At 40.5% G+C, this 125,592-nt stretch overlaps 4 protein-coding genes and 1 pseudogene across 5 annotated transcripts; 1 reads left to right on the forward strand and 4 right to left on the reverse strand.

The window, feature by feature from the left end:
- Positions 1-19,781: 19,781 nt before the first annotated feature.
- Positions 19,782-33,809, reverse strand: MS4A1 (membrane spanning 4-domains A1). The gene is made up of 7 exons (XM_012757007.3): positions 33,718-33,809; positions 26,886-27,060; positions 26,293-26,412; positions 25,164-25,220; positions 23,339-23,575; positions 22,472-22,573; positions 19,782-21,597 (listed from the first exon to the last, which is right to left on the reverse strand). The coding sequence occupies exons 2-7, from the start codon at positions 27,042-27,044 to the stop codon at positions 21,373-21,375; spliced, it is 900 nt and encodes a 299-aa protein (XP_012612461.1). The 5' UTR covers positions 27,045-27,060; positions 33,718-33,809; the 3' UTR covers positions 19,782-21,372.
- On the forward strand, positions 30,224-36,215 carry LOC142870519 (ubiquitin-conjugating enzyme E2 variant 1 pseudogene; annotated as a pseudogene).
- Positions 36,216-41,093: 4,878 nt separating this feature from the next.
- MS4A5 (membrane spanning 4-domains A5) lies at positions 41,094-53,233 on the reverse strand. The gene is made up of 5 exons (XM_012757017.3): positions 52,962-53,233; positions 47,989-48,117; positions 46,437-46,493; positions 45,279-45,431; positions 41,094-41,231 (listed from the first exon to the last, which is right to left on the reverse strand). The coding sequence occupies exons 1-5, from the start codon at positions 53,112-53,114 to the stop codon at positions 41,130-41,132; spliced, it is 594 nt and encodes a 197-aa protein (XP_012612471.2). The 5' UTR covers positions 53,115-53,233; the 3' UTR covers positions 41,094-41,129.
- Positions 53,234-66,544: 13,311 nt separating this feature from the next.
- On the reverse strand, positions 66,545-79,040 carry MS4A14 (membrane spanning 4-domains A14). Its single transcript, XM_012757021.2, has 6 exons — positions 78,779-79,040; positions 77,246-77,374; positions 74,797-74,850; positions 72,218-72,367; positions 69,644-69,742; positions 66,545-68,571 (listed from the first exon to the last, which is right to left on the reverse strand). Exons 1-6 carry the CDS (start codon positions 78,914-78,916, stop codon positions 66,745-66,747), a joined length of 2,397 nt encoding a protein of 798 aa, XP_012612475.2. The 5' UTR covers positions 78,917-79,040; the 3' UTR covers positions 66,545-66,744.
- Positions 79,041-84,309: 5,269 nt separating this feature from the next.
- On the reverse strand, positions 84,310-99,768 carry MS4A7 (membrane spanning 4-domains A7). Of its 2 annotated transcripts, XM_012757023.2 has the most exons (7): positions 99,598-99,768; positions 96,133-96,292; positions 93,098-93,232; positions 91,544-91,600; positions 88,726-88,932; positions 85,925-86,026; positions 84,310-84,505 (listed from the first exon to the last, which is right to left on the reverse strand). In XM_012757023.2, exons 2-7 carry the CDS (start codon positions 96,277-96,279, stop codon positions 84,485-84,487), a joined length of 669 nt encoding a protein of 222 aa, XP_012612477.1. In that variant the 5' UTR covers positions 96,280-96,292; positions 99,598-99,768; the 3' UTR covers positions 84,310-84,484. The 2 variants fall into 2 exon arrangements, with proteins under 2 accessions (XP_012612477.1, XP_020141938.1); XM_020286349.2 differs by lacking the exon at positions 93,098-93,232.
- Between the last annotated feature and the right edge of the window lie 25,824 nt (positions 99,769-125,592).

Genomic DNA, 125,592 nt, shown 5'->3' on the forward strand with positions numbered 1-125,592 from the left:
TGTGAGGCTGCTAGAAGCTGGATAAAAAAAGGACACAGATCCTTCCTTAGAGCCTCCAGAAAGGAACTTAGCTCTCTGCTGACACTTGGTCTTAGTTGTGTAAAGGTGGTGTTGGATTTCTGACCTATAGAACTGTCAGATGAAAAAATATGTTGTTGTAAGTCACTAAGTTTGTGGTGATTTGTTACAGCAACAAATAGAAAACTAATACAGGAGTCAATTATACAGTTGGATGGCAAGGAGAGCAGTCCAAGAGGAAAAGTAATAATTTAGTAATTGGAAAAGTACACAGTTCATATATGGCCACTTAAGTTAATTCTCTTGTTATTTTTTAAGAAAATTACTCTTGAGATTTCTCACTCATTTCTGTCCTTCTGGAAGTGTAGAGCATCTCGGACTCCATGTGGCCTAGGGAAATTTTGTTGGAAGTAAACCAGCATAACTAGTTATGGACAAGAATCACTATTAATCTTTGAAAAAACTTATGACACTTAAAAACATTAGTCTTTGGTATCCTTAGATTCCTTTTGTTGAGACCTTATCCCTAGATCATTTTCTTGAATATCAAGAAAGTAGGAGTGATGAATGCCCTCATCCTTGGCATGAAGTATGAATAATATGAATAACCTGCCGGAACATTGCACACTGGTGTTTTAACAGGGACACTTATTCAGATCCTGTACTCATAGAGTCCTGAAATTTCACAGTAGGAAAGAACCTTTCCAAATTATCCTGTCTCATTCCCCTGGGTTTACAGATGTGAAATTGAAGCTGAGACGAGTTAAATGACGTGCTCGAGGTTATATAGAAAATGTGTGGCACAGCTAGGACTTGAAAATAGGACTTTTTACTGTTGGTTCAGAGTTTCTGACTTCAACTACACAGCTTCACTGTGAACGCTTGCAGCTTGTCTTCCAGGCCAGCCTTGGTGACACGGCATTGTCTCTGCTCCTACCACTACCCAACTACAAAACTGCTGTCTTCTGATGCCGTGGAGAGGGTGTTACAAATAAAGTTGATGACTTCTCAGTGATTCAGTAATTAACTTAGTAAGGCCTCTCCCTGGCAAACTTGGAGGGAGCTGTCTAGAGAGCTAATATTTATTAAACACTTACTGTAGGCACAGTGGGGGCTGTATATTGTCATGTGTAGGAGTGTGAACTTAGGGTTAGAATCCTGATTCTGACACCAGCTATATGTCTTTGGCAAGTTTGTTAACCTATCTTTGCCTTTGTTTTCTGTTTATAAAATGAGGCAAATCAGAGTACCTTCCTTATAGGATTCCTTTGAGCATTATTCTAAGCAAAGTGCTTAGAATAGTTCCTGTGACGGCTACCCAGGTTGGCTCTATCATTGCTGTGTTAAGTTTGTGGGACACATTTTCTCTCTTGCTCTTTACAGAACCCAGTGAAGTAGGTTTTATACTAATGTTATCCCTATTTCACAATGAAAGAATTGAATCCTGAATCTATGCTCATAACCCTTACCTTAAATCACTGGGGTAATGCAAATCAAAACCACAATGAGATATCACCAAACTCCAGTGAAAATGGCCTTTATTAAAAGGTCCAAAACAACAAATGCTGGCATGGATGTGGAGAGATTGGAACACTCTTACACTGCTGGTGGGACTGCAAATTAGTATAACCCCCTTGGAAAGTAATTTGGAGATATCTCAAAGAGCTAAAAATAGAAATGCTATTTAAGCCAGCAATCCAACTTCTAGGCATCTACCCAAAGGAAAAAAAGACGTTCTATAATAAAGACATCTGCACTCAAGTGTTTATGGCAGCACAGTTCACAATTGCAAAGATGTGGAAACAACCCAAGGGCCCTTCAATCTATGAGTGGATTAATCAAATGTGGTATATGTATACCATGGAATGCTACTCAACTACAAAAAACAATGGTGAGCTAGCATCTCTTATATTATCCTGGATAGACCTTGAGCCCATCCTTCGAAATGAGGTATCACAAGAATGGAAAAACAATCACCACATGTATTCTCCATCAAATCGGCACTAACCGATCAACACTAAGGTGCTCACATGGTAGTAATATTCACTGGGTGTCGATCAGGTGGGAGGGGGATGGTGAGGGTGTGTAAACTCACAATTAGTTGCAGAGTGTACTATATGGGGGAAGGGCATGCTCATAGCCTTGGCTTGGGCAAGGCAAAGGCATCATATGTAACCAAATGTTTGTACTCTCATAATATTCTAAAAAAAAAAAAAAAAGATGCTAGTTACCACTGAAAATGGCCGAAAACTCAATGAAAAGGGAGAAAACACATTTCTGAAATATCTGATAATCCAGGGATTATTTTTTAAAAATGGAAACATATTTTAACCCGCAAAAGGTTATTTTAAACAAGGAAAAATAAACAGTTCCATGGCTGTGAATCTTGCAGTGTGACTCCCTATAACTCTCGAATAACATATGAGAACATGAAGTGGTGCATCTTGTGGATTTGGTTTCTGTGGCCAAATGTTGCTCAAGCCCTCTTTTTTTTTTCTTTTTCTTGAGACAGAGTCTCCCTTTGTTGTCCAGGCTAGAGTGAGTGCCTTGGCGTCAGCCTAGCTCACAGCAGCCTCAAACTTCTGGGCTCAAGCGATCCTCCTGCCTCAGCCTCCCGAGTAGCTCCCACTACAGGCATGTGCCACCATGCCTGGCTAATTTTTTTCTATATATATCAGTTGGCCAATTAATTTCTTTCTATTTATGGTAGAGATGGGGTCTTGCTCTTGCTCAGGCTGGTTTCGAACTCCTGAACTCGAGCTATCCCCCGCCTCGGCCTCCCAGAGTGCTAGGATTATAGGTGGGAGCCACCACGCCCTGCCAAGCCCTCTTTTCTGATCCTTAATCTGCTACTTCACTAACTCTGGGGCTTTGAGCACATTTATTAACGACATCCTTTTTCATTCCTGTCTCAACTGTAAAATGACAGATGATGCCATTTAAAGTAGTTAGTGTAGGTGGGACGCAGTGGCTCACGCCTGTAATCTTAGCACTCTGGGAGGCCGAGGCGGGCGGATTGCTCGAGGTCAGGAGTTTGAAACCAGCCTGAGCAAGAGCTAGACCCGTCTCTACTATAAATAGAAAGAAATTAATTGGTCAACTAATATATATAGAAAAAATCAGCCGGGCATGGTGGTACATGCCTGTAGTCCCAGCTACTCGGGAGGCTGAGGCAGCAGGATTGCTTGAGCCCAGGTGTTTGAGGTTGCTGTGAGCGAGGCTGACGCCACGGCACTCACTCTAGCCTGGGCAACAAAGTGAGACTCTGTCTCAAAAAAAAAAAAAAAGTAATGTAGTTAGTGTAAAGACCGAATGATCTAAATTCATGGCAAGCTGTTATAACAGTGCCCAGCACATGGCAAGAGCGTGGTAAAAGGTAGCTATTATTTTATTATTAGAGCCCAGGGTCTTCCATCTTGTTTTAAGCAGTGGATGCGGCCATATGAAAAACTTACAAAAGGGATTGAACTTCAAAAAGTCAATGCCAAGAGCAAGGAGACAGGAGATGAAGGCTCAAGGTACAGTAATTAACCAGAGCAAGAATTTTCTTGAGCTTTTCAGAAGTATACAGTTGAATAGTTCTCCCATGTTTCTGCATCTGTATGATTTCATTACCTTCTTTGTTGTTCAGCATTGCACTTTTTGTCTTTTGAGAAATTCAATAAGAAAAACTCAAAACATTTAATTTATTTATCAATAATTTCTCATTTCATATCTGCTATTTAGTTTCTGGACAAAGATCTATAAGTTTCAAATAGAACCCAGATTAGTAATGGCTAGGTCTATAAAAACTATGGCTCGTCTTAGAATGTATTTTTACTGGGTCGCTCCTGGTTTTATAAAAAGAATCAAGGAGCTGAGCCACTTCCAATCCTTTTAGTGTATACCAAAATGACTTAATGTGTAAACAGCTAAAATGCATGGGAGGATAATTAATTATTCAATTGAAATGAAGATAATCTTATAAATGATACAAGAAAAGAGACACTAATGAATAGATTCTTTTTATAGATTTTACCTTTTGACTTAGTATGATTTTTCTCTTGACAGTCGGTAAGATATTTACCACGAGTTGTCTTTTTTCTAAAAATTATAGCAACTGCACTTATTTCAAACACAAGGAATACATAAAAAAAAATAGAAGATCTGATGAGAACAAAAGTATGAGGCCATAGCAATAAGAAAAATGCTTACCAGTTTGCTGTTTGATTAAATTTCAAGTAAATATTTCAAATAAAAATTCAAACATTTTACTTTTTCTACTTTTTTTTCTCCTCCCTTGCTTTCACATTAACTTCACTTTTAACAAACTAATATGTTTGAGAATGTATAATAGTATATAATGCAACATAAAAATGAATCATTTCCACAGAATCACCCAGAAAATCCACAGGGATACAGTTATATAACCTTCCACAAGTAAAAATGCGGATCTAGCGAAAATGAATAGTTTTTCCCCATCTATTTTGTTTTGTTTTGCCAAAAAGAAGCACCTTAATTAAAATGTATCGTAAAACCCAGTGCTTTGGTATTTCCGTGCTTTGTAGTCCTGTGGTAGCCTCGTTATCATCAAATGCTCAAAAAGTCGAAAAGTCAACCAAGCCTCCTCTTTGTTGACTGATGTTCATGGAATGGCATACAGCTGAACCTGCTATGTCACCTTTCTTAGCATAAGCCTTTGATATTTCTTTCTTGAAATCCATTTTACCTCTCTTATAGCAACTGACTGACTTTTTCATTCCTTTCCTATTTTATTTCTTTCCTGTTTCATTCCTCTCGTGGTTTCATTTTCTCTTATCTACTGGCCCCAACATAGACACGAGAATTGGCTGCATCTCTCCAGCCTAGCGGATGCAGCAGAGAACCTGCATAGGCAGACCAGCCAGCCCCACTCTGCGCCCATTGATTTTAGTGAAGACATAGGCAGGGTGTTTCAGTGGACTTACTCCGTTCCTTGGGCACCTCCGTGTTTTCTCTTTCTCTGCTCCAAGCTCTATGCCAGTCTCAGATATTTGTCTGGATTTTATAGATACATTTTACTTCCTTGTTTCAAACCAAACTGTCTCCTATATTTATGTAATTCCAAAGTCCCTTTATTATTGACACTCTTTACCCTAGCTGAATACATAGGCTCATTTGTAAATTTTGCAATATTCTATGCTTTCACGTCTTCCTCTCATTTGTGTTGGGAAGCCTATTCTGATACCCGCAAACATGTCAGTGTTTATTTCTCTAGCTTTCTGATACTCATCATTGCAATATCATACCACATTTTAATGCCTTTTAAATTAAACAAACAAAATTGGAAAATACAGATAATAAAAGAGGAAAAAAGCACTCATAATCCCACCACCCAGACATAATTAATGATAGTATTTTCATTCGGATCTATAAACTTTTGAATGTAAATGCAGATAGATAGAAATATAGCATGTTTTACATAGAGACATATATGATTTTGTAAAATCATCAAGTTGGAATCATAATGTAGACACATTTTATAATCTGCTTTTTGTTAATAGCTTAATATCTTATAAAGAGCTTTTCATGTCTTTTCATGGTTAGCTATTTTCTGTTTGTTCCTTTATAAAGATAACTTGTCATGTATTAACACATAAATTCTGGTCGATTTATTAAAATGCCTACATCCCAGTCTTCTAGGATTTGCATGCAAATAACCAAGTGAACTTATATGGGAAAATATTATGGAAGCAAATGATTGTTCTTTTAGGCAGTGAAAATTTTAATGTGTGTATGTGCATGTGCTCTCACTCATATGCTTATTAATACTCTATAGTATTATCATATCTGTTATTATAATTTAAATTCAATGCAATACTTCTCTAGTTAGCTTTTCTGATAAAGATTTTAGAAGGTTAACATTATTTTGGAAAGTTTCAAGTCAGAGGAAATTGGCCTAATTGTAGAGTTGGATTCCCAAGAAATAAGTCAACAGTCCTAATTTCAGGCAAGACCCTGAGAAGTGTGGTCCTGGGCCTGGATTCTGCAGGTGTAAGACTTTATACCCTGATTCTGCAGGCAGAGACAAATAACAGGAACATTGGTCCCAGGACACAGTCCTCCACCATCTCAGTGCTTCACAAACTAACTATAGAGAAAGAGTATTTTTCCATAAAGGATTAATTCATTGTATGTGGACCAATACTTTTGTAAAATATAACAAACATGACTTACAAGGAAAATAAAATTAAAAAGACAATAATTCAAGCCCATTTTTGTTAGAATCAGTAGGCATAAAATTATAATAATCTAAACAAGCAAAACATGAAAAAATAGAATAATTACAAATCTGAAAATGTTGATAGGCAATTAATATAATCACCACGACACATAGCTTTTTGCCCTTCCAAAATTGTAACTAAACAAAAAATTACAAAGGAAATAACAATTTCCTGTGTTAAAAGTCTATACTTACAGTTGGAACAAACATTGTATATGTCATATCTAAAGTTCCGCTACTTAAATGAGCTTGATGCTTGCTTATTAATTTGTTTAATCTAAGTTGGGATTGATGACAGCATGACTTGCAGAGGATAATATATTTTTTAACTGTTTCTGTGTTTTGTTTCAATAATACCAATAGTAGAGAAATCAGTCACAGAGGTTTGTTGACAGGAACAGAAGAAGAGATTTTAGAATAACATCAGAACCATGATTATTTAAAAATTTTATTTAAAATAAGACAAGTGATAATGTATTTTCAAAGTACATATTCAACCCATCATTAGTCATTTCCAACAATTTATCCTGTTTATAACTTTTTTTCTTATCATTAACAGTGGATTATGGAAAGACTAAGTTGCAATTTTCGGATCTTCTTTTGATGGAATATAAAATTCATAAGGTAATTGGTAATAACTTTTTCCAGATGTGTAATATCAAAATCATCAACCATTTCCTTGCTAGTTGTTAAATTAAGCTATGCACCATCACTACCTGTAAACTCTCTCTTTCTATGCTTCTAATGTTTGTCATGTTGCAGTTTTTCTTTGCATGGAATTATTATGGTCATTAAATTATTGAAAATATCATACAGATAAGTGAATCTGGTCATAGTCACATTTTTGAAATGTTGAGACCAAACCAGCTTCTCATCTTAATGACATATAAACTGTTCACTCTCTGTTTCAAATATTCTTGGCAGGAGGCTAGAAAAAACTAAAGGTAGTAACTAAGCAATTATATAACCATTCAACGGAATATTCAAAAAATAATAAACTATCTCTTTTTTTAGAGACAAGACCTTACTGTGTTGCCCATGCTGCAGTGTAATGGCCTGACCACAGCTCACTGTAATCTCAAAATCCTAGGCTTAAGTGATCCTCCTGCCTCAGACTCTTTAGTAGCTAGGACTACAGGGGGTGGGGTGCCTCCATGCCTGGTTTGTTTTTTTAAAAAAATTTTTTTGTAGAGATGGGGTCTTACTATGTTGCCCAGGTTGGTCTCGAATTCCTGGCCTCATTCGATACTCCTGCCTTGGCCTCCCAAAGGGCTGGGATTACAGGCATGAGCCATCATGCTTGGCCAAAAGGAATAGACTATTGATACACATAATAATTGATGGGTCTCAAGGGTATTGTGTTAAGTGAAAAAAGGCAATCTCAAAATGTTGCATGCTCTATGATTCCATCTCTAGAATTTTGTCGTAAAATGACAAAATATATGATGATGAACAGGCCAGTGTTTGCCAAGGATGAGGCTGTGACCATAAAGGGGTGAGACAAAGGAGTTTCTTTGTGGTGGTGGAAATGATCTATATTCTAAAGGGAGTGTATTTGGGATGATTGAATTGTTCCGAATTCTGATCATGGTGCTGTTTACATGAATCTTTACATGTAATGAATAAACTCTGCAGATCACACACACACAAAATAGTGAATGCATTTAAAAACTGGCGAAATTCAAATGAATACTGAGCTTTAGTTAATAGTATTATACAAATGTCAATTTCCTGCTTTTGGCAGTCGTACTCTGGTTACATAAAACGTAACCACAAGGGAAGCTGGCAGAAAGGTAGCCAGGAACTCCTTGTACCATTTTAGCAACTTCTATGTGATTCTAAAATTATTTCAGAATAAAAAGTAAAAACAAAACAGCACAACCACCACCAGCCTAGGTGGATGCGAAGTGTAGACATAAGGACTAAAGATGGTATTTGCAAAGAGAGAGGGAAGGCAGAGCCTGTAGAGGTTAAGAACAGGATGGAATCTAATGCAGACCCGTGGGTTCAGATTCCTCTTCTCCCTCTTTCTTCCAAGTTGTGACCTTGGGCAAATTAGTTCACCTCTCTATGCTTTCGTCAACTTGTCTTTGGAACTGGAAAATAGCAGTGTCTATGCCAAAGGGTTATTGTGAGGATGAAATGAGCTATGTCTGCAGAACACTTTGCACAGTGTTTGATACATGGGGAGGACTCAAAACCTGTCATTATTTTCTTATGAGACACGAGGAAAGAACCGTCAAGACTTGGGTCAAAGTGGATGTGAGGAATAAAGGCAGGTGAAGAATCCCATAGGAGAAGCGACAGAGTCATCATGGGGAGACTGGGTGGCAGCTGCTGGATGGAGGAGGGGATGTCAGTTGTTATATGGAGCGTGCAAATGGCGCCCCCCTGCTGGCTTTTGGGGACAGGGCATTAAGAAGATACAGATAAGAGGATTAACTACAAATAGTGATCTGAACTACCTCCCCCTTCTCAAATAATTTGAGCCAAGAGAATAAAAACTGAAGTGTTCCGCACTGATCTCTAGAATATTTAATCAGTAAATTAATTAACTAATTTAATTGACAAAATGAAACATTATATATATTTATGGTGTACGACAAGATGTTTTGAGATACATATATATATATATATATACACACACCTTGTGGAATGATTGAATCAAGTAATTATCATATCCATCACCTCATATACTTATCACTTGAAGGAAAGTAAAATTGTGTAGAAGATAAAACACATATTTGCTTTTTTAAAAAAAATTTCAGTGCTTTGAGGAGTAAGTGTTGCCGATGGAAACTGTGTTGGAGATGGTTTCACTAGGTTCTTAAAGAACAAAGTCTAACATAGTTATTCAAAGAGAATTGTTTGAGCAGGGGCTGGGGATGCCAAGGTGAGTAAAAACGGCTTTTACTTTCAGGTAGCACGTATCCTAATGAGAGAGCCAGACCTGGTGAAATATGCAGCTATTGTGATATACCCAATCAGTCCATACGATAAGAATTTAAAGTGGCTGCTGGGGAAAGGCTTTACAGAAGAGGTTATCCTTGAACCTGCCTTTGAACAAGACACCCTCTGAGATGGGAGGGTCTGTGGGCTCTCTGGGGCTAGGAAGCAATCTTTGGTTTAAAAGCAGCAGAACAAAAATTTAATTTTGGTGAACACTAGTGGTCTCTTCAGTCTGGCTCATTGACTCTCCCCCAGGTCTGGGCCCCACCCATCGGAAAGTATGAGACCCCTGGCCTTGTATGGTGGTCCCATTCATATTGTCCCCTGGGGTTGAGAGTGGGAGAAATAGGGGCCCCACCCTATCCCCCTGTAGGGATCAGAGGTGAGGGGATTTGGGCAACACAGGCCTGGCCAGCCCAAGTCTCCATCACCATATGGCCATCCTGCTCACACCCTCTTTCCTTCTATGAGTTACTTCTCCCTGGAATAAAAAGTGAAAGAGGTGAGTGTTGGGGTCCAAATTTCTCCTTCCTGATCCTTCTCTGATTTTATAGGCTAGCACCAAACGCACCTTAGCTTTTGCACTATTAATGGAAGGTTCTTTTTGTGGGTGCCATCACAGAATGGATTTTTTTCCAACTAAGCAAAGCAAAAGAGCCTCTGTAAAAATTATTATTGTCAAGTGTTGGAAGATATAACATTTCAGCATGACGCACTACCATCTAAGTGTGAAGAACATAGAGCTAAACAAAGAAGTAGCCTCCTAGAGATTTTCTATTCCAGCCCCTGTCTCCCATCCAAGAGTGAATATCTAAATCTACTAATTTAATATTATTATTCTTTAAATATCTCTGCCAGAACTTCCATTAAAAGCCAGTCATGTATCTAAGTATTCCACTGAATCGATCACATCCATCATTGATAAGACGTATCATTATTTTGTATAACACCAAGAAAGAAAAATTCTATGTAACTTTGATATTGTAAGGTCTCAAAGATGTTACAATGTGGAAAAAAGTGAATAATTAATGTGGTATATATTTAGATGGAAGATAGATCTTTCTTTTTAGTCTTAAGGAAGACAGTAATAGTTAGGCTGAAGTTTGGATTCCAGTTCTCCTCTTACTCGTTACGCATGAGCTTGGGAAGTGACGCTTCTTTATACTCTATTTCTTTATCTGTAATATGGAATCACACCCCCCTCAGTTAGGTTGAGGTGAGGAATAAATAATTTACTAGATATAATGCTTTTGTCCTAATGGCTGTCCCAGGGTGTGTATTTAACAGAAATTAGTTTTTCTTCTCCTTATTTTAAGCCAGTATATTATCTTGTATTAATTTAAATAAATTTCCTCTTGTTTTGGTCCTCTGAAGTGTAGGCATAGCTTTAAATTGAGGTGCCTTGTAAGGAGGAGTCTTAGTTATAGCAGAACATTGCTCTTTCTTGCCATTTCTGTCTCCTTGCTTTTTTTCCTTCCTGTCCTGCTGGTCGAAATGTAGACATTGGTGATTAATTGCCTGAACTGTTTTGCATGTAGACACAAGCATGCTCTGCTTTTTTTTTTTTTTTTTTTTTTGATATTCATGTATGATCACAAAAAGAGCAATTCTGACTTCACCTATTATGGAAAGTAGTTCGGCTCAGCAAGGATGGTCCCCACATTCAGCATCTTCCTCCTGGATAATGCCATGGAATATTGGTAAATATGGCCTCCAATTTCTCTTTCTTTGATGAGATTCTAATCAGACCCTCTTTAACTCATTGCATCTTTTCTGTCACCAACTCTACTCTCTATTAAATTACCTCTTTATTTCATTTCTCTTAATTTCATTTCTTTAGAAATTATATTACCCACCTTCTTTAAAGGTGCTTCTCCTTCCAAAAAAAAGACAACACCAAGGCAAAATACAGAAAAAAGGAAGGAAGGGAGAGAAAAAGAAAGAGGGAAAGAAAAAAAAGAAAGAGGACATAACTTTACTCCACACCTTTACTCCACACTGTTTGGATTTTGAGTTTTGGTATGTCTTGGACTCCATAAAAGGAATTTAGAATAGTGGTTATCAAACTGATGCACATGAGAATCATGTAGGAGTTTTTTTGTTTTTAAACCCTTATGCCTAAGCTGAGGCCAGATGTAATTATTAGAATCTCTGGACTAGAACTCAGCCTTCAGAATTTTAAAAAGTTTCCCCCGGTGCTTTTTTTGGCCTCTTCTTTTTGCTTTCCCTTTGCTGCAACAGTGGGTCCAGTTGTCACCTGTGGCCTCTGTGTCATGCTCTGTAAACCTGTATCTTGCTCTTGCTCTATAATCCTATCCTTCTATCTTCAATAAACCTCATTTTCATGCTTGCCTTAAAAAAAAAAATAGTTCCCTCAGGTAATTCCATTGTATAGCTGCAGTTGAAAACTAGTGGTTTAAAATATGTCATGTGTCCTATCTTAGAATGCTATTAATAAAATGCATGCACACAACTCAATTCAGCTGAAATCTTCTCCTCTTTTTCTTATTCAATAATAGTCTTTTTGAGATTGTTTTTCTCAGACCTTTCCTAATTAGAAAAATTTTAAGAGAACTCAGAAAAGAAAAAGCGTTTCAAAGAATTCCATGCAGTTCCACATTAGCAAATAAAAGGTCTGTAAATTATACATTCTAGATAGAGTTCAGCATATTAGTTTGATAAGCACCTAATTCAAGCTTATGTAACAGGAAAAATTTATGTCTGTCTCATTTAGTAAGTCTTAATAAAGTTTTCTACGATCTCGTGATGCACATTGTTCCTGTCATCAACTCAAATTCACTGCAGCTGTTTCCTGCGAAACTCAAAAGCGTAACTTTTAACAAGTTTCATTTCCTGTAAAGATAAAAGTACAGAAAGTTATGGATAGACCTTTGGGTAGCTCTGTTACTGAAGAAACTTATGAAAAATGGTGCCAGAGTTATTTATACAATGAAAGCTTTCTGACGTTCTAGAGCAAGGGTCTTTTTTCCTTCATCTCACCTGGTCCATGGAGTGATACTGCTCTTGTCATTGCAGTCCACAGATTTGTTTCTATTATATTGGCTGTTGTGGTTGTTTCTATCAAAGCTGAGCAAATATGAGTTTGAAGATCAAGAACATTTTACAAGCAACACACAATTGTCAATGAGTTATTGAAAGCGATGAGACTGAACCTTAGCTCTAAGTGAGCAGAAGTGTCTAAACTCCACCATCCTCTTGACCACTCAGTAGGCTGATGCAGATGAATGCATCCAAATTCTGTATACTCCATAAAGGCAGGAAGTCTTATCTGTGTTGTTTACTCCTATATCCTTGGCACTTAGAATAGTACCATTCACATGATAGGTGCTCAATAAATATTTGTTGAATTTGCTAAATAAGTGTAGCTTTGTGCCTATCTGTGCCTGTAGGCTTTATACTACTCACCATTCTGAGTAATCACTTGCCTCGCTTCTTATGCAAATCACTGGATTATATCTCTCCTTTCCCGTATGACGAAACTTCTCAACCCAACGTATGCTCTCACAATTTGAATATTTTCATGTCGCATTCATTTTTCAGTGAATTACAGTCTGTCTTTTCTCCTTAATACTTTCCTAAAATTATTTCCCTTAATGCTGCCAATGGCTTCCTGAATTGCTGAACCCAGTGGCTTCTACTCAATTCTCATTCTGTAGGATTTTTAAACAACACTGCTCTGTTACTTTTTTGCCCTTCAAGACACTTGACCTTCCTTAGCTTCCAAGATAGAACCCTCTCTTAAGTCCCTTTCCTACTTTCTCAGACATCCACAATTTCATCTTCACTAGTTTTCACTTTTTCTGGCAGCTAAATGTGAACATTCCTTACAAAGTGTCATCTTCTCCTAGGAACTCTCATCCGTTCTATTAACTCAATCTTTCAACTTTAGGTGACTAATTTATGTAATTACATTTTCAATTCTGTTCTCTCATCTTATTTTCAAGCTCACATGTCCAGGTATTTGCAAATTATTTCATAATGAATTGCCCATCTACAATGTAAAACTATAGAACTGATATGATCTAAGTTCATGGTCCAATTCCCATGCTCCCCCTTTTCAGCTTTCCATCTCTTTCTATTAGCATCATCACCAGTCTGACCCCCTTCCTAACCTCCCCTCCATCATACAAACTCAAAGCTGAAAATGTATTTGATTTCTTCCTTTTATATTCTTTATGCTATTTATACTACATATTATACTATATAATGAAGTCCTTCATATACATTAAGACATGTCTGTTTCAAAATCTACCCTCTCCTTTTTTCTAGTCTTCAATTCAGGTTTAGTTATTCATTTATGTCTGTTACCTTGCTTATTTTCTAAACTATTAATTGGAATTTGTTATGTTCCTACTCAGACACCTCAAATGATTCTCCAGTGCTTATGGATTAAAGTCCAGATATTGTGATCATTTAAGATACAGCATGTTAAAATGTTCAAGGTGATTTACAGATTCAATGCAATTCCCATCAAAATACCAACATCATTTTTCACAGAATTAGAAAAAAAAACCCTAAATTTCATATGGAATTAAAAAAAGAGCCTAAATAGCTAAAGCAATCCTATGCAAACAAATCTGGAGGCATCATATTACCTGACTTCAAATTATACTACAAGGTTATGGTAACGAAAACAGCATGGTACTGGTATAAAAGAAGACTCAGAGCAATGGAAAGAACAGAGAACTCCAGAAATAAAACCACATATCTACAGCCAACTGATTTTCAACAAAGCAGACAAAAACATATATCGGGGAAAGGACACCTTATTCAATAAGTGATGCTGGGAAAATTGGATAGCCATATGCAGAAGTATGAAAATGGATTCCTATCTCTTTCCATACAAAAATGAACTCAAGATGGATTAATGACTTAAATGTAAGACTGGAAACCATAAAGATTCTAGAAGAAAAGGTAAGAAAAACTCTTCTGAACATTGGCCCCTGCAAAGAATTTATGACTAAGACCTCAAAAGCAAATACAGCAACAATAAAAATAAATAAATGGGATTTAATTAAACTAAAAATTTTCTGCACAGCAAATGAAATAATCAACAAAGTAAATAGACAATTTACAGAATGGGAAAAAATATTCACAAACTATACATCCAACAAAGGACTAATATCCAGAATCTACAAAAACCTCTAACAAGTCAGTAAGAAAAAACCAAATAACCCCATTAAAAAGTGGGCAAAAGACACGAACAGACATTTTTCAAAAGAAGATATACAAATGGCCAACAAACATAAAAATGCTCATCACTAATCGGCAGGGAAATGCAAATTAAAGCCACAATGAGATACTACCTTACCCCTGTGAGAATAGCGACATTTAAAAAGTAAAAAAATAATAGATATTGGTGAAGATGCAGTGAAAAGGGAATGCTTATACATGCTTGGTGGAAATGTAAATTAGTACAACCCCTATGGAAAAGAGTGTGGAGATTCCTCAAAGAACTAAAAGTAGTCCCACCATTTCATTCAGCAATCCTACCACTGGGTATCTACCCAAAGAAAAATAAGTCATTATATCAAAAAGACACCTGAGCCTGAATGTTTATCACAGCACAATTCACAGTTGCAAAGATATCAACCTAAGTGGCCATCAACTAATGAGTGCATAAAGAAAATGTGGTATATATTAAGTATGAAATGTCCAATTTCTTTAAGTACTAAGTTTGACAGTTGATATCTCTGACATTTCACTTTCACACTGCTCGTTTTATTTCTATTGTGCAGGTACATCCTCAGTCTTGAAAACACATGTTTTGGCTTGTGATTATCTTTCAATTTTTTTAAAGCAATTTTTGTGAAACCATGGATAAGTAAAAAATTTGTGTTATTTTTTAATATGAATTCTGTCGTGGAACCAATGCAACATACAGACAGTTTGAAGTATCAATGAAGTGTTTGGGAAGGATGTGGCTAATGAACACACAGTATGTCATGGTTGGAGAAGTTCCATTCTAGTGATTTTAATTTTGTAAATGAGCCATGTGAGCGAGCTGAGACAAACGTGGATAATCATGAGCTGAAAGCTGCAGTGGAAGCAAATCTATCTCAATCTAGGCATGAATTAGCAGCAAGGTTTGACGTTACTATTCCATATTGAACCATTTGAAACAAATCAGCAGGGTAAAGAAGCTGGATAGATGGGTAGTCAGCAAGGTAAAGAAGCTGGATAGATGGGTAGTCAGCAAGGTAAAGAAGCTGGATAGATGGGTATCATATGAATTAAATGAGCATCAGAAGAGAAATCATTTCAAAGTTTGCCTTTCATTGATTGTTGTCATGACATAAAGGCAAACCATTTCTATACTGTGTGCTACACGTGATAAAAAAGTGGATTCTTTTTGACAATTGCCAAGTATTAGGCACAATGGTTGGATAAAGATTAAGTGCCAAAACACAGTCCAAAACTGTATATTCATCCAAAAAAGCTAATGGTGTCTGTTTGGTGGTCCAGTCCTGGTATTATCTAGTATAACTTCATGAAACCTGGCCAATCAATTACAGTGAATGTCTACTGCAACCAATTGAATGAAATGATGAGGATGCTTGCAATTAAGCAGTTGAGAATGGTCAATAGAGACAGGCCAATCCTCCTGCAAGACAACGCTTGATGACATGTTGTCAAACAACACTGATGACAAATAACACTGCTCAAATTACAGAAGATGGACTTGGAGACTCTCTGTCATCTACTGTATTCACCAGACCTTGCACCAACTGACTACCCTTTCTACCAGGCTTTGGACCACTTCTTGCAAGGAAAAATATTCAATTCTCAACAAGCTGTGGAAAACGCCTTTCACAGTGTCATCACCACTTGCAGTTATCAGCACCTCCAGGTAGCTTCTGCTTGAAGGTTGTTTAACACCTGCATCCAATCTTCAAGTCCCTGCATTCGGTCCCAGCCCTGTCTCCTAGTCTTCCTACTCTACCAGCTTTGCTTCTGGGTGCATTCAGTGGCAAAGACTCTGTATGAATTCCTTGGTTATAGATAGCCTTAGTGTGGTGGCTTTCTCATATGCCAGTTGTAATAGTGGTGTACAGGGTAGGTGAAAAGGCTTAGAAGCGGGGGAAAGGGGGGTGGTGTTGAGGTCACAGGAAGCTTATCTTGTTCTCAAGCACTGCACACTTGTTTGCAGATTTTGTACTGGGTGTTGCAGGTTGACCTCCAGACCAATAGGTGGCGCTTAAAGACAAGAACCAGCTGTGGTGGTAGCAGTGGGGTTTATGCTTCATCTTTGTTTACCAGGAGAAACTCCCTGCTTTACCAGGCAATGGGCTGGCTTGTGGAATACTCAGTGTTTTGGGTTCCTCGCTCAGCCTTGGGGGCGGGGGTGAAGCTGGGAGAACCTGGACTGGGCAAGCCCACACTTGGTCCTCCCAATGGCAGTTGTGAACACCAGCTCTGACAGGGTCCAGCGGGCAGTCACCAAACACCTGAAGATATGCCCAGGCAAGGAGCAGAGAAGTCACTCCTGCACCAAGTTCCTTACAGGGAAAGGGAGGGGCAGGCATTCCAAGCACCCTAGCTCTCTTTCACTCTTCAGAATCACTGGGGCTCATTCCTCTGTCTGGACCAAGGGAGTCATTTGTGACACTCAGCAAAGTCAAATGTAATTTGACTCAAAGCCATCCCTGTCTGTAAAACTCACTGCCTGAGCAAAACCACAGCTGTCTGGCAAAATCTCCTCCTATTCTAGTCCCATGAAGGGAGAGAGCCCAATTCTAGTGCTCAGGGATGGAGCCACACCCCACACTCAACTCTCAGGGCTCCTCCTGTGACCCAGCACTCATCTCTGGTCTGAGACTCTCTAAATGCCTGAAGCTGCCACTGCTACGTGGTTGCTGAATCCTGCCCAGCTGGGTATGAGCCAGGATTGAGAATAGTGTCCTCCAATTGGGTCCTGGGTCTAGGAAAATCCTGGGGTACTTCTTAGTGCCCTTCTTTCTCACAATCTCTTGGGCTCTCCCCAAGTTGGCTCTAGGGCTTGAGAGGGACAGGTGCTGTCCTGTGGCCTGGGCTGTATGTTTTCTCAGTGGAAAAGTGGATCAGAGGGACATTCTCTCCCTTTCTGTCTCATTGGGTGTTCACTCAGTTCTCAGCTGGGCTAAACCATGCAGACTGCATGCCCACCTTCTTTCCTCGAGATCTGCAATTTTCTTTGATTTTCTGTTGAATTACTATGTTATTTCTTGAATAAAAGTTCACAGTGTGAATCTCTACACACCATTTTGCTTCTTCCAAATAAGTGGATGAGGTGGCTGGAATACCCTTTAATCTGCCATCTAGTCGTCATGATGGCATTACTTTAATGCTTCATGGGGGGGTCATAGATCAACAACTGGGCAGCCACTAAATATCAGGAAGTCTGTGACTGCCCATTGACCTGGGAAAAAGCTGGTGAGATCCAAACGTGGGGAGAGTCTATGACCCTGTGGCCACAGATTCTGAATTTTTTTATAGTGTGCTTTGAAGCACAAGTTTTAAATTTTGATGATATCCATTTTATCTATTTTTTTCTTGGTTGCTTGTGCCTCTATTGTCATATGTATGAACCCATTGCCTAATCCAAGCTTACAAAGTTTATACGTATGTTTTCTCCTGAGAGTTTTATAGTTTTAGCTCCTACATTTAGGCCTCTTATCTATTTTGAGTTAATTTTTGTATATAGTACGAGGTAAGAGTCCAATTTTGTTCTTTTGCATGTGGCTATCCAGGTGTTCTACCACTATTTGTTGAAAAGACTGTTCTTTTCCCACTGAATTTTCTTGAACCTCTGCTACATTTTTATCACCTAAGATTTTTGAGATCAGGGGCTTCTCTTATCTTTACATACCCTCTATATTTAACAGAATGCCTTGCCCATAAAAGGTGCCTGATGGATAGTTTACTAATTCCTTTTTCTCCAACCAGATAGTAAGCTCTAAGAGGAGAACACTTGTTCATTGTTGCTCACCATATTGTACTGCAGAGTAGGCTGGGAACAATAGGGGATGATCCTAACTTTGCTTTGATTTTTTCACCACACAACTGTACCATATTAATTTATCGCTTTGTCCACTTTAGCTCAGAACACACAACCAGGTTTTGAATCAAAGGAAACTCCTTTAAGGATTGAAGACTTAACCTAGGGAGATTTCAGATTTGAACACCACCCAACCCCAGTCAATCAATGTTTTAGATTTTTTACCAAGAACTTAAATCAAATTCCATAAATGAACTCATGTTAAATCAATTGAAGATGTCATTTTCACGTGTTGGATCTTTGACTATTCTATTGTCAAAGTGAAAGTGAAAGTAAATTTCCTGGTTTTTAACAGGTACCAGTACTTCCTGCTGGTAGACTTTGGGCTTAAAATATGAAGTCACATTTGAGTAACGATAAAAAGAAATATGTGTCTTGCTCACAATCTCTGCAGCTCCAAAAGTGATTTGCAAAAAGAAAAAGAGGAAATACCCTAAGTATTCAACTACAGAAGAATGGTGAATTTATTTTGATTCATGAAATCTTAAATTGTAATTAAAAGTGATGCTTATGACAATTGTATGTCAACAAAGAAAAAAATCTATTATGATATATAAAAGGCAGATTATATCATGCAGTCATTGTGACTGGGTAAAGTTATGTATTGCTATGAAATAGGGTGATGAACTATCCTGTTTACCTCAGACAATCTTGGTTTTAACACTGAAAATCCTAAATCTTAGGAAATCCCTCAAACTTGGCCAAACTGGATTGCTGATCACCCTATTATGAATAAGGATTATAAGAAAACAAGAAAAAAAATGAAAAGATGATATGTCAACTTCTTTGTCAATGAATACAACTAATTTTTTAAACTTTCTTAATGGTTATAAAATTTTTACAAAAATAAAAATTGAGACAAAATAAATATTTACAAAAATAAAAACTAAGTTAAGACCAGAGAATATATCTTCCACTTCTGGGCAAAGCCTATTTGCTATTGGCCAATATTATTATTTGATTCCATCTTGCCAAAGGGATAATTGGGGATAGGTCATAGAAATTTTCATTTTTTAAATAGTAGACATCAAAGGTGTCTTCTATTATGAGTTAGGTCAGTAAAAACTAATTATTTGAGGTTATGATGACTCAAAGTTCTTAAGGAAATCATGGGCTTGGGGAGGAATCCTCATACATATTTCAGAAGTGGAGAGGTTAAAATAGAAATAAGATCTGGTATCTTTTGATAGTTTTCTCATTTTTTCCATGAACCTGCCATTGTCATGCCATTTTCCCTCCTCTCTAGTACCATGCAGAAGCACCAGCCATATATTTCAGTCATGGTCTGGAGTGCTGAAAGTGAGGAATGTGTTATCAGTGACCTATTCCATAAACATTTTCCTTGGGAATGTGTATGTGTAAGAATATGCTGACTTGAGTATTTGATGACCTACATCTCACAGTTCAAACCCAGGTTGGGGTTATGTAAAATGAACTTAAGTCCACAGAAGCTTCCCATGGTCTGATGTTCTAAGAATAAAGAAGATGGGGAAACACCCACGTTGGAATCATCTATTGCAGACAAGGACACAAATGTAGTTTTATTCAATTAGAACTAATTTTGAGGACTTTACATGGACAGAGAAAGGTTCTATCTCCTTTTTTTCTAATTACAGGGAATATCTTCCATTGGTTGTCCTGAAAAAAGTAGAAATACCATAGGGAGTGAAAATTACATTGTCTATTTGCCTGTAACAACCTGGCAGCCCTCAACATGTAGCCCAAATGTGGTTGCTAGGTTACAGTGATGCCATCATAGGTCAACTTTTTTTTTTTTTTTTTAAGTAAGGTATATTAGTATATATGAATTGGAAAGTAGTGTGGCTATTACCTGAGATTTGGCATTTTAATTAGGTTTCCAAGCATGATCTTTCTGAGAATGCCTATAGCACTTAATGTCTACATTATACAGTCTACTAGCTAATTAGATAATAATGATGTAAATAGTTTTCCAAATGTGAACATCTAAGTCTTTTTTATCTCCAAGGAGTAAAATCTGATCCTGACTCTGTTGTTTTTCTCACTACCTGTTTAGTTCTCACTACCTGGTTTAGTTCTAGAGGGTAGGTTCTTGATAAAACTTGTTGACTTGGGTCTTGTAGTTTGTGCACACATTGGGTAGACAATTTGGTTGTTTCATCATCACAGAATTTTAGTAAAAGACTTAGGGATGAAACAAGGCTCTCACAATTACTAGCTGTGACTGTTGACAAGTTATCTTCTTGTTTACAAGTTACTTTACCTCTTGAATCACTTGTAAATAAGGATAGGGATTCTTTCTTGATCCTGGAAGATCAAATGAAATTATTTGGTTGAAATATTTTGTCATTTGGAAATCATTCTATAAACACAAGTGTTGATTATTATTTGAGATTTGGGTACTCGTGGCATTTTCTACCATTCTTTCTTCTCTTGCCTAAAGGCTAAAAGTAGGTAGACAATGCAACCAAAAGCCTAGAGCAGGAGTTAGGAAAAGTTAAGATCGAGACACATGTTCATGTATAAGCTGTGCTATTTGTACAAAAACCAAAACCAAAACAGTGCGTATTCACCATTTAGAATTTCCTCTAATGGGGTGTGGTGGATCTAAAAATGTACCACATTGTCAGCTCCATAGAAAGACAGATGAGGAGCAATAAGGAAGCTATCCCATTATGATGATGATTTATCATCCTTAAAAGAGTAGTGCAAAAGGGACTCCACCAAAAATGTAGATGTGGAAGGAATTAAAGATAATTTAGGGATGGCATGGAGCAGCCATACATCAGGTACGCAGTCTCCCTTTTGCTGATGGAAGAAATGGAAAAAAAAATTACTACTACTACTAAAAAGCTTGCCCAAGAAAAAGGTTAGTGGGAAAGCACATTCTGCAGCAATTATACCTTTTTTTAAATGTAACCAAGTTGCCCCAAATTAGAAACATGACAACACAATCTGCTAGAATGGCTACTTTCTCTGAATGCGAGAGAAAAGGATTTGTGGCCACTTGTACTGAGACCGGATAGAAATGTGGAGGATAAGCGCACACTACTTCAAGAAAGGAAGGTAAACATGTCTCTTAGAAGCTATGAACACTAATGCTTAGAAAGGAAACAGAAGAAATAGTTTAAGGAGTGCTGTCATTTTCTATTGGTGAGGATTCCTGATCTTGGGGAGGTTCTGGAAAGTTTATTTCTGTTTCTCCTTCTTCTTCTTCTTCTTCTTGGATTGGAATGATTTCAACGTCTTCTTCATTCTTTGGTTGGGAAGATATTTCAGTTAGCTCAACTACTTCTTCTTGTATTTCAATGGCCTGTTCTTTTTTTTCTTCAGCTGATAGGAGAACCACGTTCTAGAACACAAAATCAAACTTTTCTTGACTTTTACCATTGACACCTTTCTCAACAGTCTCTGCAAATACTTATCAAACACGCCCTAGTTTTTATGCTACTTATTTTATTTATTCTATGCCTCCAAATGCCAGGATTGATTTCCCAGGTGCTCAAATTGTTATCAAACACTTGCTTATTAAAACTCAAGTCTGAGTAAATCCTCAAGGGCAATTGACATTTGACTCTGTGCCTGGAATGATCACGTGATATTGGGAACACTACAATCATAGATTCTATTTCTGATTTACCTTCAGTGAATATAATCCTGGGAAAGTAATTTTCTTTCTAATCCCATTTTCCTCATCTGGAGGGATTAGGGATGGTTTCTAAATTCCATTCTGAATCTAACAATCTGGTTCTGAGCAGTTGGCATTAGGTCTATCATTGGGATACTCCTATTTCCCAATTGTGGAGCCTCTTTGAACTTATTGTTTTGGAAGAGGATAAGGTGAAAAGGGGCAGGTGAGGGTAACACTGAGAAATGAAGTCAAAGAACCAGTGACTAATCATCTTTCAACCTTTAACAATCCTGCTTTTATACATTGCATAAGGAACCCTGAAGTCAAGGTGGAAGCCTGAAGCCAAGCAGAAGGGTTAGTAAGAAGGTGCTAACTTCTATTATAGAACTGTGCCCTCTAACTACAGAGTCATGTCACATTTTAAGACATTTTTTTTCACTATTGGTATTTTTCTTTCTTTCTAGAAGTACACCAAGACCATTTATATGAAGATCCTCATTTCACAAAATCTCATGAGGTTACATTCTCTATAAATGATCCTTTGTAGATGTGAGTTTTCTAGAGAAAGGCTATGTACAGAGTGGCTACCACTTACAGTTTTGGGCCTGGAGCACATGTGTTTCCATTCATTCTCGACAATGCCAGCCACCACAAGTTCCTGGAGGAAGGCAAAGATCAGCATCACTGACAAAGTGCCCTGAAAAACAACAGAAGAAGGAAGGTGAAAATGTAATCATGGCACAAAGAACATGGTTGGTGTTCAGGAAATTGCTGTTGGCTGAATTAAATGATTAAAAGATCAATTCTTTAGGTAAGTAATGACTAGCTGTGAGAACTGCTAGTCTAGAAGATGATGTATTTATAACCCTAACCTTTAATACAACTTCTGGGACACAACAGATGGTTAATGCATGGTGCTGACAAAAAGTAAGGTAGGAATAATCAGCTGAAGAATTAATTCTATGTAGGAAATAATCACTACTGGGTCCCGAATTAAACTGTATCCAGATTTAGGTGATGTGGCATCACACCATGGAAACCTCTCCACATTTGGGAAATGCATTTTTTTCCACTTCAAACTCTACACTAAAAACTCTGGGCAAAAGATGTTTAAAACATCTCAGGTATTTCTTCCCTGTTAATCTTAATAACAATGACAGATAATAATGCTGTTAATGCTATTAATACTCACATTAAAGTAAGCACTGATATTATACTTCCTATGTACCAGACACTGTTCTAAGTACTTTGCAAACATTAACTCATTTATTCCTCAAAACAATCCTACGATTGCTAATCCCCACATTAGAGTTGGAGAAATCGAGGCAGAATATGGCTAAAGTTCTTGCCCAAAGCTACATAGCCAATAGGTAGCAAACTCAGAAAGTCTGGATCCAGAGTTGATGTTCTTAATAAAAATGCCATCCTTCTTCCCTGGAAAGAAATCCAGCTTCACACTTACCAAAAACACAGACTGTATGGTGTAACAGTATTGCGTAGATGGAGAACTTTTCTCAGAGGACCCAGCTGGTTCACAGTTGTATATGTTAATATATGGCCCGGAAGCTTTAATAAGATTCTGACTCTCCATTTTTAAAAAATGGGAGATTTTAATATTAAGTATGTCCATGATTGAAAGGATCATTCCAGAAATGGCAGCAAAGAGGCTCAATGAGTTCATTATCATTTTCCCTTTGGCCTAAAATGGAGATAAAGATTTACTAATTAGATTTGATTTCCATGGACGATATAAGTTAGGAATTCCAGATGCCATTCCCCTGACTCACAAAGGTACTACACCTAAATCATACTAAAGTTCTTCTCTCAGTTGTTTTTAGCCTATGGTCACTATAAAATAAAATCACTTCTCTATCCTGTTCCTTTCTTAGTCTTCCCCAGCTCAGTTTATGCCATTGCCATCAATTAATTTTATCAAACCATAATTCTAGGAGTGATTCTTAATTCTTATATCTTGTATCCTTGTACTTTCTTCACCGCTACTGCCACCATCCTAGTAGGCATTCAATAAATATTTGTTGCGTAAGTGAAGAAAAATCATATCCAGATTATCTGTCTTCATAAGAATATAGAGTGGAGAGAGAAAAGGAGATTCTTACATGAGACTTAAGTGGGGTGGTGCTGTGGGTATAGGTTAGGAAGATGCAGATAGAACCCTCTAGGTCTGCACCGTCAAATGGAAATAAAAGGCAATAGCAATGATAACAACATTTTCTCCCTATTGACACAGGTTGAAATCAGCCAAAGTCAACCATCTTTCAAAATACATTTAGGACTCATGTCTCTGGATGGCATAGGTTAGAAAATGTCAGTGTGAATATTCTACCTTACAGGAATGATAAAAAATTGAAGCAGGAAAACATATGTGGCAAGTGCCACAATGATATGGGATTGTTGATGATTATTTTTTTGACACACGTATTTCATCTCTGGCTATTTGACCTTCAGATGGCAAGTCAGTAGGTCTGGCTATATTTGGAGAATAGAATAAGTTGATTTTCCTAAACAGTTTTTCCCCCAGAACTGAGTCTGTTAGACCACTTTTAGGAGGAATCACCTCAATCCACTCAGTCTCTCACTGACTTCGAAAGTGACTCACTATAGTAAGTAAAAGAAGTGTTGGGGAGGATTTTCATGGGAGGGAACTTGCTGGAACCTCTTTTTCACCTACATAGAATTGCCAGCTCTGCAGCACAGCCTCTTACTGGGTATGGATGAGTTCCTGGGAGTTAGGTAAGCAAGACCACCCTCGCTCCTTATAGCCTCTGAAACACTGCCACACACATCACTCCTTTTCATCCTCATGCTAGTTTCATGTGGTAGCAAGGACTGTTACCTCCATTTTACAGTTGAAAACTCAAAGGTACATAGAGGTAAACTGACATGTTCAAGGTTACAGTTAAAAATTAGCTTAGCTAGAATTTGAATCAATCACAACCCTGATCAGATAATTCTCCTAAAGGTGGTCTGGGAGAAATGAGATGGCTTTCAAAAAGGTCTGTTATTTTCACACAGCATTTAACATTCACAAGACTGTAAGTACAGTCTTCACAGATCTGCCTTTAGTTGTTTCCATAGACATACATCAGTAGATGTCACTTCCAGGTTTTTCATGAATAAAATCACAACAGCACTGTGGAGGACTGTTTGCCTTTTTAGGGTTGAGAGTCTGTGTGATTCAAGGCTCTTTTAAGGGTCCCTAGGAGTTTTCAACTGAGAAAATAGGTGTTTCTCTGATGTGTGAGAAAGAAGGGCATATGGTTACTTGCCAAACTCTTCCTGGAGTTTTTCTCTGCTGCTGCCAGGAGTGATCCAGAAATAATGTACTGTAAAAAAGAGAAGTAATGAGTGGAGAGGGTGTGGGTGAGGTAGGAGAGAGGGGGGTCATTTCTTAACATTGAGAGCTGGTCACAAAGAAGCCATCTATAGTTTTAGCCACTTTCACTAAACTATCCACCCAGTTTTTGTCAGGTTCATTAATTTTTCAGCAGTCATGTTTCTCCTTTTTCAGGCTCAAATATATTCAATCCATGCCCTTTACTCAACCATCTGGGCTGCTAGGGCTAGGAATGTAATAAGACCAAAGAAACAGAACTCCTATTTCCTTGCCAATTAATATTCACAGTATGAATTTAAAGGTTTTATTTTTAGTTTTTCTTTCTTTTTAATTTGTGGAAATTCTCAATGGGATTCACAATGATTCAGATGACTTTGATGCCAACAAAGAGTGAGTTGATGTGGAATACTTGACCTTAATGTCATAGACACATGTTGGCTGCTACAGGAAGTGACAATTATTTCTCCTCTTCCTTTTCTAATGTTTAAGCATCTGATGTTAAGCATTAGAAACTCTTGTTCTAACCCTTCTCTCCTTGTTCTGAAAATTTCAATCCTGGACTCATCTTTACAGTGGCAACTATGAAAATATCACGGGGGAAATAAACATCCCTGCCCCATGCTATATCCAGACAGGGTTACAAGTTTAGAAAACTTGTACATGAAACAGCCATAGTAACTAAACAGGACTGTATGGTAGAAGGAGCAGATGGGAGAAAGTGGGATGTTCCCGCCCCCTCTTGCATTCCAAAACATCATGCCATACAGTCCCAATGTCCAGTGACTCCCTCCCTACCAAAATTGACTATGGAGAGGTCCTGCTTTAAACAATCCCTGTGTGGATCCATGAATTACATCTTTCTCTGAATTCACATGAGGCACGACCACTGACTCTTAACCATGCTCAGTTTAGCCAACCTCTCTTCCTACTGAATTATTTTAACTCAATGACCTATTTCGTACCCATATATTTCTTCCTCTATAATCTGGCATATCCCTGTGGAGCTTTTTAACATTTTTGTCTTTCCTGTTCCCCAAATGGTTGTTACTTTTGTTACTCACCATGATGCCTCCCCAGAGAGGGTACCACACAGTCACACAGATGGGTGCATATTCCCCAGTGGGGATCATCAGGAGACCCCCCAGGGCAATGTGGAAGAGCCCATTCATGATCTGGACAGCCTAGGGAGAGAGAGGGGGCACTGGAGGATGAATTGCATTCATCGTTGTTGGAAGGCAGAAGCAAGATTGGAAGCCCTGAACTCTGACTTGGAGCTGTGCAAAATGCCTTTAGACATTTAGGAAGCAGTGGAGGTGTCAGGAGTTTTGTCTTTTTCTTGTGCAGATCAATTTTCCCCACCACATGGGACATTTCCAAAGAGCAGGTATGCCTGGGATTCAGGCAATGGACTGGGAGACTGCTAAACATCCATGCCCCAAAGCCAAAAGGTGACATAAGATCACCCTGAGCTGATCCAGGTGATAACTTCTCAGTCTGTCACACTGTTGATTGGGCCTACTGTGTCAGACGTGAAGAACACATCAGGTTGGATGGCATCCCTTCAAGTTGAATTGAATTCTGTATGTGGTCTATAGCATCAGCTTCCGTAAGCCAAAGAATCCCTGGGATATGGGAGGGAGGGCACCTGACTTACCCCAAACGCCTTAGATTCCCTCATGAAGAAGCTCTGTGTGGGGCCTATTGGTGCAGACATCCTTCTGAGAGTCACTTTTTGAACAGGTTGCACAGCAATAGGGCCTTTCATAGGCTCTGCTGGGAACGTCCCATTCACTGAATTTCTGGGTGTCGTCATTTTGGTCTCAAAACTCCTAAAAATAAAACAATAAAGGAATGAGAGTAAGAACAAGATTTTTAGCAATCTTACCTTGTGTCTCGCATCTAAATGCTTCTTTCAGTGTTCCCTCCATGGGCATCATTGAGGACAGACATGGCTTCTTCCTGGTGGCCTCGGGTCTGAGACAAGTCTTACTGCCAAGTTATGAGAAAGAATCTAGAGGTGTTTGACTTAGGTAAGAACATATGGGCTCAGGAGTCTCTGCTGGTGTTCTTGGCAGCCAGGTGTGGTGCATACGTTACCTTTGTAGAGAACACCACGCACATATATGGCTGTATGTCCTGTTTGTCTCCATCTCTGGATGCTTCTCTTATGCTTTAATATTGGGAAATGTATTTTCTATAGATTTGTCCTTGTCCTTTTGCTTATCTGCCTTTGCCCATTGTGATGGGCCAGACGCATCGTTGTAGATGCCATTGTTTTCCTGTCCTTAGAAGCACATGGAGTGGGACAACAAACACTAGAAACTCAGAAGGGGAGCATGGGGGGTGTAAGAGAAAAAAAATTACCTGTTGGATACAATGTACACTATTTGGGTGATGGGTGCACTAAAAGCTCCATGTAACCAAAAACCCTTTGTACCAATTTCAATCTACTGAAATAATTTTTTTCTTTTTTAAAAACAAACGAACAAAAGCAAGAAGAAGGGCTGATTCTAGGCCTCCCTCTGCCTCTAAATCTGCCACCTTGAGCAAGTCATGTCAAGAAGGCTCTCCAATGCTGCACGTGAAGCTGTGGCCTCCTGAGTCAGACTGCCTGAGTTTCAGTGGTGATTCTTCTATTTGCTCTGAGACTTTGGGCAAGTTCTGTAAATTCTCTGGGCCTCAAGTTCTTCAACTGTAAGATGAGAATAATAATGATTCCTCCCTCATGGGCTGTTATAAGACTTAACTGGGCTTATAGTCTGTGCACGGCTGGTGTCTTTTCATTCAGGTGTAGCTCAAATGTCAGCTCCTTAGAGAAGCCTTCCCTGAACCCTCAATCTACAACACTCAAGTCCCATCAAAGTAGAGATTTTGTTTTCTCTTGTTCAGTATCTAAAATAATGCTTGAATTTAAGTAGATTCTTAATAAATGGTATTGAAGCAATACACGTATGCAAAGCACCCATGCCTGCATAAATATTAGCTGTTTCATTGCTATTCTTGTTCTTCTTACCTTTTTGTGCATTAGTTTCTATTTTATCCATCTGTAAAGTCAGAATAATACCCCTCTCTCAGAGATATTGTAAGAAATAACTTGACATGTGTAATTGTGCCTAGTACATAGGAGGAGGTAGTAAATGCTATTTGTTAGTCGTCATGATTTATCCATTTCTGAAGTGAGAAGGCAATTAAGAAGGGCATTTCCAGCTCTACCATTTTAAGACTCTGTTCAATCTTCTACATCTTGGGCTTCCTTTTGGCATTTGTTTATGTCAGCCACTTATGTCAGTTCTACTGGGTCTTTCCTGGGGCCTGGAAATCCCTCTTTGGGGACACGTCTTTGGTCTTGTCTTTATTGATTGCAAGTCATGTAAGGGGCCTTGGAAGTCAAGACCGACTGTCCAGGTTGCTTACCTTACTAAAGTGAGTACCCAATCTAGTCATTAGGCCACAGGTTCAAGTATATCTTACTAAACTCAATCAAACCTGGGTAGCTGCAGGTGTGCTGCCAGACAGGTGGCTGGGAGTCACTCACATTTGCACCTACTTTAGAGTTAAAAAGAAATTTCGCATATGGCATTTCATCTGAACTTCACAGATTAGGCCAGGGATGAATTGCTGCCTCTCTTGTATAGAAGAAGAAACAAGGGCACAGAAAAGTTAGGTAAATGGAACAATTTACATGGTTATTAAAGATTTAAAAATGAGGATTCAGACCTATCAAATGAAGGATCCAGGGTGCCACACTATGGCACCTGTGGGGAATAGGAATTCAGCCTTTCCTTTATGAACCCATCCCTTTTCCTTCAAATATTTGCACTATTTGGATGACTATAAATCAATTAAAAACAGATCATCTGTCTGGGGCATGGGATAGAGGGAAGAGAAGAGGCTTCGATAGGGTGTTTCTCACTTGATTTTGCCCCTGCCCTGTATAGCCAGATGTCATATGGTCCTGGGGATCTCCTGTGTACCAAAACCACTGCACAAGGCCACCAGCAAAGGGGATATATTAATATAGCACACTAAAGAGTTTGCAAACTGATTCTGGTAACCAGGAAGAATTTCTAGAGCTAGTCAGAACCCCAAACTATTCTGTTCGTACACAAATGAAGGAACTTCAGCCTGGGGGTGGGACATGCCTTGGTAAAGATCTTATGCTTAGTAACAGAGTGAAACTGGAAGACAGTTACCATGGCTCTGATGTTGATGCTTTTTCTGCTGTACTACAGCCTAGTCCAGATAATTATAGTTGTTTACTGAGCACCTACTATGTTCCAAAGATATTGTGTATGCTATCTCCAACCATCCCAACACCTCCCTTTCTAAATAGGCATTTAGCATCCTTTTTGCAGATGTGGAAATTGAGGTTCAGAGAGGTTAATTTTCTCCAGGTCCTATGGCGAGTATGGAATGAGCAGGGAGTCACTATACTCCTCTCCAGGGTGGTAATTTTAGTGACAATAACTTAAATTGCAAAAGTCGTTAATTGTTTGGACTGAAGGAGATGACCAGACTATCACTGCTTTAATTTCTCCTTATTCATCAACTACTTGACTAAGGCTGTGTCTATCTTATTGGTGAGATAAACCTTTTATATAAGCCAATTCTACTTGGGCTGTGTCTGTAGTGGCTAATGTTAATAATGACCATGGGGGAGTATTTTATTTCTCCTTTAAAATGGTATCTCACTATGGCAACTATATTCCTAGAAAGTCTTCAACAAATATTGCTATAAAAGATTGCATAAACAAAAACAGTGTTTTCCATATACTACTTCATTTTTTATGGAAATAATCTCTCTAAAATATACATACATATGTGTTTTATTTATGCATGCATGCATGCCAGGGAATTGTAGGCTGTGTGATGAAAAAAATCTAATTCCACGGGAATACGTAAAACTAGCCCACTTGCTCCTAAGAATATTGTAGATTTTTACAGCTTTGTCTTATCATTAAAAAAAAAATATTCACAATGGCTTAGTGCCCAATGTACAGTTCTGCTCAAAGACTAGTTGGTAGATTATTAGGGGTTATTGACAACATTGGTCAAAATATGGTAAGAATAGATTTTCACTGATACTAACATTAGCACTGATATTAAAGTCAGGACTCGGTTTATCACACACTACCTCATTCTATTACTCACAGTGACTTCTGCAAATATTTTTTGATTTTTAAGGCACCACTGCATCTGTGTCCATCCACTGAATAAGATCTCATAGGCTTTATGAGTTTTGGTTTGAATAATGACTTTTAGGTCCACTAATACCATCATATACCAAGGGGTTCAGAGCTGCCTGATTTTTGTTCCCCCAACTTCCTCCTGTGCCACTCAAAATAGCTTTGCATTTTTATCCTTTCTGGCCTCCTGTGTACTTATCTCTGAGGAAGAATGTTCTTACTTCCCTTCCCTCTGTATTTTTCAGCCTATCTCCCTCCACCAAGATGTTAACCCTTCCATGAAATTGTTTCCTCCTTGCGTCTGCAGTCTCTCACTCAATTTGTGGTGACATGTAGCAGAGTTAGTCCAGCTCTGTTGCTTTCGTGATCTTTTGTGATCTCTTGATAAATTTAACTAATAGTTGCCTTGCCTGTTTCAAATTATCATTTTGAGAATATGATATAATTTACAATTGATAAGGTATGAAATACTCAAAGAATAATCATTATTACCCCCCTCCCTTTGAGACAGAGTCTTTCTCTGTCACCTGGGTAGAGTGCAGTGGCATCATCATGGCTCACAGCAATCTCAAACTCCTGGGCTCAAGCGATCCTCCTGCCTCAGCCTCCCAAGTAGCTGAGAGTACAGGCACTTGCCACCATGCCTGGCTCATTTTTTAAAATTTTTAGTAGAGATGGGGTCTTGCTGTTGCTCAGGGGGGTCTCCAACTCCTGAGCTCAAGTGATCCTCCTCCCCTGGCCTCCCAGAGTGCTAGGATTATAGACACATACCAATCCTATTGGACACTTTTTAATGACTAAAATGTGCTGCAGCGTCCCCTAATCCCAAAGCCCTCTCCTTTAACCTAGCAATGTCCCCAGCTACTGCCAGGTTCTGCTCCTCTCCCCTCCACCCAGCTTCTTCTTCAAAGCTTTGCATTCCACTCTCTCCCCCACTTCCTCACCACCTGCTCACCCCTCAATGCTTTGCAACTAGTTTCTGCCAGTGATAGGACTGAAACTGCTCTCTTCGGGGACTGTGCTGTAAAAGCAAAAGCCTTTTCTCAGGTGTCACGCCGCAGATTACTTTCTGTTTCCTGTCACCCACAGTGCACTCCAGCTCCTTTACCTCTCAGTCCATCCTGGCCGTTGGTTCAATTTTTGGCCATGCCATGCCATGCCATTTCTACCTCTGCAGTGTATCTTGCACGTGGGCCTTTTCCCTATATCCAGTGTTACCCCCGAATTTGGCTCTCTTTTCCTTTCCTGGCTTAGCACAAAAATCTTGTTTCCCTGGGTTTGATCTTTCTCTTTTCTAATCCATTCTCCACAAGGCTGCTCGATCTCCACAAGGCTCCCTAAATCACTGCTTAAGTCAAGCTCAAGTCCTGAGCTGGCCTCTTTGCTGGCCTGTCCTTGTCTACCGGAGAAACCTTCTGGCCCCTCCAGTCTGTTACAGTCCAACCTCACACAACCTCCAACACCTCCTACTGCACAACCTCCAAAGCTCCCATGCCACCACTCCCCGCCAGAGCCACCGGTCTGGACATGTCTTCTACCTTCTACCTCAAAACCTCTGTTGAGAGGTTTCTCAACATCGACAAGTTCCTCCTCCTCCCTCCCTCTTCACTTTCTGTCAGACACCCCATTACATATTCCCATCACCTGAGGCCGTTCCTGCTCTGCTGCCTGATTGCCAAGACTCCTTCTTCAACGCCCCTGGCTCTTTGCTTTGTTAATCACCAACTACTTTCTTCCTAGTGTTACATTGTAACTCCCCTAATGGAGTGTGAATTCCTTAATGGGATCGTATGTCCTGCTAGAATTACATGGGGAACCCGTTTTCTACATACAACGGGCTCAATAAATGTTAAACTGAATATCCAACTACTTCCCCAGGCAGTTTTACACATGCTTAGGGTGCTGGATTAAAATTTTCATCTCACCTGATGTTCAGTGAGATCAAGCCACTTTATGGGAAACAGGGAAGGGGAATCACTTATATACTGGTTTCTGGATGCAACAGTGGCATGATTAATATTAATCCTTGTTGCCCTTCATTAGTGCTTCCCCATCTCCAGGGCCCACTCTCACTTTTGGCTTCCTATATGATGGATTTGAAGCAGGATTTTGTGCTTGGTTTGGCATCCACCAATCCCCTCTGGAAAATGTTAGCTGGTAAGGCTTAATCTCATCTAGATGTATTTGCATTTAATGGGATATCTTTGGATACAAAAGCATTTGAAGAAAGAGGTATGAAGTTATTTTCATTATGACCATGACTGATTATTTTCTCCTTTGGTACTAGGCAGTCCTTAGGGCTTCAGAAGTGTAGCTCATTTATTCTTCATCATGCATTGGCTATTACTATTGGCCCCATTTTATAGATGAGGAAGCTGAGGCATGTAGAGGTTTAGTGACTTGTAAGTGGTAGTGAAACTGTCGAGCCATAAGGTATAAATAGCAATCTAAGCCTGATTTTCATAAAAGTATAGATATAGTCAGAAGTTAACCAGCCACTGTTCCCTAACTTCCTTACTGTTATACCTGATTACTGCTTAATGGCACTATGTGACAGGTATAAGATTCGTGGCTTCCCCCACTACTTCTACAGATAAGTAAAGCCCAGAGACTTGTGCTTCCATAGGTAATGCCCCTTTTGTAGAGTCTAAGACTGGCCTTCGAAGTAGTTTTCAGACTGTATTCCTGGGGGACCCACTGATGTCAACCGGACCATGGATAGATGTGGCAATGGATCCAACAGCCTCGAGACCCCCTAACCTGGAAATCTCCCAAGTGAGAAGATAATCTCTGGTGAGTTCATCCCCTACCAATAAACAGACCCAACTGCCTAGCTCTTTGCCTGCTAAACTGTCTTTAAAAATCCTTTCTCCTAAAATCTCCGGGAGGTGGATTTGAGAAATTACTCCCATCTGCTCACCTGGCACCTTGTGAAACAAAACACCTGCTGTCTCAGTATACTGGCCTTCACTGGGCAGCGGGCAAGGGACCCCGCTGGATGTAGCAGTAGAGCTCCAGTTTGAACCCAACAGGTTAGAAACTGAGATTTAATCTACTGCTGCAATCTACTCTTTTTGTGGAATGACTCAGTTGATTACACAGAGGGATTCTCGAGAGGAAGAGTGGTTAAGAGAGTGGGCAGCAACCCCTGATATCACCCCTCCTCAAATCATAATACCATTAGAAAATCTGACAGGGAAGTCCTAGAATTAAAACCAAGAATCTCCAGTCTCCAAAACCATTCTATGCCTTATCCATCACCTCCTTTTAGTCATTTAAAGAAAGCAAGTTGATTCCTACCTGAGTCTCCAAGGCCTCCAGACTCAAGGGCTGATCTGGACGCTGGCTGCCGAGTTCAGTTTGATGCTGCTGGTTCTCAAGCTCACAGGAAGAGTGATTGTGATGGGCCTAGCCTGGGGCTGAAATCGCTGATAGATACCACGTGACGGGAAACCAGTAGCTTCTGCTACCTTGAGCTTCGCTCCAATTACTTTGGTTTAATATACACTTACCAGAGATGAAGGGGACACAAGAAAAGTTTCTGCCTTACCAGGAGGTTTCACTTCTTGAAAACGATCCCCGGGGACTGCCTGACGTGCTTCATGCTACCTTAATTAGGAGAACCTCTGCAGCCCCCACCCTGTCAGCAGGTGTAGATGGTGGGTCCCTGAGGACAAGAAGGACTCTAGAAAATCTCCAAAGATGGGCTGTTAGGGCTGACTTTTACCTTCTTGCTTCATTTTTAGGAGTGAGTAGGTGGGAAGGAGGCATCCATGCAGAGACTCAAGAGTCAGTGAGCCCATACGCTCAATGTTGTACTAGTGTGCCCACAAATATTGTCCCCATTTGCTCACTCTTAGGCTGCTAGTGGACCATGTATATATTGTGTCAGAATTAGCAGAAATGGCCTAAAATATACTTTGGTGTGATAGAGCATGTACCCAGAAGCTCGAGGCAAGAGTTAGCCTCTATATTTGGAGATACAAATTGAAATAGCACTTTCACCCACAAACTCACTTATGACCTTGTTCTTCCATCTGTCTGGTTTCCTGGTGTCCCCTCTCTTTTCAGTCTGAGCTGGAGCTGTATGGTCATCAAGCCCAGTGCTGGATCAAGCAGGAAAATGGAGGAAGTTGGAGGCACCAGGAAAGTCTAAACATTCGCAAGGTGAATAAAAGTCAGTTTTGCTCAAAGATACCGTCATCACTCTCCCCTACCATATACAAACTTTATGTTCGTATGTTGGACTTTTAATTACTTTTTAATTTCCTTGTCCATTGTTTTATTTTATTAGAGACATAGATCTATAGTTAGTAATTTGTTCATTTAATCTACAGGGATGCAACATGGCAGCTCTTTTACCTAATCTGAGGGTCATTCATATTTCTCTTTCTTCTCTTCTATTTCTCCCTCTCCCTCTCTGTTTTGTAGATGATTGGAACCACATGCTTAGAACCAATAGACTGAAGTAGTCCTGGGGAGGTTGATTTGGGTGCAAAATGAAAAAAATGTCATTTTCTCACCATTGGAGCAGTTAGTTATGGGAACTGCTCCAAAGGTATTTGAATAGAGACTTTGCTGTCATCAAAAATACACAAGTAAAGTCTATGCAGTCACCACTCAGAAATGCTATCAAAGATAAGAAGAGTGGAAAGAGATGATCCACCATCCTTTTAAGATTCTAGTTGTGGGTCTATGCATATCTGGGGAAATGCTTAAATGGTTGGTGACAGGGATGATAATTACATAGGGTATGGGTTGTGGGAGATTGTGAGGCCTGAGATTTGAGTGCAGGATTGTGGGGTGGTTAGAGGCATGTGCCTTTATTTTAGTGGATGTGGGAGCAGAGTCAAGACTTGGCAAACGTGCAGCATCAGAGTGGCTTGAGTTGGGGTGGCACAACCTGATCTTTTATATCATTTTCTCTGTTTAAGTACTGTTTTCCCCCAGTCAGTCTTGGGTCGTTTGCTACTCTGGTCTTTGTGGCCATTGAGATAACTTATCAGGCATCCTCAAACTACGGCCCTAGGGCCACATATGGACCACCAAGGATATTTATCTAGCCCGCCAGGTGTTTTTGCCACCGATGCCTGTCCTGCTTAGCAGCCGACTGGTCCTGGGCCCACAGTGCGCATGTGTGGAATGTGCGCTGCACTCTCCAACAGCCCTCCAATGGTCTGAGGGACAGTGAACTGGCCCCCTGTTTAAAAAGTTTGAGGACCCCTGAGTCTTAGATGGTTCTATGTGTGATTCTTCCCAAATAAACTTGAATTTGAATTTGTATGAATGAATAAATGTTTACCTTGTCTTTGCTGATTTGAACCGATTGACCTTTCAGTGCTTGAGTGTGTTGAAATTCATGGTACAATTTGGATTTGTCAACAGTAGCTTCTTTGATGTATCTCCACCCCAAACCCCAGTTTTGAGTATATTTTATTAGGTCAGTAACACATTTAAAATACTTCTCTTTGGGCTGGCCTTCGAGCGACAGCGATGCAAGATGGCAGCCACCATGGGCTCAGAGAATTTATGAAAACCGAATATGCAGTCTTAAAATAGAATGTGGACCTAAATACCCAGAAGCACTCTCCCTTTGTAAGATTTGTGGCAAAAATTAATATGAATGGAGTTAATAGTTCTAATGAAGTGGTGGATCCAAGAGCCATATCAGTGCTAGCAAAATGGCAGAATTCATATAGCATCAAAGTTATCCTGCAAGAGCTTCGGTGCCTAATGATGTCTAAAGAAAATATGAAACTCCCTCAGCCACCTGAAAGGGACAGTGTTACAGCAATTAATCAAAAAGAAAAACCACAGGCCCTTACCCTTACCCGCATTTGATTCAAGCAGTCTTCATTTTCCACAGTAGTAGATTTTCTAGATACGTCTTGTAGACCTCAAAGTACTGGAAAGGAAGCTCCCATTCAAAGGCAATTTGTCTTAAGATACTGCAAATGATACTAATTTTGTGCCCATTTGAAATATATAAGTTGTGCTATAACAAATCATCCTGTCAAGTGTAACCACTGTCCACGTAGTTGAACTTCTGGGATCAAGAAAGTATATTTAAATTGGTTCCCATCATCGCTGGTGGGGCACATCTAAAACTCAACGGTGAAAGGACACATCGCACAATCATCTTGCTGCTGAATACGTGGCCTGGGGTCTCTGCCTTCCCCTTCCCTTGCCTCCATCCTTGCCTGCAACAGCCCTCCAGTTTAGGGGCTTGTTAGAGTGGATGAGATGTGAAGGTTTCAGATCGCAGCCTATGGGACTACTGCTGGGAATGTAGGGTGCCTTGCCTGCACCCCTGGTTTCTTTCTTTAAGTCTTAAGCGATGCCCCCTTCCAAGCCATCATCTCCTCCCCACTCTCCTCCACTCCTGCCCTTGGCCAAAGCGTAAATTGTAATCCCTCTGCTCCCCTCTGAGATTGGCCTTTAGTGAGGAATTCAGGGCTCTCCCCATATGTTCTCTCCCTCACCTTTATCGAGGGGTGCTGCTTCTCCTCCCTCCTTCTCAAGTCCCTCTTTGCTCTGTCACCACCCAACACTTTCCATGACACTCCTTGCCATCAGGTAAGGTTGGACAGAGTCTCTGACCTCTGTCGTTTAGTTTTGGAACCACATTTATTCACTCCACCAGCCTGGGAAATGAATTTGGGGTCCTCAGCCCTGCCACCCTTTGCTGTCATCATCAGCTGATGTGTTTTTAGCTCAGGTTTTGATAAGGTGAAAAGAATAGTCCACTAGGACTATTCTTTTAGACCACTACCATACTCAGATCTGCCAGCTCTCAGAGTCTTTGGTGGTTAAACTTGGAGAAAGCCCACATGAAGACACTCCTAAGCACACACAGTCCCTCTGAATTGTTTTATTTTCCTGTAATTGCTTTTGCTTTTAAACATTGAAGAAGTTTTGAACATGGCTTTGATTTGGTCATCCTTGCAATCCATTGGGGTCTAGTTTGGAATCCGACAACTGGAACAAAAAGAACCTTGAATTCAGTGCATACTTTGGTTTTGGTGCTGCTTCTTCTCACGACCCTCAGCAGGGATCCAGAAAGAACTGGCTGTGCACAGCAGATGCCTGAAATTGGCGGGCTGACTTCCTGGCAAATTGCTGCGTTTTTCCACTTTTTGTTCAGGACCACTAAACGCTGAAACGTGGATGCGTACCAAAATAAAAGCAATTCATTGTGTAAAAAAAATATATTTCTCATTGAATTAATAAACCTAATATCATTATCTAATGGCCTTTTTGCTTCGAAAAGACAATCTCTTTCTCTTTTTTTTACAGGTGATCTTTTTAATTTAGAAGAAATCCCTAGACATAAATACTTTTAAGAAAATTCCCATTTTGTGGTTTAATAGATTATCTAAAGCATGCAGTAAAGTTTTAATTGTGGCAAATGCTTTATATATATATTTTTTATTTCAGCTTATTATGGGGGTACAAATGTTTAGGTTACATATGTTGCCTTGCTCCCCCCTACTCCCCTGGAGTCAGAGTTTCAAGCATGTCCATCCCCCAGATGGTGTGCATCGCACTCATTATGTATGTGTATATCCATCCCCTCCTGCCCGCACTCACCTGCCCGACGCATGATAAATGTTATTCCTATATGTGCACTAAGGTGTTGATCAGTGAAACCAATTTGCTGGCGAGTACATGTAATGCTTATTTTTCCATTCTTGGGATACTTCACTTAGTAGAATGGGTTCCAGCTCTATCCAGGATAATACAAGATGTGCTTTATCACCATTGCTTCCTGTAGCTGAATAGTACTCCCTGGTATACATATACCACATTTTATTAATCCACTCAGGTATTGATGGGCACTTGGGTTGTTTCCACATCTTTGCAATTGTGGATCGTGCTGCTATAAACATTAGAGTGCAGTTGTCTCTAAAGACAGTCTCTTAAAGTCTACATAAAGTATGCCAACTGTTATGTAGTTAGTATTTGCCTGATACAAATTTTTCTTTTATTCCCCCCACCTCTTAGCATTTCATTTTTTAAAAATCCTTAAAACATTTTGCCTCTTTTATGAAAACTCAATTCTACATCATAATTATTTGTGTCCTTGCCTTGCTTGGCCGTTTTTTCCATGTTCCTTGAAAGCAGAGTTGCTTTTTCTAATAGCTATGTCCTCTGTAGTTCTATGAGAAATAATAGTTCTGCTTTGGCTCTTTTTCCCATCTAGGTGATTGTCACCAGGTATGCAGTATTAGGAAGTCATATTATGCCATGTTCCTAACTGCTCAGCAAGGCCCTGGCACCCAGAATTATCTGCTGTTGGAGGGGTCTGGTTTCAGAGGATTGGTAAGGGAGACACAGAGTTCCTCAGAGGTGAGGCTAAAGATCTAATTGCAAATAGAATTTGGTTATAGGTCAGAAGATATCAATGTCATACTTATAAATAATTCAAATTTGAGTACCTAAGAGCTTCATGGTTTATGAGGTCTTCTTTCTGTTCTAAAGGACTACTTTCCATTTTTAACAGCTAGGAAAGTAATGTTAGTTAAAACCCTACTTATATGCCAAGCACTACCCATGTAAAAATCTTATAATGCATATAGTATTGATTCTGTTTTATAATTGTGGAAAGTAGTAGTTCAAGAAATAGGGGAAACTGGCCCCCAATCACACAGATAGTAAATGATAAGTGATGTTTAGAAAGCAAGAAAATCTGAGGTATAAATTTTTAGAAACTACCATTTACTAAGTGATTTTTGAGTTCTAGGCACTGACAAAATCACTTCATGTATTTCATTTAAGGTTCATGGTAAAACTATGAGGTAGGCATTATTCTAGCATTTTAGCCTAAGGATTTAAAGCCCACAAAGATTAAATAACTTGCTCATGTCACACAGCATTAAATAGCAAAATGACATTTAAACCTGGGTCTGACGTAAAACCCCTGACCGTGATGAATCTCAAACCTCACGCATCCGAATGTCACTCAGGTGCCAAATGTTTTTCATTAGAACCTCATCATACTGAAAAGAAATGAACAGTTTTTTTCCTGTCATCCACTGTCCCTCACCTGCAAGGTGACATGCACCTATAGACATAAGCTCCTTCTCTTAATAGTTCATAGCAGAAATGAAAGCCTGTATGTATATTTCTTTGAGTATGCCAAGTTATTTTTTTTTTTTATATGCCAGCAGCATTATAGGATAATGGGATTTGGAGTTAGAGATCTTGTTTCAAAGGCTGGTTCTAAATCATACTCCTTTGTGGTCTCAGAAAAGTTAGGCACATTGAGCCTCAGTTTTCATGACTGTGACAAAAGGCACACCTACCTCGGAGGGGCTGTCAGGACACACGTGATGGCACAGGTGTTTGGCTGGTGGAAAGCAATATGGTATCGGGCAGTGGTTCTCACAGTGTGATCTAGGAATTTCCTGGGGTCCCTTAGACCCTTTAAGGCAGTCTATGGATTCAAAACTATTTTCATAATCATGCCAAGACCTTATTTCCCCTTTACACAAGTTTTCAGTGCTGAACTCCACGGGCTACAGAACATGAGATATCATAATAGATTGAATGCAAAAGCTGTTAAGAGAATCCAGTTGTTTTCTACAAAGCTAGAGGAAAGCAGTGGCTTCCAGACTTTGCTCTGCCTTGGAATCACCTAGAAATCTTTAAAAACTCCTGATGCCTGGGTCTCACCACATTCTGACTTAGCTGGTTTGTGGTACTATATGGTGCATTGGGGTTCATGAAAGTTCCTTGGATGATTTGAATGTGCAGTAAAGTTTGGGAACCACTGCATTAAAGAGATTTGCAAAAATGTAAACCAGTGCCATTACACTGGTTATTTTATTTTGGAAAATATAGTTATTTTAGTAAAAATATTATTTGTATTAACTTATAGTAAGTCTTTGATAATTTTTCAAGGTATAAAGAGATTCTGAGACCAAAAAGCTTAAGAGATACTGGTAAAGGGATTAAGACCTTGGGCTCTGGAGCCAGACTGCCTGTTGATATTATGGCTTTGACATTGCAAGCTTTGTGACCTTGAGCTTACCCTCTCTGTGCTCAGCTTGTGTATAAGATGAGCATAATAACAAAATCCACCTCTTGGGACTTTTGTGAAATGAAATGAATGACACATGTATAACACTTAGCATGGTTCCTGAGGCATCGTCGTGGCTCCACCAATATTTGCCCTCAGTGTTTTTACTTTTGTTACTATTCTAGCTGATCAGCTTTTAACATTGATGATCTTGCAGCATTAATGCAAAATTTGCAGGCCAAATCATTCTTTTAACCAGCTCCTCTTTCTGTACAACAGCAGAATGGGAGCCACCGGGTGGAGTCTCTTAGAGAAATCGGCAAGAGATGCCATGAACCAGAGAAGTGAGATGGAAAGACTGGGTCACTCCAGACCCTGGGTTTTGGTTCATATCTTCGTTTGTACAAAGGCAAGACAACATTTTCTGTCCTTAAGTTGAAAGAATGTATGGCTAACACAGGTGACGACACCAAGGTGACTATTTGATTTGGGGAGAGGGGAAGATGGCATTGCCAAGAGGCAGTATGTGTCTTATCAGTCAAAATATTCCCAGGACCTCCTCTCATGGGTCACTCCCCTTTGTTTTAAACAGTTGCCAGCCTTAAGATTCTGTGCTCCTTTTGGCTTTTCCTAATAAGCAGAGTTCATCTCTAAATAATATCATAATGCATCTTTATTCTCATAGTGCTATTCAACACCAACCACTATCTTCTGAGTGGCACCACAAAATTGAGAAAGGCAATGAAATGAGTAATTCAAAAGTGCTGAAGATCATCAACATAATCATAATTCCCTGTAATAGAATAAGAAAGAGAGTGAAATTATGATATTAGCACAGTAATAGTTTTTTTGATTACAATGGGGTAGTAATGCCCAGGTAATAAAAGCTACCCCACTTCTTTCAAGTGTACCTGATGCTTCGGAATCAAATTAGTGGAGGACCATGAGAGTATACAGCTATTTTAGCATAGCATAGCATATTAGTTTCTTAGAGAAAGTCATGCAAAATAATATATTTTCTAAATTATGTATAAGAAATACTCAATTTTATAAATATATACAATACAAATAGATGCGATTTAAAAAGTGGTCTGATGAAAGAGAAAGCAAGAAAAGGTGGTGAAGAAACAGGAAAAAAAAAAGAAGCAAATACAGAAAAGGAAAGAAAAAAGAAGGAAAGAAGAAAACTTATAGGCCCATAAAAAGGGGAACAGATAGAAAAAGAGACATAAGAAGAGGTAAAAAGCAGCAGAGGATAGGAGTACCACTTTGTGTTCTTTTTATCACTGTAAAAAAGACCTTAAAATGCTTTGTATTTTGGCAACTAAGAGCACAAATAGGCATACACGCCTTGTCAGTAGCCCAGAGACTGGATATTAGTGCTGTGATTTGTGTATTTTATTAGCATTTTCAAGGAACAAATTGTTAACTATTATGTGCATTTTTTTTTACCAATTTCTTGTCTTGTTTTTATGTATTATTTCCTTCATTCTATTTTCTTTGGGTTAATTTTCTCTTCTTTTTCCAACTTCCTGAGATTAACGTTTAGACTATTATTTTTCAAACTTTTATATTTTATATTATCTATAAGCCATGGATTGCCTTAAAAGTATTACTTTACCTTCTGTACACGTTTTTGATCTTTCATTTCAAAACATCATATTTCCACCATTATTTCTTTTCTGACCCCCCAATTACTTTTAGGTATACTTCCTAATATACAACCACATAAGGGTTTTTGAAATTGTTTTTATCATTGCTTAAGGTTTTATTTCATAAAACATATACTGTATGACTTCAACCTTTGTTATAATCTGAAATTGTTTTATATCTCAGTATGTGCTTAGTTTTGTTGGTATGTTGATATGTTACAGAAGTGAGTATTCTGTTATTGCTAGATATCATAGACTAAATATATCTATTAGGTCTTGTTTTTTACTTTTGATGATATGATAAGTATTAAAACATACTTAACTTACCAAAGTCTAAAGTTTTCCACTTTGCAAGTTTAAGATTCTAGATTATTGGCAGGCAACCCTACTAACCTTGGTACTACCATGAAAGTCTTCCTTGACAATCAGTATTGTCATATTCCTTCATTCACTCATGTTGACAATAAGGGGCAAACTCCTAGACATAAACTACTGAAACTGACTAAAGAAGAAAAAGTATGAACATACCTGTAAAAAAGCAATTTAAAAACTTTACACAAAGAAAAGCCCAGGCCCAGATGGCTTCACTGGTGAATGCTAGAACATTTTTATAGAAGATTTAATATCATTACTTAAAAAATATCTCCCAAACAGTAGAAGAGGAAGGACTACTTTCCCATCTATTTTATAAGGCTAGTATTAACCAGACGCAAAAGCCAAAGACATCAGGAGAAAAGACCTACTGACGAATATCCCGTATGAATATAGATGTCAAAACCCTTAACTAAATAATAGCAAACTGAATCCAGAAATATATAAAAAGGATTATATACTATGACTAAGTGGGATTTATCTTAGGAATGCAAGGTTTATTTAAGATAAAAAAATCAATCAATGTAATACACCATATTAATAGAATAAAAGACAAAAACTACACGATCATCTCAATAGATGCAGAAAGAGCATTTGACTAAATTCAACATTCACATTAAAAATATTCATCAAACTAGTAATAGAAAAGAACTTCCTCAAACTGATAAAGTCTATCTACAAAATCCCTCAGCTGACATCAAACTTAATGGTGAAAGACTAGATGCTTTCCCCCTAAGTTCAGGAACAAGACAAGGATGTCTGCTCTTGCAACTTCAATTTGACATTGTGCTGGAAGTTCTAGCCAGGGAAACTAGCAAAAATAAATAAATAATTTAATAAGCATCTAGCTTTGGAAAAAAAAGTAAAACTATATTTTCAAAAGATACGATCTCATATATAGAAAATCCTAAAGAATCATCTAAAAAAACGATTGGAACCAATACATGAGAGCAGGATTGCAGGATACACTATCAATACCAAGAAATCCATTCTATTTCTATACACTAGCAGTGAATATTTCAAACATGAAATTAAGAAAACATTTCTTAATTCATTTATTAATATAATAGCATCAAAAATCATAAAATATTTAGACGTGAATTTAACCAAAAGAAGTATAAGGCTTGTATACTGAAATGTATAAAACACTGTTGGCAGAAATTAAAGAATTAAATAAATGAAGAGATATCCCAGGTTCATAGATCAGTCAACTTAATATCTTAAGATGCCAATACTCTTCATACTGGTCTACAGATTTGAAGCAATCTCTACAAACATTGCATCTGACTTCTTTTGAGGGCAGGGCCTCACCCAGTTCTTGGCTCATCCACAGTTTATGCCTATCAAGGTTAAAATCCCAGAGGGGGTGGTGGGTAGGAGGGAGTTGTCAGGGCATTTGGTCTGTGGCCATACTTTCTCAAGTACTTTTTCTGTTTTTGCTTTGTTCAGCAAGTCTTCTCACTGTTATGGGGCAGGGTACATTGTGTGGCTTTTTGTCCTTTCCTGAAGAGAGTAGCAGCCTATCAAGAGTTTAATGTGGAGAGGGTCTTTTCTGCAGCTTCCTATCTTGCATGGACTCTGGGCCTTGACTTCTTTCTCTTTCACTTCATAGGAATCAGATTCTAAGTGGGCATCACTGGCAAATGGCCTCAAGGCATAAGCAGCTGTGGTACTCTTTAGCATTAAACTTACAAATTTCAGATCACGAGCCTTCATCTAAAAGTTTTCTAGTAGTTCCAGCTGACTTTTCAGCTTTTAAATGCCTTTAAGGTTGTTTTTGTTTTGTTTTGTCTTTTAAGGTAGCATTTGTTTGTTTGTTTGTTTTAAAAGAAGGGTTGATATAAATAGCACAATTCACCATTATCAGAGCCAATATCCCTATTTTCTGCTCTTTACCCCTGCTTTCTGAGGAGCTAGTACATGCAAATGCTTAGTATTTCATAGAACCTGACATATGAAATATCTCACTTATTTTTCTGAGATAGGGTCTTGCCTCTGTTGCCCCAACTTGAGTGTCATCATAGCTCATAGCAATCTCAAACTCCTGTGCTCAAGTAGTCCCCCTGCCTCAACCTCCCAAGCAAGTGGTACTATAGGTGTGCACCACCACACCTGGCTAACTTTTCTATTTTTATTTTTTTGTAGAGACAAGGTCTCACTATGTTGCCCAGGCTGGTCTCAAACTCCTGGCCTCAAGCAATCCTCTTGCCTCAGCCTCCCAAAGTGCTGGGATTACGGGCATGAGCCACTGTGTTGGGCCTGAAACATCTCACTCCTGTTAAATGGTTAGTTTTCAGTTTCCTCAGCAATTTTTGATGTCATGTTGACTATTTTTTTTCTCTATATATGAATTCAAACTTTTTGTATTCCTGTACACTAATTTTAGTGGTATTTTAGAAAGAGCAGAAATCTACCATGCTTTATCAGAAGTTCAGCCTAACTATTAAAACCAAATAAATGATAAAACACTCAGCAGTGATTCTAACTTACATCTAGGACTATGAAATGTGATCATACTGCTGTACTTGTATTTTTCTTTTAGTATAACACTTTATATTTCTATTAATATTGATTTGTGTGCATGTTTTATCTCTTCTACTTATGTGTGGATTCCTAAAGATGGGAATTATATGTGTTTGTTTTTCTATTCCACAAGGCCTGGTATAATGTCTATTAAGTATTATGGATTCCACAAATGTTTGTGAATAAAAGAAAGTACATGCATATACACAACATCTGGATGGTGCTGATTGAGTGCTAATAAGTCATTTGGATTAAACCATTCCCTCCTCACTCTAAAAGTGCAACATACTTACCATGAATAGGACGGTAATAGCGTCACACTGACTGTTTTCTTCAGAGTAGCCACAAATGTAGTTTCGATCTAGAAAGAAGCCAAATGTGAGGAGAATGATTCCAGCTATTGCTCCCAGGGCACTAAAGAAATTCATTATTCGGCTCATTGTTATCTGAAACAGAATCAGAACATAACAGGATGACTCATGCCCAGCCTGAACCATAGACAAAGCAATGGGTGGGTAGACAAGAGGGCAGGATCTTAGTAACAGCATTGTAGTGCCATGAGGCAGCTGTGTGGTCATATGTGAGTCGCTTCATTTCTTTGGACTGTAGGCCCTCATCCATAGAATAAAAAGATCCAGTGGATTTTAAATGACCTTTTCATCCCCCAAGTTCTGTGCCTTATTCAGCCCCCATTCATTTGGGAGGAGGGTGCACATGGGGCAAGGGAAGTATTAGGGGAAGTGGCCATGTTGCATTTTGATGCTCTGGCAAAAGTCATGGTCTATTTGCATTTTTATTTTAAGACCCATGTGTTTAACCAAACATTGCATTCCTCTGCCATTTTTATTTCTTCCTAAAATGACAAACTAACAGATGCCCTTTGCTAAGAAACATTTTTAAGCATATTAATATTTCACGTCTTTGATTCTTTGAGTAAGGTAAAAATATCCTACTTATAATTTATCTGTGACTTGCAACTTTACATTAATTAGCATTGTGTTCTTTATTTTGAGCTTCTGCTTATGGTTTATTAGGTTATCTAAAGTGCGTCTTTCAGGTGAATCAAACTAGTGTCTCATATGAGACACTAGTTAGTATCTCATATGCAGTAAATATCAAAAATACTTGCAGAAAGAATGAACGAATAACTGGAATACTGAGACCCATTCTACCATTAATTGGCTGGAGAACTTGGACAAGTGATTTAACTACTCTGTGCCTCAATGTCTTAGTATATGAAATAAGAATTAAACTGGGCGGCCTAGAAAACTCTCTTCTAGCACTCATAGTTTATTCTATGAAAACAGGAAGCAAATGCTGGACCAGTTGGCATCAGTACTTGACAGTGCATGAAATTATGGTGGCCTTATGATTTTACAAATTTATTTTTCAAGGCCAGGATGAATTATTTTGAAGTTGTACATTTTTAATAAAGTGGAAATAGAACTCACCAGACTTTCTGTGGCTTTTCTTTTCAGCATAATTAGGAAGGCTCCAGAATTAATGAACTGTTAAAAAAGAATAAATACCTTAATGATGGCCGTAGTTGACTGGTGTTAAACAGTTCTCACAGAATAGACCTCTTCTATGTGCCTGCTTTTACGTGCCCTCCTTCTGGGTTTCACACAACCCTCAGGGCAGTGATTGCCTTGTGCAATTGCCCACAAATGAATAGTGGACAAAACACTGGACTGGAAATCTGCTCTCACTATTTGTTTGAACATGAGAAGGTCTTAAATCATACTGGGCTTCAGTTTTCTCATCCTTCTTCCTTTTGTGACTATTGTGGATTCAGCTTTGATATCATGACACATTGATGTCAAATCAGTTTACAACCATTGAGACTGGATTCCATGTATTGCAATCCACTGTGTTCTCTTGGGTGGGAACAGAAGAAGAGGTTGCAGCTAATGTGCTGGTAGTTCTTAAGAATCTCCAAGACTTTTCATGGAAATGAATCAAATGTGGTAGCATCATTGTCTAGTGGAAATTTCAAGTCTGATTACAGTACATGCATGTTTAAATTTCCAGCCTGTTTGTATTTCTCTAGCTTCATCCTTCTGCCCTCACTCCCTGAGCTGAACTCTCGTAGCTCACAGAAATAGAAAATGCTCTCCCATATCTCCAGCCTTTTGCTCGTATTTCTTTCTTGGCATGCAACTATCCCTTGCACCCAGGCATCCCCTACTCCCGTCCTCTGCTTGTTCCCTCACTTGATGAACCACTCACTCTTTAAAACTCGGTCAAGCTGGAAATACCTTTGTGCAACGTCCCTTCTGTTTTGTCAGTGCCTTTCCCAGGGAGGCAGCCTTTGTGGCCTCTACCATCCCTCATCGCACCCTGCAGTAATTGACTCTTCACTGAACTGAAACCCTGAGACCAGGGGCTGCCTTTTTTCTGAATCCATACTCCCTGACTGTTCTCTGGCAGTAAATTAGGTACTAAATTAATGTTTATTGAATGTGATTAAATGGGGTTAAATAAATGCCTCTGTGCAGTTCAAAAGGTACCTGAGAAGTCCCTGCTGCTTCTCCATTTCTCAAAAGAGTGAAGTGCTCCTTGGTCCCTGTTACACAAGCACTTCCTGCACCTCTGTGATATCATTTAACACACTGCCTTGACATGACCCAGTTACATGTTTTCTTTCATGTTGGACTGAGAGATTTTTGAAGGAAGGGCTCATGTGTTACTAACCTTTGGATCTCATTGCCTTGCTCTATGTATCTAGCTTATAATAGATAGTAACCGACTTTGAATGAATGAATGGACAAATAAACAACTTCAAGACCCAGAGGAATGTTCCCAAAGGATACCATTCCATATCCAATGATGGAATATCAGGAATTTTAATGAATTAATGGGGAAATAATTTCAACAAGGTTAATTTTTTTGTAGTTTTCAAAGTATATCATAAAACTGCATCTAGCTTATTACATAACAAAAAAAATCCCCTCACATCCTGGTTGGCATGGAGTCAAATTGAACTCAATTGACTATACTCACCAAAGCAGAGCCCCAGAATGGATATCCTGAAATAAATATAAAGGGGAACCTTGGATATGGTTTTGCCAAAGTGAAAAGGAAGATGACTCCAAAAGAAAATGTCATAATTCCAAACAGGACCTGGGTAGCCTGTAAATAGAGGAAAAAGTCGTGGTGAGAAAAGGCAAAGTGTTGAATACCCTTCTGTTTAGATCTTCTTTTGGTTGCAAGTATTTGGCAATTACCCTCTTTTGTAAATGAGGGAAGGATAGAAGTCATTTTGTGACGTTCCTGGGTATTTTCTTAATCCCTCTATATGGTATTTGGTAATAAGTGAAATGAACTAAATCAGTGCTCTCTAAAGTGTGGTCCATCTACTGGCACCATCAGTATCTCCCGGGAGCTAGAAGTGCAAACTATCAGGCCCTATCCCGTGTTTACTGAACAGAATCTCTAGGTGAGGCTGAGAAATCTGCATCTTAATAAGCTCTTCTACTCTAGCATATATAAAGTTAGAGAAGCACGGAATTCTAAATCACTGTACCAGCCTGGCCTCAAGCGGCAGGGGACGGCCAGAAAACCCTCCTGGAGATGACTGGTGCTCTCAGCCTGCGGAGGTCTTGTACCCCCAGCCCCAGAGCACTCCTCAGCCACTCGGTTTATTTTATTTTTTCTCCCCGAGCCACACTTGTGGCACCCTGCAACATCAAGCAGCGATTGAACAGAAGCACAGGACTGACCGTATCTGGAATCTCCCAGTAGGTAACTTCCTGCATCCTAAAAAAAGAGCATTGTTTCAGACGGAGATCACACACTGGCCTTGACTGCTAAAGTCCTTGGCAATGGAATTTGGAAACCAATAAATGGATCCTAGGCCCCCTTCATTGTGGGGCAACCATGTGATACAATGCAGCAAGCATAGAGACAAGGGAAGAAACATCCCTTCATGGATTTCTAAGCTGTTGATCCCCAAACCTATCAGTCTTGAATTGACCCTTAACCACATTTGCCAGTGAATTTTCAACAAGCTACCATATCTCAAAAAAGTTTATTTTAATCTAAAAAAAAAATAAACCCACAAAAAACAAAAGCTGGGGAAGACTGATGAGCATGACACAAAGGGTGGGAGTGTGCAACGTACGAGTGTATGTTCTCTGCTCTCCTCATGCTCAGTCCACCTCCTCAGTCTGAGTGATCTCCTTACTGCCACAGCAGCTGTCACTTTGAGCAGGTGAGTACTAAATGGTATCACTGTTTTGTCACGTCCAGACCCATGATTTTAGCTCTTGTCAAACATTCCCTCTTGAGCACTTTCTATTCCAATATATCCAAAACCAAGCTCGCTTTTTCCCCTTTAAACCTGATCTTCCTTCTGTCTTCCCTGTCTCTATTTTTGGTGCCACCTCCTTAGGCTACAAGTCTTAAGGTCGTCTTCTTATGTTCTTCTAATATCCTTGATCCTGACAATCAAAAAAGTAACCAAAATTTCCTATTATCTCTACTTGCAACGTCATAAATATTTGACTTTTTTCCCCTATTTTATTGTTGTTGTGGCCAATGTTGAGGCACATGTTTCCTACACCCTAAGGGTCTCCCACATATAGATATATAAGTAGAGAGAGTCATCCATCTACGTATTTCTCCACCTACAGCTGATGAATTTTAACGAAGAAATTGGGTAATGAGATTTTTTTGATAAAGGCCAATATCACAGGGGTTAGGTGATATCTCATTGTGGTTTTGATTTGCATTTCCCTAATGATTAGAGATGTTGAGCATTTTTAAAATATTTTTGCTGGCCATCAGTCTGTCTTCTTTTTTTTAATTTTTTAAATTTATTTCATCATATTATGGAGATACAAATATTGTTAGGGTTACAAATATTGCCCCTGTCCCCCTCCCTGCCCCAGATGTGTCCAATCCCCTGGTGGTGTGCATCACACACGTTATGGAAACATACACCCCTTTCCTCCTCCCCCTACTGCCGCCCGATAAAAATTTTTGTTTTGATTTTTTTCTTTGACATTTTGGTTACACTGTATATCTTTGCCTCTCCCTAAGAAGGGTTAGAGTTATGCCCTTCCCTTCCAAAATACTCGCCACCTCCCTAAGATTGGGTCCCCCCCTCCCAAATCCCTGGTGAGCATTGCCATCGTTTGAAAACCATAGTTTTAATCAGTCAGTACCAATTTGATGGCGATGAGATGTAGGGCCCATTTTCCATGTCTTGTGTCGCCTCACTTTGGATAACAGGCTTAAGCTTAATCCAGGATAACATAAACGGTGCCTAGCTCACCATCATTTCTTAGGATTGAGTAATATTCCATTGTGAGGATAAACCACATTTTATCCACTCAGTCTGTCTTCTTTTGAAAAATTTCTGTTCATATCCTTTGCCTATTTATTGATGGGGTTGCTTGATTTTTTTCTCATATTTCTCATCTTTCTTTCTTTCTTTCTTTCTTTCTTTCTTTCTTTCTTTCTTTCTTTCTTTCTTTCTTTCGAGTTCTAGATAGATTCTTGTTATCAGCAGTGAGTGTTGTAGCGGGGAAAGGGCATGCCTCAAATCATGGTTTGGGTGTGGCAAAGTCATAACATGTAACCAAAATATTTGTACCCACATAATATCCTGAAATTAAAAGAAAAGAAAAGAAAAGAAATGGGGTAATGAGAACCCAATCCCCTTTTCTTCTCTTCTTGCAAGTGAGCTCCAACAGAAAGCACATTCTCCTCCACTTCTCAACGCCCTAAATATTACAAAGGCAGATACTGCTCTTGCAATAGGAGTTTTGGGAGTAAGTTCACCTCGATATCTACTACTCATTCATCTGAATCATCAAAATTGTTTTCTAACTGGCCTTTCTGCATCAATCTTTTTCTCTATTACAATGTTGTATTAGCGCCGAAATAAGATTCCCAAACAGAACTCCAATGCAGTTACTCCTCTCGATATTGTTTGAAAAATAGTTCCCAAATCTGGTGGTCATGAGACTCACTCAGAGAAGCGTTTTATGAATGTGGATTTCTAGCTTCCCAGTCCCTCAAAGTTTTGATTCAGCAGTTCTGGGACAAGGCCTAGGGGCCTGGCATATATTTTGTAAAGTTCCTGAGTAGTTTAAACATTTTTACAGATTGGAAAGTAATTGTCTACATTATAAAATCTAAGTAAGGATAGAATTCTTGGCAATTAGTTCTCCAAGTCACCTTCCTGGTTATTTCTTTTTCTTTTTTTCCTTAGTTTCTTAATGTTAGTTTTTGTATTTTTTATTGTAGTAAACATGCATAACAAAATTTATCATACTTACCATTTTATGAAAATTAACAGGCTTTTAGGTTCACATCAAGTTTGGGTAGGAAAAACAGAGTTCCCATAGCCCCTTCTTCCACACCCCCAGCCTCCTCCGCTATCTCACTTTGCTCTTTGTGTTGTACATTCTATGGTTTTTGGCAAATGTAAGACATGTATCTACTATTATAGTATCACACTACCATACAGAACAGTTTTCCTGCCCTTAAAATCATCTGTGCTCCACCTATGCATCCCTCCCTCTCTTCCCCGGTTCCCCTGGCAACCACTGATCTTTTTATTAGCTCCACAATTTTGTCTTTTTCAGAATGTCTGTAGTTGGAAATATAGTTTGTAGTCTTTACAAGCTGACTTCTATCACTTAACAATACGCGTCTAATGGTCCTCCATGTCTCTTTGTGGCTTGGTGGTTCGCTTCTTTTGGCATGAATAATACTCATGGATGTACCACAGCTTATTTATCCATCCTAGTTGTTTCTTTATTTCTTATTATTTTTCGTCTTCTTACATCTTTTAAATTTAGTTTGATCTGCCCCAGCTCTCCTTTGTTATTCCCAAACTATGCTACCATGTGCATTTGTTCATGATGCTTTCTCCATCTAGAATGTCTCGTCTCCCTCCTCTTCTTTCACTTTTGCCTACTGAAATACCACCACTTTTTCAGAGCCCAGATTAAAGGCCAAATTTGTGGTGAAGTTTTCTCATCCCTTTTAGCTGGGAGTAATTGTTGACTCTCTGGGTCTCCCACCATCACCACCACCATTTATGGCTCTTATTAGATGCTCCATTGAAATGTGGTTTTTAATATTTTCATTTTATTATTACTTCTAAATTGTATATTTATTCTCTTCAATAAGAAAAACTAGGTTGTGTTTATTTCTGTAAGCTCCACAATATCTAACATTGCAGTTCCTTGCATCAAGTTTAATATATATTTGTTAAGATAATTTGAACTCTTTAGCAGAAGCTTGGATTCCATCATATTTGAATAGATGCTAAAGCAGTTTAGACTGATGGTCCTCTTATGCATGTTGGTGGGCCATCTTTCTCTACTTCTCTCCTTTTGACTGAAAAAGATTAAATTTTTAAAAAATTTCCATTGTTAGAGGCTGGGGATTGAATGGGCAAATGTTTTCAAAGATATGGGTAATATTACAGCCTCAAACACACTTAACCCCCCACATTGTCTTACATGAGAATTGGTAAATAAAAGAAAACAATATTTACGGAATGGATAGATATATGGATGAAAAGATGAGCACTTAAACTATTAAGAGGATATCCTGCAAAAGCCCCACATTATATTGTCAAACTGTGAATTATGATTTTTGATTGGGGAAATATATAACTGTAGAATACAATAACCTAGGATACAGAATCTGGTCTATTGACTACTTGATTTTACTTTTTCTTTTTTCTGTTTCCTTTGAACTTGACTTGAAAAATCTCATAAATGGTCAGTTTGGAGACTGTGATTTTCAAGAACCCGGGCACCTTGGCTTATGCACCTTGTATTTTCTTCTCCACAAAATCTTATACATAAATCAGAAATGTGATCCATACTTCCTGAATTGAATAGAAATAAAAGTTGGAATTGGCTCCTAACTTAAAACATGCTCCACTAGATAGTTTTCCATATACTTTCCCCTGCCTCAGTAGACTATACGTAGGGACAAGTCTTACTTACCCCTAAGATTTTCATTTTTGGAGCAAATGATCTTTGCAGGGGGCTTTGATTCCCATAGGTCGCAGCTGAAAGGTTTGATGACTCAGATTCGGGAGTAGCAATCTCTGGAGGAAATACCAGAAACACGGGACTATGTGCAGCACTTGGATCCATAATAGTGTGGTTGGTATTTTGAAGTGGCAGAAAATGATTTAGTTGGTACTTCAGTGTAGACTATGTTGTTTTCCTGTGCCAATGCTGTCTGGACCCCTGGCATTGTTGCGCTCTGTCTTGGAATTATAGAACCATAGTGTCACAGAGCCATAGAACCTTGGGACTGGTCAAGGTCCCAAGAAAATTAGTAAGTAAAATGTACTGTTCTAGGTATTTCACATACAATGAAAAATTTATTCCTCATAGTGTCTCTGTGGATAATAATTTATATTTGTAACAACTTTTTTCCTTGAAATAATTTTATTTAAATTATTCACATTCACATTCAGCATCAGTGACTTCATCATATGTAGGGCTACTTTTAAAAGATATTTTATTTTTAATTGACTCTTGATTTGACTTTTAAAAAAGCACAACTGATTGAAGACATGCATGTGCTGTCATTCTTTCCAGTCTATTAAAACTTCAGAAAAGTGATTTTTTTAAATAATAAAGACGAACATTTAATTAGAATTTAACTGAGTTGGAAAACATTATGGAGATAAATCATATAACCAGACAGATGGTATCACTAAAAATTCATGATTAACATTGCCACATAGACACTCAGCATCACCCCAGAAATCCCACATTTCTCTAATAAGCTAGATCTTATTATCCTGGTAATGTTTATTTGATCATTTTTGTCACTCCTCAAACTCCCATACCTGCTTCTCATTTCCTCATTTTCAGCTAACAACCTTGTTGAAATGGAAGTTACCAGAAGGGAGATCACTCATTGTCCCAATACCAAATTCAAAAACCCACTTGAAACTCAGTCTTATTCCTCACTCCTATTTCTGTGGAGGAAGTTCTATAAAAGCCAAGCCCTTCTATAAAAGCCAGGCCTCCTACACAGGTGCCCCTCCTTTCTTCTAAGGTTTAGTTATTCCCTTCATCTCTGGCATCTCTCTTTCTCTCTCTGTCTCTCTATCTCTGTCTCTATCTCTATCTCTATCTATCTCTTGACTATTCCAATCAGTATAAATGTTCTAGGATCAGCTAGCTTAGAAAGAAATTCCTACTGATATCATCACCTTTTAGTTTCTGTTTCATTTCTTTTCTCCACTCTATGGTAAGACATCTTGAAAGAATGATCTCCCTACTTTGTGTTTACTTCCTCATGTTCACTGATGACAACTAGGTTGCCAAATCCAGTGTATGTTTTTCTATCATTATCATACATCCCATCAACACGTGATGAGCACCTCATCCTCAAATTTAAACCATCTCTTCTCTTGCCTTCTGAGACCCCAGATTTTCCTTCTCTCTCTCTCTCTTTCTCTCTCTCTGTCTTTCTCTCTCTCTCTATCTCTGTCTCTATCTCTATCTATCTCTCGACTATTCCAATCAGTATAAATGTTCTAGGATCACCTAGCTTAGAAATAAATTCCTCCTGATATCATCACCTTTTAGTTTCTGTTTCATTTCTTTTCTTCACTCTATAGTAAGACATCCTGAAAGAATGATCTTCCTGCTTTATCTTTACTTCCTCGTGGTCACTGATGACTAGGTTGCCAAATCCAGTGTATGTTTTTCTATCATTATCGTACATCCCATCAGCACATGACAGTCACCTTGTCCTCAAATTTAAACCATCTCTTCTCTTGCCTTCTAAGACCCCAGATTTTCCTTTTCTCTGTCTCTCTCCCCACCCCTTTCATCCTTCTCTGTATCCATTGCCAGTCTTTCCTCCTTTTACTTTTTTTATTTCAAAATATTAAGGGGTACAGATGTTTTTGTTACATGGACAGCTTTTATAATGCTTGAATCAGGGCTATTAGTGTGCACATCACCGGAATAGTGTTCATTGTACCTGTTATATAGGTTTTTGCCCCTCTGCTCCTCCCCCTTCCCCCTGCTTGATTTCCAATGACCTTTACTTGTCTCTGTGCCCATTGATTAGTTCCAGCTTATTAGAGAGTACACATGGTGTTCGTTTTTCTTTCTTTCTTTCTTTCTTTCTTTCTTTCTTTCTTTCTTTCTTTCTTTCTTTCTTTCTTTCTCTCTCTCTCTCTCTCTCTCTCTCTCTCTCTCTCTCTCTCTCTCTCTCTCTCTCTCTCTCTCTCTTTCTTTCTTTCTTTCTTTCTTTCTTTCTTTCTTTTTTTGAGACAGATCTCACTTTGTTGCCCAGGCTAGAGTGAGTGCCGTGGCGTCAGCCTAGCTCACAGCAACCTCAAACTCCTGGGCTCAAGCAATTCTGCTGCCTCAGCCTCCCAAGTAGCTGGGACTACAGGCATGTGCCACCATGCCCGGCTAATTTTTTCTCTATATATTAGTTGGCCAATTAATTTCTTTTTATTTATAGTAGAGACAGGGTCTCGCTCTTGCTCAGGCTGGTTTCGAACTGCTGACCTCGAGCAATCTGCTCTCCTTGGCCTCCCAGAGAGCTAGGGTTACAGGCGTGAGCCACCACGCCGGGCTGGTGTTCGTTTTTCTATTCCTGAGATAATTCACTTAGATCATGGTCTCCACTTCCATCCATATTGCTGCAAAGGACATAAATTAATTTCTTTTTATGGCTGAGTAGTACCTCATGGCATACATATACCACATTTTATAAGGTCGTATTTCTACAATCACAGTGAGGAAGGAAATAGCAGAGGATGTAAACAGATGGAAATCCATACCATGCTCGTGGATCGGCAGACTCAATATCATCAAAATGTCTATACTACCCAAACTGATCTACAGATTCAATGCAATACCTATTAAAATCCCATCAGCATTCTTCACAGATATAGAAAAAATAATTTTACGCTTCGTATGGAACCAAAGAAGACCCCGAATATCAAGAGCAATTCTAGGTAACAAAAACAAAATGGGAGGCATTAATATGCCAGATATCAAACTATACTACAAAGCTGTAGTAATTAAAACAATATGGTATTGGCACAAAAACAGGAATATTGACCAGTGGAACAGATGTGAGAATCCTGATATAAAACCATCCTCATATAGCCATCTCATCTTTGACAAAGCAGACAAAAACATACGCTGGGGAAAAGAATCCCTCTTCAATAAATGGTGCTGGGAAAACTGGATAGCCACCTGTAGAAGGCTAAAACAGGACCCACACCTTTCACCTCTCACAAAAACCAACTCACGCTGGATAACAGACTTAAACCTAAGATATGAAACTATTAGAACTCTAGAGGAAAAAGTTGGAAACACTCTCCTAGACATCGGCCTGGGCAAAGAGTTTATGAAGAGGTCCCCAAAGGCAATCACAGCAGCAACAAAAATAAATAAATGGGACATGATCAAGCTACAAAGCTTCTGCACAGCCAAAGAAATAGTCATGAAAGCAAACAGACAACCTACAGAATGGGAGAAAATTTTTGCATCCTATGCATCCGATAAGGGACTGATAACTAGAATATACTTAGAACTCACGAAAATTAGGAAGAAAAAATCAAATAACCCCATTAAAAAGTGGGCAAAAGACTTGAACAGAAATTTTTCTAAAGAAGACAGAAGAATGGCCAACAAACATATGAAGAAATGCTCAACATCTCTAATCATCAGGGAAATGCAAATCAAAACCACAATGAGATATCACTTAACCCCAGTGAGAATGGCCTTTATCAAAAAATCTCCAAACAATAAATGCTGGCGTGGTTGCGGAGAGAGAGGAACACTCCTACACTGCTGGTGGGACTGCAAACTAGTTCAATCTCTGTGGAAAGCAATATGGAGATACCTTAAAGCGATACAACTGAATCTACCATTTGATCCAGCAATCCCATTGCTGGGCATCTACCCAAATGATCCAGTGACACTCTACAAAAAAGACACCTGCACTCGAATGTTTATAGCAGCACAATTCATAATTGCAAGGCTGTGGAAACAGCCCAAGTGCCCATCAATCCAAGAATGGATTAATAAAATGTGGTATATGTATACCATGGAGTACTATTCAGCTCTAAGAAACAATGGTGATATAGCACATCTTATATTTTCCTGGTTAGAGCTGGAACCCATACTACTAAGTGAAGTATCCCAAGAATGGAAAAACAAGCACCAGATATATTCTCCAGAAAACTGGTATTAACTGACTAGCACCTAAGTGGACACATAGGTACTACAGTAATAGGGTATTGGGCAGGTGGGAGGGGGGAGGGGGGAGGGGGGTGGGTATATACATACATAATGAGTGAGATGTGCACCATCTGGGGGATGGTCATGATGGAGACTCAGACTTTTGGGGGGAGGGGGGAAATGGGCATTTATTGAAACCTTAAAATCTGTACCCCCATAATATGCCAAAATAAAAAAAAAAAAAAAAAAAAAAAAAAAAAAAAGAAAAAACACAAAAAGAATGAACTAATGATACACAGAACATTGATGGGCCTCAAGGGCATTGTGCATAGTGAGAGAAGTCAGTCTCAAGAAATTAAATACTGTATGATTCCATTTATATAACATGCTTGAAATGGCAAAACAATGGAAATGGAGAACAGATTAGTGATTGCCAGGGAGCAAGGATAGGGTCAGGGGTGGGGTGTTAATAAAAAGAAGTATCATGAAGAAGTTTCTTTGTGGTGATGAAACAACTCTGTATCTTGATTGTGGTGATGGCTACACCTATCCTATATGCATAGGATAAAATAGCCTAGAACTGCACACACACACAGACACACACACAAATAGACGCAGGATAAAAAATGGCGAAAACTGAATAGTCCGTAGTCTAGTTCATTGTAATGTACCAATGTCAATTTCCTGGTTTTGATATTGTACTACAGGTATATAAGATGTCACTATCAGGGGAAGCTGAGTGAAGGGCACACCACACTATAGTTTCAAAGACAGAATTTTGGGTGAATCCTATAATTACTTCCAAATACAAAAAAAAAAAAAGTTTTACAAAACTTTAACACACACACACATATTACTTCATATATATATGCTTCATATATATATTACTTTCATACTTTAATATACATACTTCAGTATATATATATATACTGTATATTGAAGTATGAAATAAAAATAAAGTATGTGCATGTATTCCTTTTGATTTCTATGTTAGAAAATTACCCAGAAAGCAGTTCTTAAGTACATTAAAATCAAATAAATGTGTTATATCCATATATGGGGAAAGAGGAAAGAAAAGCTTATGGAGTATTTATTTTTTCATAACAACAGAGGACAGCAAGAGAAATAAATGAGACATAAAGTAAAAGAAGGGCCATGAAAAATAAAATATCTCTGGGATGATGACAAGGAGATCCCAGGATGGCAGCTGTACCATCATGGAGAACATGTAGGCTGGGCATCTCCAGTGAAGGCTTCTTCACGTAAGTGACATTGATATGGCTTGTAATATGAAACAGTGTGTTAAGAGATTTTGAAAACTGATGGAAAGTTTGGGATTGAAAAAAAAAAGCAAGCAAAAAAAAAAGGATAAAAAGACAATTCAAGGGAAAAGAAAACACTGTGCTGGTAAGGAAAATAATAATGTATTAAGTGCCTAGCTCCGATTGCATATATAGTCATAAAGGTATGAATGGCATGTACCTCTCTGCTCAAAATTGTGATATAAATATACAGAGAGGATGGGGGTGGGAAATGCACACGTGAGGTAGTTGGGAGTTGGAGAGAGGAAAGATCATTAAATCCTAATCTTCCATAGTGAGAAGACCATTGCACTTCAACTTTTTTCACATGCGGCATTTATTGAAAATGATGTTTGTCTAGAGCATGTCTGAACTAGAGGAATTTAAAGTTCCTAATAGGGCCACTTGCTACTTGCTACTCAGGATAATCATGTATGACTAGTCAACTCTTTAAACTATCTGAATATATATAACTGTGACTATTGAAATATTTAAAAAGACCACAAGGTTGACAAGGAAAGTTAATGTATTAAAAGGAAAAATAATATATTAACATATATTGAATTATTCATTTTTTCCCTTTATGACTCATGAAGAGTGGGACAGAAAACTTATGGTCTCCAGGAAGATTCCATGCCCTAACCCCCAGGACTACAAATATGATGAGGTATTACACCCATGAATATGTTATTTTCAACAGCAAAAGGGACTCTGCAGAAAGATTTAAGGTTACTAATCAATTTATCTTAAAATAAGGAGATTGCCTTGGATTATTTGAGTGAGTCCAGTGTAATCGCAGGATTCCTAAAAGCGGAAGCAGGACAGGGAGTCATATTTGGAGTCTGAGCAGGACTTGACACACCATTGCTGGGTTGAAGATAGAAAGGATCACATGAGAAGTAATGCAGGTGGCTTCTAGGTTCATAAAGCAGCTCCCCGCGGGAAACAAGGAAACAGGGACCTGAGTCCTATAGCTATAAAAACTGGAATCTTCCAACACTGAATAATCTGTAAAGAGAAACCCAAGCCTCAGAGCCACAGCTTTGGCCAGTCCTCTGATTGTAGCCACAAGATATTTTGAACAAATATAATAATTTAACCAGACTTTTCTAGACATATGACCTACAGAAACTGAGAGATAATAAATGTGCTGCTTTAAGCACTACATTCGTGGCAATTTGTTATGCAGCAATAGGTAACTATCTCAAGGGGATAAGAGAAAGATTCTTGCCATTTTGAGCAAGATTTGAAGTTTTTTGACTTAATGACTCTATTACTCAGCTTAGGCTAACTTCTATGACAAAGGAAGACCATGCTTTCCCTGGCTTAATCCCATAACAGGCTTATTTCTCTCTTAGGTCACCATCCAGTTGAAATCCAGCAGTGGACTTTATCTGCAATGTGATTTATGGGCCAGGCTCCATTCTCTGGGGATTCAGCATTTTCTGGGTCGTGGACTCACTGCATCTGGCCAGTGCTTGAGGAAACAGACATTGTGGGAACAATGCAGGCAATTTTCGGGGTCAAGCCTGGAAGTGGTGAGCATTCCATTGGTGATAGGCACCTTCTCACCTACCTAGATGCAAAGGGGTTGGGAAGTATAATCTAGCTGTATGATACTTAATCTATCAAATGAAAGCATATTTGTAAGCAATGAACTCATTTTTTTTTTCTCCCAGTGTCTTGGGAACTGAGGGTACAAGGTGTTACAGTAGCATCTCAAAATCAACAACTTCTCCCAATTTCACCAAAAAACAAGCCTAACAGATTCCAGAAGAGACATATTATATTCAGAATAAGACAGATTTTAAAAAATTATATTGCTTTTTAAGTAAATCATACATGTCCTAGTTTCCCACAGCCTTTTGCATCTTGTTTTATAAACAGGAACTTCATGTATTTACTTTCCTTATTAGCTCCTAAACACATTTGATTTTGTCGACTCTAGACCCAAACTCATTGAGGGGACAGTATTAGGCATTTCAGAAAGGGCAGACAAGAGGGAGAATGCCTTCAAAAAGCAGAGAGGAAAGAGGGGTTCCTGCAGACTAGAAAGGTGGCTGTGGGTTTTGGGGGCACTGGGCACTTCTGCCTTGCTCCCTGGCAAGTGCCCAAGTGGGATGGAAAGACCTCAGAGGGGATGGTCTTTTACATTTTTATATTCTCACATTGTAAGTCTAGCCCATAGGCATTGTATTCTGATGGGGATAAGACCACCGGGGCTTAGGGACCCCATTTCTGAGGCCGTGGGAGGAGGGGAGGTGAAGGAATGCTGCCTGAGCAGGAGCTGGGGATAAGGGCAGAAGTTAATTGCCTAATTGGGGGACATCCCAACAATCTAGGAGTGCAGCAAAGCAGACTCCCACCTTAAAGCCTGAGGGGCCACATGCCTAAAAAGCCATGGAGTGGCTCGATATGAAAGCCACCCACAGCTGTAAAGGAAGATTGCAAAACGTCAGCCCGGGAGAAGGGATGCCAGGCTCCAACCTTTAAAAAACACCGGGTTGAGTTTCTTCCCTCCCCTTTCTCAGTAGAGTGCATCAGTTAATGGAGAGCTAACCTCCCAATAAGAATTACTAATCTCTTTGTTCCCCAATCAAATGGGCCACAGCCACTGAGTTCAGAGATACTATCTGTAGATATCTTAAGGTATAGTTGTGCTTAGTAATGAGCTATGCATTCCTGCTTCTATAGATAAAAGAGTAATTAGCTAAGACATCTTGTGGCTATTAGGGGAGACTTGAAACTTCTACACATTGAAACCCACAAGCTTTTCACATGAAATTATTGTAATCTATAGCAGTTGCAATGAGAGAGATCACAAGAGAATAAAAACAGGTGCTAGATTTCAGCCAATACCACCTGGCTCACGGGAATGCTGGTGTTCCCCCGACCTCCCCGCACCCTTTCACCTTACTTTTTGTGTCTGTGCCTTTGTCTTTCCCATCTCTTGCAGCACACACTGCCTGGGGACCTGGTTATATCGGGGGCATCATGAACCCCCAATAGTATTCTTGCAATTTTAAAAATTTCCTGTATTCCATGTGTACTATGGAAGCAATAAGTATATAGGATACATAGGGTCTATTGGAACTGGGACAATGAGTTTCAAAGTAGTAACTGGTGTGGGCCTAGTCACTGATGACAGAATTGTCTCTCCAATGACTTGGCACTCTTTAAGTCCCCAGGATCTGTGTGTATGTGGGCATAAATTTGTATGTATGTGTGTGTTGGGTAGGTATGGTGCTGAATGGGCAAGAATGATTGCATCAGTTGGATTCTCAAAAAGAGAATTTGATTAAAAATTATAAATGCATATTTCCTGAACACCTGAGTTTGTGGACTGAAAATTAAACACATTATACAAGCACCTTAGAAACATTTGCTGATCAGCTGAAGCAAAATGTGGGAATTATTAGTATTCTTCAGAATAAGTTGAATATAGGTGGTGGTCATTCAGGAGCTACAGGCCAACTCAGGTAGGGACCTTACCTTGGTCAATCAATCATGGGAAACTGAGAAAGCTAATCCTTACTGCAAAGGCAATGGCAGCAAGGGGCATAGAGCTAGTCTCTCCAGCTCTATACCTAATTAGTCTACTATTTATAAACTCTCCACTCACCTCCAGGTGGAGAGTCCAGGCTCCCATTTATGCTTTTAAAAATAATTTATTGAATGCCTACTAGAAGCAAGCTTTTGTGCTGAATTCTATGGAAGACACAAATGTAACACAGTCTGGATTATTCACAAGAAGGTGAGAACTGCAGCTGTGTGTTGTGGTTTCAAAAAATGAAGGAAGTTGGGGAGAGATCTCTAGAAATAGCTAGTACAGAATTTTTGAGACAGGAAGAGTAAAACACAGAAGCCAGGCTGGGCACAGTGGCTCACACCTGTAATCCTAGCACTCTGGGAGGCCGAGGTAGGAGGATCACTTGAGCTCAGGAGTTTGAGATCAGCCTGAGCAAAAGTGAGACCTCCATCTCTAATAAAAATAGTAAAAATTAGCTGGATGTAGTGGTGCATGCTTGTAGTCCCAGCTGTTTGGGAGGCTGAAACAGGAGGATCTCTTGAGCCCAGGAATTTGAGGTTGCTGTGAGCTAGGCTGACACCACAGCACTATAACCCGGGCGCCAGAGTGAGATTCTGTCTCAAGAAAAAACAAAAAAACCAGAAGCCAATGGACAGTATAAAAATTGCAGAAAGAAGGGATGGTTAACAACTCCAAATGTGTTAGAGAGATCAAAGAGAAAGAGTTTGGGACAAAGGGCATCGCCTGATAGTGCCAGAGACCTTAGGACGCCACCTGTTGGAGCACCTACACCAGACCACGCATTTAGGGAAGAGAAAGATGCTGCAACTCCTGGACACTGCTCAACTAGGGTTCAAGTCACAAGGATGGGTTGCAGATGACATCGTCAGAAGCTGCCGAGCCAGTCAGGTTATGCAGTCGGGGAGGACCAGAGGGACCCACGCAGGTACGAGGGAAAGGGGGAGGCAGCCAGGACTATTTTGGGAAGTAGATTTCACAGAGGTCAAGCCTGGAAAATACGGGTACCGATATTTACTGGTCATGATAGATACGTTTTCCGAATGGGTAAAAGCCTTCCCTACGAAAGGAGAAACAGCTTTGACAGTAGCTAAGAAAATATTAGAAGAAATAGTCCCCAGGTATGGACTGCTGGAAGGGATAGGATCAGATAAAGGACCTGCGTTTGTCAGTCAGGTTAGTCCAGGGCTGGCCCAGCCTATGGGGATAGATTAGAAATTACATTGTGCATATAATCCCCAGAGCTCTGGGCAGGTAGAGCGAATGAATAGAACAATAAAGGAGACCCTGACTAAATTGGCCCTGGAGACTGGTGGAGACTGGATGACCCTCCTTCCCTTCGCCCTGTTCTGAACCCGGAACACCCCTTATCACTTGGGTTTAACCCCTTTTGAAATCATGTTTGGCACACCCCCTCCTGTAGTTCCTAGGATGAGCCCTGAGGCTCTTCTGGGACATCCCAAAGAAGTGTTACAAGCGGTGCAGGCTCTGCAACGCGTCCACAGTCAAGTATGGCCGGCCCTCCGTGCTATCTACTGGCCTGAGGAGGAGGGTGCCGGACACCCGTTTCACCCACACCAGCCGGGAGACTGGGTGTGGGTGAAACGGCATAACAGCAGAACCCTCGAGCCGAGGTGGGAGGGCCCCTATCAAATCATTCTTGTTACTCCCACTGCTCTTAAGGTTGATGGAATAGCGACCTGGATACACCACTCCCATGTGAGACCTGCTAATAAAAAGGACCAGGAGTGGTGCCAGGACCAGTGGAAAGCAACTGCAGACCCGAAGATTCCATTAAGAACCAGACTGACCCGCGTGACCGCCACAGACCAGAGCCCCTACGAGAAGAGGAACTAGATGGGACTGTTGGCACAAATTGTCATCGGGCTGCTGATTGTTCTCCTGGGACTTGGACTAGGAGTAGTGGCACCGCAGAACTGGACTAAATTGCAAAAATGCGTCTTGGTAACTTTTTATGTTTGCTATACGGGTGGTGTATTGGCCTATTGTTCTTGGGAGGGAGTTTTCCAACCATAGCTGCCCCAAATCCTCATGAGCCTCGTAATCTGACATGAGAAATTACCAACCTAGAAACTCATGAGGTTTGGAACACGACCTCAGGGACGGCACCGCTTAACTCCTGGTGGCCAGACTTATATTTCAATCTAGACAAAGTAAGTGATCTAGAGGAAACACCAAAGGAAGGGAGAAAACAACAGAGGTGAGTGTCCATAAGTAGAAATGAGTTTTTGGTTTTTTTTTGCATGCCTGGGGTTCTGACCCCCTACAGAGAACTGCTCAAACCCCAACGCCACAGGGGCCTGTTAGTTGTGCTATGATATAAGGTCCCCTTTCTATGAGGCAGTAGGAATAGCCACTTATTTTAACCTCTCTTCAGAAGACTCCCCTAAATCATGCCAATGGGACCGTAAGGGCCCTGGACTCACCCTTCAGTCAGTTCTTGGCAAAGGCACCTGCTTAGGGCCAGTGCCCCCCCCACCCCAGCTGCACACAGCTCTGTGCCGGGGGCAACAGAACACTAAATCGAACTGAGGGGACAAAGTGGATCATTCCTGGGCCAAGTAGATGGTAGATTTGCTCCAGAACCGGTTTAACTCCTTGCCTTTGTCTGTTTTCAATGGGTCTGAAGAATACTGATTATGGTGTTAGTGTTCCCAAAAATAATATACCACACTAAAGAGACAATGTATGAGGGCATAGTAGGGCAAAGAGTCACCAACCTAATTTTTAAAAGAAGAGAGAGCCTTTTACAGCCATAACCCTGGCTACTCTTTTAGAGCGATAGGGACAGAAACTGGTATCTCCTCCCTGGCAATGCAACAAAGAGGGTTTCATAGCCTGAGGGCCGCCATAGATGAAGATATAGCGAGAATAGAAGAGTCAATCTCGCACCTAGAAAAGTCTCTGACCTCCTTGTCCGAGGTAGTGCTCCAGAACCAGAGGGGGTTAGATCTAGTGTTCCTCCAGCAAGGAGGACTGTGTGCTGCCCTCAGAGAAAAATGTTGTTTCTATGCAGACCACACGAGAGTTGTCAGAGAATCTATGGCTAAGGTCAAGGAAGGGCTCGCTCGCCGTAAACGAGAATATGAGCAGCAGGCCGGTTAGTTTGAGTCTTGGTTCAACAGCTCCCCCTGGTTTACAACTCTAATATCCACTCTGCTAGGCCCACTCATTGTACTACTCCTCACTTTCGTGCCATGTGTGGTTAATAGACTAGTGACATTTGCAAAGGAACGGATAAGTACTGTTCAGCTGCTGGTGTTGCAACAACGATATCAACAGCTACGATCAAGTACTATAGAACAGAAACATCTAAAGAACCCTGAAGATGAACATGAGTATTCGTCCACCACCTAAAGAAAAAGGGGGGAATGTAGGGCAGAGGAAGGGCAGAGGAATTTGTAGGGCAGAGGAAGGGCAGAGGAATTTTTCCAATTGTCGGGAATTTACTTGGGAGGGGCAATGAGCTAACCACAAACTTTTGCTTCTGGTCATTGCTTGCTTGCTACACCCCTGTAAGGGGAATTATGGGATGAGGTCATTGAAGCACGGGCGACTGGCCCATCAGGCAACTGAGGGCAACCAACCCGCCAATTATTTCAAGAGGCAATAATGGGCAACCAATCATTTTAAAGGTCAGCGCATGATCCACACGTGATCAGCTTGTGCGCAGCTTGTGCACCATGGGAATAAAAGGCATGCCATTGTTCCGGTCGGGGTCCTTGCCTGTGAGAGTGGCCACTGCGTTGGTGCTCTAGGGCTTGGACCCTGGCTAGCCAGAAAATAAACCTCCTCTTGTGTGATTGCAAAAAAAAAAAAAAAAAAAAAAAGAGAGAAAGAGGATTGAAAAAATGTGATTAGCTTAGAAGATGGAGGGCCACTGACAGCTTTTGATAACACAGTTTTCTTTGACCACAGAGGATGAAATTATATGTCATAAGGGTTGAGAAATTAGAAGCAGTGAGTACAGTCATACACAAAGGGACTGAAGCTTCACTCAATACATTATAGTTTGTTATATTTTTCCGTATGACATCTGCATCTCTGCCCTTCCCTGACTCCTACTTTTCTACCTATAGGTGTGTTCTATTCTCCCCCTAACCATCCATCATATTCTGTACTCATTGCCACATTCTTCCTCATTAATAGTTAAACAAACTTGGTATGGATAACCTCAACGTAGACTTGGAGAAAGACAATAAAAGGGAAGATTGGAAACAGCAAAACAGGAGAGTGGTGGGGCCTATTTTTGTTCCTTGCTGACTCTCTTGGTTCATGAGCCCTCAGAGAGCTGCATAGACTTCTCCACAACTAACTTTCTGAACTCCTATTATGCATAAAGGATGAGGCAAAAAATATTAGCACCATAGAAGAGTAGCTCCACTCAATATTAAGTCGTAAAATAAATTGGTGATTATAAATTGAAACACTGACTTGGATGACGAGTTTACACCTGAATTATTCCTTCACCAGCAGAAAGTGCTATAGCGTTAACCTTTGGTTTGTTGTCATTTTATTTTAACCGGGGGCAAATTCTTTGAGTGTTCTGTATGCCCTTCATGTTTTGGTGAGTGAATTAGGTAGCAACCACAGTTTAGAACACAGGTTGGAGGATACTATGTTTTCCCCTAATTTGGTTCCATTATTGGGGACAGGGTGGTATTTGGGTAGTTTCCACATGTTAGTCAGAGTCTTCACATTGTTGATCTTTTGCGTAACATGAACTAGAAGTTAAATTCAGATCTTCTTTGTATGAAGTTGAGGAAACTGATATGTTTCGTTGCACATCTTGTTCTGAAACTATGTTGGATAAGGAGCCTACACATGCGTCTTGCACTGAGCTTTGGCCAGAACACCGCAAATCTGGCCTCGTGTCTTCTGATTGCAGCTCCCTCTGAGTTTGGTCTATGCTTTCCGTGTCCTCTGGTGTGATGTCTCTTATTTGCATACAGTCCACTTGCATGTCTTGTTCTTGTATAACTGTACATTCAAAGTCTTTTTGATCCTTATCTTGACACTCACTATCTTTAAATAGAGCGTCTTGTAATTGCCAATCTAAGTTATGTTGGGCTGCATTTTGGGGAGGTTGCCAGTCTTGTTGCTGCTGGATTTGGTATTCCTGATCTTGGCATAGCTGATTTGGAGCTTTCTTCATTTGAGTTCTCTGTCCTTTGACTTGAAAATTTTGGGATTGTCCCTTTGGGGATTTTACCTCTTGGGCCTGCTGGTCATTGGGTTGCTGATCTTGGTTTTGTTTCTTTGGGCTTTCCTGTTTTTCAGCCCGGTGGTCCTTCTTTTGCCCATCTTTGAACTGACTGATTGGAGCTTGCTTTCCTTTGGCCTGGTGGACATCAGTGTGCTGCTGATCTGGCAGTTTCTCTGGAGTTTGAGAAGATTGAATTCGCTTATCAAGGGATTGCTTCTTTTGGGATAGCAAGTGTCTGATTTGCTTCTCTAGGGCTTTCCATTTTGAAGATTGCCAGCTTTTGGGGTGCTGGTCTAAGGACCTCCTTCTTGAGGAGTGGTAGCGTTTGGTTTGCTGGTCCAGGGAATATCGTCTTGAGGATTTCTTTCTGTGGAGTTCCTCTGCAGAGTCCCACTTTTTGGTCTCTTCCATGACTTCTGATCGAATGTCTTCGTATGGTATTTGTAAAAGTTCTGGGTTTTGACGTTGAATGTTTTGTGGTTGAAGACCTGGGGGTTGCTGAAGTAGGGATTTCACATTAGGGAACCGCTTAGTATTGGGTGTTGAGACTTCAGGTAGCATGACTTTTGACAATGCTTCGGATAGCGTGTCTTGGGAGCGCTTACCTTGAGATGGTGTGTCTTGGGATAGTGCGTCTTGGAAAGGCGTGTTTTGGGATGATGTGTCTAGGGATGGAATGTATTGGTAGGGCATATCTTCACCTGTCAGGTCAAAAGACTGTACACCATGGATTGATGGGGATTTAGATAGCATGTTTTGCACTGGCAGGGTTTGTACTGGCGGGGCTTGGGATGGCAAGTCTTCAGGTGATAATTCTTGGCGTTTTAGTACAGAATGGGATGGCAAAAATTGGAATGGCAAATCTTGGTCCTGTGCCAATTGGCTTTTCATTTTGGGACGTTGAACAGTAGCAGGCTGTAGGTCTTCACCTTTTAGTTCTTCAAACGTAGAGTCTTCCAGAATGTGCATAATATGTTCTGAGGGCTTTCTTTTTAAAATTGGAGGCAAAAATTCTTCATATGAAGTTGGAAAGATACTTTCCTGTTGTTCACCTGGCATAGATGCAGAAGCTGTGTAGTAAATACTTTTATTACATGGTCGTGACCTGCGTTGGGAGGCTAAAGGACTTCTTGTGATTCTTAACTTGAAGAAAGCATAGCCTCCAAAGAAAACGGGCTGTAGGTTCATTATTGGGTCATCACCAGAAGACTCTTCTTGAAGCTCAAATTGTAACAGAGCATTTTGTCCTGGGCCAGGTTGTTCAGAATTTTGAGGAATATCCGAAGGCAAGAAAAACACAATCTATAAAACCAAGACGTGGGGAGGAATTAATATGACAGAATCATCTTTGATTTATTTATTTATTTTTTTTGCATTTCCAAATTATTTTTCATCCCTTACTTAAGAGAGTAGATAGGAAATAACATCTAGATGAGAAATCAGAAAACAAATACCATTCCTGCCTTCCCCATCAACTCACTGGTATTATTTTGGATATAATTGCATGTGTATGAAATTTGGGAAACTCAGAAGTAATCTAGGCAATAAGGACATTGACTGCAAAAGAGTCCTGTGAACCTTTTTGGGTGATAGAAATGAACTGTATCTTGACTGTGATGGTGGCTAAACAGATATCTACAATTGGTCCAACTCATTGAATGGGACACTTAAAATGGATGAATTTTATTGTTTGTAAATTTTACTTCTGTAAAACTGATATAAAAAAAAGAAAAAAAAATTACCAATCACTGTGCCCAGACTGATTTTTGGGATTTAGAGAACACGTTCTGGAGACATACTACCTGAGTCAGAAACCTGATGTTATGAGTGATGCTTAAGAGGTTATTTAACCTCTTTGTGCTTTAGTTCCTTTGTATGCAAAATAAAGGTGTTATCATAGTTTTGTTAAGATTAAGTCCATGCTCATTGATTATAATAATGACTGACATAGTCAGTATTCAGTAAATATAAACTATATAATTATAGACAATATTTAGTATTGCTGTTAATATTTTTTTCTCTACTTCCTCTCTGGTATTGTTTCACAGAGGAAATTGTTTCACACCCCTTTATGACCCAGGAATAGAATCCCCACATCACAGCAACTTGGGTTCTCATTAAGTCTGATACTTTATGTATGTGGCAGGGCAATAAGGATTTATGTTTGAACAGGCATGACTGAGGATAGCAGATAGGGCAAGAAAGGAAAGCATTGTTACCTCAAAGGGTGGGGCCATTTTAAATGATGATGGACCTTCCTAAATATAGAGGTTTCGGTTCAGCATCTGAGCACACTTCTCTGCCCAATAATGCACCAGAAGTCACCCTGAAGTGTCCCAATAGCAGCTCAGTCTTATAACAACATTGAACGCACCTCGTCTGAATGTATCCAGCACTTGTTTCTAAAGGTTGCAATGGTCACAGAGATGCTGAGCTCTGCTATACTGATGATCAGTAAGACTGACAAGATTCCCTGCAAATAATGAGGAGAAGTAAATGACATGAAAGCTGTATTGTTTTAAAGATAAGCTGCGCAATTTTCATCTCATGTCTTTCTGATAAGGCAGGGATAAGAAACTTCAGTGTCTGTGGGAGCCAGTCAACTGTCCCGAGTGAAACAGGAAGGCAGAGAGTAGTGAGTCACACTACTCACAGGAGACGTCAGTTACTAGTTCCAGCCAACTGTTACCATGTGGGAATATGGGGACCGTGGTGCCTCTTTTGTTTTTTCTTGTTTTCCTTAGGAAGCTGGTTATACATATTTTTGAGTTGAAATTGTTCAGTTATTTATTCACCTGTGTGAGCCAAATAGAACATTACCTACAGGCTGGATCTAGCCCACAGATTGCCATTTTGCACGTTCTGCTTTAAGGTAATGTTTAGATTGAGAAGCTGCGTGGTATCGCATAATATCCAAAAAGCTTAAAATCTGAGACAGAGAGAGCTGGGTACAATTGCGTCCAAGGTCACACTTAATCTTAGAAAAGTGGCTGATCTCTCTGAATCTTGGTTTCCCTGAAATACATCCTGAAGGCTTAGATAGTCACCATTTGTTGGTAAAACTTAAATGTCTGAAGACCCTACTGTGTGCAATTTACTGGCTGCAGCCATTGAGCAAGGTAGGGCTGGTCTTGGTTTTTGTGGAACTTACATCATAGTAAGGGAGGCAGACAGTAACAAATGATTAGGTATTTACTTAACTAAGTTGTGATAAGTGCTGTGAAGAAGGACCAGGAGCTATGCACTACCATGATGAGCGATCTAACCAGATCTGGAAGGAATTCCTTAAAGAAGTGATGTTTGAGTTGAGGTTTAAGTGTAAGGATGAGTTAATTGTAGAGGTAGAAAAGGGTGAGCACTTGGTCAGGGGACCTTTCAAAGCAGGAAGAGGCTGGTCTTGTGGCCCTGGGTGGTGGGCGCTGAACACATTAGGGGATTCCATGAAGTGGCTGGAATGTGGAGTGAGAAGGATAAAGTCCTGGGGATAATGTCAGAAAGGGTAGATGGGATAAGTGTTATAGGGCTTTGTAAGCCTGTTAAGATTTGGGTCTTATTCCTTTGTTTACCAGGAAGCCAATAAGTAATGTGCTCAGATGGGCATTTTTAAATGATGACTCTGGTCACAGTGTAGACAATAGTTTGTTCTTTGGGACAGGGGTGAGTCCAAGAGACATCTAAAGCCCCTGGTTCTGGATTTATTTATTTATTTAGCTTATGATGTTTGGGTTACAGCAAGAAATCATGAAGTTATACAAGTGACTTAGGAACAAATTGTCCATGATTCTGTATGTAGGTAACTAATCCTGCAGTACCCATCCATGGAGGGCAGGAGATAGATAGATGTAGAGAATTAACCCTTTTAGGATACAATTGGGACAGCAGTAGGCTCCCGCCCATTGGGAAAAAGGGCAAGAATTATAATGTTGTATGATGTTCTTGGCCCAATGAGGACAGGATTTTTTCCCTTATATTGTATTCTGGCTTTCCTTAGTAACATATTATGAGTCTAATTTTGGAATTTATCTCAGAACACATGAGAGGGTCCCCAGGGCCACTTCAATGGGTGATTGTGAGGATTGAATACAATCTTGTGTTCAGTAACTCATAATTCCTTTTCCTTTCTTTCTTTATTGAGGGAGACACTTTCCCATGATTCTACTTCACTTCTTGTCCTAACAGATTCAATATCCTTAAAACTCTAGGACCCAAGCCTTCAAGATACAGCTGGCAGAAACAGAATGAAACCCCAGGACTTATGGAACTAGAGGGAAAGGCCTATTGGAATCACTGACATGCTTAAAAATAATGTCATTGATTACTTATTAGATACTTAAAATTATATCTAAAATTACATTTCCTGGTAAAAATACATCTCATCTGCTTGAGTGAATAAAATTGCTGCAATTATATAAGATAACCTACATCCAAAGATCATTAAAATGCCATACTTTATTAAGTGGCTTGTATGCCTTCTCCTACTGCGTTTTTGCTTTCAGTGTTAATCAAGCAAATGTTTTAGATCATTTTGTCCCTGATTAATGCTGAAAAGATAAAATTTAATCTAATCCATTTAAATGATAATTGCATAAGCCAAAACTGTTGACTATTTACACTGTTCTAGGTACTGTTTTAATTTAAGCAATACTCACAACCACCCAATGAAATAGGTATTCTTATTATCTTCATTTTTCATATGAGGAAAACTGAGGGTCCAAAAGGATATGATGTTAGGCCAAGGTCACACTCTTATATGTGACAAATTAAGGATTAAAATTCAAACAACACAGCTCCTGATACGGTTTAATCATTATCCCACAGCATACTTCTCAACCGTTCAAATGCTGACACAGCTTCAATTATTGGAATAAAATCGAATGAATCATTGCATCAGGACAGAAACATTCAGATACAATTTTACAGATTCATCGCACAAAACAAGACCACTTACAAGGAAAAGCGTTGTCCCAAACACACATATTCCTTCCAGGGAAGGCCTCTGGCAGTAGTTGTATTGATATCTATAGGTGATAATGGTGAGTGTGATCCCAGCAACCGCAACCAGGGAACTGATAACATTCATGCCCGTGACACCTTGTCCCTGAAAAATAGTTTTAAAAATATAATAAAATAAAATCCAAAACAAAGCAAAAATAACTTGTAAGAAATTTTCAGTGCTTTTGTCCTAGCAGATTCCCCTCAGTCTTCCAGAATGTGCATAATATGATTATTATGCACATTGGATTCACATGAATCATTCCAACAGGTCAGTATGGTTGGAAGGCTTGTTAAGTTAAATCCTCATTCATTAAAGTCAGAAGGCAAACCAATATATTAGAATGGACCAAGGGTACTTTATGGCTAATGCTAAGGAAAGTGTTCATTTATCCCAATGCACCATCTCTCATAATCTAGAAGTAGTAGGGAGTGTTAGAAACTTTACTGGCTTAGAAATTAGACCTAATTTTAAGTCCTTGTTTTACAAGGACCTTGTAAAAATTACCTAATGTCTTGGAATCTCCATTTACCTTTAGAAATGTGAATGACATCCCTTGACTTTAGGGTAGTATCTATTTATTCATTTATGAAATAAATGACCAAATATGTGCCAGGCACTGCAGTAGGCCCTGGAGACACAACCATGAGCAGCAGAGATCGTTTCCTGCCATCGTGTGGTTTGCGTTCATTCCCCAGGAGAATTCAGACAAACACCAACAAAATCATGAACACATTTAAAGCTGGTAACAAATGTAGTCTGGAGTTTAAAGGTGTCTTTTCTTGATCTAGGTGTTCCAATATGGAAGGCATAAAAAAATTCAGATTGCCCCGCCCAATTCCCTTTGTTCATTCTTATTTGTTTTGAAGGGAGGAGGGTGTTTCTATGTCTGAGTTGCTTCTAAAAAGGGGGAACATCTTATTCGTTTCTTCTTACCCACTCCCAGCACTGATATTGCTTTTCTAAAGGAAAAACAAGGAGAAGCCTCACATCTCAAGTGAGCAGATATTTACTGTCCCTTTATGGATTGTCTTATGACTGTTGTGATGGGACATGCAATGATGCATTTACACAGCTGAAGAGTTTGTGGCTTAGTGTATCAGGACTTGGAGATGTGATTTAATGTTTACCTCCAACCCAGGTCTTTATTGCAAACATGAATTTTGGCAGAAAAAGCACAGGGACATACAGATACGTCATCCCTCTTAGTCTTCAGTCCTTTGTTCTCTCAAGGCTCTACTTTGGCTCCCATAGGACATTCACTAGACTAAGGTCTCTAGGTAAGCAACCTCTCATGTGTATTGTGCTTTACAAAGAACATGCCCAGCCTAGTCTCATCTGATCCTCATTACAATTTTGTGAGGTAGGTAGGACACTTGTTATTCCCTTTTTACAGATGAATGGGGTTCAGGAATTAAGTGGCTGTGGGCACTCCCACAGTTGGTGCACAGCTGTGATGGAAAGCCAGTTCTTCTGATGCCCAGTCCAGTGCTCCTGCCCCCACGCCTTCCTGTCCACCTCTGTCTGCATGGCCCTTCGTGAGTCAGGGGTAGGTCTGCTTTAACCTTAGGATAGTTCTCAGCTCTGGATGGAAGTCAATACAGAGAGAACAGCATTTGGGTCTGCATTGATTTCCACAGGAAAACATGGGAACATTCATCCCCCCAGAACTTCTCTATGGCTAGTAACTATCTCTAGAGGAAACTGGCAGAGGACCATCGGAACAGAGTAAAATGACTAAGAGAAGGCCCACATCTGCAGGACCTGAAACAAGATTAGAGTGGTTAGAAAGGAGTGCTAACATTCACCTATCATCATGTCTTTTACATCTTACTAAATCCTCAAAATTGCCCTTAGAAGTAGATACTTTTTTCCTTTAGGTTGATGCAACAGGGAGTGACATCCTTGATTCAATCTTAGAATAATTCAGCATTGATACCCAGGCCCTTTCTTCTAGACCTTGGGCAGGCTCCAAAGCAAAGCCTCTGCTGGTAGTGGATGTAGGATTGGGTTTGGCGTGCAAGAATTCCTGGGGTCCCAGAACTGGTTTTGGTTAGAGCAGCATTTCATAGCCTTGGTACTATAGACATTTTTGGTCAGATAATTTTTGTTGCTGTTATTGTGAGAGACTGCCCTGTGCATTTTAGGGTGCTTAGAAATATCCTTGGCTTCTACCCACTGGATGCCAGTAGCACTTCCACCCAGTTGTGGCAACCAAATACGTCTTCAGACGTTGTCAAATATTCCCGAGGGGGAAGGAATCGGGAATTACCCCCAATTAAGAACCATTGAGTTAGAGGGGTGATGAATGGTTTCTAATAAGCATCTCTGAGTTTATTTAACCAGGGAAATGGGGACCAGCATGAGGGTGTAGGGCTAGCAGTGGCACTGGCAAACAGGAATGATCTGATCTGCAAATTAGATGTATCAATATTTTCCTGAGAGAAACTTTATTACTAAAGGCTTTATACATACAGATTATATAAAGCAAATAGAAGATTTCAAATTACATAAAAGTCCCAAAAGTGACTTACCATAATTTTTGTTGACTTCTCATCAATTCCTGTGAGGTAGCCTGTAAGAATATACTGTTGGGAAGGTAAGAGCCAAAGGTTAACAAGTGATGTGTTTGGCCACCTTTCAATAAAATCTCTTTTGGATTCACAAACTGTCTGTCTGTGAATCTCCCAGATCATCTAGTCTTTCCACCTTAGCATTAGGGATGAGGGAGGGCAGGCACTGAGGTCAGAAAAGTCATGTGCTGGACTTGCTCAGTGCCGAACAGAGACACTCTGCCTGGGTCAGCAGGAGGGGTGACCTCCTCTTAAAGGTCCAGAAGATACCAGCCAGATGTTTGGCTCATCTGGGCTCCCAAAAGAAAGAGATTCCTGGGCTCTGGGCCTGGAAGAGGGTAGAAGGAGCTCTGTCCGTTCTGAGCAGGTGCAGGGAGACTTTTCTCAGGGAAGACCCCTCTAAAGGCTGAGATGGGGACTGCAATCCAGTGTGGTTTTCTCAGTCACTCCTTTTCCAGGACCATAAAGGGAAAATTAGAACTCTGTCACCCAGCATGGAACCCCTTACATTTTTTTTAATGTTCTGGGGATGGGGACCTCCTCTGTGGGAATCGGCAATGGACCTTGAGGACATCCAGGTCTTGGAGTCCAAGAACCTCCCGGGTGCGGAGATAGGAAAGGTACCTTTGAGACCCCTCTCCACTTCACTCCCCATATTGGGTCTCCAGGTCCTATCAGTTCTACCTCCAAGTCACCCCTCAAAGCTCTCCATCTCGCTCTATCTCCATTGCTGCCCAGCCCACTCAGGGCACCATCTTTCCTCCCCTGGACCAGTCCAGCCTCCTCTCAGTTGATTCTCTCAGGTTTTCCGTTACCATCCTTGAATTTGTTTTTCACTCAGAAAACACCATAATATTTCAGTGATAACAAGTCCTCAAATGTTACTACCATCTTTAAAATTTTTCAGTGGATTTTTTCCCCCCCTTACTTTCATTTTGAAGTTCTGTGTTCTTAATGTGAGCACAAGGGCTGGCCGGACTTGGTTCCATGACTTGGTTCCATTTATGGCCTTATTTTTTTATGCCACAACCATAGACTCGTTGATCTTCTTTCAGTCGCTCTTTCTCACATCACACCCTTGGCTCATGCTTTGTCTTTGAGAGGAGCTAGGTGCTTTCCCTCCTCTTCACCCAGTGAGCACCTATGTGTGAAGCATTTCCCTGACCTCCCAGCACAGGTGAGTGCTCCAGGAAGCCTTCAAATGGCACCTAGGACTCCTCTCTTAGAGCACTCAGCACAAGTGTAAGGACACATCCATGACTTTGTGCTTTTTCATTTCTAGCCTTCCTGTTAGATGACAGACTGGCTAATTCTGAGAATAATATACCACTTCTCTCGGACAGGGCCTTGTATATTAGTACTTCTCAGCACCTAGGACACTACTGAAGACATGCTCAGTACGTATCTTTGCAAGGAAGAGTGGCATTTTGAAAAGCCACTCAGGCCAGAACATCATTATAATTCACATGTGAGATTACACACAGTCACGCTGGGAAAATTCTGTTGTGAAATGGGGAAGTGAGGAGTTGGTCCATTTGATTTTCTACATGAAGCATGTACAGTTTGAAAATCATATTCAGTATTTTTGTATTGAGAAAGTGAAAAAACTACCAGTTGTTTTTGAAATTCAAATTATAGAAAAAGGCATGGGATTTTTATGTTTATCAAAAGAAGTGTGAGTTTTTAATAGAGACAATGGTCTAATGTATTCATTATTTCATCCATGTGCTCATTGACTGATTGATTCATTCAATCATTCACTCATTCATGCACGCTATACCTCAAGCATGATTCTAGATTTTGGGACTGTAGCAGCAATAAAAATGTTTTCAGAGGGGAAGCTCTAATGAGTCTACTCTTAAATATTATGGCCAAGATTAGGAACCAAGGCTGTGGGATTGGGCGAACAAAACACTATACTAAGAATAATATTTATGGCTCTGTTATTACCTACCTAGATGAATGACATTCATAAAATTGTCTCTGGGCCTAAGAAGAGGGTTGAGCTATAATAATCTTAAAATTATTCCTAAGCCATGGCAGTCTGTGATTCTGTGAGCACTAGCTAGATGTGCTTAAATTATTACCTACTCTCAAGCTCAATTTCCTTATGCGCAAAGGAGAAAATAGGATATTTGCCCATCTAATCTCCAAGATTGGTAGTAAGGAGTCAATAACTTACTCCACACACAAGGGCGGTGAAAACTTTAAAGCACTGTACCCCTGAGAATAGTTATTACTATGATGATGGTAGTGAAAAGACCAAATAGTGTCACTTCTTTTGCCAGGAAGGGGACTGCTTTTTTGGTCTCCTGGGGAACAAATTTATGGAATTCATTATCCTAGGACTTGAAGCAGTTCAAATCAGTCTTTATCAGTTTCTCAGAAGCTCCTAACCAACAGTACTCACAATTAATGCTCCCCAGAATGGATATCCTGTGAGGAAAACGAGGGGAAATTCTTGAGAGAAAACGAGGAAATTAAATACAAATATCATTCCAAAGCCTATGATGATGAGACCAAGCATGATCTGGAGAGCCTGTGAGGAGAGAAACGAGCACGTGAGGTTACAAGTAACCTCGCCCCTTTGAGCACCCCCCCAGGTCCCTTGGACATGCCTTTAAGCAACGACATTTCCTGCCATCTGAATCCCTTCTCCTCTCCCCTCCCATTTGCCAACCACTCTCAGACATTCAGAAGACTCAGTTCAAGTGTCTTTTCCCCATCATCCTTGCTTGAGTCCTTTGGATTCAAATCCTTCACTCTTGTCCTTCACTGCTTCCTGTGTTCCCTGGGGTTACCAATTTATCTTGTATCAGACTGTTTTGAGCACCTGTCTGGCTCCCCCTAGATTGTAAGCTTCCTGAGGACAGGGACTACAAATTATTCACCTTTGCGTTTTTACCCTTCAGTAGCACAAGTGCCCTAGTACTGTTCTCATTTCCTCCACCATATTCCAACATTCACTATATGCTTTTGGAATTGGGACTCATTCCAGTTCTCTGAAGTTTGCAGACATGGAGTGGAGAAACTGGGGTGAACTTTTGTCTCACTTCCCCTTCATCTAAGGCCTGGCCAGAGATAGGAGCAACCCAGTGGGTCCATCAGCCTGCAGGAGTCTGTAGGGAGATGAATAGCACAGTGATCTTGCAGGGGCAGTGGCTATTCTTGGGGCAGAAGTGGCTGTTCAGCAGTCTAGGTCTTGTCCCCAGGCCACACCTCTATGGTACCACACTGCAAGTAGCGATTTTACTGTTGTACTAAGGATGGAGGCCATGTAGACAGCTCTCCCCTAAATATATTTATGATGGAAAAAAATTTTGTGTGTATATTTATCATGTGGTTCATTATGGTGCTTTGAATATGGTTTTCAAAGAACTACCTATGCCTGTAAGAGCACAAAGGGGAAGTGTAACCTCTCCTCTAATGGCTTCTTAACACTAAGGGAGGTGGCACCACACCCTGAGGTTGCTTCCTCACTAAGATATTTCAGAATTTTGTACCAGTTTCCTGATTTCCTTCTGCTAGGATTCAGATACCAGTACTAGCTCCTTATGAAACGGCCCTAGGATTTCCTCCAGGTTAGGAGACTTACTAATTAGGTTAAATAATCTATTTCTTAGCTTTAAGCCCTCAGAAACATTGCTAAGACATGAGGCACACTGTGTGTGTGTCCAAACAGAACTTTTTCTCTTGCTTATCAAAATCTAGGGAGCTGGTGTTATTGGCTTTTCTGCCGATGATCCAATTCTTTGTACAAGCAAATGACTGAGAAGTATTTGTGATTAATAAAGAAGGATACATTGGAGATGAAAGATGAAGGGGGAAGTGGAATCAACTGCCTCCCTGAAAATCATTGTACAGTGATATCTCTGAAGACAAACAGGAAGAGATAAACCTCGTTTCTCCCTCCAGGAAGACCCATTGATTGGAGTGGACTTACCCCCAGGACTTTTGGCTCTCCCCTCAGGAACTCCAGCAGAGAGCTATGAGGCCTATAGGGTAATGCAGTAAATATGGTTTCCGTTGGTTGTATGGTGATGAAATGAGCTGCCCTTTTGTCCCGGGATGGTGACTCCATGATTCAATGGCAGAACTCTATTAAGAGGATAAGCGAGTGAATGTTGTGGCCCAAATCATGGTCTACTTCTCCACCAGTGTCACATGGAGTCCTTAGCAATGAAGCCCTTAGCAGTTAGTAGCAGAATCACAGAATCACAGTTATTGAGTCACAGACTCTTAGAATCCTAGCGTATACCCAGTCCCCTATCTTCCTGGTGAAGGATGCAGTTATCTGGAAGACTTACTCTTTTGTCAAGTTGTTTATAAATATATGGTAAACATAAAATAAATAGATGGTCTATTTTTTTTTTATTTTTATTTATTTATTTTTTTTTGAGACAGAGTCTCGCTTTGTTGCCCAGGCTAGAGTGAGTGCCGTGGTGTCAGCCTCGCTCACAGCAACCTCAAACTCCTGGGCTCGAGTGATCCTTCTGCCTCAGCCTCCCGAGTAGCTGGGACTACAGGCATGCGCCACCATGCCCGGCTAATTTTTTTTATATATATATCAGTTGGCCAATTAATTTATTTCTATTTTTTATAGTAGAGACGGGGTCTCGCTCTTGCTCAGGCTGGTTTTGAACTCCTGACCTTGAGCAATCCACCCGCCTCGGCCTCCCAAGAGCTAGGATTACAGGCGTGAGCCACAGCGCCCGGCCAATAGATGGTCTATATACAGACAAGTCTCCATACCTATGTTCATGAGATATAAAGGAACTAAAACTTATGAATATCCACTACATCCCAGGTCCTGTAGAATACATTTTGTTTGTTTTAAATCATCAACATTTACTCTTTTGACAGTTCTATGGTACTGAAGCTGAGGATCAGAAAGGCTATGTTGCCCACAGAGAAAAAAAGGCAGACAGAAGCAGCCTGCCAGCACAAGCTCTCAAGGAAAAAAGTGAAAATTGCAGGCAGCTGCCTACATACAGATTGCTCTTCTCTAAAGGAACATTGTGAAATCGCAGAGGAGAAACACGGGACATTCAGTGTGGAAAGAAAAGGTGATGGGGCGATACTACTTAACAAGATCAAGATCAAAGTATGCATGGAAAAGAATAGGAGGATAGAGCACTCGGGTGCTAGACAACATAAGGAAGGACATAATAGAACTTAAATGAAAGAGTCATTTAGGCAATCTCAAAACACAGCAGAAAGCTTCAGCAATAGATTAAACCAAGGAGAAGAAAGAATCTCAGAATTCGAAGACGTGGCTGTCAAGCTAACCCAGTCATTTAAAGAGGCAGAAAGAAGAGAGGAAAAAGAGCAATCACTTAGAGAGATATGTGTCTATGAAGTGAACTTACATACAAATTATTGATATCCCTGAGGGGGGAAAAGAAAGAGTTAAAAGCATGACAAATCTGTTTGAGGGAATTATTAAGGAAAAGTTCCCTGGTATCACCAGAGATCCAGACATCCAAATATAAGATGGTCAACAAACACTTGGAGGTTTCATAGCAAACAGGACATTTCCAAGACACATAGCACTCAACCTGGCCAAAGTGAACACGAAAGGGAAATTTCCACAGCAGCTAGACATAAGCAACAACTGATGTACAAGGGAAAATCCATCAGGCTTACAGCAGACTTCTTAGAGGAAACCTTACAAGCCAGGAGAGAGTGGGGCCCCATGTTCAATCTTCTCAAACAGAACATCTGCCAGCATAGAATTTTGTATCCAGTAAAACTAAGTTTCACAAAGGATGGAGAAATTAAGCCTTTTCCAGACAAGCAAACACTGAGGGAATTTGTCATGACCAGACCTGCCCTGCAGGAAACACTCAGAACTGCATTATACACAAATCAGCACTCCACCCCCGCCCCCGCCCCACCGTGGTCTAAAATCACCCCAAAAGGCTAAAGCTCACAACTCCTATAAAACAATAACATAAGGAAAAAACCAAAGCAACAAGGCACTACCCAATATGATGAACAGAACAGTGTCACATACATGAATTCTCTCTCTTAACGTTAATGGCTTAAATGCACCACTCAAAAGACATAGGCTGTTTGAATGGATGAAAAAACACAACCCAAGTATCTGCTGCCTCCAGGAGATACATTTAAACCACAAGGATGCAAATAGGACCAAAGAGAAAGGATGGAAAAAAATATTCCACTCAAATAGAAACCAAAAGAGAGCAGATATAGCCATTTTCATATCAGACAAGATTGACTTTAAATCGACAGTGGTAAAGAAAGACAAAGATGGTCATTCTATAATGGTGAAGGGAGAAATTCAACAAGAAGACATAACAGTCATAAATACATGCACCTAACACAGGACCTCCCAGATACATAAAACAAATTTTGCAAGGAAATAAATAATAGCATTGTAATTGCTGGGGACTTTTAATACTCCCCTGAGAGAGTTGAATAGACTGTCAAAACAGAAAATAAATAAACACTAGACTTAAGTGAGATCCTAGAAAAATGGACCTAACAGATATTTACAGAAAGTTCTACTCCAAAACTACTGAATATACATTATTCTCATCAGCATATGGGACATATTCCAAGATTGATCATATCTTAGTCCAGAAAACATGTCTCAACATATTTAAAAAATTGAAATCATACCATGTATCTTCTTAGATCATAGTTGATTAAAATTAGAAATAAATTCTAAGTGTAACAATTCCACACAAAATCATGGCAATTAAGCAACTTGTTACTGAAGAACTATTGGGTCAATAATGAAAAAAGCTTTTTGCTGATGATATGATCTTATGTCTAGAAAACTCCAAAGATTCCACCAAGAGATGCAGCAAAGACTCAGGTTACAAAATCAATGTACACAAATCAATAGCATTTCCATATTCAAGTAACAGTCAAGCTGAGAGTCAAATCAAAGACTCCATACCATTTACAATAGCTACAAAGAAAATGAAATCCCTAGGAGGTGAACCAAGGAGGTGAACGACCTCTACAAAGAGAACTACAAATCACTGAGGAAAGAAATTGCAGATGACACAAACAAATGGAAAAACATATCATGATCATGGGTTGAATCAATATTGTTAAAATGTCCATATTACCCAAAGTGATGTACAAATTCAATGCAATCCCCATCAAAATACCATTGGCATATTTCACAGATCTAGAAAAAAAGAATTCTATACTTCCTTTGGAATGAATAATAAATATTTTATTATATTTTGAAATATTTTATCTAATATTTCAATCTATAGACTTGGACCAGAAGGCAAGAACTAGGCTATTTCATTGAAAGCCAGAATGGCAGAGTCTTCAAGGGACAACTACATTCAGGGTGATATTCTTTGAGTGCTTTCAACTTGCAGTTGCCCATCCTTCCTTGAGTTAGTGTGTGTGTTTCCATAAATAAAATGAGATATTTGCTTCCTCAGTAAATTCATCCTTCTGCATGTGTTACCATGACACCCTCCCCACAGCCTTGGGAGGGAGGTTCTGTAAATCATACCCATTTTAAAGGCAGGGGAACTGCTGGTAAGTGGCGGAGCTGGAAACCTGAACTTGGCTGAAAGTTGACCTTTTCTTGTTCCAGACTTCATACAATAATCCTGTGGTGGATTTGTTTTTCTACTGCTACATAACTAATTACTATTAACTACAATAAGCCACAGATTCAGTGGCTTAAAAAAACGCACGTATATTATCTTACCGTTTTTATGGATCAGGAGTTGAAGCACAGCTTAAGTGGGTGCCTCTGCTCGGGGTGTCACGTGACTGCAGCCACTGCAATCAAGATACCAGCCAGGCTGTATTTTCATCTGGAGGTTCAAATGAGGAAAACCTACCTCTGAGCACATCCAGGTTGCTGGCAGAATCTGCTTCCTTGTAGGACTGATTGTAGGACTCAGGGCCCTGGGTGCTGCTGGCTGGCGATTAGATGCTGTCATCGGATCCTAGAGGACACCCTCAGTTCCTTGCTTCCTCAGTAAGGCTGCTGCCTTCATTGGGCCAGCAAGGATAATTTCTTGCTCCAGTTGGCTAAGACAGGAGGCAGGATTGTGATAAGGAGCACTGTGCTAAGGATCCCAGTGTGGGTGGCTCAGCCACTACATTGCTTTTTAAATCCAGAGGCAGAACTCAGGTTTCTGGTCTCTGTGTTAGACATCTTCCTGGACTTGGAACTTCCACTCCTTTTCTTGCTATGAGTTTAGTAGACTTTCCTTTTAGCGCTTCTGGCCTAATTGGTTGCCCAAACTGAATGTGGCCGTGATGCAAAAGGAGTCAACAATGACTCCCAAATTCCTGAGTTTAGAAACTGAGTGGAGAGTGACGTCATTTGTAAAACACAATCTGGCTGGTGGGGAAGCGAAGGGTGGCAAATGAAAGGTGCGGTATCCTAACTGCATCTTCCATCATTTTGGCAGACCAGATATTCTGAAGGACCTTTCTATAAACAGCAAAAACAAAAACAAAAAAAAACCCTGAACAAACAAATAAGAAGTAAACCCTGGGTAAAATATGATTTTATTGCATTTCTTGGCTTACAGGAAGAAGGGAAAGCTCCAAGGTCCTCCATCCCCAGTTTAAAATAAACACACACACACTTATATATTTGCAAACAGACAAATAGGGGCTGAAAACCTCATCAGGGTGTAGTGAGTTCCCTAATGTAGCTTACAGACCAGTGGAGGCATAAATACAATAAACAAACAACTAAATAAAATGTAAATGTATAGTGTATCAGGTGGTGGTAAGTACAATGGAGAAAAATAAGCACGTGAAAGGGAAAGCAAGCTAGAATTCTGTGTAGATTGACAGAGACATTTCCATTGAGGTTGAGAGATTTGAAGAAAGACCTGAAAGAAGTGAAGAAGTAAGCAATGGAAATACTCGCGAGACGATCATTCCAGATAGAGAGACCTGTACTCGTAAAACTCCTGAGGAAAGAAAATGCCAAATGTCTGCAAAAAAGGCCAAGCAAAAAAGAGAGTAGTTTAATTATAGTCTTTGAATCCAGTTATTTGAGAATAAAGTCATTAAATGAGACAGAGTAGAGCCATATGTTTTCTACGTACTTTTATTTAAAAATGTTCTTGCGATCCTTAATATCTAATATTTAAGCGATGTGAGTGTGAAAATAGTGTAGAAACAGGGCCTGCGTAGCCACACGACTTAGCCAATTCACACTCCCACAGGAGTTCACATTTTCTGTTATGTCGAGAGAGATAACAGCCTTTTTTTTATATTTATAATGCATTCTCCTCCAAATTTTGTACAGTAGTAGCTCTTTCAACTTGACCATAATATATAATTGCAGCAATATTTAGTTCAAAATTTAGTCTCACTTTACCTGGAGAAGTTTATAAAATGTATGACCATTTTGGAATAATAAAATTTTATTGATGTGGGCTTCTGAGAAATTATTTCCCAGAGAAATTAAATGACTTATGCTGAACAAGTACAAAACAAACGCGCTTTTTTTCTTTTTAAGTTTATTGCACAGTATCTGAAAAGTCTGAGAGTTCAGAAAAGTCTAACCACACTTTGCCGTGGGTGCTGGGTTTTTCTTCCTTGTTCCTCTGAGGCCAAGAGTTGCTCATTTCTATGACTTTGAAGAACTCTTTCTGACATGCTGGATATGATCTCATGACTAAGGCAAAGAAAATTCACTCTAGAAAAGATAAAATTTGTTAGTAGTTTTTAAACATTGATTTTGGAGGTTTTTTGATATTTATAATGCATTCTCCCCCAAATTTTGTACAGTAGTAGCTCTTTCAACTTTACCATAATATATAATAGCAGCAATATTAGTTCAAAAACTGCTATTCTCCAGCCTGTGAATCAATTTACTATTTTCTAATGGGATCACAGTTAAATCATAATTCTTTCAAATCCTCCCTGCCCCAAATTTTTTTCTGTTTTTTGCTATAGCTTCTTGGGGCCAAGAGAGCCTTGGCCCTCTGAAGTTTTGCTGAAAAAATCAACTTTAAAAAAAAATAGATTGGAGTAAAGGCATACAAATTTGTTTAACTTGGATACATGAGAGCCTTAAGAATAAAGAACCAAAGATACAAGGAAGTTTGTCCATTTTTGTGATTAGGTTCAACAAAGTATGTGCAGCTGCACAGAAATGTGATGGGACAAAAAGGGTCTGATCTAATGCTAATAGACTGAGCGGGAAGACCCAGCAAGTCCTGTCTGGTTCTTCCTGGCCTCACTGAGCATGCATTCCTTCCCTCTCTGGAATGGGGACCTTATGACCTATAAGTAAAACAAGGTAGTTCAGATAAATCTCCTTATGGACGGTTTTCACATAGAGTATTTTTAGGTTTTATGGCTGGCTTACGAGAAAAGAGGTTCTGGTTTCTACGACCTATCTTGGGAAAGAGGGATTCTCTCAATAATTTCTACGCTTAGCCTCAGGGTAGAATGAGGCTAAAGGAGACAGGAGGCAGGAGGACAGGAGAAGGTGAGAGAAAAATGTTTGCTTCTTAGGCTGTTTCTGAGGCTGTCATTTTGGGATATTGTTTTCTAAGACCAAACAAGCTTTTAGAGGAAATGAAAATATTTTGAAATTATAATATCATGAGCTAAGAGGAAGTAAGGAAGAGCACAGGAAAAGCATAAAGAGAACCAGGAAGTCCTAGTAAAATTTCATCACATTAAGCAAGAGAACTTGGTCATGGAGACTCCCCTGGCTAGGTGGTTGCGTTCGTAACAGTGAGAAGATGTGAGTTCTCATTCTCAGCCCATTAGTCCATATCATTCATTTTCCATGTAATTTTATCCAAGCCTTGGTTCTTTTGGGAAGAGTTGGGCCAAGTGATTTCTAAAGCTAACTAGCTTCACACTAAGCAATTCTCTACCTGGTCCTGCTGCCCAGTATGCACCAGCTGATCCCACATGACTAGAGTGTCCTCATGACAGAGCCCAAGTTTATTGACCTCATTTCTTTTTACCATAAAACTCGCCTTCCACATGCATCTCACGCCCAAGTCTTGACTCCTCTTTCTGCTGCTTTTCGAGTCTGGATCTTTACAGCTCAGACCTGGGATGCCGTGGGTATCATGCACCATGTCAGCATACTCACCCCAGGGTTGTTGGCGTAGAACCGTTTCCACCAAAAGACAGAAGTGTATGCAGCTAGTAAGAGCTCCAGCACGGTGAACGTGAGCATCACCACCAGAACACCCTGCAGATCAGGATGCAAATCGTTGGTACCCGACACAAGCTAGCCCTTGTGCCTCTGAGAGGGGCCTGGGGGACGAAGTCTCCAGCAATGGAGAGAAAAAGGAACAGAGAAAACTGTCTGATCTTCTTTTCTGCTTCCTCTTACAGACAGAAGAAAGGAAATACGCAATGACTGTCTCATCCCATAACCTTGGTATCCCACGTAATGACAGATAAGAGTAATCCGCCATTTATGTCTGGTTGCTTTTATTATTTTCTTTTTTGGTTTTGATGCTTTTTATTGTCATGGTAATATTTCTAGGTATGCATTTGATTCTGTTTATCCTACAGTGCTCTCAGTGCATTTCTACAGTCTGAAATCTCGTGTCTTTCTTTAATTCCAAAGAATTTTGATATTTATTTTTGCATATTCCTTCTCTTCCATCTCTCCTGTTGGAACTCATATTAGATGTGTATTGAACCTTTTCACTTCCCTCTATCCTCCATGTCTTTTAACCTCTCAGTAAGAGCTCCAGCAATATTTTTCAATTTTTTATTTTAGTGCATTGTGTTCTGTGTGATTTAATCAGACTCAAATTTCATTTCACTGTTTCTTTGAATATAGTCAATCAGTTGTTTAACTGATCTGCTCAGTTTTTAACTTTAAAGACCCCAGCTTTCATTTCCCATCATGCCATTTGGTTCTTCTTCAAATCTACTTGTACTTTCTTCTTACTGTCCTTTCGTTTTGATTGCAATTACTTTTTTTTTTAATCATTTAAAATATATTTTGAATATAGCTTCATTCAAATTATTATATTATATCCAATTCTTGGGCTACTAACTTTCATGTTTTCCCATCTGTTGCCATTTCCCGTGGTTTTGTTGTTATTATGTTTTTCATAATATTTTTATTGTTAGATGATTTCAGTGTGTAGGTGGTGGTGGTAGTGGGTCCTTTGACATATGGGTGTGGGTTTACGGATGTCTCCCTAGATATTGGCTTTAGGTTTAATTCTGCTAGAACCTCAGGAGTTTCACAGATCCAGTAACAGCTTTTAAGTTAATCCCTTTATTTGAGGTTCCCTTATTTTAAATGTAGTTATGAATCTGGATACCATACCTGCACAAGGCTTAATGAGCTTCTAGCTAGGATCAGCTTCTTGGGATGTTGGGCAGAAAGTTTTTCCTGTCTTATTTTCACAAGTTGACTAAATATTCCATCTCAGCTTCTAACATTTTTAATGTGAGCTCTATGGGCCTGACAGATGTCAAATCCTGGCATGGGCATTAAAACTCCATTATCCTGGCCTCTAACACCAATGTTTCTATCCAAACTGCCCTGGTTTGCTGGCCTCAGCTATCATTTGATGATTTGCTTTAGGATTGTTCCTGGATTCTGGAACTTAAGATATTTTTCTTCCTTCCTTTCACCTTCCCTCCCTTTCTTCTTCCAACTTTGGAGATATATATATATATATATATATATATATATATATATATGTTTAATTTTTAAAATTTCTTCCTTCTGTCCAGGTAATTTTGCTTAGTCTACCATGTTGCAACTTCTCTGATGTTGCAGGAAGTTGTTTTGGACTCTAATTGTCTGAGAGTGGGAGGCAGTTTGATGAAATAAAATTATTTTTTCTTTCAATTAAACACCCAATATCCCATGGGGAGGATGCCTCTTCCACCCTCCTTGCTTTACGTGATGTCTGTCCTGCACTGGAATTACACTATCTCCCTCCTAAAAGGGTCTTCATGCTTTTCTACTTCCTTAAGCTCCTGGATCAAAGGGCTTGCTTTTCACAACCTCCGGGTCACATGGGCAAACTCACAAAAACCTGCACATGTTCTCTGAGATTTGTGAGACAGAGCCAAGGGAATGAGAGACTGCCTTGGGTTCCCCCTGCTCCTACCACAAGGAGTCACAGAGGACATCATTTTCCTTAAAAGGCCACAGGTTTATGGTGTTAACACTATGATTCTATATTTGGAGGATTGACTAAGCCAGATTTATCACCATCAACAGGTGGTAACTATCAACTCTTGGGGAACAGTGGCAAGAAAACACTGCCCAGAGATGTTGACATTTCCGTGATGGGTCAAATCCACTGGTCAGCCACCTCCCATCCCCTCTACTCTCTGCCAGCCCTGCAGGGACAAAGTACCATAATTGTGTGTTTGGGCTTAAAGTTCAAGTTCTGGGACTAACTTAATGCAGCATACATAGGCATGCATTTGAAGAAATTGCACTGTGCGGCTTCTCCTAGCCCTCAACTCATGGATGATAAGAAGACAAGCAGCTCCAAGGGGTAGGGGCTTTCAACTCCAGGAAAGGAAGCCCAAAGAGCTAAAACCAAATTTAAATAAAAAAGAATATTTCTGCCTACCTTGAGGAAAAAAAAAAAATGCCTGCTCGACAAAGGGGGTACTATAGGAGTAAAACCTATTGTGGTTGGAAATTTTATTATTGAAGAAAGACCACCGAAGGCATAGGCTCTCCACTGCCCTTCTGGTTTCCTTTTTTGCCTTTATGCAGCACGTCCCCCACATCATGCAGTCTCCTGACCTGCCTCTTCCAGCCACATTATTTTTTTTTTCCCTGTCTGCCTCCAGGCATTCAGACCAACAGGACCAGAGACTGCTGAAAAAGCAGAGAATACCCAAAGGGGAGACACTGAGATTTCATGACAGGATATTCAATCTGAAACTTCTTACTGTTACAGTGGCAATGCTCAAGCGGCAATCCTCGACTTCATACATTGGATAATAGTACTCCGAATAAGGCGATGAAGATAGATAGTCCTTTTCCGAGTCACAATGTTGAAAGGCAGTCCCCACGGCTACCATGCCATCAGCGAGGAGGAATAGGCCTGCCCCAGCAGTAAGGGAGCTCACTGCATTTGAGATCAGGCTGCTCAGGGTCTGGAAGAGAAATTCCACATTAGGCTCTTGCCGCAGAATCAGCACCTGGTGCTGCTGTCCCTGTCCATTGTACCACAATGGGGCTTCCTTGTGTCTGTTTCCTCCTCCATTCTGTGTACTCCAAAGTGGACACACATTGTGTTTTATTCATCTTTGTACCCCTCTGTGCTATTTAGTGCATCACATGATATAATAGATAAATGCTTGTTGAATAAGAGATTACATGAATAATTCCTCCTTAGGGAGAGGGGTTCTGGACCCTTGACTCTCTATAGCACTCGAGATGGAGACAGTACTGCTCACACCCCTGCCAACATTTCCCCGTCTTCCTCAACAGCCTTAGAATAATTCTACTACCTAGGGGCTTCTAGAATATGGCCTTTGGTCCCTTCTGGGAAACCCAGTCTGTGGCTTTGCCTTACATAGAGGACAAGCTTCAGAGAAAAGGCAGAGCAAACTGGAGACGTTGGAATACCTATCTGTAGGGTAATCAGGGCTATGGGCACATAGCATATGCCTTCAACTGCCAAGTCACTGACCTTCAATTGACAATCAATGTTTGCTCAAGATGACAAGCATTTGCCCCCGATCTCCCTAAGTGGGCAATGCACAAAGCAGAGGTGTGTGGGCTTAGACCATATGTTCTCTCTTTCTACCCACTCACAAATGAAAAAATTATCAGACTGTAGCCATTTCCCTCACAAACCTTGGGAGGGTTGGGGGAGGAAGCAGCTAAAGCCTTTGCTCCTCCCCATAGCAACTTTCCCTCTCCTCTGCCACCCACCCACAAAGGTGACATAGGGAAAAGCCACATCCTGACTCAAGAAGGCACAGGGTCTGGCTGGTCATGGATGAGGACACATGGATGGGGTAGAGGCTGGTGTATGTTCTGGATGACTGAAGCTTCAGTCTCAAACCCAGGACTAGGGGGCCAGGTTTTGAAGAGTTCACAGCATCGGATGGGGTCAGAGTTCTGGACCTGGAATCAGGAAACCTGAGCTCCCACCCCAGCTCTGTCACTGACTCATCTGTGTGCTTGAAGAAGTTGCTTCCTACTCTGGGTTTCAGTGTTCTCATTTATAAAATGTGGAGGATGAACATGCTGATTTCAGAAGTGGCTTTCCTAATGTCTGAATACACAGAAAGAAGTCTATGCTTACAGTGACCTGATACAGTGTGGGCTCCATTGCTCATGTGGCAATTTGGGGCCAAGGCACTGCCTCTTCAGGCTATTCTTCCTTCAGAGACTCAGACATGAAGTCACGCAGCTATGGGACCAGGGTAGAAGAGGGCAGGGCAGCCCTACCCACAAACAGCATCCTTCAATGATACTTGAACAGGGAAGAGCATGTGCTGGAAGCCTTATAGACCAGTGTCTTTGGGAATGAATCCTCATGCACTGGGAAAACCCTTTTCCCAAAAAGGTAGAATAAGACAGAAGAGATGGTATGATGAATGTGGTCTCACAGGCCTGATCCACCCGGAGGTAGCTATTCCAACTTCTCCAGCTTGCTTCTGCCTTTTCTCTGAAGCTGCTCCTTTAGGTAAGGCAAAGCCATAGATTGGCTTTCCCAGGCGGGACCAAAGGCCATGTTCTAGAGGCACATAGGGCAGTAGAATGATTCTAGAGCTGTTGAAGAAGTCAGGGGAGATGTTGGCAGTGGTGAGTCCTCCTCTGTGTTCAGTGCTGTAGTCAGTGCTGACATTGCAGACAACCCTGCCTCCCTCACCCTCTAACATATGGACTCTCTACAAACCTTCTCAGATAGGACTCAAATTTGCTTACCATCATTCTCCTCCACTTTGCTCTGAACTGATTTTTTCTTTCCTTGGGCGTCCAATTACCAAGGATGAGTCTTTGGATGGAAATAATCTCCTCCTGCCCAGAAAGAAATGCCAGAGTCCTCTTCTGGGCAGGGGAACGAATGCCTCCCTACCTCATATTTGACTGGATGAGGTTTATTTCAGTTGCTTAAATAGTGGAAATTAAAAATATATCATGGACTTGTTACAACTTGTTACCATGGCTACCGAGTAGGGTGAACAACCATCCTGGTTTGCCTGGGGACCAGAGGGTGTACTAGGATATAGGGTTTCAGGGCTAAAACTGAGACAGTACTGGGCAAACTGAGACAGTTGGTCAACCTGACATTGAAGAGCTATAATTAGTGGGAAGTTTCAACTCTAGGAAGAGGGACATTTGGTATTGAAAAGAACCTCATTAGGAGGTAAGCTTTTTAGAAAAAGAAAAAAATATCTTTAGCCCTATCTGGGGTGGTTGGCTACCTTATGAAAAGTCAAGGTAGCAACTCATAAAGAGTCTATGATACATTTAAAACTCTCTACTTTTTGAACAACTGAAGTAAACCTCTGAGCTTTCGATGTGATACAAAAGCACCATTTTGATGGAGAAAGAGCGTTGGTCTAGAAGGCAAGAAATTTGGGCTCTACTCCTGGTTCTGCCCATGGGCCAGCTGGGAGAACTTGGGCTTCCTGATCTGTTCTGAGCTTCATGTCCATAAATTGCAAAATGGTGATTTGGAGCTAGAAGGATTAACTCCAAGGCTCCTACAATACCAACAAGCTAAGATTTTGTGGTCCTCATACTTACACATAGCTTAGTTGATTTTTCTCTGGAGATAATTGAGAGACATCCGGAAATGGCAAACTGCTCAGGAAAGAGACAAATGATCAGTTCAATTGTCTCATGTCACTCATTCAATCAAAAAGTGCTGTTGGAAAATTTTTAGGAAGACAACACGGCAGGAATGGTGTGGGTCCATATGGACAGAAAGACCTGATTTCTACACTCAGAATGCTCACATTAAAGAGTAGGCAGATGCACAGGCAGGTTGAGTTATTTTAGTGGAAGTCACTAGTAGCTGAGGAACCCTAGATAGGAGGTGTACATGGGAAGGACAGTGTTACTACATCACAGTGTTGAAAGAAAGGAGGTTGAGACAGACCAATGCCTTGGATGGGCAGAGAGATGGGGGCTGCCAACAGAAGCAGTTAAGAAAGAGGCTCTGATGGGACAAGGTGCAGAAGCATATGGACTTGAAGCTGTTGGGATAAGTGGCCTGAGTCAGACTGTGAGTTGAGGGAGCTGGGAAGGACAGTGTCAGATGTGAAGTCTTTATCATAAATCCCCCAAAGTCAGTATTTGATCCCAGTAGCATTAAAGATCCAGCTGATGGACAGAGGATATTCTGAGAGGGTGAAATGTTGGTTAAGCTTGTGGCTTGGGTATTAAGTAGTCACAGACAGAGAGAGTCAGCATGAGCTAACATTGGCTTCCCCAAGGAAATGCATGGCCCACAGCCACCATTTAAATAAAGAAGTCAAGGACAAATTGTGCTTTGGGGCAGGAGCAGGCCTTCTTGCATGACAGCCAAGTCTGTGTCCACACAAGGACCGTATCCACACAGAAGTGGTGCCTTGGCATAATTCGTCTGCCCGGAATGTATGCCTTTTTCTCCTTTGCACAGGATACTACATGGAAAAGAAACAATCCCTTGTGGGAGGCCTGAGTCTTCCCTGGCTACTCTCTGAAAAAAAGATCCACTGGGCCCTTCTTAATGAGCCATTATATGGAAGGCAGCAAACAGAGTTTCTCAAGTGCTCAGGGCTACCTACCTCTGAATGCACGGCAGGGGTACCTCTGATTCCCATGAGTCTTACCATTGCTAATCCAAGTCTCTGCAAACCTGCGGCACCTGCCAGTCATGCTCATTTTATTGTTTTTTAAAAAATGGCCTTCTCACTCCTACCTGACAAGTAAATTATTCTTAAAATGGAGGAAATCCAATGGCATCATCAAATCTCCAAAGAGGGATATGAAAACATCTTCTATCTTTCTGGGAGTATGCTGTAATGCCAGGTAAGAACTATCTATGGCATGTCTACTATATTACCTTCCCCTCTTGCCTCCTGTCCCAACCAGTCCCTCCCTGGGATGTTCACTCACACAGGAGCACAGATTAAGCCCCTCTGCTTCCCTTCTTGAACAGCAGAAACATCATGTGGGGCAATGATGGAGGGAAAGCTGAGGCTTCAGCTGCCTTCTCCTGGCTCCCTGCCTCTTGAAGACTGAGTCATTCCATGACTAAGCACCCAGTTAGCATTTACAAAGCATGGCCCCTTTTAGAGACGCCATTCTACTCACACAGAGAGCTCCTACAAATGGGTACCCAGACATCAAAATGTTGGAAACTGCTAGATTGAAGTGGGAGGAGTAGTGAGCAGAAACCAAAATGACCCCCAAGCTAGAAATCATCAGGCAACACAGGATCTGGATAGTCTGTAAGAGAGAAGAGGGAAAATTCTAGAACACACTTTAAACAGATGAAAGTCATTATTTGAATGCATGCACATCGTGAATTATAAAGAGTATAAAAACATAAGGTATAATTTGTCATGTTAAAAAGGAAAAAAATGTTACAAGGTGCAAAGTTATTACAGCTAACCTCTTTTCTTTTTTGATAGGATTGTTAAACTAGAAAATCAGGGAAGGACCATAGGCACATAGCTTTATTTTGAAGATGACATTGGAAAAATCTTTTTTTATTTAATTATTTGAAATGTAGAAGGAGAAAAGTTTTCTGGACAGTAGTCCTGTTAGGTGGAGAGCAAACTTTTCCAGGGAGTGTTGATGAAGGCCTTGATTTCAATTGAAATGAAATAGAGAAGGCCATCTCTACTGCTGCAATTCATCTTATTTTATTCATCATTGGATGTTAATAATAGCTATTTTTATAATACCAATAATAATAATAGTCTACATTTGTTGAACAGGCTCTACATTCTGGGCACTATTCATCTCATCTTTCTTACTTACAGATGAGGAAAATGAGGCATGGGAAGTTGTAATTTGTACAAACCACAAGTGGCCAAGTGGAAGAACTAGGACTTTAGTCATTAGCTTGATCTAGAGCCCGCATTTTCCCCCACCGTTTAATTCATATGCAAATAAAAGATGATGCAAATATAGGAAACATAAAGTTAAAAGAAGTCAACCATTCATACGATTAATATTGACCTCTTGTGTGCCAGGAACCAAGGAATAAATCAAATGAGTATCATGGCCATTGGGGAGCTTATATGTACTATTTCCTCTACAGACAAGTTCCATGGAAGGCAGAATGGAGTTAAGAGCAAAATCATAGGACATGAGGCCTGTGAAGTGCTGGAGGCATGGTGCAAACTATGGAGGGCTTTGTAAGCTATTTTTTTTTTTTAACCAACTTTGCTTTTCATTCTGAGCAAAAAGGGAAGCCCAATGGGTAATTTTGGGTAAAGAGATTACTTACATTTTAAAAGATCACTCTACCTGCTGCTTTGAGAATAGGTTATAAGGAAATAGGGCAGAGAGATTAATAAGGAGGATATTGCAATAATTCACATGGGAGATGATGTTGACAGTAGAAGTAGTGAGAAGTAGTTGGGTTCTAGATGGACTATGAGGATGAAACTTATAGGAATTGCTGAAAGTTTGAATGTTCGAATGTGGTAAGAAAGGAAAGAATAAAGGTTGGCTCCAAGGGGGTTGGCTTGAGCAACTGAAATGATGGAGTTCACATAGTTCTGAGGTGGGAAATATTGTATGAGGAGTGGGCTTGGGAGGAAGATCAGAATTCCAGTCTGGAGCAAGTTAAGGGAGAGATGTCTAGTAGACATCCAAGGGGAGATGCTCATAGGCTGTTAAATATCTGAGTCTTGCATTTGGAGGAGAGATCGAGGTAAGGAATGTAGCTTATTTTTTTCAAGCATAAGTGAAGATGACATTTAAAGCCATATTAAGGGATGAGATCGTCACTGGAGCAGATATAGAAAGAGAATAGAAGCAAAGACCTAGCTCTGCAGCATTCCAATTTTGGGGTCAGGGAAATAAATGGAAACAGTAAAAGGGGTGAAAAAGGACCAGCCAAGTAGGAAGGAGGAAAACCAGAAGGGAGTGATGTTCAGGAAGCCATGTGAATAAAATATTTTAAATAGGAGAGAATGCACAAATTGAGGGTTATCACTAAATAGAAGATATTCCTAGTATTGGAGGGGAGAGAAAGGATATACGGACACAGATGTGGGTGACTGGAGATGTGTAGCAGCTTGCAGACAATCATTCTCTCCAGATTGCCTCAATGTTTTTAGTGTTACAGGAAACAAAACAATCGATGGAGAATGAGGGCAGGGAAGAATCCTCAGAGGTTTGAGAGGGGAAAGTATGAAATAGTTTTCTGGGATCATAGGGAAGTAAGTGATGAAAAAATATATACTTTTGAGGCAGCATTAACAGTCCATTTGAGGTTATGGTCACAAATCTAAAGTGCTATGTGTGTATGTGCATGTGTGCGTGTGCGTGTGCGTGCGTGCGTGCCTGTGTGTGTGTGTGTGTTCAGCCAAAGTCAGCTGCCTGCATGCAGGTATGGAGTAGGCAAATGGGCAGAGAGTTAGACTTAAACCAATGTTTCCATTTGCCCGAAGAGTTTGCTATAGGGAGATGAGGGCATGGCTGTCGAGGGTTCTCATGAGAGAGTGAGCCACAGGATCTTGGCTGGGTGAGGAAGAAAGTGAGGTTTTGTGAGAAAAGGATATAATCAATGAGTCTCAATGAAGTTAAAGAAATTAGAGTTGGGTATAAGGATGATTATGCTAACTGATGCTGAATTCTAGAAGGCACAGTTGGGCAGGTTTCCAAGTTGGGAAGAAGTAGGAGTTGGATCTTACAAGGGAGTATTCAGAACCATATGAAGATTAAAGTTCTGGATATGAGGAATAATGACCTAGGACATTTGGGTATCTTAAAGTTACTCATGTGAACAGGGAGAAAATATATAGTGAGGTTAGTACAGATTGTCTCATCTCAAGATGTTTGAAAACTAGCTCAGAATAAGATCTCACTTAATCATACTGAGTATAATTGTGCAATTAAATAAGAAATCTCTACCATACTGAAGGCAAATTAAGAGACACTAGTTTGTTAATTGTGTAGCACTCCAGTAGAAAAGACCTAGTGGTTTGATATAGTTTACAGAAATGCCTGAGTAGGACATGATCTTCCCAGAAAACTCCACTTCATACTCCAATTAGCCTGAAGTCAGCCAGAAATGAGTATAAAATTTCTCCAGGTCCACTGTAGAGCTATAATCTAGATAATTCATAATAAATTTCCTTGCTGTTCCCCTTATAATGAGATGAACTTACCCCAAGAACTGTGACTTCTTTTGGCAGACCATCCAGCAGGTCATTGTCTTTTTGGTAAGTGTGTCCAGGTTTCTCTCTTTTGGGGGTAACTGTGCCCTTTGGAGTGAAGGTGTCAAAATCCCCCGTGGTTTGGGGCTGTAACAGCATGATGGTGATGGTGCTGGAAAAGGCAGTGACCTCTGTTAGTTCCCAAGATTTGACTTACAGACATAAACCTCCCAAGGCCTAGACCATGGGTGGGGAACCTGCAGCCTTAAGGCCACATGTGGCCTTTTATTCCCTAAGTGGAGTCTTTTGACTGAATCCAAATTTTATGGAACAAGTCCTTTTATTTTTTAATAAAGATCGGGAATTGCAATATTATCTTGTTTCTGCCAAAGGTAAGATGATTTACTTGCTTTGTGATACTGCAGTATCAACATTAAAGAAATTCAATGCTCATCAGCATTAGGACACACATAAGGAACACAAGTATTTTAAATTAGAGGGAGAGGCACAAAAGGTTGTATTGCAGAAATTAAAAGATGAAAAACAAAAGCAAACACGATTCTTTCAAGCAGCAATAAGACCTGGAAATAATGCCACCAAAGCAACTTATAAAGTAGCTTATATAGTTGGAAAAAAGGGAGGCCATTCGGAGATGTAGAAATTGTGAAAGAATGAATTGTTGAAGTTGTAGGATGCTTAGACCCTGATATCATTTCAAAGTACAAACAGCTACTCTTTCAAGGAGAATAATAACTGATCGGCAGCATGAATCAGTTTTCAACTTGACAGAAAAACTTTGTGCAATACTTCAAAAACAAAATATATATTAATATTATTCAATTACTGTGAATTAATGAACTGATACTACTGATTTGGCGCAGGTTTTATATTTCATTCAGGTCATAACAGATTTTCTTTGCGATGAAGAGTTACTCGCTTTGGGCACTCTTGTGAACAGAACATGGGGAATGGATATCTTCAATAACTTTCAAGACAAATATCATGAAGTTGGACTGAATTGGTAAATTTAGTGAGTGTATGTACAGACTGTGCACCTTCCATGACAGGAAAACATGAAGGATTTATTGCACATATAAAAAAGAAGTATTAACAGACCCAGATGCTCTCATTTTTCTTCATGGTACTTTGCATCAGCAAAATCTCTGTGCTAAAGCTACTATTTTAAGTGACACTTTGCAATAAGTTACAAGTATTATTAACTGTATTCATGCAAATCCAACATGACATGAGGTATTCAGTATGCATTTGCCATATCATTCTAATGTGCATTGGCTATCGCAGGGACAGGTGTTAGCCAAAATTTTATCTCTGCGAGAATGGGTAGTTAAATTTTATGAAGAACAGAATCAGCAATGTGAATTATTGAAAGAAGATTTATATAAGAATGCATTTCTGTGTGATGTCATGTCAAATAAAAATGACTTGAATATTTCTTTGCAAGGTAAAACTACAATATGTGGCAAAAAAAAAAATCCAAGCGTTTTGAAAAATGCTATCTTTTTTCAAAACACTTATTCTTCAAAAGGAAATTCCAGATGAACATTTTCCTCAGTTAGCAAAGGTCATGGAAAAGCAGGATGATATATGTGAATCATTTGAAGAATACGCAGCTGTTACAGACCTATTAATTGGAGACTACAATGAAAGGTTCCCTGAGTTTGAGAATCATGACATCACACTCAAATTAGCATTTCAGCCTCATCTAGTTGATATCACCACGGCACTTAAAGAACTACAGATGGCATTGATTGAGCTCCCAGCAGATGACATTTTAAATCCATCATTTATTGCTAAGAGAGATCCAATTGAAATATGGAAAATGCAGAAGAATATCCATGCCTCCAGCAACATGGCCAAAAAAATGCTTTCTTGCTTTTCAACCACTTATTTTTGCAAATCTACATCCTCCTACCTAACGTAAATTAAGACATCCTTAAGGTCACAAACGACTGATACCCATTTACAGGATCAACTGAAACTGCGGACCTCATGCTGCAACCAAACATTCAAATGTTTTCCAACAAAAAGCTGACACAACAAAGTCATCAAAGTCATTAAAAGGTTAGCTGAATTTAAAATTAACAAAGAGCTTTCATTTTTTCTTTTGGAAATCATTAAATACATAGTAGCTAGATTTTTAAGTATCTAGTTGTACATTTTAATGTATAATGTACATTTTAAGTATATCTAATTGAAGTTTCTTGAATGCAGCCTTATTTGATTACAGCTAAATTAATGTGGTCTTCCAACATGAAAAAGTTCCCCACCCCTGGACTAGACTTTGCAGGAACTTAAGAAGGTTTTTCTCCATCACCCAAAGGATTGTGTGTCCCCCAAATATGGGCATCAGGGGAGCATGGAAGGCTAGCATGCCTGGTCCTCCATCTATTGTGGACAAGAAGGATATCACCAGGCGTTCACGTGAGGAACTGAACTACGGGATTTGGCTGGGTGAGGAAAGAAGTGAGGATATAAGAAAGTGAGGTTTTGTGAAAAAGGGATATAATCAATGAGTATTGATGAAGTTAAAGAAAATTAGAGTCGGGTATAAGGATGACTTTTCTAACTGACGCTAAATTCTAGAGGGCACAGTTGGGCAGGTTTCCAAGTTGGGAAGAAGTAGGAGTTGGATCTTACAAGGGAGTATTCAGAACCATATGAAGATGAAAGTTCTGGACATGCGGAATGATGACCTAGGACCCTTGGGTGTCTTATGGTTACTCAAGTTAACAGCCAGAAAAACCACTGTAAACAATACTGTAATGAACATCTTTGTACTTTTGTGGTGTCTCATCTATTCAATTATCTCCTTAGAGTAAAATATTAATAGAAGTGGATTTACTGGGTTTAAAGCTATGATACTTAAATTTTGACACCTATCGCTACTTTTTAGGAGGGATCCTACATAACCAAGATTCTTTATGTTTCACAAGAAGTCTCCAGACTGATGCCTTCATCTCCAAAAGCCACAGTCTGAGAAGATGCTTTGTCCTTCCACATTCACCACGTGGACTCAGACATGGAGTGGTGCCCCACTTTTCAAAACGGCGCTAAATCCCTACTTTGGAGGCAAATCATGGCATGGAGATCAACAGCTCTGCAGAATTTTCTGTTTTACAGAATTCGAATGGAACCATGGGGTCCTCATGCAGGAGCCAGTGTAATTTGCACAGTATTCGTTGAGCATGTGCTCTGTGTAAGACTGAGTGACCCACCAGGGAAATGCAGCGAACTGTAGAAAATCATCGGCTGGCAACTTGAGGGAAACCTGAGACTTGTCTCACCCAATTTTCTTATTTGGCAAGTGAACAAAGTGAGGGCCAGAGAGGGGAACTGACTTACCAATTTGCGCAGGTGGACAGGAGCAGAGACAGGGCTAGAATCTGATTCCTTGGCTGTCTGTTAGAAAGCACAAAATCTCCCCCCAAAAGTCACAATCCAAACCAAGTTACCTACCTGCTCCTGTTCTCACAGCCCCGTCCTGTGTCTGGTGGCTGGTTGGTCAGCCCACTTCTGGGGAGCTCTCAGCCGGAACCACCCACTGGCTGTTCCCACCAGAACGATCGACCTTGCTGCTCTGCTCTCTAGCCTCTGAGACTGCGTGTCCCTTTCCCAGAGCAGTGCTTATGGTTTCACAGGATATGAATTTTGCTATAGTTACAGACAGTTGATATGTGAACAGTGCCTCTGGTTCCTCTTTCTATGTTTTGAGGTCTGGAAAAACAACACAAAACAGAAGTCATACGTGAGAAAAAGAACTGTGTGCAGACGCGTGAGTTGCGTCGTCCCATGGTCACGGTCAGAATTCATTTTCCCCATTCCTTTGTGGGGGTAGTTAAGTCAACTAGTTCCTTTTAGCCTGAGTTTTCTTACCTATTAAATGGGAGATGGATAATAATAATTCCACTCTATGACCATTGGGAGAATTAATAAAGAGAAAGGATGTGGAGAGCTTATGAAAAGTAGACACTTAATAACTATTGATAATAATAAGGTTAATTTTGAATTCGGAAGAATTTATTTTCCCATTTCCATGGCTCTTGATGAACTGAAAACAACCTGTGAAAACTCAGTGCCTACTTGTTATTTTTTTTTTTTTAAGGGGGACAGGGTTTCGCTCTGTTGCCCAGGCTGGAGTGCAATGCCATCATCACAGCTCACTGCAGCCTCACTCTCCTGGGCTCAAGCCATCCTCCTGCCTCAGCCTCCTGCGTAGCTGGAACTACAGGCAGGTGTCACCATACCTGGCTAATTGTTTCCATTTTTTGCAAACTCAGGATCTTGCTATGTTGCTCAGGCTGGTCTCAAACCCCTGGCCTCAAGTGATCCTCCCGCCTCAGCATTCCAAAGCGTTAGGATTACAGGCATGAGCCACCACACCCGGCCTCCTTGTGACTTCTTTTGAGTGTCTCTCCATTCTCCATCTCTGGCTTTGTGCTCAGAGAAGTCCAGGCACATCTTGGGAAGGCATTGCATTGCACTCAGAGGCAGAGCCATCAAGCTTTAACAAGCTCATGTTCTGGGAAGTATTGGTTGTTGAGGGGACACTCTTGCCACTGTCACATTCCTTTTAAGGCTTCTTGGAGAGCAGCCTTTGCTCAGAAGGGGAGGGCTCATGATGGGACTGGGAAGTGCAGCCTGGGACAGCAGCTGGCAGCACCACAGGCTATCCATGTACATTGTTGCAGTTTCCTGAAGTGGCAGGGATGTCTCCTAAGAGAGGAGCCAATCTAAACCAGGAAGTTTAAAAAAAAAAAACAACTCATAAAATACTTGGAGAGTATTTTAGTCCAATCCCTTTATTCTCAAATGAGGTAACACTGCTGAAGGAAGCTGCCCCAAATCACATGTCAAATCTGTAGGAGAAGCAGGGGTGTAATCCGAGTCTCTTGACACCAAGGTTCGAGCTCACATGGCAGCAACAGCCTGTAATTTTGTCCCTCTTAACCCCAGTGACCAGCGTCATCTATGGCCACTGCAGGCAAGAAGGCTCCAGCCCAGAAGGTTCCTGCCCAGAAAGCCACAGGCCAGAAGGCAGCACCTTCTCCAAAAGCTCAGAAGGGTCAAAAAGCTCCAGCCCAGAAAGCACCTGCTCAAAAGGCATCTGGCAAGAAAGCTTAAGAGGTTATTGTAAAAGTAATAAAGGGTTTTTTTTTGACATGTTGGCAAAAAAGAAAAAAAAATAAGAAAGAAAACCTTCGTGGTCCAGATTTTTCTCTGGGTCTGTGACCCACTTTGACCAAACTGTCAAAGAAGAACCTTGGTCATTTGGGCTTCTGCCACACCTCTTCCAAGCCTGAGAAGAAATTTATGGTAAAATCAGTTAAATATCCAGTGAGTTTTCTCATATATAAAATGACAATATTACAACAAAGGTTTCAGAGTTGTGAGGATTAAGTCAAATAACATATAAAAGTGCCCAGCACAGAGCCTGACCTATATTAATCATTCAGAAAAAATCTGATCTTCCTTATCCAACCTCTTCTCCCTCCTTTGTGGATTTTATTTTGCAATGTACTTTCATAATGAAGATTTTTTCCCTAAAAAATGAATGAATACAGTTCATGTCAGGTGAGGTAATAACTGCCACCTGGGTTACCAGTTGTATTCTCTCTATATTCTTAACACTCTTCTTGTGAAAATATTATTAATTTAAATATATCTAATATGTACACATACACACTAAATTCAATATTAGTAGATGACAGTATTATTTAGCACTTTGTATTTTACTTTTAAAGTATAAAAAAATCATGTCAACTATATGATAATGGTTTCTTTTTACATTGACTCTTAATTCGAATGCTGTGAAGAACAAAAATATTAAACATAGGCACAAGCCTGGGTCAGGACTCTGGGCATGGCTTAATTGAGTTCTTTGTTTCAGGGTCTCACCAGGTTGCAATCCAGGTGTTGGCAGGGCTGAGGTCTCAACCGAGGCTCGACTGGGGAAGGACTCATTTTCAATCTTACACTGCTGTTGCCAGAATTCAGTTCCTTGCAGGGGTAGGACAAAGGGGCTGATTTTCTTGCTGGGTGTTGGCTGGAGGTCTTTGCAGGCTATTGCACCCTCAATCCCTAAAGGCTGCCCACACTCCCTTACCACACAGAGCTTCCCAGCATGACTGATTGCTTCCTCAGAAACATCAAGGGGGAGAATGAGACAGCAGTAAGGCAGATTGTACCATCTTCTGTAGCATGATCATGTAAGCACCTCCATCCTGTCCCCTCTGCTGTATCCTAGTTATTCAAAGCCAGTCATAGTCCTTGTCTAAGTTCACAGGGAAGCAATCACAAAAGGCATGACCACTAGGAGGCAGGAATCATGACAGCCATCCTAGAGTCTGTCCGCCACAACTAAGAAAGAAGAGCACTTCTATTGGGATGGTCTGTCCTTCCACATGTGGTGGAAGTAAATCATTAATTTTAAATTTAAAAAAATATAAAATACCTATAACAATAAATGTAACTGCATATTTAATGACAAGAATTAATGTGGTTATAATTGGTTAAGTGATGAAAGGATTTTTTCTGAATGCCACTGAAGGTGAAGATGACATTTCATATCACAAAAGTAACTTTTAAACATTTTAACTAACACTAAGAAACTCAAAGCACATGTGTATTGAGTCAGAAGGTTCATACGATTTTAATCCCACTCTCTGACAAGATCTAACACTGTGTCAAAGACTGAAATAAAAATCGTAAGAGCTTATAATTAAAATATAAATAAAAAGCCAAGTTTATTTGTATATATACATATATATGTTTATGTGTGTGTGTGTATATATATATATATACATATATATATATATATATATATATATATACACACACCGAGTAAGGAAATATCTCAGTGGGGAAATTCATTAAGTATTCATTGAGTGGGGAAAGTCAGGGGTTTTTTTAACTGAAGAGAAGGAAGTTTCATAATGGTTATGCAAATTGAAGATTGAAAACTTGCAGTCTTCATTCTGCTAGATGAGATAACTACGTTGTTTAAAACAAGTCTCTTTTGTTCAAAGTTCATAATCTATTAGCTTCAGCAGATTGAACCAAGTACAATGAGACACAACATTCTGTTTGATTTATTTCCTAGAAATATGTAAACTCAAAATTAATTGCTAGCCAAAATTATTGGAAAAAATTGACCAACAAATTTTGTTTTTAAATGGTACTAGAATTTTATATAATATAGGTATGTGTGTGTAAAAATGAAAAAAAAAGTCTTTCCAAATATATTTTAGTAAAATATGCAAAATGATGACAAAATGGTTTTATATCCATTCACTGATACTACCTGGCTTTAAAAAAATCTTAGGAAGAATTTTTTTTTTATTTCGGCATATTATGGGGGTACAGGTTTTAAGGTTTCAATAAATGCCCATTTTCCCCCCTCCCCCCACAATTCTGAGTCTCCAGCATGACCATCTCCCAGATGGTGCACATCTCACTCATTATATATGTATATACCCTCCCCCCTCCCCCCTGCCCAATACCCTATTACTGCAGTACCTATGTGACCACTTAGGTGCTGTTCAGTTAATACCAATATGAGGGTGAGTATATGTGGTGCTTGTTTTTCCATTCTTGGGATACTTCACTTAATAGTAATGGATTCCAGCTCTAACAAGGAAAATATAAGATGTGCTATGTCACCATTGTTTCTTAGAGCTGAATAGTACTCCATGGTATACATATACCACATTTTATTAATACATTCTTGGATTGATGGGCACTTGGGCTGTTTCCACAGCCTTGAAATTATGAATTGTGCTGCTATAAACATTCGAGTGCAGGTGTCTTTTTTGTAGAGTGTCATTGGATCGTTTGGATACATGCCCAGCAATGGGATTGCTGGATCAAATGGTAGATTCACTGGTATCACTTTAAGGCATCTCCATATTTCTTTCCACAGAGGTTGAACTAATTTGCAGTCCCACAGGCAGTGTAGGAGTATAGAATTTTTTATTTCCATCTTGATTTCTTCATTTATGAAGTAATCATTTAGTAGGAGGTTGTTTAATTTCCACGTCTTTGTGTAGAAATGGGAGTTTCTGTTACGGTTGATTTCTACTTTTATTCCACTGTGATCTGAGAAAATACATGATATGATTTCTATTTTTTAAAATTTCTTGAGGTTTACTTTGTGTCTTAGGATATGGTCAATCTTAGAGATGTCCCATGAGCTGATGAGAAGAACGTATAGTCAGTAGATTTTGGGTAGAATGTTCTGTAAATGTCAGCCAGACTCAATTGTTCTAGAGTTTTGTTTAAGTCCATTATTTCTTTATTAATTTTCTGTTTGGAGGATCTGTCTTGTGCCATCAGTGGGGTGTTGAAATCTCCGGTGATTATGGAGTTGCTATTAATCCATTTGCTTAGCTCCAGTAAGGTTTGCTTTATGAATCTGGGTGCACCTAAGTTGCGTGCATATATATTTAAAATTGTTATCTCTTCTTGTTGAAGTGTGCCCTTCACCATTATATAATGACCCTCTTTGTCTTTCACTACTTTAGTCAAAACTAAATTGTCTGAAATTAGAACTGCCACGCCAGCCTTCTTTTGGCTTCCACTTGCTTGGAATACTGATCTCCACCCTTTTACTTTTAGTCTATATGCATCCTTGCAGGTTAGATGTGTTTCCTGAAGACAGCATATACTTGGCCTGTATTTTCTTATCCATTCTGCCAGCCTATGTCTCTTGAGTGGAGAGTTTAAGCCATTCACATTTATTGAGAGAACTGATAGGTAAGGTAGATTACTGTTCATTCTGTTGGGTTGGATGTTGTTGCTTTGATTTCTCTCTTGAGCCATTGTATTATCTGGCCTTTAATCTTTGGGTTTTGGTTGTTTTTATATTCGTGAGTTTTTATTATGGTGTTCTGTGCATAACACTGTTTTGAGTACTTCTTGTAGGGCTGGTCTTGTCTTGGTGAATTCTCTGAGCCTTTGCTTGTCTGAGAATGTCTTTATTTCTCCTTCATATATGAAGCTTAGTTTTGCAGGGAAAAAGATTCTAGGCTGGGCATTGTTTTGTTTCAGAAGAGTGAGAATGGGGCCCCAGTCTCTCCTTGCTTGTAAAGTCTCATTAGAGAAATCTGGTGTTATTCGAATTGGCTTTCCCTTGTATGTTACTTGCTTCTTTCATCTTACAGCTCTTAGAAGGGCCTCTTTAGTTAATACTTTGGTCAGTCTGATGACTGCATGTCATGACGTCTTCCTGTTTGCATTGAATCTCCCAGGGGTCCTCTGAGCTTCTTGAACTTGTATATCGAGATTTTGAGCAAGGCCTGGGAAATTTTCCTCTATTATATCTTCAAATCGTTTGTCCAACCCTTGGGTGTTGTCCTCTTCCCCTTCTGGTAACCCTATGACCCTCACATTAGGTTTCTTCACATAATCCCACAGCTCTTGTAGGCTTTGCTCTTTTCTCTTGTTTCTCTGCTCTATCTCTGTGATGGTTTTATTTAGTTGAAGGGTGTTATCTTCAATCTCTGAGATTCTTTCTTCTGTTTGATCTACCCTGTTCTTGAGACTTTCCACTGTATTTGTAGTTCCCTGAATTGATTCTTCATTTCCAGGAGTTCGGTTAAACTTTTCTTCATTGTGTCCATTTCTTTTTCCAGATCTTGGAGGCTTTTTGTGGTTTCTTTGTGTTGGTTATTGAGTTGTTCTTGCAGCTCGGTGAGTGTTCTTATGATCCACATACGAAATTCCTCTTCTGTCACTTTGGTTGCCTGATTTGGGTTGGTGTCCGTTTCTAGGGGGCTGGTGCTCCTCTTTGGGGGTGTGTTTTCCGTTTGGTTCTTCATATTTCCTGAGTTCCTTCGCTGATTTCTTCCCATGTCAATCAGTTGTTGTTTCTTTCCTTTAGGTTATTATTTGGGTATTCACACGCCTTGTTTAGTTTCTGAGGCGTTAGGTGGTGTCTGTGCGTGAGATTCGACAACTCACTGTATAATGAGTCAGTGGGTGCCGTGATAAGGCTGTGCAGGATGCCGTCCCTGTCAGTAGGTGGCGCTTGCTTGGAGGAACAGGCTGTGCTGTTGTTTTTGTGTCCTGTTATCAGCTCTTGTTCTGGGTGGAGCTGGGTTGGGTAAGCCTGCCCTCAGGCACCACCAATGCCATTAGCAGTGGTCAAAGTTCTATTCTCTGCTTCCAGGAAAATCTGTCAGGGCAGGGCTGGAATGGTCCCGCTCAGCCAGAAAGTCTGCTTGTGGGGGTGGGGCTGTCTGAGACACGCAGTCTGGAGCAGGCCTCACTTCTTTCCACCCTCCCCAACTCCGCAGCTACTCCTGGGCCTCTACCAGCAGGCCAGACCACAAGCCACCAGGCCTCCCCGGATTGTGATGCCGGTGGGGAGGTTCCTTGCGAAGAAAGGCTGCCTGGGCTGGGCACACAGCCTCCCTTTGGTGGGAGGGTTGCCCTCTAGGACACTGATCTGCCCCTGGGGACACACACACCTCAGTGGGCTGTTCACAAATATCCCTTCTGTGCCCCAGGCAATGCTAGACCTCGGTGCACAGGATCTGGTCTGCAGGTCCGACCTCTGGGTCCCAGAGTTCAAAGTGTATCCCCACCAGGGAGAGGAGTTCCAGTCCCAATTTACCCACAGGGAGCCCAAGCTGTGTCTGTGTCTCTCAGCCTCTGAGTCGGCACCGTTCTCCTGGGAACACCGTGCCAGCCGCACCTGGGAGAGCTGGCGGGTTGTGCGCTCACAGTCTGAGTTCCCCTGAGTCAGCTGTAGGGTCCCAAAAGGGATGGTCCCATTCCCTGGAGGTGCCTCCGGCTGGTGGCTGTATTGTCTCTCTGGGCAGCCGTAGGTAGGGTCGGTGGAGGGGAGAAGGAGGCAATATGGCGCCTGCCGCGCGGCTCGGGTCTGTGCACACGGAGGTGCCCCAAGGGATTTGGGAGTCTGGTGCCGTGTCCGCTACAGGCTCACCACTAGCTGGTGGCGGCCGTCTCTGGGCTGGTGTCCGAAGGTCTCTCCACCCACTGGGGAGCCCACCAGCAGTCCCAAATGCAGGGAAGGGGAAAGGTGATTTATCCACCTACCCTTCCCCCTGGTCTCCGGGATGCTCCAGTGGTCTCAGCTTCCAGTTCTCCTCCGCAGCCTCCTCCCGTGGAGTCTCCTGGGGTCTCAGATACCCCTCCTTCTGGCCCTCGTCTGCTATATGCTCGTCTTCTTGCTTCTTTTTTCTAATTTCTGCTAGAATCTGTCTTTTCTACAGAGACACTCTTTCTGGCGGTGTTTCTCGTCCGCCATCTTGATCCTCCTCCCATGAAGAAATTTTTAAGTAAAACTTTTATAATGTCATAATTTTTCAAATATTTTCAGCCAAATCTTCAAATGAGCTCATAACCAGGTTAATTGAAATATGCAAAGAATCCAGCTCACCTTGCTGAATGCACATACCTCAGTAGAAATTATTTTGCAAGATAAATGCTGATTGTCAAAAGACAATTTTCTGTCCATGATCTGATCTACACGTTTTTCTCACAAAAGAATGATGACTTTATCTAGGAATGGGGCTGTGCACAGCTAAGAGATGATATTTCCCAGTATTCCTTAAAATGATACAAATGGCAATGTGAACTATTCTAGCCAATGAAACTTCAGAGGAATACTGCCAGAAAAAATGTGTCAATTTCTTATTTAGGTGCTACTTCTCCCCTCCTCTTCCCACCTCCTTCAGGGTGGGACCCATAGCAAAGAACCCGGTTAAGCTGTGCCCAGAGAACTGACCCATAGAAACTGTGAGATAATATGTGTGTGTTTTTTAAACCTCTAAGTTTGTGCTAATTTGTTACGTATTAGTAGATAAATACACTGGCCTTAGTGTAGAAAGCCCTGGTCTTAGCCTCCTTTGGTTCCTCAGGGTTGGTTTCAAGTCTACCATTTTCCCTAAATTGTGGAAGATCCACATCCGGCTTCCCACATAGTCCCACGGGAGCCTCTCTCTCAGCTAGAAAGGAGGGCAAAGTTTCGCTTTCCTGCTCCTACCCTGTTCTCCTGTGAGAACAGAGAGGAAATCACACCGAACTTCAACAATTTCTTCTAATGCAAATCTCCAGTAAAGTTTTCAAATGAAGTTGTTCATAATAAAATTCTCTTCCTTCAATCTTACTCAATCTCTTACTCTCTTTGTCAGTCTTGAAACATCTTTTATAGGCTGATTAAGAAGGCCATTTTTGGCTATTTCTTTTATAATTTCTGCTTCCGCAAATGGTGTTTCATTTTGTAAATTGGGAGCAATTGTCATCTCCATAGCAGACCGAGGGATGGTCCCGCCAGGTGCAGCCAGTTAGAAGCGTTGTCTGTAAGACACTTTACAACAGTAACGAACTGCTATCTGCCTTTTATCATCCATATGTAAGCAATTCTGAACAAGACTGGTGATAAAATACCCTGTACAGAAAAGAATAAATTGTTGGTCTAAATCCTAATCTAAACAATTGCCTGTTCCAGGGACAAACTCCTGCTACCTCACTTTTGGTATGACTCTGTGTCATCTATTGTCTTTGGGCCTCAGATGAAGCTGAGCAGAAAGAGCTCCCTGCCTGTGTTTTACCTAGATGGACAATTTATCCTCTAGCTTTTACACTGTTTCCTAAAGCTGAATTAGAAAAAGCCACACTTTGGCAGGCCGGGGAGGCTCATGCCTGTAATCCCAGCACTCTGAGAGGCCAAGGCAGGAGGATCACTTGAGGTCAGGAGTTGGAGACCAGTCTGAGCAAGAGCAAGACCCTGTCACTGCTAAAAATAGAAAAATTAGCTGGGTGTCTTGGCGCACACCTGTAGTTCCAGCTACTCGGGAGACTGAGGCAGGAGGATGGCTTGAGCCCAGGAGTTTGAGGTTGCAGTGAGCTATGATGACGCCACCACATCCTAGCCTGGGAGACAGAGAAAGACTCTGTTAAAAAAAAAAAAAAAAGCGCGACTCTTTCTCGGGGCACTTTGCTGCCATCTTCTGGAAAAATGTTATAAAAAGTTTGCTGATGATATGATATATCTAGAAAACCCCAAGGATTCAACCAAGAAACTCCTGGAATTGATAAATGAATTTAGTAAAGTCTCAGGATACAAAATCAATACACAGAAATCAGAGGCATTCATATACGCCAACAACAGTCAAATTGAGAACCAAATCATAGGCTCAATTCCCTTCACAACAGCATCAAAGAAAATAAAGTACCTAGGAATATATGTAACCAAGGAGGTAAAAGACCTGTACCGGGAGAACTATGAAACACTGAGGAGGGAAATAGCAACAGATGGAAATTCATACCATGCTTGTGGGTTGGCAGACTCAACATCATTAAAATCATTAAAATGTCTATACTACCCAAACTGATCTACAGATTCAATGCAATACCTATTAAAATCCCAACATCATTCTTCACAGATATAGAAAAAATAATTTTACACTTCATTTGGAAACAGAGAGGACTCCGCATATCAAAAGCAATTCTAGGCAATAAAAACAAAATGGGTGGTATTAATATGCCAGATATCAAACTATACTACAAAGCTGTAGTAATTAAATCAATATGGTATTGGCACAAAAATAGGAATATTGACCAGTGGAACAGATCTGAGAACCTTGATATAAAACCATCCTCATATAGCCATCTAATCTTTGACAAAGCAGACAAAAACATACACTGGGGAAAAGAATCCCTTTTCAATAAATGGTGCTGGGAAAACTGGATAGCCACTTGTAGAAAGCTGAAGCAGGATCCACACCTTTCACCTCTCACAAAAATCAACTCACGCTGGATACCAGACTTAAACCTAAGTTATGAAACTATTAGAATTCTAGAGGAAAATGTTGAAAACACTCTCCTAGATATCAGCCTAGGCAAAGGATTTATGAAGAAGACCCCAAAGGCAATCACAGCAGCAACAAAAATAAATAAATGGGACATGATCAAACTACAAAGCTTCTGCACAGCCAAAGAAATAGTCATGAAAGTAAACAGACAACCTACAGAATGGGAGAAAATTTTCTCAACCTACATATCTGATAAGGGGCTGATAACCAGAACATACTTAGAACTCACAAAAATCAGCAAGAAAAAAATCAAACAACCCTATCAATAAGTGGGCAAAGGACATGAACAGAAACTTTTCTAAAGAAGACAGAAGAATGGCCAACAAACATGAAAAAATGCTCAACATCTCTAATCATCAGGGAAATGCAAATAAAAACCACAATGAGATATCACTTAACTCCAGTGAGAATGGCCTTTATCAAAAAGTTCCCAAACAATAAATGCTGGCATGGATGCAGAGAGAGAGGAACACTCCTCCATTGCTGGTGGGACTGCAAACTGGTTCAACCTCTGTGGAAAGCAATATGGAGATATCTTAAAGCAATACAAGTGGATCTACCATTTGGTCCAGCAATCCCATTACTGGGCATCTACCCAAAAGATCCAATGACACTCTACAAATAAGACACCTGCACTCGAATGTTTATAGCAGCACAATTCACAATTGCAAAGCTGTGGAAACAACCCAAGTGCCCATCAATTCATGAGTGTATTAATAAAATGTGGTATATGTATACCATGGAGTACTATTCAGCTCTAAGAAACAATGGTGATACAGCACATCTTGTATTTTCCTGGTTAGAGCTGGAACCCATAGTACTAAGTGAAGTATCCCAAGAATGGAAAAACAAGCACCACATATACTCACCAGCAAATTGGTATTAACTGAGCAGCACCTAAGTGGACACATAGGTACTACAGTAATAGGGTATTGGGCAGGGGGGCGGGGGCGGGTATATACATACATAATGAGTGAGATGTGCACCATCTGGGGGATGGTCATGCTGGAAGCTCAGACTTGTGGGGGGAGGGGGGGAAAGGGCATTATTTGAAACCTTAAAATTTGTACTCCCATAATATGCTGAAATAAAAATAAAAAGTAGTATGGGCCCCATAATATGCCGGAATAAAAAAAAAATAAAAAGTACACAAATCCATGATGGTTTCAAATTGAATGGTGCCTCCCAGATTTGTGCAGTGTTCCCCCTGCACACTCATATGTGATGATACGTGTGTGCGCACAAACATACACACTCAACTGTCAGAAGGCAAACTGGCCATTTAGCATTATAAGGTATAAGGAATTAAAGTGCAAAATGTCCACCATATATTACTTTTCTTTTTATCTGGTCTAGCAAGCGTGGTACCAGACTGTCACTTGGGTGGTCTTGAGAACTCTAGGTATGCATGTATGTAAGTGGGGGGGGTGGAGGGGAAGGAGAGGTTTGGGCTCCTTGGAGGAAATAGGGGTGTCAGGCTACCTAAGCTTCATTATGTAGGAAAGCAAGGCAGGGAAAGGTAGAAGGAAGGGGAGGAAAAGGCAACTCACAAACACTGGCAAAATTACCCAGTGTCAGGCATTATTCTTAAGTGTTTGATATACGTTTTCTCATTCTGTGACTATGGAGTACTATTGTATGTTTAACTATCTCCATTCTGCAGACAGAAAGGAAGACACAGAGGAGTTAAGGAAGTGGCCTAAGACAATTTCTTGTGTGTGTTTGAAAAAGTAAATTGAGAGGCTTCTGGAGGGAAATTGCTCACATGTTCTGGTCTGCTGGGTTAGACATTTGTGCCCTGTCTGTGCCCCACACTGACTCTGAGTTCCAGGATACACAAGAGCAGGGCTAAAACGTTATGAAAGGGACTTGTGTCAGTGCTGAGGACGGTGGCCCTAAGCTCTAGGACCAGACTTGCCTAACCAGCAGCCTCTCCACCGTGCCCCACCCCCACCCCGCGGCTGCAGTGGACACAAATGCAGATGGGCAGTTCTTATTTTCAGCCCGTGGGTGTGGGGTCTTCCTTTGCTTCTGGCCTGAAAAATAAAACTAAATCTTCCAAGCCAGCTGCGGCTTTGTCATCACCACTTGCCCTGAAGGTGGCAGTAGAATGTCACCTACTGATCACCGCATGATTCTGAGACTCAGGTCTTTGCCTCCCACATTTGGGAAAATATTCATAGTGTCTGAACATGGGGTGAGGAGGGAAATGAAAACTTGGTTGTGTGTAGCAGCTGGGAAATGGAAATTTGATATGTTTTTATGAGGCTTATCTTCAATTGCTTTCCATTTGTTATAGAGGAAATTTACTGCTTGGCTAATGTAAAGTACCTCTCAGATTGAAGAAGGCTTTCCTTCTCGTGGCTTTGGAGGGAGCAGTACCTCTGTGCTTTATGACTTATGTGCATGACATCTGGTCCCGAAAAGAATACTCACTGTCGTTTGAAGGGCTACAGTAAAACACAAGGAGAGAGGAGAGGAAGGCAGAAGTTCAAACAAGAAAAAGTGTGTATGTGTAAACTGCAGAGCTGTATGAAAATGGTACATTAAATAATAATAAAATAACTCTGAGGTTAATAGGAGACTTACATTTTCTTCTTTCTTTCTTCTGTCTTTTTTTTTTTTTTGTATTACTTCTGAGAGGATCGGCTCACAGAGGTGAGATGATAAATATTTCAGAATAATTTGCAATATTTATATGCTAATTGTGAAACTTTATAAACATAGATAACAGTGTAGTAAACAATAAAATGTATCTAGATATGTTTCCTAGAGAGTCAAGTGACATTATCATTTTCTGTCTTTATTTATTAATAGATCTACCCTTGTCCTGCCTTCAGAAATAAAATACTGCAGATAGCCCAAAAGCTCCTTGTCTCCTGTCCCAGCTTCCTTCCCTAGAAGTGTCCACATGGAAAGGAACTTCCCTTGTCACCTGCTTCATATTCTCTGTGGTGGAACTTCCCATAGAGAAATACATATGTTTCTCTCCACTCCTTTACCTGGCTTCTCTTCAGGGGAGGAGGAATGTTGCACGTAATTGCAGAGTTTGGAAGGGGGCATTGGGGGCTAGTATGTCCCAGCCCCTCTGAGTTTGTTGGTTTCTCTTGGAACCAGTCTTCCCTACTGGAAAGCACCATGATTTTGTTTTCTTCCCTCCTCTTCTAGGGTTTGGGGGTATATCTCTTCTTATGAGAGAGGCCTGGGGTGACCCAGCTCCGCCTGTGCCTGGTTGGGTACATTGACTGAATTCCATTTGGCCTTGAACTGAAAGAATGCTTTCAGGAATAAAGGGTTATTTGGGGTTTCACTTCAGTATTTGCCACGTCTTATTTTGCAAGTCATTCTAAACATGGGACAAGAGGAAAGAGGTGTTATTTAATAGCCCCCTAATCCCCTCCCAAATCTATGTCCAGAGACTAGGAGCTAAAAAGTAAATAAAAACTCTTACTTGGGGAGATTGAAAAATGTGTTGTAGCATCAGTTAGGTGGCTTCAAATTAACAGTTGAGTCGAATCTTGGTTCTAAATTGTTAAAATGTGAGTATGTCACTTAAGATGTGAAAGTCCCCGGGAAAAGGGAAGCTGGGACAAGACACGCAACATTGGATCTTTTGCAGGGTCAGCAGGAACAGGGTTGGGGTCTAAGATCCCTGGGGAATTCTTCCAGTAAGAATAGGTGGTGGTTGTCGTGTGGTCAGTGAGGAGCCGGTGGGGAACCCCCAGCCCTGCTCGCTTCCGTTGTATCTGGTCAGAACGTACAATAATCATGTCCATAGCGCGGTCTCACGGCGTGGCAGTGGTCTATTTCCGTTAGTGCTGGAGACGTGGTCAAGTGAAGAAAGCTTTTTCCTTATTCCTGTCCTCAAAATCCAGGCCAGGAACCATGAAGGCTAGGGTTCTCCTATAACCTGGCGTCTGGAATCTTGTATCTCTGGTTCAGAAGATGTACTGAAGAGGCCTCCCTCGGTGCTCGGGCCTGGCGCTGGTCTTGTGACAAAGGTGACACCGATGCCTGTCTGGTCTCGCCAATGTCTCAGGGTTGAACCTGAATATAGAAAACCAGAGAGTCAGGACTGTAGCTGTCTACCATCCCCTGATTATTTTCCTTTGCAGGAGCTGACACCTTCTAGCTTGTCACCCGTTAGAACAGAAAGGGTAGTTTTTGTTTGTTTGCATGGCAGTCTGAGAAGTAATAAAATTGAGTCCGCTTCTGAAGGTCTTGGAGAGTAACAGTTCCCATCTAGGCTGCTGTCTTCCATGGACTTTCAGGAAAACCAGGGAGTGTTCTGCCCATCAGCCATCACTGGAGCTTTCCTTTAAGAAGGAACCCAGGGGTTGGAGATGCTTGGCCAGCTATAATGCACTCCAGGAGGCACAAAGAGTACTTTGAATCTACTGTCCAGATGTTGCTCAAACCTTCCTGGTATGGAATATAGGAGCCAAGCTGACCTCGTGTCTGAAATCTCAGAATATCAGAGGGACTGCTGCATATCCCAGTCCCTCTAATATTCCTCTCACTGGATTCTGAAACCTGACTTCAAGTCAAACATTATCGAAACATTCTGGAATAAAAAGTGAGTCAACTTCCCCTACCTGCCTCTCTACCTCCAGCGAAGCTGTGTGTCTCTGGCCGTCTCCTGAGCTGTGAGTCTCTTGTAGGGTTTTTTTCTGTCACCCTGGTAATAACTCCTGACCTAAACATCTCTCTTTCTTCTTAAAATAACATTTTATGAGCATATGGCATGCACTGCTGATGCTTACGAGACTTTCCGTGAGGCTGAAATGCAGCTCCTGGGCACCTGTGATTATGGTCAGGCAGGAAATGGCAGGCACAAGCCACTTCTTTCTGGTTCAGTACAAGGCAGTCAATCTTACAAGTAACCGTGAAACTGGCCGTGACCGATTGCCAATTCCATTGTCTAAAATCTATTCCTGGACACCGTAGAATTGTCTTTGAGCATATTTACCATGATATGGATTTTTGTTCATTTATTCTCTAAATTCAGATACTCTCCCCCTCATCCATAGCCTCTCTTTGAAATCATTATTGGAAGTATTTTCTCCTTTTTTCATAGCTACTGTCTTATATTTCCTGTGTACCAGTTGCCTATCTGGCATAGACTGCGTCCTGTGCCTGTGCATTTATTTGGTCAATAAATATTTAGTGCCAACAAGTAGCAGACTCCATGCTGATTAATGAACTGGTTACTCATGGCCCCTATGCTCATGGGACTTAAAGTCTAGGAGAGATCGAGATAAAAGAAACAAAATAATGTGCTTATTACAAGATCATGCAATAGGCCGGGCGCGGTGGCTCATGCCTGTAGTCCTAGCTCTCCAGGAGGCCGAGGCGGGCGGATTGCTCGAGTTCAGGAGTTTGAAACCAGCCTGAGCAAGAGCGAGACCCCGTCTCTACTATAAAAATGGAAAGAAATTAATTGGCCAACTAAAAATATATACGAAAAATCAGCTGGGCATGGTGGCGCATGTCTGTAGTCCCAGCTACTTGGGAGGCTGAGGCAGGAGGATCGCTTGAGCCCAGGAGTTTGAGGTTGCTGTGAGCTAGGCTGAGGCCACGGCACTCACTCTAGCCTGGGCAAATCGAGACTCTGTCTCAAAAAAATAAAAAAAATAAAAAGATCATGCAATAAATCACCAACGAGGAATATTGAACCCAGGTGTGGGGAGATCAGGAACAGTGTCTCTAAAAAAAAGATTTTTACTGAGACCTGAAGGAGAAGTAGAAGTTAGTCAGATGTTGCTTTTGACATGCATTTATAGGCTTCAAGTCAATGGCTGCAATTTCCAAAACGAATTATTTCTTTTACTTGCTATAACATTTGGGAGTGACCTTCAAGGGAAGTGGGAGGATTTGGAAGAGTCGGCGTCTCTGATTGCTAACTTGAGTCACTTCATACCTAAATGTGCAGGTACCAGGATACCAACAGGAGAAAATTTTCCTCTGCATAAGAAAATGGGGACATAAACTATAGAGAAACTGTTATGTTTAGCAGAATCAGTGAGCTAAGAATGCAGAGGAGCTAAATGAAAACTTGGAATTTTTGTTTTCTAGAAAGAACAAGGCAGAAGACTTTCTTCGAGCACAAGAGCTGCTGAGGTTCTCTGATCCCAGGAGATACCCTTTGTGATTTGGCTGTGCAACATTTCCCATCAATAGGTGGGCATCTTGTAGTGAATTTTTCTAATTTTATGTTGCCCCAGCAATTATTTTGAATACAGGTTTAACTTTCTCATGCCAGAAGCAGAATTCAGTCACCCTTGATATGGTTTCTAGGGCTACATCCCCTACCAGTTCCTCAAAGTGGCCCGCCCAGATGTCTGCCTTCTGCTCCCTGGTGACCACTTCCCTATGGGGCAGCTGCATGCAACCTCCCTGACTGGCCCTTCTGACCTTTACGTGCCACACAAACTGTGTAGATGTGTCTAAGTGTTGAGCTCTCAGTGACAGTGTGACCTTCTGGAACTCATAGCTGCTTGCTTAAAACCCACAAATTAAAACTCCCCATGGAGCCAGGCACTATGGCATGTACCTGTAGTCCCGGCTACTGGGGAGGCTGAAGAGGGAGGATCACTTGAGCCCAGGCCAGCCTGGGCAACATAGCAAGACCCCATCTCTAAAATAAAACAACGGCAACAATGACATACTGTCACAGAAAACATGTTTGAATAAGTTCCTGGACTTCAGTAGAGACCTTAGCCCATATATAGGTCCCTCTTTCTTCCCTTCCCCCTACATTATTTTGATTTCCATGTGTGTAGCCTCTGGGTGGGCCATGTACACCCTCATGACTTGTAAGTAATAAAATCTTTATTTCTACTTTGTGTTTCCCCTAATCATTGAATGGGTACTCTCCATCTTAAGGATCCTAAATCAGAACACATCTATTTCCCCTGCTCTTGAATCAGGCTAGTCCTGCCACTTGCTTTAGGCAACAGAGTGCAGAAGAAATGAAGGCATGCCAAATCCGAGGTTAGGCCTGGTCCTCTTCTCAGAAACATGCCCTGTTCCCACGAGAGGAGGCCCGAGTATCTGATAGAGGACAATATCCGAGTCAGGCCAGGTTTCACAGACGAGGCCCAGATGTGCAAGAAAGCCAGGCCAAACTCAGAAAAGCCGCCTTCCTTCCCATGGCTGCCTGAAGACACGAGGGATCTGAACTGAAATTGGAAGGAACCACACCGACAATCTTTCCTGCCCTACCTGAGCACTCAGCAGCATCACAAGCACCCTACATACTCCAAAGACCCAGTAGAAAGCTAAAAGTCCTCTCCCCTCCTCACAGTCACTGTGTATGTCCTGTAAGTGAAAATTAGGTTTAGGAGGCCAAGTTCAAGCTCCCGGAGAGCCACCAACAAAGCCCCCTAATACAACAACTGCAGAGTTAACAAGTGGTTCCCACTCCTATGTCCTCTGAGCCTTGTGACAACCTGTAAGGCATGGCTGTCGCGTGTGGCTTTTTTCCCACTTTCCATATGATTAAATGGAGATGCGGTGGAACGAACTGATGTACCTAGAGTGGTACAAGCAGACAGTGGGGAAAGCAGTTCTCGGAATTCCTGTTTCAACCCTCCCCACCTTTCTCTTCCTTCTTCCCTTTCATTACTCTTCAATTGAGTAGGGTTTCTTTGAAAAATTGCAAAGCACCAGAGAGATGTCAAAGATAATGAGTATATTTTATTTCAGTTTTCAAACAGGACAACAACAACAAAAACCCTAAAACATTGACATTAAGGATGGGAGCCTGGTAAAATTCTGTGGATATTTTCTAGAATACACTTGGTAGACAATTTGTGAACACTTGTAAATAAATGTATGGTATGAGAGCAATACGAAGTATCTTTTACTATCAGTCACTTGAAAAAGAAAAGGGAGTGTTGTATACACAGTAGAAGTGCTTGGGACAATGAACTAATCTTCTATAATGGTGGAAATTAAATGGGAAGGTCAGGATGATTTCCTATATTTTATTAAAGCTAGGGAATTTTTTGTGAGAATAAGATGGAGAAATGAAGGTTAGAATATAACTCAGTTATATGGATTGTATCTGGCAAACATCCTATACAGCGAATGCTAATATCAACCTAAGTGGAGTCTCTAGGTTGGATATTTTTCATCCAGAATTTAGCTGCTGATTTAATTTGCAAATGACCCGAAGGTGGAAGGCATAACACCTAGAATGAGGGTGTCAAGATTGAATGAAACCCCCAAAAGCTGAAATGCAGATCAAATTTAATAAAGTCCCAAACTTAGGTTTAAAAACAAACTCACCTATATATGTAACCTTAACACTTGTACCCCCATAATACGCTAAAATAATAATAATAAAAAAAAAACTCACCTGCACAAAGGCCTGGGGTTCTTTATTAGTTAAGTGAAGGTGTGATGATAGAAGCAAAAGGCTCTGTAAGAAATCTGCCTTCACCTCTAGAGCAGCAGATCGCAATTGTGTCTGAGAATTGGAATCATTTGGGAAACTTTAAAACATACAGATGCATGTGGCCCCTCATTAAATATTCTGATTTAATTAACCTGGATCATGGCTGGGGAGTCAAATTTTTTTTTTTAGAGCTCCTCAGCTGTTTCTACTATGTAGTCAAAGTTGCAAGTCGCTGCCTTAAGCCTGCAGGTCTCACACTTGAGAGTGGATCGGAATCACCTGGCGGCTTGTGAGACCTCAGCTGCCTGCCCAGATTTTCTGATCGACTAGGTCAGGGGTAGGACATTGCAGTTCAACAACCACACCAGGGAGCCACACTTGGCCACCAGTGTCGTTTTACTACTGTGGGAAACACACTTCGAGAACTACTGCTATGGACAAACCAGATGCAACTACAGGCTCTTAGACATTTCTACTGCTGGTATTGAGCTCTGAGACCTGGCCCTGTGCCTGGCTTCTCTTCCGGGGGAGGATTTACGCCAAAAACTTCAGCTTCCTCTTTAGATCTTCCTACCTGTGTCTGGTGGGTAGAGCTAGGTTGGACTGGGGGATACTGAGCTGAAACATTTTATCGTAAGGACAGGAGCGGGATGTGATGTCATCGTGCTACTTCAGATTACGAGAGAAGACGTCGATACAATGGTCTCAGTTCAGAACCAAGCTTAAAGTCATAAACTTCTCAGGGACTAGGTGTCCCAGGAAATCAAAATCACGATTCACTTTTCCCTCTTTCCCCATCAAGGGGAAAAGAGTGACACGTCTTTGGGAATGAGTTAGGATGGAGGAGCGATGGGACCCTCGAACATCAGAGGAATTCCCCTAGTGCTCATGGCTTGGCCTGTTTTCTATTGAATACGAAGCACGTAGAAGGTGGCACACGATTTTTAGGTGTCCAGAAATGCAAATAGTTCTCCTAATACTTGCTCTGTACTCATCATCATCGTCATCACTTCCCTCTCCCTGTCAGCCCCCACCCCCACTCAAATTTTCCCTCACAAAACTAGTGCTGGCTTAGCTATTTCCTACACCTTCAGAACCATTGCCTCAGTTCTCCCTACTTTAACATGCTGTGTGATCTCTCTTTCTTTCTTCTTTCTTTCTTTCTTTCTTTCTTTCTTTCTTTCTTTCTTTCTTTCTTTCTTTCTTTCCTTCCTTCCTTCCTTCCTTCCTTCCTTCCTTCCTTCCTTCCTTCCTTCCTTCCTTCCTTCCTTCCTTTCTTTCCTTCCTTCCTTTCTTTCTTTCCTTCCTTTCTTTCTTTCCTTTCTTTCTCTGTTTGTATATGGCATTTCCCAGTCTGTTTCTTTTGGGTTATTTTTCAATAAGCTTAGAAGTAATAATCATCTTTATTGTCACTGACCAAGCACCTCCTTATGATATACACTAATTCTTACAATTCTGCAATTTAATTATTGTTAGTTAGCTGTATATGAGACAGAGCAGTGCACACGAGTCACATCCATGAAGTGTTTTAACACAGCATATGACACAAAGAGAGGGTGCAAATAAATGCTAGTGTTTTGAGTCCTTATCCAGCTACATCCACACTAGTGGCAAGGGGCTCCCTCTGGCACTTCTTACCAGACCATGATATCTTCTTTTGTGCCCTCTTCCTTTCTCTGGCATCTTTATTTCTCACATTATTCAACCTGCTACAGATATTTGTGAAAGGAATACACTTGGGCGTAGAGCCAGAAAGCCTAGGATTAAACCCTGGGTCCTATTCCAACTGGCCTTTTCGACCAAGTTTCCTGAGGTTAAGTAGTGTCCCGAATGCCCTGGGTTGCCCTCCTGGGAATGTCTGATAAACCGGATGCCTTCAGCCCTGCACACATTAATTCCTTCTCTGTGCTAGAGCAAGGCTTAAAGTTATGGAGCCTTTCACTGAGAAGATGCTTAAATAAGACATAAACACACTCACATGCATGCACACACGTGTGCTTACACACACAGTTTTATACTATAAAGATGCTTAGACTGGGCTGTACCTAAGAGACCTGATATACATCTTATAAATACAGAACATCAGCACTACAAGAGACTTGGAGATCTTCCCACACAGTTCCCTACACTGAAATGTGATGAGATTTTGGCCTAGAGAAAGTGATTCATGTTAGTCATGAAGGTAATGGGTTGGTAACTAACCCAGTTTCTGTTTTTTTTTCCTAAATCAATCTGCTTCATTTCCTTGACATTGAAGTGATATATTTAATTGGCCACAAGAGGGAGTCACTAGGCAAGAAATGTGCTTGAATTCCCACCTAACCTATGTCTTCTGGGAGGTTCTCACGGAAGGCAGACCTACATCTCTGGTTGTGTTCACTAGATCTCAATTGGATCCCATTTCTATCTCATATTATCTGGGGGTATAGTGGATGCAGTAATTCGTTCCTCTGGACCTCAGTTTTTTCATCTCCTAAATGTAGATATCATTATTATGTTGGAAGGTGTTTGTAAGGATAATTGAGAATGAATAGTAAATGCTTAGCACAAGATGATTCTCAACATAATAAGTATTAATGATGCCGGTTAGATGTATAATGCTTTTCTTTCAGAGTGCTTTTGGTGCCTCCCGCCGTGCCCATTCTCTCCACTCTGGTCAATTGAAAGAAATCTTTTGGACTCTGTCTGGTTGTTATCTACTCTAGTCATCTCTCGCTTCTGCATCTTTCTCCACATGCTGCACAATCTGAGCACATGCAGGGCGGAGGAGAGTGTGGGTAGAGCTAGAGGGAGAGGCGGAGACTGTAGATCTCACCGATCTCTAGTCTGAATGATTTGGGTTGTGGATGGGACACCAGAGACATTGCCATGTCCCCTTTCTGCTGTTTGAAAGTGGATCTTATTGCAGAAGGTGAGGGTTTGGGAAACCTTCAGGATGAGTGGCCGGGTGGCACCGTCTGTGCCTGGCTCCCTCCCATTTTGGTGGAGCAGTCACTGGCCTCTTATACAGGAAATAACCTGAGGGAGACCCTGTGAGCCTCCTTCATGGTATGGGACTTGTAGACCACATGTTAAGGACATACGTCAATAAGAGATTCTGGAATGACTCATGATTTCTGGAGCTGGAAGTGACTTTGGAGGTGATTGAGCCAACTTGGTCATTTCCAGTGAAGCAGACACATGGAAATGAACTTGCCCAAAGCCAAAGAGTGGGTCAACAGGGAGCTAGGGGTGGGGGGAGGGGATAAAAACATCTAATAAAGTCAGGACTCCTGAATACTTCTGCAATACTCAGTTCCATCATGGCCGGGCCATTGTCACTATCGGAGTGTTTGTTTTGTTTCTCTCTTCCTTTATTTCACACAGTACAGAACTTCACTGACTATTCCTTCTTAGATTTTTCTAGCCTTTCCTCCCCATAGAAACTTTAAATTACTCACACCTTTTCTTATTCCAGCAATTTAGTAACAGCCTTGTGTTGCTTGAATATCTCTTAGGGTTCTCACTCTCTATTCAAAATGGGTAATAAAGGAATTTTCTCAAAAGCAATTTAGATGAATTAAATGTAATCTAAATATACAAGTACTATTCTTCTTCTGACCCAATAATGTTGATACAGCGAGTGGAACCAAGCATTTATTTTTTGAACCTGATAGAATCCCTAGACCTCCCCATCAATTCTTTGGAGCAAGGATGTGGAAAGTGCAAAGTTCTTGAGGTGAGCACGCACCTGGTGTTTCTGAAGGGGCAGTGTCTAAAGACACATTGGGGCTGGGATAGGGAGAGGAGAAGACGATGTTGTCTGAGATGTCTGGGGGCTAGATTATAAAAGGAATTGAGACCGTTTAAGGACTTGAGGCTTATCCTGAGTGAGATGGGAAGACTTTGAGCAAAGGGAAGATGGGACCTCACTTGTATTTTATCAGGATCTCTCTGGCCACCTGCCATGTTAAGAATCAACTGAAAATGGACAGAGGAAGAAATGGGGAGAATGGTGAAGAGGCTGAGGCAATAGTCCAGGAGAGAGAGAATGGTGGGTTGGACTGTTGGGAGGCAACATTGCTGCTCACTCAGGATGAAACCTGGGAGGCTGGTTAGACACTTCTTTCACTTCCCCACGTTCAATCAATTTGAAGGCCCAATGTATCAGTCAGGGTCTCTCCAGAAAACAGAATTCATCCCACATGCTTTATTTTAAGGGACCCTAAAAAAGAAGACCTCACAGAGTTTGGGTACAGTTAAAAGAATGAAGGGAGAAGAGAAGGCACCAAAGACAAGAAACAGCAGGAAGGAATGCGTAGAGAATATCATGTTAATATTACTGGAGCCCAATAAGAGCAGGAATCTTGGAAGAGGTGCTCCTCGGAGTGGAATTGTGGAAGAAGCAGTCATTGCCAGAGGCTGTGCCCATGCAGAGAAAGGATAGGAGAAGAAATTCTTTGCCCTTTCTCTCTTTACAGTCTCTAATCCTCCAAACAATCCTGAATGGTTTGCTTTATTACACCAAATGTAAAGGGGAGTTGAGATTTTCCAGAATCACAGTTGACAAATGACCAAATCAAGTCCAGTGCTCAGATCTGCTGCTTCTTAGGACTACTATGCTCTTTCCTTTAAACCATAGGGTCCTCCCTTCTGAAAGAAACAATCAAATGCGACTTGGCTTTGGCTCACAGGGATGACGAACAGGGAAGGTTGAAAGTATAAATGGGTGAGAAGCTGTAGTATCTGCTCAGTCCCTTTCTTCCCCTCCAGGGAGAATAAAAGAACTGACAATGGATATAAATCTCAACCTTGGATTGATCAGTTTTCTTTTTCTGATGGTGTTGCCATTATTTTTCCTGATGTTTTATGTAGCTTTCGTTACCTAGATCATCTTTTAATAAAAGATGAAGGCTGAGACTTCTGGTTTCTAGTCTGACATGAAAAGAGCTTGAAAGTTACCACACCTATTCCTACAATAAGAAATCAGCTGAGCAAACCCAAAATCAACAAATATTTCTAGATTCTTCAGAGATTTGAGGTCACCAGGACAGCTGCTGCCCCCAAATTTGGGGAGACAGGCAAAAACAGAGTCACAGCTTTCCAGCAGGAGAAATACAATAGTCACTGATGAATTGCTGGATACACAACGTGGACTAACTGGACGGCTGAAAACTCCATGGGGCCCAGTGCTGGGGGAGAGGCCCCACACTTTCGTGAGGTTTACCTCCAAAAGTCCTGCCAGGTTCTCAGGGTAAAGATCAGAGAAAAATCTCCTTGGGTTTCTGGTTGGGGAAGGTTAAAATAACCATTCCGAAATACTCCCAAGAGCATTTTATTGTCTTTAACCAAAGTCTGCCCTCAAGGAAAACTACTTTACCAGAGTCTAACCTATTTGGGTTTCATCAGAGCCTAACCAACCTGGGTTAAGGGATATACCCAACTCCACCTTCCTCTAGCCCTCCATGTGGGAGATGGAATATTCAGCTACAGCTCCCTCTAGCCTTCCTGCCTCACCTAAGTTGGGGTGGGGGCTAAGAAGCACCTGTGATGCTCACAGGTGAAGGGCATAGGCCGACTAAAGGACTGAGACCTAATAATGAGACGTTAGAATGTTTCCCCTCCACCCCACTCTACCATCACATCAGTGAGGCTCCCGTCTAACAGGGTATTACAGTGACAGAACTGTAAACTTCAGACCCTATTTGAGAAGCAGTCTCTAGGCAGACCAAAGGACAACAGGGGAGACCAAAACAAGGATACTAGAGGAAAGTTTAGCCTTTGACACAAATACCTACGGCAAACAGTAAATGTGGCTTAACTTCTAGCCAGATAAACAGAATTCCTCACAAAAAAAGGCCTATTTACTTCAGTCCCTTTTATGCTATGTCCAGCTATCAACAAAGAATTACAATGTATGTTAAAAAGGCAAAAAGTACGGCATAAAGAGAGAAAGCAAGCAATGAAATAAGACTTCAATACAGCAGAGATTTTGGAATTATCAGGTCAGAAATTCAAAATAACTATGACTAACATTCTAAGGACTCTAATGGAAAAAGTGGACAAAATAAAGGGGCAATATAAGCAAAGAGATGGAACCTTTAAGAAAGAATCAAAAGGAAATGCTAGACATCAAAAATGCCACAATAGAAATGACGATTGTCTCCAAAAGTCTCATCAGAGGACTGGGCAAGGCTGGGGGAAAAGTCAGTAGCTTGAGGATATGTCAATAGAAACTTCCCAAACTGAAAAGCAAAGAGAAAAAAGAATGAAAAAAAAAAAAAGGCATAGAATATCCAAAAATTGTGGGACAACTCCAAAAGGGTTAATATACACGTAATTGAAATACTATAAAAAGAAGCAAGAGAGAAAGGAACAGAAGAAATATTTGAAGTTTAAATAATGACTGAGATTCTTCCAAAATTAGTGACAGATACCAAATCATAGATCCAGGAACTCAGAGAATACCAGGCACAATAAATATCAAAACATCTCTGTACCTAGGCATATCATATTCAAACTGCAGCAAATCAAAGAAAAATCTTGAAAGAAGACAGAAAAGGGAAAAGTGGGGGTTGGAGGGAACCCAACTTATCTAAAGAGGAACAAGGATAAGAATTACACTGGGCTTCTCTTCGGAAGCTATGCAAACAAGAGGAGCATGGAATGAAATATTAAAATGTTGAAGGGTGAAGACTCAGGCTCCAGCCACTCTTCTTTGTTGCAGAAGACACTGCTTGAGATATTAGTCTTTCAGCCCTGCTGTTCTGCTTATGCGTGCTATGCTATAGACAGCTCAACTCAAACTCTCCCAGTTTGAGTGCCAGCATCTTCCATTAAGCCCAATATATTTCAAGCATTTTGCGGATTAATATCCTCAGGTTGTCAGAAAGAATAGTCATGAGAGATACACGGTATGGATGGCAAGGGAGAAGGTGCTCAAATAAGCCGATCCATATTGCCAGTGAGATGATTGGATGGGAAGAGCCAAACAAGTGTGGAATCCCTGGAGATCAGGCTGTTGGGTCCTTAGAATTTACCTATTTGAACTCCTCACTCAGAAAGATGAAGAAACAAAACCTTGCTCTGTATCACATGGAGGCTGGTGACTGAGCTGAGATTAAAATTTGAGTCATCTAACTCCCAGTATTGTACCTTGTTGTCTTCAGCCAACTTGTTGCCTAGAAAGACTTCATAGCAAAGAATTCTTGCAAATGTGATCAGAGTTCATAG

This window comes from Microcebus murinus, chromosome 4 (assembly GCF_040939455.1).
Source record: "Microcebus murinus isolate Inina chromosome 4, M.murinus_Inina_mat1.0, whole genome shotgun sequence".
In the NCBI taxonomy this organism is placed as follows: domain Eukaryota; kingdom Metazoa; phylum Chordata; class Mammalia; order Primates; family Cheirogaleidae; genus Microcebus; species Microcebus murinus.

What these genes read in the sequence shown, in the direction of transcription:
- MS4A1 (XM_012757007.3), bottom strand. Translation starts at nt 27,044, where the DNA reads ATGACGACACCCAGAAATTCAGTGAATGGGACGTTCCCAGCAGAGCCT. An exon ending in CTCTCTGGGGAGGCATCATG is followed by an intron (nt 25,221 to 26,292) that starts GTGAGTAACAAA and finishes TCTTTTTTACAG; the next exon opens with TACATTATTTCTGGATCACT. An exon ending in CCATACAGTCTGTGTTTTTG is followed by an intron (nt 22,574 to 23,338) that starts GTAAGTGTGAAG and finishes GTTGTTTTTCAG; the next exon opens with GGCACTTTGTCAGTGATGCT.
- MS4A5 (XM_012757017.3), bottom strand. Translation starts at nt 53,114, where the DNA reads ATGGATCCAAGTGCTGCACATAGTCCCGTGTTTCTGGTATTTCCTCCA. An exon ending in CAAAAATGAAAATCTTAGGG is followed by an intron (nt 48,118 to 52,961) that starts GTAAGTAAGACT and finishes CTCTATTTACAG; the next exon opens with GCTACCCAGGTCCTGTTTGG. An exon ending in CTATTACCGTCCTATTCATG is followed by an intron (nt 41,232 to 45,278) that starts GTAAGTATGTTG and finishes ATTCTATTACAG; the next exon opens with GGAATTATGATTATGTTGAT.
- MS4A14 (XM_012757021.2), bottom strand. Translation starts at nt 78,916, where the DNA reads ATGGAGTCACCATCCCGGGACAAAAGGGCAGCTCATTTCATCACCATA. An exon ending in GAGAGCCAAAAGTCCTGGGG is followed by an intron (nt 77,375 to 78,778) that starts GTAAGTCCACTC and finishes CTCTCCTCACAG; the next exon opens with GCTCTCCAGATCATGCTTGG. An exon ending in AGAAGTCAACAAAAATTATG is followed by an intron (nt 72,368 to 74,796) that starts GTAAGTCACTTT and finishes ACTATTTTTCAG; the next exon opens with GGACAAGGTGTCACGGGCAT.
- MS4A7 (XM_012757023.2), bottom strand. Translation starts at nt 96,279, where the DNA reads ATGCTGTTACAGCCCCAAACCACGGGGGATTTTGACACCTTCACTCCA. An exon ending in CATTTGTAGGAGCTCTCTGT is followed by an intron (nt 91,601 to 93,097) that starts GTGAGTAGAATG and finishes TTTCCTGAGCAG; the next exon opens with TTTGCCATTTCCGGATGTCT. An exon ending in TCTACGCCAACAACCCTGGG is followed by an intron (nt 84,506 to 85,924) that starts GTGAGTATGCTG and finishes TATCTTTTCTAG; the next exon opens with AGTGAATTTTCTTTGCCTTA.